General features: G+C 53.7%; 4 protein-coding genes across 4 annotated transcripts; 3 read left to right on the top strand and 1 right to left on the bottom strand.

Annotated features, from left to right (window-relative positions):
* The first annotated feature begins 19,224 nt into the window (after window positions 1–19,224).
* LZTS2 (leucine zipper tumor suppressor 2) lies at window positions 19,225–29,533 on the top strand. The gene is given in 6 exon segments (XM_038757741.1): window positions 19,225–19,416; window positions 26,114–26,653; window positions 27,324–27,986; window positions 28,137–28,409; window positions 28,731–29,207; window positions 29,209–29,533. Coding segments are annotated over 5 exon segments (2,133 nt in total). The 5' UTR covers window positions 19,225–19,416; window positions 26,114–26,155; the 3' UTR covers window positions 29,431–29,533.
* Window positions 29,534–29,672: 139 nt separating this feature from the next.
* Window positions 29,673–58,067, bottom strand: PDZD7 (PDZ domain containing 7). Its single transcript, XM_038757742.1, has 17 exons — window positions 57,949–58,067; window positions 57,596–57,858; window positions 55,270–55,410; window positions 54,719–54,893; window positions 53,323–53,499; window positions 51,723–51,870; window positions 51,026–51,086; window positions 50,003–50,476; window positions 48,788–48,997; window positions 47,877–47,918; window positions 46,909–47,084; window positions 38,600–38,691; window positions 38,251–38,342; window positions 37,924–37,995; window positions 34,712–35,296; window positions 33,503–33,603; window positions 29,673–30,931 (listed from the first exon to the last, which is right to left on the bottom strand). Exons 2-17 carry the CDS (start codon window positions 57,783–57,785, stop codon window positions 30,734–30,736), a joined length of 2,934 nt encoding a protein of 977 aa, XP_038613670.1. The 5' UTR covers window positions 57,786–57,858; window positions 57,949–58,067; the 3' UTR covers window positions 29,673–30,733.
* Window positions 58,068–62,446: 4,379 nt separating this feature from the next.
* On the top strand, window positions 62,447–71,141 carry SFXN3 (sideroflexin 3). The gene is made up of 11 exons (XM_038758508.1): window positions 62,447–62,503; window positions 66,192–66,358; window positions 66,931–67,101; window positions 67,761–67,859; window positions 67,951–68,026; window positions 68,114–68,199; window positions 68,465–68,592; window positions 68,796–68,845; window positions 69,059–69,108; window positions 69,254–69,301; window positions 69,658–71,141. Exons 2-11 carry the CDS (start codon window positions 66,195–66,197, stop codon window positions 69,752–69,754), a joined length of 969 nt encoding a protein of 322 aa, XP_038614436.1. The 5' UTR covers window positions 62,447–62,503; window positions 66,192–66,194; the 3' UTR covers window positions 69,755–71,141.
* Window positions 71,142–84,026: 12,885 nt separating this feature from the next.
* Window positions 84,027–88,051, top strand: KAZALD1 (Kazal type serine peptidase inhibitor domain 1). Its single transcript, XM_038758428.1, has 5 exons — window positions 84,027–84,086; window positions 85,000–85,548; window positions 86,133–86,293; window positions 86,628–86,775; window positions 87,766–88,051. The coding sequence occupies exons 2-5, from the start codon at window positions 85,077–85,079 to the stop codon at window positions 87,858–87,860; spliced, it is 876 nt and encodes a 291-aa protein (XP_038614356.1). The 5' UTR covers window positions 84,027–84,086; window positions 85,000–85,076; the 3' UTR covers window positions 87,861–88,051.
* Window positions 88,052–117,706: the final 29,655 nt, after the last annotated feature.

Here is a 117,706-nt window from a genome sequence, read left to right as displayed (position 1 = left end):
CTGTGGAGCAGAGACTGGGGTGAATATCAAATGCTTAAAGAGTACAGACCCAAGTACAAGAATGATGTAGAAGGGAGAGGGAGTAGGGGATGTGAGGGTGTAATCAGAGGAGGCCTCTTGGAGAAGATGTGATTTTAATAAGGCTTCGAAGGTGGGGAGACTGGCAGGTGGTCCGTCAGATATGAAGGGGGAGGAGGTTCCAGGCCAAAGGCCTGACATAGGCAAGCAGTTGGCAGTGAGATAGACAGGATTGAGGTATGTAGGGTGACATTAGAGGAGCAAATATGTGTGTGCTTGGTTGTAGGGGGACATCAGTGAGGTAAGATAGGAGGGGACAAGGTGACTGAGTGCTTCCAAACCAAGGGTAAGGAGTTTTGGTTTGATGTGGAGGTGTATGGGAAACCACTGAAGGTTTATGAGGAGTGGGAAAATATGGACCGATTTTTTTTATTTTATTTTATTTTATTTTTTTAGAAAAATGATCCGGGCCACAGAGTGAAGAGTGGTGAGAGACAGGAGGCAGGGAGGTCAATGAGGAGGCTGATGTAGTACTCAAGGCAAGATAGGAGAAGTGCTTGGATCCACATGATAGCAGTTCAGGTAGAGAGGAAAAGGCGGATTTTAGCCGTGTTGTGAAGTCTGAACCGATGGAATTTGGTGACGGATTTAATATGTGTGCTGAATGAGAGAGATGAGTCAAGGATAATGCCAAAGTTATGGACTTGTGAGACAGGAAGGACAGTGGTGCTGTCAGCAGTGATTGGAAAGTCACAGGGAGGACGGTTTGGGTGAGAACATAAGGTGTTTTGTTTTGGACATGTTAAGTTCGAGATGGTGGGACACCCAGGTAGCACTGTATTGAAGGCAGGAGGAAATAGGCTGCAGAAAAGGAGAGAGATCTGTGGACGTAGATGTGGGAGTCCTCCACATAGAAGTGGTAGGAAGCCATGGGAGCAAATGAGTTCTACAAGGTATAGATGGGAAGTAGAAGGGGACCCAGACTTAGTTTATAGGGATTCTCGCAGAGTGTGGGAAGCAGAGGAAAAGCCCACAGAGGAGACCGAGCAACCAGAGAGATAAGAGAACAAGGAGAGGAAAGTGTCAGTGAAGCCAAAGTTAGATAATGTTGCCAGGAGGAGAGAGTGGTCCATAGATTTGAAAGCAGCTGAGAGGTTGAAGAGGATTAGGATTTGACAGGGAGATCACTTAAGTAAAGTGCCTGGCACATAGTAAGTGCTTAACAAGTACCATCATCATATTATTATTTTTATTGATGACGTTTGAGAGATGTAGTTGGTTCGGGGTGACCAGCATCCCCATTGCTTGGTGTGTTTCTTCCTGCTTTTCCCCCACCCTCCTCCCCATCCCACAGTGGGGCAGGGATGTCTTCTAATGCCCTTGAGGACATGGTCCCTATAGTACATGCTGAAACTAATTTGCCTTTCACATGGTTAGGCCTGAAACCAAGCTCTTGCCATGCCCCTCCTGGCCTCTTTCTAGTCTGTCCCTATCCTCACCAGCCCCACCTCTCTTCTGTCACTGAATCTGCCTGGGGCCCTCCCTCCCCGCCCTTTCTTTCTCCTTCCATGCTGTATTTCAATCATGATTCAGTTCCTCCAACTCCCACCCCTTCCGTTTCAGAGCCTTCCCCCACAGGAACGGGGTGAAAGAAGGTGGTGAGCAGAGCTTCTCTTTTCCCCCATCTCCCCAACAGCTGCCCAGGAATGCCCACCACCACCGCCCCGGTAGGAGCCGTCTCTGAGGGCCTCTGGGAATGAAGATCTGAGGGAAAGGCACAATCCCCATGAAAGCCTGGCCTGGTCTGGCCAGCAGGCCAACTCCATTGCTCGCTCTCTAATCCGTCCCCGATTGTTTCAACGTGCCCCATATAGCACTGGATCTGACATCTCCCGTGGGCTGTGGCTCCTGTCAGATCGGAGATTTCTCTCTTCCCGTTGTCATTCTCAGGAGGGAGGCGCATGTATTTAGCAGATGCCTGCATCTGCCTTTATGGGGAGTTGGTCGAGGGAATGGAAGTCTGCTTTGCCCCTACAGGGACCCAGCGGTTTGGAGGAAGAGCAGGAAAAGGTCACTCCTGCCCCACTAGCCCTGGAAGAAGGATCACGGGGAAAGAGTCTGGAATTGGAAAGAGACCAAAGATGTCCCTTAGGATAAGAAGCTGATTGCAGAAGGGAAGTCTGTATCAGGCCCATGGCATCCACATGTGCTGCCATCTGCAGGGAAATGCCATGGGCCTAATACAGACTTCCTTTCTGCAATCAGAGTGAGTGAGTGAGTGTGTGCGTGCATGCGTGTGCACAGCTGTTGCCTCAGACCAGAGCTTCGTGGTTGGAGAGGTGTGGGGAGAGAGCATCCCAGGCATGGGAGTCTGGGACCAGACCCCCCCAAAGGAAGGAGGAGGCTCACGTCCCTCTTGATCTTCGGCCTCAGGCTGGTCCACACTGGGATGCAAAGCAGAGCCCCGCACGGACTGGAAACCTCAGGTCTGGCTTGGCCTCAGTTCAGCCCCAGAACTCTTGCTTGACACCTGACTGGACTTGACTTATGGGAGAGTGGGGCTAGGCAACCACTAGCCAGCAGCCCACGGGCCATGGCCGGGGGTGGTCAGTTGGTACAGCAGTGCCCCCAGCTTCTCTGGCTCAGCCTGGAGACGCTCGAAACTGAGGGGGGCATGGGGCTCACCCACCTGGCCTGTATTTTTTTGTCCCTCGAACCTGGGCTAGTCAATCAATCGATGGTATTTACTGAACACTTACTATGTGCAGATGACCGTACTAAGAATTGCCCAGTGTAGCCTAGTGGAAAGAGCACAGGCCTGGGAATCAGAGGACCTGGGTTCTAATCCTGACTCCACCGCTTAATGTGTGACCTTGGGTCAGTCATTTAACTTCTCTGTGCCTTAGTTCCCTCATCTGCAAAATGGGAATTCAAGACCTGTTCTCCCTCCTACTTAAACTGTAAGCCCCATACGGTACCTGATTACTTTTTATCTATCCTGGCATTTAGTACAGTGTTTGGCGCAGAGTAAGCACTTAACAAATATCTCAGTAATTATTATTAGTCAAACAGAGTTGGTAGACATAATTCCTGCCCACAAGGAATCTAGAGGGGGAGACAGACATTAAAATAAATTACAAATATGGATGCAAGTGCTGTGGGGTTGAGGGTGGGATGAATATCAAGTGCTTCTAGGGCACAGACCCAAGTGCTTAGGTAACACAGAAAGGAGAGAGAAAAGAGGGCTTAGCTGTGGGAGGCTTTTTGGAGGAGATGTGATTTTAGGAGGGTTTTAAGGTTAGGAGAGTGGTAATCTCTTGCGTATTCATTGTCATATTCATTGAGGGCTTACTGTGAGCAGAGCTCTGCTAAGCGCTTGGGAAAGTTCAGTACAACAATGAACAGACATATTCCCTGAAGGGGGAAAGAGTTCCAGATCAGAGGGAGGTTGTGGGCAAGGGGTTGATGGGGAGATAGACGAGACTGAGATTCAGTTGAGTAGGTTGCTGTTAGAGGATCTAGGTGTGAGGACTGGTTTGTAATAGGAAATCAGCGAGGTAAGGAAGGAGTGGGAGAACTGATTGAATGTTTTCAAACTGATGGGAAGGAGTTTCTGTCTGATGTGGAGTTGGATGGGCAACCACTGGAGGTTCTTGAGAAGTGGGGAGAACGCTTTTGAGAGAAATAACCTCTCAAGTCATCCATGGTGAGTTCCCCCCCACCAGTAATAGTGGTGTCTCACCAGTAGGTCCCACCTTGGCCGTGCGGGATGCACAGACTAACGGAAGGAGGGGCTGGGGCTAGAGGGAGATGAAATGTCATTGGGTCAGTCAGAACTCTGCAGAGCGGCTGTGGGGGAGAGAAAGCTGCCAGGGCCACACAGTCCCTGGGGCAAATTATCGGGGGGGTTGTGGGGAATGAAGAGACACTGCTGAGAACTCTGGGTAAAAATGCCTATTTTCAGTATATACACTATCCATCTGCCTGCTTCTGTACAAGGCTGTGCATGTATGTCTCCTCCTGTGTGGCTGGGTATTTGTGAACCCGAGTGATGTTTCGGTATACCTCAGTGTTTGTGTTACCGTGTGTGAGTGTTGGTTTCAACCCCCGCTGAAGGTGCCCCAACAAGTGATGATGCCAGCTCTTGGGGAGGGCGGTTGAGGGTGGCGGAGAGGAGGGCAGCACCACACCGAGCTAAGCTCCCTGCTGGGCTTTGGTCTCTCTGCCTGTCAGACAGGCTGGAGCCGGAGTCTCCCTAATCCAAATTTAATCATTTCCAGGCCAAGAGCCTGCCGTGCTTCTGTGGATGACCACCCCAGCCCCTGTGCCATCTGCAACCCAGCTGCAAGGGCAAAGCAGGCGGGCCCCAGGAGTGGGGCTGATGGAGTCATGCATCGTAGGGTGAGGGGGCTGAGGGAAAAGAGGAGTGCCCCTCTGCTCTGGAATTGCTCAGGCTTGGGCCTGCTTCTGGTGAGGGGAATGGAAGTGAACCAGATGCTCATCATTTTCCAGTCAGATGCAGCCCAGACCAGGACCGAGAGCCACCAGGCCAATTGGCCTCTGGGTCCAGGGCTGGCTTGCCTGCCTCTAGTCTCCCTGGATTATTTATGAGCTGTGGGGCAGTGTCACAGCTCCCAGCTGCGCTAACATACAACTACCCCTTTAGAAAGGGAGAGGGAATTCCCCCCCAACATAGTGGGAAAACAGGATGTTCCAAACCTCCCATCTCTTGAGGCCTCTATTCTGGCTCTCTCTTCACCATGCACACGAAGGGGACCTTTGGGCTCCTGGGGAAAGAGTCAGAGCTGAGGACAGAATCCATGATCCCTGGTTCCCAGTCCGATGAGGTGGAAAGTAATCGCTGAGAGACAAGGGGGAGGAGAGGATCCAAGAGAAGCCAGGGTCACTTGGTGTAGGGGTTGGACCCTGAAGGGTTAGGGAGTGATCACTACCCCCTGTACCTGTCCAGGATACCAAGAGAGGGGAGGCAGGGATGGGGTGGGGTGTGTGTGTGTGTGTGTGTGTGTGTGTGATTCATTCAACCATATTTATTGAGCGCTTACTGTGTGCAAAGCACACAGTGTCCTGCCCTCTGAACCACCTCCATTTCTAGCCTCCTGTCCTGGGGAAAGGTTAGTCCCATTACGCACCCCCATCCATCCTGCAGTTCCCCATCCCCTCTCCTCCACCCTTATCTCCCCTTCATTACCCCCACCATCCAGCAATTTCCTGGTTTGGCTTTTGGCCTGGGAGGAGACAGGAGACGGCAGGGAGGGGGTGGCTCCTCAAGGAGGGTGATTTCCGGGTTTGAGCCCAACAGGTGGCATGGGACCGTGGGGGAAGGGTGTTGGGTGCACACCACATAGGTCTGAGCAGCTGCCAGGAAGTTCACCCAGGGGGCCCATCCTGGCCTGGTGGCGGGTGGGTGAAGGCCTCCCCCAGAACCCCGACCTGTTGGAGTTGAAGCTGAGAAGGCAGGAACCAAAAGGACCCCCAAGCCAGGAGCCAGGAGGAGAGGAAGACAGAGCCAAGGCAGGTAACCACAAGGCGGGCTGGCTTGCTGCTCCTGGGCTGCGGTTGCCACATCTAGGCGTATGGCCAGGAAGCTGAGCCCACCTTGGGGGTTGGTTAGAGCTGGTAATCACTTGCTCTCTCCAAGCCTGTTTTGCAAACTAAGATATAGGATGGCGGGGTGGGGGATTGTGTTTGTGTGCATTGGGGGCTGTGGGTGGGGGGTATCCCATCCCGTAAGAGCTCCTGGAAAGTTAAAATGAAGGGTAGGGATGGGTGCAGACAGGAGGGCAGTGGGAAATGCCAGGACTCTGTGTTCTAACTCCAACTCTGACCTCACCACCTGAGTGACTCCTATCCCGCCCCCCAACCCCCCAGCCTCGGTCTCTCTCCTGGCCATCAAGCTCTGACCTCCCCAGACAAGGGCCTTTAGGGGCTGGCACCCCAGGCACTGGGGGTGGTGGTGAGGGATTGATAGGCAAAAGGGGCAGGAAACAGGGGGTGGGGGTCCTGAATGGGGTTGCCGTGGTTGCCTCAGTCTTTGATCAACCTGTAATATGGGTGGAGTTGTTTATTTCTTGTCTCCTTCCCTGACTCGCGAACAGTAATCTTTGTCTCCATATTCCTCACACACGTACCCATACACATGATGTGGTGTAGGATGGGGAGCAGTGGGAGGGAGGGTCTGGCCGAAGGGAAATTGACCCATTAGGGCCCTGGACAAATAGGAGGCAGCCATTGGCATGGGAGACTTGCACAAGCATCCAATGGGCACAGGGAGTGAACAATAATAATGATGGTATTTGTTATAATAATATATAATGATGGCATTTGTTAAGCGCTTACTATGTGCCAAGCACTGTTCTAAGCACTGGGGTAGATACAAAGTAATCAGATTGTCCCACGTGGGGCTCACAGACTTAATCCCCATTTTCCAGATGAGGGAACTGAGGCACAGAGAAGTTAAGTGACTTGCTCAAAGTCACACAGTGGACAAGTGGCGGAGTCGGGATTAGAACCCATGACCTCTAACTCCCAAGCCCCGGCTCTTTCCACTAAGCCACGCTGCTCCTCCATGAAAGAAACTTAAGGCTTCATTATGAAGTCCACGTGGGGCCGTTCTCACGGGACCCTCCACTCAAGGGGGAAAAGCAGCATGGCCTAGTGGATAGAGCATGGGCCTGGGAGTTGGAAGGTCCTGGGTTCTAATGCTGCCTCTACCACTTGGCTGCTGTGTGACTTTGGGCAAGTCACTTTTCTGCGCCTCAGTTCTTATCTCTAAAATCAGGGTGAAGAGGGAGAGACCCATGTGGGACATGGACTGTATCGGACTGTGCCCAACCTGATTAGCTTGTACCCACCCCAGTGCCTGGCATAGTAAGGACTTAACATCTCCAAGAGGCCTGCCCTCATTAAACTCTCACATTTCCTTTTCTCTCACTCCCTTCTGTGTCACCCTTGCCCTTGGATTTGCTCCCTTTACTCACCCCTCCATCAGCCTCACAGCGCTTATGTGCAGAAACAGCATGGCTCAGCAAATAATAATAACAATGATGATGGCATTTATTAAGCGCTTACTATGTGCAAAGCACTGTTCTAAGTGCAAGGGAGGTTACAAGGCAATCAGGTTGTCCCTTGGGGGACTCACAGTCTTAATCCTCATTTTACAGATGAGGTAACTGAGGCCCAGAGAAGTGAAGTGATTTGCCCAAAGTCACACAGCTGACAATTGGCAGAGCCAGGATTTGAACCCATGACCTCTGACTCCAAAGCCTGGGCTCTTTTCCACTGAGCCACACTGATAGAGCACGGGCCTTGGAGTCAGAAGGACCTGGGTTCTAATTCATTCCCACTGTGTGACCTTGGGCAAATCACTTAACTTCTCTGTGCCTCAGTTCCCTCATCTATAAAATGCAGATTAAGACTGTGGGCCCCATGTGGGACAGGGACTGTGTCCAACCTGATCACTTTGTATCTATCCCATGCTTAGCACAGTGCTTGGCCCATAGTAAGCGCTTAACAAGTGCCATTATTATTATCTGTAATTTATTTATACTTATGTCTGTCTCCCCATTTAGACCTTAAGCTCTCTGTGGGCACGGAACCTCTCTACCAACTCTGTTGTACTCTCCCAAACAGTTAGGACAGGGGTATGCACACAGTAAACGTTCTACCAACTCTGTTGTACTCTCCCAAACAGTTAGGACAGGGGTATGCACACAGTAAACGTTCTACCAACTCTGTTGTACTCTCCCAAACAGGACAGGGGTATGCACACAGTAAACGTTCTACCAACTCTGTTGTACTCTCCCAAACAGTTAGGACAGGGGTATGCACACAGTAAACGTTCTACCAACTCTGTTGTACTCTCCCAAACAGGACAGGGGTATGCACACAGAAAACGTTCTACCAACTCTGTTGTACTCTCCCAAACAGGACAGGGGTATGCACACAGTAAACGTTCAATAATTACCTCTGGGTGATGAGCAAATACCATTAAAAAAAACAGTCACAGTGGGGCCAGGGAACCCCAACTTAAGCAAATGGTCTGTCCGACTCCACCCAACCTCCCTTCCAACCTGGGCCTTGTCCTGGTCTGTCCCATTCCATCAGGGCCGAGGGCCCCGGGCTGGGAGGCGGTGGACGTGGGTGACCACCCGAACCCCTCAAGAGGAAGGAGGCCTAGGGTGGCTGTGGGTGGGCTTTGAATGGTGTGAGCCCCACCTGGAATTGAGACACAGTTTAATGCCCCTGATTTTGACATCTGTCTACGTTTTGTTTTGTTGTCTGTCTCCCCCTTATAGACTGTGAGCCCGTTGTTGGGTAAGGGCGGTCTCTATATGTTGCCGACTTGTACTTCCCAAGCGCTTAGTACAGAGTTCTGCACACAGTAAGCGCTCAATAAATACAATTGATTGATTGATCGATTGTACTTCCCAAGCGTTTAGTACAGTGCTCTGCACACAGTAAGCGCTCAATAAATACGATTGAATGAATGAATGAATGGAGCCGCGGTGACCCCGCCCAGCATCGTAGCTCAATGGAAAAAACCGGCCTTAGGAGTCAGAGGTCATGGGTTCTAATCCCAACTCCGCCACTTGTCCGCTGTGTGACTTTGGGCAAGTCACAACTTCTCTGTGCCTCAGTGACCTCATCTGGAAAACGGGGATGAAGACTGTGAGGCCCACGTGGGGCAACCTAATCACCTTGTATCCCCCCCAGCGTTTAGAAGGGTGTTTTGCACGTCGTAAGCGTTTAAGAAAAAAATACTAATTTAGGGGCGGGGGCTTCATCGGGGCGGCCACGCCCCCCACAGTCCCCGCCTCTCGGCCTGGCGCTCGTCCCCGTCCGGGCGGCCCCGCGGAGCCCCGCGTCGGTGATGGGCAGCGAGCGGAGGAGGAGGAGGAGGAGAAGAAGAAGGGGAGGCCCAGGACCGGACTGGGATCGTGGCGGTGCTGAGCCCGGTAAGTCGCGGGCCGGGCCTGGGACGAGCCGAAAGGAAAGAAGGAAGAATTAGAGTAGGAAGCGGGGCCTCCCCCAGTGCCCACCACTCTGCGCCCACCCGAAATCAATCAATCAATCAATCGTATTTATTGAGCGCTTACTGTGTGCAGAGCACTGGACTAAGCGCTTGGGAAGTACAAGTTGGCAACATATAGAGACAGTCCCTACCCAACAGTGGGCTCACAGTCTAAAAGAAACTTCTTCTCCTCCCGTCTGCGGCCCGCAGGGCCCGGGGAGCGGGCAGAGCCCCGGCCCCGGCCCCCGGCCTCGGTCGGAGGAATTAGGGGGCCGGTGTGGCTCATTTAAACCGGGCGAGCCCCCCCCCTCCCCCAATCCCCGGGAGCCCCCGAGGTGCCCTCACTGCCCGCCCCCGGTTGGTGTGCAGAGACGCGTTTGCACACAAGGCACTGCCCACACACGAAGCGGTTGGTGCACACCCACCGAGAAGTGCACACGCACACCCGGAGTGATCGCCTACTCACCGAGCTTCGCATGCACGTACATGCATACATGATCATGTGTGCGCACACGGGTGTTCTGTTGCAATAACTTGAAAAGTTGTCTACTCCCTTTTCCTGCCCCCGACTGGGGGTTGAAGAGTGGGGGGTTTAGTTGCCCCCTCGCCCTTCTCTCATGGTCCGTACCCATGACCCCCTTTTTCCTCCTCCTCCTTCCCATCGCCCCCTTCCTACCTCCTTCCCCTCCCCATAACACCTTTTACTTCCCAAGCGCTTAGTACAGTGCTCTGCACACAGTAAGCGCTCAGTAAATACGATTGAATAAATGAGTGAATAACACCTGTATATATATTTGTACAGATCACTCTATTTTGTACATATTTACTATTTATTTTGTTAATGATGTGCATATAGCTTTAATTCTGTTTGTTCTGACGATTTTGACACCTGTCTACATGTTTTGCTTTGTTGTCTGTCTCCCCCTTCTAGACGGTGAGCCCGTTGTTGGGTAGGGGCTGTCTCTATATGTTGCCGACTTGCACTTCCCAAGCGCTTAGTACAGTGCTCTGCACACAGTAAGCACTCAAGAAATATGATTGAATGAATGAATGACCGGGGGTCCAGGTCAAGGGTTGACGGGGGCAGTGACAGCTCCTCGAGGATAGAGGATAGTGGGGGTGAGGGGTCATCAAGTGAATTCATTTTGCATTTTCTGTTTCCCTGCTAGTGAAGAAATTAACTAGCCCGATGAAAACCTATTCTAAGGAAATTTTGCGGGGGGAGGGTCAGGGGGGTCAAATACTAGCCCAGCTGGTAGGAGACTTCTCTCTTGTCAGACCCATAAAGAGTTAACAAGTGTGGCCATTGGAGGTGTGGGGGCAGGGGAGAACTTGATCTCAAACCAGCATCTCTCCCAGTGAGGTTGCTGACCAGGACACCGAGGTGGGGAGGGAGAAGTTTCCACGGAAGCGGCCCACCTGTGAAACAAGTTCGGTAGGTCTCATCCCAGGCTGGGGGAGGCAGAGGGACTCCACCCCATCATCCCACCCCAGGCTGGGGGAAACCCCCAGGGAGACGGGGGCAGTGGATTTTCCCCGCCCCAAATCCGGTCCCAGGAGCCGGGGGTTGGCACTGTGAGGCCTGTGGTTATATCTAGGATTGCAGAAATCACAGAAGACAGCCCTAAACGTGGCCTCCAAGGGATGTCTACGTCTAGTCCAGGCCAGTTGGACCCTCAATCCAAGCAGATTTGTGCCTTCCTGGCTGGGCCTTACCTGTGTAGGGTCCTAGGACCAAAGGCCTTGATCTATAATAATAATAAAGATGGTATTTTTTAGGCACTTACTGTGTGTCAAGCACAGTTCTAAATATTGGGGTAGATACAACCTAATCAGGTTGGACACAGCTCCTGTCCCGCATGGGGCTCACAGTCTTAATCCCCATTTTACAGTTTAGATAACTAAGGCCCACTGCCCAAGGTCATACAGCAGACAAGTGGGAGATCAATCAATTGTATTTATAGAGCACTCACTGTGTACAGAGCACTGTGCTAAGCACTTGAGAGAATATGCTGTAACAGAATTGGTAGACACGTTCTCGGCCCCCGAGGAGCTTGATGACACTTAAAGGTCCCAGTCAGTCAATCAGTGCAATTTATTGAGCACTTACTGGATGCAGAGCACTGCGTTAAGAACTTGGGGAAGTACAGTTTGTTTCGTTTGTCTCTCCCTTCTAGACTGTGAGCCCATATCTGGGTAGGGACCATCTCTATATGTTGCCAACTTGTACTTCCCAAGTGCTTAGTACAGTGCTCTGCACACAGTAAGCACTCAATAAATGTGATTGAATGAATGAATGAATGTGATCCCTGCCCACAAGGAGTTTACAGTCTACAGGTGGGCAGAGAGGGGGAGTTCTAATCCTGAACGTGCCACCTGTCTGCTGTGTGACTTGGGGCTAATCTCTGAACTTCTCTGTTACCTCATCTGTAAAATGGGGATTAAATCCTACTACCTCCTACTTAAACTGTGAGTCCCATGTGGGAGTTCGACTGCGTCCAACCTGATTAATTTACATATACCGTGGTGCTTAGAACAGTGTTTGGCCCATAGTAAATGCTTAACAAGTACTATAATTATTCCTATCATAGCCCCTGTTCCCCAGTACTGCCTGCTAGGAAAATGGTTGCTACCCTCAGGATCCAGCTGCCTTCATTCCACTAAACTCTGGAATTTCCAGTCAGTAGTATGTGTTAGCTTGCCCCCCTTCCCAGCCCATTTCTCATCCTTAGTATATTTTAAAGTGTCCCATTTCTATATGAATGTGGCAGCTGAGGGGGAGGAGGATTCTAGAGAGCTGAGGGAGTTTCCTGTTTGGATCAAGAAGTCCTCAGGCAAGTCCCCATTCCGACTCCTTTCCCTTTTTTTATTTTAAATAGTATTTGTCAAGGGCTTCCCATGCACCCTGCATTGTATCGAGTGTTGGGGTAGATACAAGCTAATCAGGTTGGACACAGTCTCTGTGCCACAGAGGGCTCACAGTCTTTTGTGGATGAGGGAACTCAGGCACAAGAGAAGTTGAGTGATTTTCCCCAAGGTCATAAAGCAGACAAGTGGCAGAGCTGGGATTAGAACCCAGGTCCTTCTGACTCCCATTCCTGTGCTCTGTCCTCTAGGCCACACTGTCCCTCTTGCCCCTCTTCCTCTCCCCACCAACAACACTGTACCTGGAGTTCATGCCCCTGGGGGAAAGAGAGGAGGGGAGAAGGCACAGCTGGGTGCCAGGCAGCTGAGGGGGCAGAAACAAGTAGATGAGATCAGGCCTGTCCCACCCTGCCCTTCCCATCCTTTCCCTCCACTTTTCTTATTTATATTAATGTCTGTCTCTGCCTCTAGACTGTGAGCTCCTTGTGGGCAGGGAATGTGTCTGTTCCCTTGGACTCTCGCAACTGCCTAATACGGTGCTCCACACACAGTAAGCGCTCCATAAATACGATCGACTGCCTGACTGCTGGACCTTCCACGGCTCCCTCGTTAGCACGGTCTGAGGGCATCGGTGTATGGGCCCAGGGACCTGAGGGTCCCAGAGAGTGGCATGCTATGGGACAGTTGGCTGCCCTGGCATGTTCTCCACCCCATACGGAAGCAGTCATGGAGAGGTAACGTCGGCTGCCCTCCTTCTCCTCCAGCCTGATGCTGGACCCTCAGCCCCTCCTTCTTACTTGCCCTCCATCGCCTCCTTTCCAACCTCCCCATTAGCCCACTTCGTTTGGAGACATCTCAGTGCCGAGATGAAGGCTCTTCCAGCCACCGGGGCAAAAACTGCAAGGAAGGGAATGGAGGCCCGAGGCCTCCGGGCTTTAAGGGACTAACAGTGGAAGTGGAGCCGGGCCCGGGGTGGCCAGTTCTGGGTTTGGGTGCATTTGGGGAGGGTCTTTCCATGCCGCTGGGAAGGGGGTCTTGGTTCCTGGTGTCCCGAAGCTTGGGAAGGGGGAAGAAAAGAGAGAGAGTGTGTGTGCGTTATGTATGTATGTATACATATACATACATATGTATATATATATGTGTGTGTGTGTGTGTGTGTATATATATATAGGGTGTCAGGGCCTACTTCAGAATCGCTCTCCGGAGCAGGGGGCACGAGAAAGGGCCAGGCCCGGGAAGGAGGGGGCGGGAGGGAGAGGCGTGGCAACTACGTTTGCTGTTTTTCCCTTTCGAGGGAAAGAGAAAGAAAAACAAGGATCGTCCCGCGGCCACGAAGCTAAATATAGAGCAGCTGGGGGGGGGGGGGGGGGGGGGGCGGACTCTAATGCTTCTTCCTCTTGGGAGGGGTCGGGGGGCTCGTGGGGAGGGGGCGGTGTCAGCCTTACCCTCCCTCCTCGCCCCCGAGGCCCGGGATCCTGGAACCGAAGGGGGGGACAGCTGGGGGCAGGAACTCTTTCCCCCAACCCCGGCATGCATTTTGGGGAGGGGCTGCCGGAAGGCCGTTCGGCCAAGAACGGAGGCTGGACCCCCAGAAGCGGGTCCCAGGGGCTTTGTGGGCTCCTTTCTCGGTCTTGGCAGTTGTTGTTTTGTCCCGTTGCCGCTGCAGGAACGGGGGAGGCGTCCATCTGTCCGCCCACCCGACAAGCACTCTCCCCCCTTTCAAAGCCCTTCCGAAGGCGCCCCTCCTCCAAGAGGCCTTCCTGGACTAAGCCCCACTTTTCCCCTGCTCCCGCTCCCTTCCGCGTCCCCACCCTTTTCTCTCCTCCCCACCCCACGGCACTTCTGTAAATAGGAATAAATTCATTCATTCATTCAATCGTATTTACCGAGCGCTTACTGTGTGCAGAGCAGTGTACTGAGCGCTTTATATAATCTATATATTATATCTATAATCTATCTGTTTATTTAGATTGATGCCTGTTGACTTGTATTGATGTATTGAGAAGCAGTGTGGCTCAGTGGAAAGAGCCCGGGCTTTGGAGTCAGAGGTCAGGGGTTCAAATCCCGGCTCCGCCACTTGTCAGCTGTGTGACTTTGGGCAAGTCACTTCACTTCTCTGGGCCCCAGTGACCTCATCTGTAAAATGGGGATTAAGACTGTGAGCCCCCCGTGGGACAACCTGATCACCTTGTGAACTCCCCAGAGCTTAGAACAGTGCTTTGCACATAGTATGCGCTTAATAAATGCCATTATTATTATTATTGATGTCCCTCTCCCCCCCCCCCCCCCCCCCCCAGACTGTGTGCCCATTGTGGGCAGGGATCATCTCTCTTTATTGCTGTATTGTGCTCTCCAAGCGCTTAGTACAGTGCTCTGCACACAGTAAGCGCTCAATAAATACGATTGAATGAATGAATGACCTGTCTGACTGTCCGTGTGTTTGTGTGTTTGTGTGTGTGTGTGTGGGGGGTGTTTATGCAAGGCCCCTGGCTGCCGTTCTCCGGACGCCCCACCAGGGGGCGGTAGCGCCGACGGGAAAATCGCCCGGCGGGGGAGGGGGGAACTGCAAACACTGTGCTAAGCGCTGGGGCAGATGCGAGTGAATTAGGTTGGACACAATCCCTATCCGTCAAGGGTTCACAGCCCAAGTAGGAAGAACAGGAGAACTAAGGCACAGAAAAGTTATTTTACTTGTACATATTTGCTATTCTATGTATTTTATTTTGTTAATATGTTTTGTTTTGTTGTCTGTCTCCCCCTTCTAGACTGGGAGCCCGCCGTTGGGTCGGGACCGTCTCTATATGTTGCCAAGTTGGACTTCCCAAGCGCTTAGTACAGTGCTCTGCGCACAGTAAGCGCTCAGTAAATACGATTGAATGAATGAAAATGAAGCAATCGTATTTCAGTCAATCGTATTGATTGAGTGCTTAGTGTGCGCAGGGCACTGTGCTAAGTGCTTGGGAGAGTACAATAGACCAATATAATCATCATCATCAATCGTATTTATTGAGCGCTTACTGTGTGCAGAGCACTGTACTAAGCACTTGGGAAGTACAAGTTGGCAACATATAGAGACAGTCCCTACCCAACAGTGGGCTCACAGTCTAAAAGGGGGAGACAGAGAACAAAACCAAACATACTAACAAAATAAAATAAATAGAATAGATATGTACAAGTAAAATAAATAAATAGAGTAATAAATATGTACAAACATATATACATATATACAGGTGCTGTGGGGAAGGGAAGGATCCAATATAATGGATCCTGCCCTTAAGTGACTGTCCCAGAGTCACACAGCAAATATTTGGCAGGGCCTGGGGGAGAACCCAGGTTCTCTGACTCCCAAGTCTGTGCTTTAAATCTTGGGGCACTCTGTTTCTCTGTGGTTGTTGGAAGCTGGAGAAGAGGGAATGCTTCGCTGTGGAGAGGTGAGGCCGCCTGGGTTCTAATCCCGGCTCTGCCATTTGCCTGCTGAGAGACCTTGGGCAAATCACTTTGCTTTTCTGTGCTTCAGTCAGTCGTATTTTATTGATCATTTACTCTGTTTAGAGCACTGTACTAAGCACTTGGGAGAATACAACAATAGACAGATGCATTCCCTGCCCCACAATGAGCTTCAGTCTCCTCATCCTTAAAATGGGAATTCAATACCTGTTCTCTTTCTGCCTTAGAGAAGCAGCATGGCTTAGTGGCTAGAGTCCAAGCCAGGGTGTCAGAAAGGCCTGGGTTCTAATTCTGCTCTGCCTCCTGACTGTTTGGAGACCTTGGGCCAGTCACTTACTCTGTGCTCCAGTTACCTCATCTGTAAAATGGAAAACAGGGATTCTGTCCAAACTGACAACCGTGTATCTATCCTGGTGCTTAGTACAGTGCCTGGCACATAATAAACGCTTAACAAATACCAAAAACAAACTGTGAGCTTGCTGTGGGACAAGGACTGTGTCCTATTTTATCTACCCCAGGACTTGGCACAGAGTAAGTACTTAATGAACATGCAGTTATTATTAGACAGCCTCTGTTTCTGGGGGGGTCTTTTTGAGGGGGAGTCAATGTATTCTGGGTAATGGCTACCAGGTGACAACCACTTCACTTCTTGCCTGTTCAGCTCCCCTTCTTCCACCAGGTTCTGCTCTGCTCCATTAATTTAACTCCTTGGGGCCCTGTTAAGGGGCAAGGAGTAAAAGGGCATATGGGTCACAGATCCCAAAGAGTGAAAGGTCAGGCTGTGGGGGCCTCCAGAGGGGAAGCGCTAGAAGCCCGCTTGGTCTGTACCCTTTCACTTCCCCCTCCCCTCCCCCAAACTAGGCTGCCTGGGGCAGGAGGTCTGTAGCTACAATTCCCAGCAGCATCTGAGGACACTGTGTTTTGTACATGCCAAGGGCATTACATCTCCTCCCCATAGAAGTCAGGCTGGGCCTGACCCAAAGGAGCATTTGGCCAGGCTGGGTAACGTTGGACGGGGCCGAGCGGACCTCTAGGAATTGTGGTATTTTTTAAGAGCTTGCTTTATGCCAAGCACTGTGTTAAGCACTGGGGTAGATAAAAGGTAATCAGGTTGGGTGCAGTCTCTGTCCCACACAGGGCTCACCATCTAAGTATGAGGGAGAACTGATATTAAATCCTCATTTTGCAGATGAGGAAACTGAGGCACTGAGAATTGAAGTGACTTGCCCAAGGGCACACAGCAGGTAAAGTGCAAGAGTCGGGATCAGAACCCAGGTCCTCTGATTCCCAGGCCCATGCTCTTTCCCCTGGGCCATGCTGCTTTCCTAAAGTCAGGATTGTTAGAGGGGAAAAATTAGAAAACGTTCAAGAAGGGTTGAATAGATTCATGGATTATAAGAAGGATAGGGTAGGGATAATAATAATAATAATAATAATAATGGTATTTGTTAAGCGCTTACTATGTGCAAAGCACTGTTCTAAGCACTGGGGAGGTTACAAGGTAATCAGGTTGTCCCATGGGGGGCTCACAGTTTTAATCCCCATTTTACAGATGAGGTAACTGAGGCACAGAGAAGTTAAGTGACTTGCCCAGAGTCACACAGCTGACAGTTGGAGGAGCCGGGATTTGAACCCGTGACCTCTGACTCCAAAGCCCATGCTCCTTCCACTGAGCACCCTTAAACATGAGGGTAGATGTCATGAAGAGCAATCATTGAATTGTTCATGTGAACATGCTGAGAGGCAGCATGGCTTAGTGGATAGAGCACAGGCCTAAGAGTCAGAAGGACCTGGGTTCTAACCACTTGCTTGCTGTGGGGGCTTAGACAAGTCACTTCACTTCTCTGTCCCTCAGTTGCCTCATCTGTAAAATGGGGATTAAAGACTGAGACCCATGTGAGACAGGGACTGTGTCCAACCTGATTACTTTGTATTTACCCCAGTGCATTGGAAGCCCATTGGTTGATAGCATTGATTGATAAGTTTGACCCAATAATGGCCCTGCTTATGTTACCTTATGAGTGGAGGAGGTGGGATTTTAGAAGGGCTGTGAAGGAAGGGAGCGCTGTGATTTGGCCAGGCAGGGAAGGGAGGACATTCCAGGTGGGAAGAATAGCATGAAAGTTTCTGAGGGTTGAACCCCAGGAATCCGAGCCTGAGCCTGGCGTGACACCTTCCATCTCACTTTCCAGGAGCGGAGGCAGCGGGATGTGTGCCGGTTGGAGCCAGAGACTCTGCTTCTCATGCCTGAAAGCCGAAGGGGCACAGGCTAGCAGGGGCTCAGGTAGGGCCTGCCAGTCAGTCATATTTTTTGAGTGCTTACTGTTTGCAGAGCACTATACTAAGCACTCAGGAGAGTACAATAGAACAATGAAACAGACACATTCCCTGCCCACAATAAGTTTCCAGTCTATCCATTCTATAGGAAGAGCTTCCAGTCTAGAAGACACACTTACAGTCTAGAGGGCGAAATTAGAGTCTAGAGGACGAACTTACATTCTATGGGACTCTGTGGCTCCTGCGGGTAAGAGAACTGAGTGGAGAGAGGTAAGAATTTGAGGGCAGAGGTTAAGCCTGGATCTTCTGTGTCCCCATAAGGGACTGGACTGGGGTCAGGCTGGGGAGGGCTGGAAGGAACCGGGGTAGGGGAGGTGGGGCCACAAAGCACCTCCTCTCTCTCTGTCTGCCTGCTCTCTTTTCCGCCCAGATCTGGCTCTTCACACATGGCCATCATGAGGATGTGGGAGCCCTTTCATTTCCCCCACTTTACACCCTTCCCACCACCTCTCCCTGTCCTGCTCTCATTCACCTTAACTCCCTGGGTAGCAGAGAAACTTTGCAGGGAAGAGAGGGAAGAGTATGAGTGGAGCAGCTGCCCCTGGTGTAAAAGTGTTTCTGGGCACTGGAGGGCCTGGTCCAGGGGCAGCCTGAAAGGAGGCTTTACTGCCCCATCCGGGGTCTTTGTTCCAGGAATAGGCCAGCCCAGCTGGACAGCTGGAGCCATTGGACTTGGGAAGTGTCCCCTTGCTGGGCCGACCTGGGAGCCTGGGGAGGGAAGGGTGGGGACTGAGTGGGGCCCTTTTGTCCTGAGGAACAAAACTGTGGTTCTTCTGTTGTCCTCTGCAGCAGACCGGGGCCGGGGGCCCAGATGGAAGGGCTGGTGGGTCAGTGACCTCCCCAGCCTCGAGTCCAGCCCAGAGTGGATGTGGGCCCCCCCCATGCTCTGTTCGCGTGACCATGTGGGAACCGGGCTGAAAACATGGGTCTGTGCAGGGCAGCTTGGCAGGACGGGTTCTGGCCCCCTTCCCTCTCACGCCTTCCTCCCGACAAGGCGCTTTAAGCGATCACTAAAGCCACGGGGGAACCGTGGTCCAGTAATGCTGGTGAACCGGCCTGGGCCTCTCTGGGCTCTAATCCCAGCCCTGCCACTTGTCTGCCGTGTGACCTTGGGCAAGCCACTTAACTTCTCTGTGCCGCAGTGACCTCATCTGTAAAATGGGGATGAAGACTGTGAGCCCACAAGGGGCAGCCAAATTGCCCTGTATCTACCCCAGCGCCTAGAGCAGTGCTGGGCACATAGTAAGCGCTTAACAAATACCATAATAATAATCATTCTTAGTATTATAAAGGCCGGCCCTATGGATGGATGGTTGTGTGCAGGGTCATGTGTGTGAGGGGGAGGGCGGGGCTGGTCTGCTGCGCATGTAGTGAACTTGAAGGGCCGGGGACGGGGTTTTTGGGTGGGATGGTTGTTTGTGGCGGAGGCCGGTCCTCCGGCGGGGCCCCTCGCCCGGAAAGGGGCCGGGCCTGGGTGACGAGGGGGGCGGGGAGGAGGAGGAGGCCGGCCCCCCGCCCCGCTTCTCTGTCTCTGCCGCCGGGCCCTCCCCCGGTCCTGGGCCCGGTCCCTCCTTGGGTCTGGCGGTAGTCGGGGCCCTGGGGTCCCTCCCTCCTTCCCTCCCTCCCGTCCTCGGCCGCCGTCGGGGCGGGCTGTGCCGGGGCCCCCGGGGGGCAGCCGGAACCAGGCCCAGGCCGCAGCATGGAGCGGCGCGGCGGAGGTGAGAGGGGTCGTGCGGCCGGCCGATGGGATCCCCGAAACCTCTCCAACCGCCAGCCACTCGGACGCCGAGTGAGGGGCATCTTGCAAACTCTTGTTGACTTGGGGCAGGGGACAGGCCCGGACTGGACAGAGCCGGCCTCCCCCACCCCCACCCCCCACCAGCAGGAGCACCGCCGGGGCAGGGGGAGGCCCTCCAGTCCTTTCCCTTCTGCCCCCCTAGCCGGGAACCGGGCGGGAGGGGGCCCCGCAACCCCGGGCCAGGCCGGGGGCCGAGACGCGAGGAAGCTCCGGTTACGGGGAGGGGACCCTTGGGTCCATCTAACCCCTCCCCCTCAATTAGAAACAACCCCCCCCCCCACACACACACACACATACATTCCCCCTCCCCTGGGACGGGGCCTGAGTCTGCAGGGAGGGGAAGGCTGCAGGGGGGCGGGCTCAAAGACCCCCCCCCCCTTCTTGTGTGGGAGGAAGGAAGAAGTTGGGGGGCGCCCCTGGGGGGGGCGGTGAGCGAGTTTGTCCGACTTCCCAGGCCTCGGCCCATCGCGCCCCCCACTCTCCAGCAAGAGTGAAGCCCCGGCGGGCTGCAGGGCGGCGGTGTGTGTGTGGGGGAGTCCCGGCCGGTGGGGAGCTGCGGGTCCCCTTCCCCCCGCAGACCACGGCCTCGCTCTCAAAATGGAGACTCCCGCCGCCCCTCCCCACTCCCCATCTCCCTCCCTGTCTCTCCCCCTTCCTCCCTCCCTCTGCCACCGCCGCTGCCCGGGGCCTTTCAGGCTCCAAGCGGCCTGTCCGTCCCCCCAGCGGCCCCGCTCGCCCTCCCCGGGCGGGCCAGGGGCTTCCCCACCCGAAGATCTCCCAGGCCCAGACAGATCCCACCTCTGCCCCCGCCCATCCCATCGCAGAGAGTTTGTGTGGGAACCCCCCCTCCTTCAAACCCCCGCTACACCCCTCCCCCTTGAAGGGAAGGCTTGACCATCCAAGTCCAGAGTGGTTGTGTGGATGGGGGAGGGGCAGCAAGGTCACTGTTCCCTGCAGCCCCCCCCCCCCACGCCGGGAGACTGGCAGAATAGGGGGGTGGGTGGGTGTGTCCTGGCTGCCCTGAGCGCCCCAACTTTTTCTGGCTCCCCGGGGAACAGAGGCATAAAGGTTGACGAGGGGTGACGTCCTTTTGTGCTTCTCTGGGGTTGGGCACCGTATTCTGGCTCTGCCTAGAGGCATCCTCTCCCCCCCTGCCAGCCCCCACCCACTAAGCATCTGGCCCATCAACCCTCCCTCCTCTGGCAGCTCGGAGCCCCAAAGCTTCTTCTGGCTCCCTGGGGCCAGAAGCGAGGGGTGAAGAGGGGTTCCCTGGGGCCGGGCACCTTATTCTGGCTCTGCTCAGAGGAATTGGTTCCAATCCCGGCTCCGCCAGTTGTCAACTGTGTGACTTTGGGCAAGTCACTTAACTTCTGTGTGCCTGTTACCTCATCTGTAAAATGGGGATTAAGACTGTGAGCCCCCCCGTGGGACCTGATCACCTTGTAACCTCCCCAGCGCTTGGAACAGTGCTTTGCACATAGTAAGCACTTAATAAATGTATTATTATTATTATTATTGTTATTGTTCCCTCCTCTGGGGCTGGACTTGGTGTCCAGGGCACGAGGGTAAAGGGGAGCGGGATGAGAGAGGAGTTGCTTGGAGACGGATGGGAGCTGGAGTGAGGAAGGAGCAAAGACAGAGCTGCCAGCAAAGGCCGGGAGGGGGAATGGGAGGAACAACAGAGGGGAGGGAACTTTGGGGCAGCGGGGGAAGCAGAGCATGTGGGTGTTCTGGACTGGCTGACCGTCCTCCCTGCCATTAATCAATCAATCAGTCAATCAATCAAAAGTACTTAGTGTGTGCAGAGGGCTGAACTACTAAGGGCCTGGGGCCTAGTGCATAGATAAGAGTATGGGCCTGAAAGAAGGACCTGGGTTCTAATCCCAGCTCCACTAGTTGTCTGCTTTGAGACCCTGGGCAAGCCACTTAACTTCTCTTTGCCTCAGTTACCTCATCTGTAAAAAGGGGGTCAAGACCGAGCCCTATTGTGGGACAGGAACTCTTCAACGTGGTGATCTTGTGTTTTCCCCCAGCGCTTAGTTCATTGCCTGGCATATAGTAAGTGCTTAAGAAATACTATTATTATTACAATATAACAATATAAGAGAGTTGGTAGACATATTCCCTCCCCACAACAAGCTTACAGTCTAGAGGGGAGCTTACAGTCTAGAAGGAAAGTTGCTGGGTTGGACTAGCATGAGGTTTGGAGGAGAGGGGAGGAAGCAACACAGTTGTGTCGCAGTTATGGACTCTGCCGTGACCCTGATGGCTTCACCAGATGCCCACTCCCTTGAGGTTTGAAAGGGAGGGAAACTAGGTGGATGGAGATCTTTCCCCCAACTGCTGCTTCTGGGGACCAAAGTTGGGCTTGATGGTTCCGGCCTGTGAGCGGTCGGGGAGAGAGGCAGAGTCCCGGGGAGAGGGGTAGGGGCTGTGGCAGACAGAAAGTTGGGGTTCCAGAGCCCTAATGGGATTCCAGTGTTGGGACAACTGAACTGATAGGTAGGAGGAAAAGGGAAATGAGAAGCTGGTTCCTTGCTCTTCCCCATACCTCGAGGTTGTGGGGCCTGAGGTGTTGTGTGTGGGGTCTCTCAGGAGAGAGAAGTGCAGGAAGAGGGTGGGGTGGCTGAAGCAAAAGTCTTATTTGGTGGGAGCCTCTGTGAGTTGGGGGGAATGTCAAGGTTTGTGGGAGAAGTGGGTATGGACTTGCTATCTCCGGGAGGTCAGGGGTGGCACAAGGGAGAAGAGTATGTCCGGAGGTCCGGTTTCTGGAAAGCCGGAGGCAGTGACTCTCGGCTACCATCCAGACTGTCCCCATGTTGCCCCCACCCCCCGGGGTTCCCCTTGCTGAGGAGATTGCACCCCAATCTGCATCCTGCTGTGAAGATGGAAGGCAGAGGGATGGAGTTCTGTGGTACCAGTTCTTCCGGGAAATAGGCTTTCATTCAATCGATCAGTTGTATTTATTGAGCGCTTACTATATGCAGAGCATTGTACTAAGCGCTTGGGAGAGTACAGTACAACAGGGTGAGCGGGCACGTTCTCTGCCCATAATGAGCAGACAGTCTAGAGGGGGAGATAGACATTAAATTGGATAAGTAAGTCATTTATATTGCCTGATTTGGATAGAAGGTGATAGAAGAATCAGGGAACCGCTCTTCCCCCAACACTAGTCCATCCTGGGTATCACACGATCCGCAAGTTGAGACAAGTAGATTCGGCAGAGGAAGGAACGTTTGTGCTCCCACACATGGAGTCCGTGGCCTCCGCCAAGGCGAGATGTTGCTACACTTGCCAGCCTCTGTCTCAGCCTTAACTATACTGTGTCGGACAGGACTCGGTGATTTTGAACTCTCTAATATTTACTGTGGTAAAGTAGCAGTGAGCAACAAGGCCAAACAGCAGTGGAAGACAGAAAAGTAACTAAAGAATCTTTATCGAAAAATGTCAGCCACACTTGTATCTGTTGCCCCGACCCTTGTATTCCCATCAAATTTGTGGTTATCATGCAGTTTTCCCATAACACTAGATTCTTGAAGATTCTTCAATAGCACAATAGTAGTAATAATAGTGTTTGTTATTTGTTAAGCACTTACTGTGTGCCAAGCACTGTATTAAGCACTGGGGTAAGCAGGTTGGACACAGCCCCTGTCCCACTTGGGGTTCACTGTCCAAAAAGGAGAGAACAGGTATTGAATCTTCATTTTACAGATGAGAAAACTGAAGTACAGAGAAGTTAGGCAACTAGCCCAAAGTCCCACAGCAGGCAAGTGGAGAAACCAGGGTTGGAACCCAGGTCCCCTGCTTCCCTGGCCTGTGTTCTTTCCACTTGGTCACACCACCTGCTTTGGTGTTTCTGCAGAACCTGCAAACGAGAGAATATGAGAATGAGAATATCTGTATCTGTGTGTCTGTGACTGGACCTGCCTGTCCTCCTGCCCTCTGCCTGGAAATATTCCTTTCTCCTTTCTAACCGTCCATGCTGGTATGCACACATGTGCAGTATGCCTTCCGAGAGGCATGTATATACATGCCCACACAGGTCCGTGTAGGAGCCCACACAGGCACTGGGCAGTTGTCCACACCTCATCTGCCGACACACAGATGGAGAACTTGAGCCTCAATTTCTCCCTCCTTCCCACCCCCCAGTTAAGTGTATGTGTCCATTCACCAGCCCGAACCCTGCTGCGGGGACAAGAAGACAGTGGAGGGTTTCTCTAAGTCAGGGGAGGGAAATGGAGGGGCCCCTGGGCCAGAGTTCAACCCCTCCCCTCGTCCCCCAGTGCAGGGGGTGCAGTGGGGAGTTAGGAGTGGGGTGGAGGGGTCCTGCCAGGTGAGAGGAAACTCTGCCAGATGTGGGAAGGGTACCAGAAGGTATGTGAGATTGAAATCTGTGCCTGCAGTGGGCCCTGGACAACTGTCCTCTGGCCCAAGTGGCCCTGTGCAATCCTGTCCTTTGGGACCTGACCATTTACTAGCCCGACAGAGAGAAGATGGTGATGGGGAGAGTGGGAGGGAGCGACTGTGAGCATTTCCCAAGATGCTCCACTCTTCCAGCCCATCCCCTCCCACACTCTGCGTGTGAGCGTGAGTTCCAGGTGTGCTCTGGGCCTATGTGTGGGCGTACTGTGAATGGTGATCTTTTTTCGCTTCCATCTCAGGAGGGGAACCCGAGTGCCGTGGGTTGGGTAGGGTCTGGGGCCCTGCGGGGAGCTGGTGGCAGATTCCAAGACTGGGACTTGAATGTCCTTCTAAGCTCCCCATTCTTCTGGCTCCCAGTTGCTCCTGCTTCCTGCTGGCCCTGGGGGATTTGGAAGGGGCTTGAGGGTCCCGGGGGAGAGGCAGAATATGTGGGGCTGACCTCCCTGGACCCTTTTATTCGAGGGAGGAGCCGGGGAGTGTGGAGCTGGGCGGCCAGGCTGGTCTTGGAGTTTAGGGGCCAGGGAAGGGCTGGCCCTTTGTTCCCCTAATTACTACCGAGACTCAAGGCAGCCACTAGATAATGTCACGGGGAGGCCGGGCCCTTCCCAACCCTAATACCAAAGGTGGGCAGAGGGAAGCAGTCCCCCAAAGCTGGGTAGGGCGGAGACCTTCCTTTACAGGCCTGGGGTATGGCAGAGAAGGCTCTCATCTGAGCCAGGGAGGAGGTGGCTTTCTCTAGCCCACCCTCCCAACTACAGTTTGCCTGGAGCCCATCTCTGTTCCCTGGCCAAGAATCGCTGTGAGCGGTCACTCACTCCTGGCTGGAGCAGAGCCACTGCTATGGCAGCCAGGGTGGGCTCTGAGGCCAGGGCCCCCCAGGGCAGAGAGTTGGAGGGATTATCTGGCCAGGGCCACCCCAGCCTCGGGCCACTTGCACTGTTTGGGCCCAGGGCCAGCCCCTCACTCCCCCCGCCCCTCCGGTGATACCTGTGGGTAGCCACAGGGGTGGCTTCTGGCCCAGGGAGGGAGGCCTGCATTGACCTCTAGTCCGGGGCCCTAGTTTGGCTGCCATCCTTAGACCACCATGAGGCATCCAGGCCACCGAACTACCAATGCTTGGAGATCACCCCCCGCCCCTCAGGGGAGGCCATACTGAAGCAATGGGAGCTTTAATTCATTTCCAAGGGGCTCAGTTTAGCCCCACCTGACTCGAGCTCTGAGAAACCTGCTGCAGATAATCCACTTGAAGTTGTTTGAGAGGTGGCTGTGAATGTAGGCCCTTCCAGGCTGGGAGTCCTCCCCTGCGTCTGACCTCTCTCTCATCCACCCCACTGCTTTGGCTCCGTCAGGCCTCAAACGGGTCCCAGGGCTTTCTCCCCATTGCAGGGCTGGGCCCGAGCCGCCCCCACGTTTCCTAGTCTCTTTTGTTCTGTGTGATTTGCACTGCTGTTCCTCTCCTCTACCTAGAAAGGAAGATTGGAATTTGGCTGTACCCGTGTTAGCGGTTTGGCATCTATCTGCACAGATTTTTAGATGTGTTTATGCTTCGATCACCTGCGTCTTATGTTTGTCCATGGGTTCATGTGCCCTGCCTTTTCCCTTGATACTGCCCATACTCTGGACCCAGGGTACCCACTGCCCCACTGGCCACCAGACTCACGCAGCTGGTCCTAACGATGCTTGAGGGCCAGACCATCTGAGAGCAGCAAGGGGGCCAGGGGTCAGATGGCAGTGTCAGGCTGGCGGCCTCATGTGTGTGTCCTTCCCCTCCCAGTCCCCCCAGCCACTAATCTTGGTTCAGACCTGGGGCCTGGCCTTCCATTACCCTCCCCCATGGCCCTGGTCCTGCTGCTAGGGGAATTAACGGGTGTGGGGAGTGGGGGTTGTTGTTTTATTTTAATGATGTTTGCTAAGTGCTTCGTGTAGGTTAAGCACTGTTCTAAGCACTGGGGTAGGCACCGATCAATCAGGTCGGACATAGTCCCTGTCCTACATGGGGCTCACAGTCCAAGTAGAGTGGGTGTGCCCAAGCAGGAACCTGGGACTTTGTCTTGCAAAGTGAGGAATTGGGATGGGGCAGCTGCAAGCCAGGCCCTCCCCATCTCCTTCCCCCTGCACCGGGGAGTTGGGGAGGAGCGGCAGGGAAGACAGTATAGGGGCGGTGGGTCCAACCTTCTCCCGGGCTTGGTTGGCAGGTTCCCCACAAGGCCTCTCGGCAAGCCTGAGCCCATCCCGCCATGGCGATTGTCCAGACGTTGCCTGTGCCCCTGGAACCCACCGCTGAGGCCGCTGCTGTCCAGCTGCCGCACCCCGGCCCCACCCGCTCGCCCGCCATGGGCAGCGTCAGCAGCCTCATCTCTGGCCGGCCGTGCCACGAGCGGTCCAGCCGGCCCTCGGAGCTGGGGCCGGGTTGGTCAGGAGCCCTCGTGCCACCAACCCGCCACCGGGGCCCCCCTGGACCCGGCTTCTTCCGCCAGCAGGATGGGCTGCTGCGGGCGGGTCATGGGACACAGGAGCCCCTGGGCCCCGGGTTGCCCAGCAAGAAGCCCTGTGGGGCCGGAGCAGGGGTCGGAGGAGCCGGCTGCGGCTACGCCTATGTGAATGAGGACTTCCGAGGAGACTCGCCCCCAAGTCCCTGCAGCGATCCCGAGGACGTCCGTGAGCAGCGGGCCCGGAGCGCCCACCTCCGGGGACCACCCCCCAAACTCATCCCTGTGTCTGGGAGACTGGAGAAGGTAAGCAGGGATGGACTGGGCAGGGGAGAGCATGTGGAGAGAAGGGAGCAGGTAGTCTGGGTGCCAGTTTCTCTCCTTTTTTTGGGACTGTGGGCCACTTCATCAGCCTTTTCAGCCACACCAGCTCTCAAAGGCGATCGTCACCGTCAGTGGCGGCGTCTTTGAATATGGAGGACAGCACTGTGTAATGATTAATAACTGTGGTATCTTTTAAGTGCTTGCTATGGTCCAAGGAGTTTACAGAGCACATGACCAGATACAGGATAATCAGGTCAGACACCGTCCCTGGCCCCCACGGGACTCACGAAGTAGGAGGGAGAACAGGTATCACATCCCCATTTTACAGATGAGGAAGGTGAGGCCCAGAGAAGCTAAGTGACTTGCCCGAGGTCCCGCAGCAGACAAGTGACGGAGCCGGGATTAGAACCCAGGGCCTCTGACTCCCAAGACCGTGCTCTTTTCACTAGGCCGCACTGGTTCTCAAGGGCCTGGAAACGCTCTCCTTTGTGAGAAGTGCCAAGCCCAGGGAGGGCTGGGCCAATGGCAGCAACCTGACTTCCACTGAGGCCGGGTACTCGGGAAGCGCTGTGTCTGGAGGGAGCGGTTGCAGGGAGTTCCAGAAGGTGCGTTTTTCTCTCACCGCCCTTCTCCCCCATCTCCCCCAACCTAGAACGTGGAGAAGATGCTGATCCGGCCGACAGCCTTCAAGCCTGTGATGCCCAAGAGCCGGGGAGGCCTGTCTCTGTCAGGCTTCCTGGGCCCTCGGGTCAGGGGGCCAGGAGGGCCGGGACTGTCCGGGAGCCAGGGCAGCCTGACCCAGCTGTTTGGGGGGCCGGTTTCCTCGGTTTCATCGGCCTCGTCGTCCTCGGCCTCCGACAAGCCCCCGTCCTTGAGCGGCCGGGGCAGCAGAAGCCCCTCGGGGACGCTGTCCGACTCGGGCCGGAACTCCCTCTCCAGCCTGCCCACCTGCAGCACCGGGGCCGAGCCGGCCACCGGCTCCCCGGGGGGACCCTTCGTCCCAGATGCCCCGGTGGGCGGGGGGCTGCCGGGCCCAGTTGGGGCTGGCTACCGGGGGGTCCCCCATTCGGACAGCGGCCGCTCCTCGTCCAGTAAGAGCACCGGCTCTCTCGGGGGACGGGCAGGCGGGGGTGCCCGGGCGTCATCGGACAGCGGCTCCTGTGGGGAACTATCCCCACCCCCCGGCCCACCCCCTGTGCCCGCCCCAGAGGAGGTTCTGCTGCTGGGGACCCTAGAGGAGAAGCTGAGGGAGCGCGAGGCCGAGCTGAGACTGCTGCGGGACAGCTTGGATGAGAACGAGACTGCCGCCTGCCAGGTAGGGGTGCCGGGGGGGGGACCCCGCTCGCGTGCGGGGCAGGGGATCCAGAAGGGTTGGGGAAGCAGTACTTCCCAGGGCCAGGCTCCTTGGGCTGTCTTGGCGGGCAAGAGGACAGGCCCCGGGCCCTCACGCTCCTCGATTCCCCAGCAGCTGTATGAGGAGAAGCATCGCCGGTGGACGCGGGAGCAGGAGGAGCTGCGGGAGGGCTGCGCCCAGCACGTGCTCCAGGCGGCCCAGAAGACCCAGCACGCTCAGCAGGTCCTGCAGCTGCAGGTGTTCCAGCTGCAGCAGGAGAAGCGGCAGCTGCAGGATGACTTCGCCCAGCTACTGCAAGAGCGGGAACAGCTTGAGCGGCGCTGCGCCTCCTTTGAGCGGGAGCAGAGCGAGCTGGCGCCCCGGCTGGAAGAGACCAAGTGGGAGGTAGGCTGCCTCTGGGACTGGGGGTGGCCCCGTGCTGGGGGCTCCTGCCTCTTCCCTTCCCTTCCCACACCAGGGGGATGCTGGGGAGAGAAGGGCATTGGGCCGGCAGCAGACCCCTAGCTCTGTCCCAGGACCACCTTCTCCCTTCTCCCCTGTGAGTGCAGTTCTGTCCTGCTCTGTCCCAGAGTCCCTGAAGAGATGGTGTGCGGGGTGGGGAGGGGTCCAAGCGTCTCCGGGGAGGCCCGAGGAAACCCAGCCCGGGAACCTCCTTGGGCAGCTCGGGCCTACCCTCACGCTGACCGAGCACCTCTCCTCCCCAAGGTGTGCCAGAAGAGTGGGGAGATCTCCCTGCTGAAACAGCAGCTGAAGGAATCGCAGGCAGAGCTGGCCCAGCGGGGCGGGGAGCTGGTGGAGCTGCGGGCCCAGCTGCGGGCGGCACGGGCGGAGCTGCGGACCAGCGAGGGACGGGTGCGGGGGCTGCAGGAGGCCGCGCGCACCAAGGCGCAGGAGCTGGAGGTCTGCGCCAACGAGTTGCAGCGCAAGAAGAACGAGGCGGCTCTGCTGCGGGAGAAGGCCGGGCAGCTGGACCTGGAGGTGGCCGGCCTCAGGGGAGGGGGCCCGGCCGGGGCGCCGGACCCCGCCGACCCCTTCCTCCTAGCCGAAAGCGACGAGGCCAAGGCCCAGCGCGCGGCGGTGGCGGCCGGGAGCGTGGCAGAACTGCGGGCCCAAGTGGAGCGGCTGCGAGCGGAGCTGCGGCGGGAGCGGCGGCGGGGCGAGGAGCAGCGGGGCGGATTCGAGGGGGGAGCGGCTGGCCTGGCAGGGGGAGAAGGAGCAGGTGATCCGCTACCAGAAGCAGCTGCAGCACAATTACGTCCAGATGTTCCGGCGCAACCGGCAGCTGGAGCAGGAGTTGCAGCGTCTCAGTCTGGAGCTGGAGGCCCGAGAGCTGGCCGACTACGGGCTGGTCGACCCGCCCGCACCCTGCATCCAGCTGGAGGAGATCACTGCCACGGAGATCTGAGTACCCAGGCTGGGCGGGGGAGAGGAAGCGGGGTGCAGGGAGGGGGCAGTGGCCGTGGGGGGGAGCTGGCCCCGGGCTACTTTGGAGGAGGGGTCAGGGAATACTGGGCAGGGGGTGAACCTGCGAGGATGAGCTGGACCCTGGTCCTGGATCCATCCTGCACCCAAGGATGGGGCCCTGAAGAGCAGAAATTTTTCCAGAATCCTCCTGCTTTCCCTCAGCCTCCCACCCCACTTCCTCAACCCCGACACCTAGGAGCCCACATTACACCAAAGGAAAAGCTCAGAGAATCCTCATTTATTCTTGTTTGTTATTAACCTGTGTTGCTGCCTCCCTCTTTCTTCATTCCCCCACCCCCAAGTTTATGGCATCGTTTTTACATTTGTATATTTTTCACTCTGTGTAAATTTCTTGTACAAACCCAAAGAAAAATTAAAAAAAAAGAAAAAGCCAAACCATCCCATATGTGGTGGGTCTTTAAGAAAAGGAGGCTGGGTGGAGAGGGAGGGAGGAGGGCTGAAGAGCCAGGTCCTTTTGACAAACCTGACACTCCTCCTCCATCCCCCTCACCCCATGGACTCTTCCACCTTCCAAGTTTGCCCAGGGCTCTTGTGCTAGAATAGCTGCCTTAGGCAAGAGGAGAGGTGCTAAGAGAACAGGATTGGGCTTCAAAGGCAATTTGAAGCCACAGCTGAGGAAGAAACAGGTAGCTCAGCAGGGACAAGGTGAGGGTTATCACCTGGGGAGAAGGGTTGTGGGGCAATCATAATTAACACTTTCAATTTGTAGAGTGCTGCTTTCTTCCAAAGAGCTTTCACACTAATCTGATTTTATCCTCACATCTCTGTGAGGTAGAGGCAGGTAGTACCTAACCCATTTTGCAGATGAGGAAACTGAGGCAAGGAGGGGTCAGAGGTTGGACTAGAACCCAGGCCTCCTGACTGGAAATCAGTCCACTCTGCCTTTGAACAAGTTCAGGTGAAGGAAATTGGGATGCACACAAGAACACTTTCCTCTCTCTGTCCCTCAGCATCAGGCTGGACCCCTCTCAGAGTGCTAGCCTGGGGAGAGGCAACTCACCTTATGCCCAAGAATGGGTGGATGAAAGCTAGCGGGCCTTGGGCCCCTCTCCTCCTGTCTGGCCGGCCCCAGGCCGGTCCCGCACAAGGCCTGGAGAAGCACAGTACAGATGGACACTGCCCAAGGCCCAGCTTGGGAGTTTCAATGAGATACCTGCCTTAGGCCTGTGTCCAGGTCCTGGCTTCAGTCCTTCTCACTAGCTGGTCCCTGACCAGCTCCCATGCTATTTGGGGTGCTGACCAGAGCCCGGGGCTGTGTCAAGGGGGGCACGGGCCCTGTCCGGCTGCACGGGCACCTTGACCACTAACTCCATGGGCTCGCGGCTCTTGTTGCGATAGGCACGGCGGATGGTGTCCACGGCTCGCTGGTGGGTGACCCGCTGCAGGGTTTCGCCGTCCACTGCCACCAGCTCGAAGCCTGCCTGCAAGAAGAGAGGAGGGAGGGTAGACTGTGGACTCTAATAATAATGGTACTTCTTGAATACTTGCTATGTGACAAGCACTGTTCTAAGCACTGAAGTAGATATAAATCAGGTTGGACACAGTTCCTCTCCCACATGAGGCTCATGCTCTTGATCCCCATTTTACAGATGAGGTAACTGAGGCCCAGAGAAGTTAACTGACTTGCCCATGGTCCCACAGCAGATGTGGCATAGCCAGAATTAGAACCCAGGTCCTCTTTCTGACTTGCAGGCCTGTGCTCTGTCCACAAAGCCACACTGCCCTTCTAAGACTAAAAAACTTTTAAGTTGATGGGAGGAGAACATAGCTGCTAATTCTTCATAAACACAGTGCTCTCTGCACTTAGCGTTCACTAAATACCAGACAGTGATAGTTGAAGGAGATCTCTCCTAAGGCTGTGAGGACAACCGCTGCCCCCAAAATAATAATAATAATAATAATAATGGCATTTATTAAGCGCTTACTATGTGCAAAGCACTGTTCTAAGCAGTATTTGTTAAACTCTTACTACATGTCAAGCACTGTTATAAGCACTGGAATAGACACAAGGAAATCAGGTTGTCCCAAGTGGGGCTCACAGTCTTAATCCCCACTTTACAGATGAGGTAACTGAGGCACAGTTACTAAAGTTACACAGCTGACAAGTGTGTCCCATTGGGTTCCGAGCTCCACCCTTGCCCTCTGTAAAATGGGGATGAAGACTGCGAGCCCTTTGTGAGACAGGGACCTTGTCAAACCTGACTACCTTTGTATCCATCCCAGCGCTTAGAACAGTGGTGGGCACATAGTAAGCGCTAAACACGTATTATTATTATTGTTGTTATTAGCTCGGCCTTGGGAGGGCCTCGGTCTCCGACACGCCCCCGGCTCGGGCGGTCCATGTTGTGGAGCCGCGTCCGGGTGGACGCGTCAGAGCTGACGCGAGGAGGAGGAGGAGGAAGAGGAGGGGAAAAAGGAGGAGGAGGAGAAGGAGGTGGAAGGGGAGGAGAAAAAGGAGGAGGTGGTGGAAGAGGAGGAGAGAAAGGAGGGGGAGGTGGAAGAGGAGGAGAGAAAGGAGGAGGAGGAGGAGGAGAAAAAGGAAGAGGAGAAGAGAAAGAAGAGAAAAAGGAGAGGAGAAGGAGAAAAAGGGGATGAGCGGGAGGAGAAAAAGGAGGAGGGGAAAGGAGGACCGGGAGGAGAAAAGGGGGAGGAGGGGTAAAAGGAGGAGTAGGGGGAAAAGGAAGAGGAGGAGGAGAAAAAGAAGGAAGAGAAGAGAAAAAGAAAAGGAGGAGAAGAGAAAAGGGAGAAGAAAGGAGAGGAGAAGGAGAAAAGGGAGGAGCGGGAGGAGAAAAAGGGGAGGGGAAAAAGGAGGAGGAGGGGAATGAGTAGGAGGGGAAAAGAGGAGAAGAGAAAAAGGAGAAAAGAGAAAGGAGAAGGAAGGAGAGGAGGAGGGGGAAAAGGGGAGGAGCGGGAGAAAAAGGAGGAGGAGGATAAAAGGGGAGGAGCGGGAGGAGAAGAGGAGGAGGAGGGGGAAAAGGAAGAGGAGGAGGAGCAGGAGGAGAAAAAGGAGGAGGAGGAAGAGGGCGGGGCGGTGTTACTTCCTGAGCCGTCCCCCGCCGGCCGGCGGCTTGGGGATGGGGTCTGGAGGCGCGGGACAGGCGGGGCCGGGGTTGCAGCCGGAGCCCCGGGGTCTGTCTCCTTAGCCCAACCTGGGGCTGCACACCCGCCTGCACCCAGCCGCCGGCCCGGGCATCAGCCTAAAAGGGGCACCAGCCTGCGGGGCACCAGGCTGGACGGTTGGAGGGAGGCAGCACAATTCGACTTTTGTGCCGGGAAGCGGCGTTGGCGTTGGCTGAGCGGCCTTTGGCGGGGGCAGCTGCCGGGCCAGTTCAGGGCGGCGCCGCGGCCCAGCCCATCAAAGCGTCCGCCGGGGCAGGGGCAGGAGCCGGGGAGAAGGAGGAGGAGGAGGAGGAGCAGCTGGGGAGGAGGGGGAGGAGGACGACGGCTACAATGGATCTTTGTGAACGCAGCTCCTCGCCCCGCCGGCCCTCCCCTCCCCGTCTAACGGAGGCCGAGGGGGCTGAGGGTGGGTGGTCAGTCAAGGCCTGCCGCCCTCTTTCCCCTCCTCCTTAGCCAGCCGCTGGGAACCGAAAGGAAATCTCCGTCTGGCTGGTCCCGGCCCCTTTCCTCTCCCCTCGCCACTCTGTGACCCCAATCACCTCCCGCAGAGAAGGCCTACTGCAGGAGGGCACAGGCTGGAGCAGCCCCTGGCAGTCTGCCCAGCCCTGCCCTCGCCTTTCCCAAGGCAGGATGGGGCAAGGGGGAGTGCCGGCGGGGTTCCTGGGAGCTACAGCATCTGGGTTCAATTCTGGAAATACTCCCCCACCCTTCCGCCCCCATCGTGACTTTAGGCAAACATGTTGCTCTCTCTCTGCCTCCATAAAGAGGGGAGCTCAGCCTTGGGACTGACTTCCCCAGCCCCTCGGGGAGCTCAGGATCCTACACACATACACACCCCATTCCTTCATCCCCCACCAGTTTTGCCCCATTACCTGCAGAACCCCACTGAGGTAGGCAGCCCCTCCTGGGAAAATCTTCTCTATCTTCACCATAGGCTGCACTTTGGACTCTATTCCACCGGAGATGCTGATTCCTGGAGGACGGAATAATACAAAGCCAGGCCTGAAGTATCTGCCCTCCCCAGTCCCTTTCCCAGCTCCCATCCCTCCCACACACACATCACACACAGAGAAGCAGCCAGGCTTAGTGGAAAGAGCACTGGTTTGAGACTCAGAGTACATGAGTTCTAATCTGAGCTCCTCCACTAGTCTGGTATGTGACCTTGGGCAAGCCACTAAACTTCTCTGTACCTCAGTGACCTCATCCGTGAAATGGGGATTAAGACTGAGCCCCACATGGGACAACCTGATGACCTTGTATCTACCCCAGCACTTAGAACAGTGCTTGGCACATAGTAAATGCTTAAATACTATAATTAGTATTATTACTATCTCCCACATGTTGATCTCCTCCCCACAATGGGAACCTCCCACACCTCCATGCAAGCCCAGACCCCCAACTGGATCTCCCATCCATCGCGGTCCAGCTCCCTGGCCTCCAAAAGCCAGGTTGTGAGGCTGAAGTAGGCTGGGATTGGCCAAGTAGCCACTCAGGCACAGCCTGGTCCCTAAGCTCAGTGTGGGCAGGAAACGTGTCTACCTAAAACTGTTGTAATGAACTCTCCCAAGCACTTAGTACAGTGCCCTGCACACAGTAAGCAATCAATATATGCCATGGTTTAACTGATGGCCTAGACTGTTGGCTTCTGTGAGGATCAGTTCCTGCCTGCCCTGAAGTCTATCTGGACAGACAGAACTTCTGGGTCCCCTAACCCACCTCCCTGTGAGACTCCCACCTTGGCAGTAGACCCCCTCTCTTCAGGCTTCCCCCTTGCCTCAGCTTCCTTCTGCTTCTCCTCCTCTGGCTTCCTTCCACTCCCTGTCACCTGGCCCTCTTGCTGTGTCCTCTCGGTAGTTCTATGGTCCCTTCTTTGACCCTAAGATCCCTCTCAGAATCAGGACACGCTGCCCATGCTCTGATGCACCAGGTGCCCAGGGGCAAGATGCTAGTCTTGTAAAATGGGTAGGAACAGCGCCTGCCCCACCCTGCATGGTAGGGGTAGGAAGCCAGATTCCACCCACTGACCTCCTCTTTTGTCATCTCAGACCAACCTGGCCCTCTTCCCCTGCCCATTTACTCACCCAGGGACTGCCTCAGCTTGGAGAGGGTGACGGTCTTTAGCTCATACTTCTCCTCCTCTTCCTCTTGGGCCTTGCCGTCCCCATTCTGGGTCCCTCCAGCCCGTGGATTGACAAACGCTTGGGCCAGCTGGGGCCGGGCCTTCCTGGGTTTGCTCACAGCAGGGAGGCGGGGGTCCCTGCCCTTCTCGGGGGATGGGGACTGGCGCCGCCGGGCAGTTGGGGCCGCCTGGGCCTTTTCCCGGCTCCTTTTGGAATCAGCTCGGTCTCGGGAGTGGGAGCGGGGCGACGGGTCCCTGGAGCGGGCGAGGCGTTGGCTGTGATGGGCAGACTCCGAGGTGGGCCCCAGGGGCTCAGCCAGCAGCCGGTTCGGCCGGGTGGAGCGGGCAGTGCTGGGTGCTGGGGAGGCACTGTGCCCAGTCAAGGCATCCACTGGCACATCCTGGAGGGGAGGGCAGATCTTGGAGCTGGGCTTGGTGCGGCGGGGAGCAGGGGACACCCGGAGCCCCACTATCTGCTCTTGGAGCTCCTGTCCCCTTCCGTCCTCAAAGCCATTCACAGGCAGCAGGTAGAAGCCACCCCGGTAATCTGTAGAGTGAAGGAGAAAATTATATCGATACAAGAGTTGTCGTACTAGTTCCCTACCTCCATCAGTAGGACAATTCTTGTATCGATATAATTTGAGTTCCCTACCTCCATCCAGATGGCCCCTCACCAAAAAGATTGGGGGGGGGAGGTGTCTTTTCTTGAGAAGAGATCTCTAGGGGGTGAACACTGCAAGCTCCCTGTGGGCAGGGATCTTGTCTACCAACTCTCCCAAGGACACAGTACAGTGTTCTGCCCAAACTAAGCAATCGATCGATACCGTTGATGGGCTGATTGGAGACACCCTGGCCCTCCTACCTCCTCCCCATTTTTTTTTAATGTATTTGTTAAGCCCTTACTATGTGCCAGACACTGTTCTAAATACTGGGGTACATACAAGGGTAACCAGGTTGGACACAGTCCATGTCCCACATGAGGCTCACAATCTTAATCCCCATTTTTACAGGTGAAGTAACTAAGGCAGAGAGAAGTTAAATGACTTGCCCAAGGTCACACAGCAGACAAGTGGCAGAGCTGGGATTATAACTGAGGTCTTTCTGACTCCCAAACCCATAATCTATCTACTAGGCCATGCAAAGTCATCTAACTCTCATGATTGGGAAGTTCCTCTTTAGCTCTAATCTAAATCTCTCATTGCTAGAAGTAGCATGGTTTAGTGGAACGAGCCCAGGCTTGGGAGTCAGAGGTCATGGGTTCTAATCCTGCCTCCGCCACTTGTCAGCTGTGTGACTCTGGGCAAGTCACTTCACTTCTCTGTGTCTCAGTTCCCTCATCTGTAAAATGGTGATGAAGACTGTGAGCCCTACGTGGGACAACCTGGTTATCTTGTATCTACCCCAGTGCTTAGAACAGTGCTTGGCACATAGTAAATGCTTAATACCAACATTATTATTATTAATTCCAGAAAATTGACCCTGACCCCTGGTCATATGTACTAGAGCTGCATAAATACCTCACAGCAGGGCACAGTGGAGACAAATACAGAATATATGAAGGGACACAAAGCTCAGCACCATTTATGAGGCAAAATGAAAGCAAAAAGTGAGCATGAGGCAGCCCAACTGAGGAGCCTTAAAATGCAGGTACAGATGAGACACCAGGCAAATGGTAAAATGGTGTTAATTTCGGGGTCAGCAATCAAACCACTGAGAGGTAAAAGCCAACCCGTGACCACAGCGTAACCAACGTAAAATCTGATTTGCGCAAATGTCAAACCCGAAAGTCTGCAGAGACCAGAAAGCAGGAAGACAAAACAAATGAAAATCAGAGAGTCAAAGCCAGTGCTATGTGTGGGCAGAGGGCGAAAGCAGGAGGGCAGTGTTGTGTGACTGGCCGCCCTGGCCCCCACCTCAGCCCCCGGGGCAGGCAGACCCCCAGTGACCCTCGGGTAGCGAAAGAACAACAGAAACTTCTGAATGATCCCCCAAAGTCTGGAGAAGTGGAGTCCCCGGGGAGGGAATCGTCTGGCCTTAGCCGAGAGAGTCTGGCTCAGCCTAGAAGCAGCAGCGGGTGTCAGCCGCAGACCGGAGCCTGGCAGCAGGCAATTGTGGGGTAGAGGGGAGGGGACACCGTGGCTCCGAAGGGAGGGCAGCAGCACGTGAAACGCCAAGGCATGAATCAAGCCACAAAGAGCGAAATAATCCCAAAACACAGCCCCCAGGGCTCTGGGCAGGAAAACCAAGCAGCCCCAAAGCAGGGGGGTCGGGGGTTGGGGGGCAACAGGCTGGGGGAGCTAGAAGCCAGAAGGAAGTAAAATGGAACAAAAGCCAAACAGGAAAGGACTAAAGCAGAGCAGTTCAGCGTGGGGTGGCAGACAGTGACAAGGCAAACAATATGGGAAGTGCAAACCTAGCTAACCTAAACACACTCAAGGATGCCCGGGGCCAGACTGGGCAGCCAGCCCCCAGAGAGCACAGCCTGACTACCCTGAATTCACCATCAAACCCACAGAGTCCAGACCGAGGGAGGAGGCCCAGACCAGCTCCACTCCACCATTTAAACCAAGACCTAGCAGCCGGCCCTTGAAAGACAGGACAGACTTTGGCCAAGGTGACAAAGCAATAGAGGCAAGAACAACAAACTCAGAATCGGGAGTTTCTGGCAAAAACCAGAAAAAAAAATCAGTCAAGGGTATTTATTGAGCACTTAGGGTATGCAGAGCAATGTACTAAACTCTTGGGAGAGAACGGTATAACAGAGTTGGTTGACACATTCCCTGCCCAAAATGAGCTTAGAAGGGAAGTGTGTTTTCAGGGAGCCTGGTAGTGTCCAGCCCCTCCTCCCAGACTTCCAAGTGCCTGGCTACTCTGTTCCCCGTAGTCTCTCTATGGCAAGGGCATGTCTCCCCACTCCCAAACTATATTCTCCCCCGGGTCCTGTGTATTTCTGAAGGTCTTCCCTAGCCGTTCAATAAATGGGGTGACTCCTGGGAGGAGGCAGGACAGCCTCTTCAGACTGTAGCTGAAAAAATGAAAAAAAAATAGCCCACTGACCCCAGGGCTTGTTAGAGGGCAGAGAGAATGCCCCAGGGATTGTATCCACCAAGTCCTAAAGGCTCCACACCCACTTTCCACTCCCCCAACCCCCTCCCCATTCCCCAGATGACTGACCAGGCACAGGGGTGATGAGGTGTCTCTTGGGCGGCAGGTCCGGTTGGGCTGGCCTCAGGGCTGGAGACCTCACTGCCGGAGAATAGGGCAGAGGTCAGTCAATCGGATTTATTGAGCACTTACCGTGTGCCGAACACTGTACTGATAGCTTGGGAGAGTACCCGCAAAGAGCTTACAGTCTAGAGGGGTCTAGAGGTCCGCACAGTGATTGGCCAGAAAGCACTCCCCACAACCGAACATCCACAGTCTCACTTATCCCCACTCCAGCATCCAGATCCCCAATCCAAAATCCCAACTCACCCCAGGGTAAGGAGGGAAGCCGCCTACCTGCACGGCCCCTCAGGGCATCATAGGCCTCCAATTCCATGGGCATCACCATGCTGTCAAAGCGGCCCAGGTCTGTGGGGCTGATTATGCTCCTTCCGTGGGGTTAGGAGGGAGGGAGGGAGGGAGACAGAGGTCAAGGGTTGTAGCCCTGAGGTGGGAAGGTTTCAGTGCAACGGGTGGGGAGAGGTGAGGCAGAGGCACAAACCCCATAGGCTCCACGTGTCCTTCCCCGCACTGTCCCGTACTCTCACCCACCCAAGCAGAGATGGGAATCAGGGCGTTTCCCTCGAGCGCGGGATCTGCCCCAGCTCCATCACCCCACAGCCCCGCTCTGGGCCTCTCCACTTACCTGACGTCTCTCAGTAGCAGCAGTTTCTCGGGCCGGTCCAGGATGGCAAGGAGTGGCCGCACCAGATCCTCCACACTGCCCTCCCGGATGTACTGTGGGCAAAGCCACCCAGTCAGCCCCCAACCCTGGGGAACACCTCCCCATTTTGAGGGTACCCACTGGCTGAAACGTGACTCCCCATCACCACTGCACTGTGGAACAACCACGACCACAGTCTCTTCCACCAAGCCTCCTCTCCCTCACAGGGGGTGGTCCTGCAGCTGCACTTGCCCCACCCCAATTCCACCTTAATGATACAGCCACCTCTGGGGTGAAGCATGGCCAGTATTCTGTATCCATCTGAGATGTACAGTGACCGAGCATCCCCCCAACACACTTACTTGGGGGAGTGAAAGGCCAAAGGTCAAGTCGGTGGAATAAAGAAGTTTGGGAAAGAGAAGACTTGTGGGGGTGGTTGGGTTACGAGGAGGGTGAGGCTGGGGTCTATACCTCAGGTTCTGAGGATAAGATGGGAAGGCATTGACCTGCTGTTCTCCATCTCCACTGAGGTCAGAACAAGATAAAGTGTGCTGAAAATGGGGCAGGAAGATCATTGTGGGCAGGGAATGTAACTACCAACTCTGTTATAGTGTACTCTCCCAAGTGCTTAGTACAGTGTGCTGCACACAGTGAGCACTCAATAAATACCACTGATTGACTGATTTAAGACCTGAGGTTACACAAGAAGAACTTCCAGACTGTCAGGGGTGAGAGTCATTGAAATAAGAGAGTGAAGGAGGCCTAGACCCCTCTTTCCCAGATCATTTTGCTCCTATCTAGATATGGTGACTGCCCAGAGGCAGAGGGATGGATGGAATGACCTCTGGGTGGCCAGCTGTGGGGGTGGGGGAGGGATATATGAGATCTGCTTTAGGGTCTCTATTGGGGCCCAGCAAGGGGAGGGGCTGGGCTTGGGCACTTCCTGAGAGCTCCTTTAGCCAGGACACCAGTGCTTTGCACATAGTAAGTGCTTAATAAATGCCATCATTATTGTTATTATTATTATCAGTGCTGGTGCCCTTGAGTGCCTCATTTCTCAAGACCAAGGTCACCTTGCACTTTCGCTTCTAAAAAACACAAACAGGACTATGTGTGTTGCCCAGAATTGAGGACAGCACTCTTTTATCCTGAGAGTCTGGGCTGGATGGGGAGGGATGACTCTTGGGGACCCTGACAGCCGATATGGCTGGCACCTCAAGAGCTGGCACCGACCTGAGTTGTCTACCAGGCTCCCCACTCACCCATCTAGCTCCGGCACCTGGGGAGAGTGGGGGCAGGGGACCAGAGGCTCTTCCATTGGTCACGCATCAGGTGCTGAGCTGCACCAACTCCCCCGCCCACTCCCTCCAGGCCTGGTCTAGGCTGGATCAGATCCATCCAGCAGAAAGGGTGAAGAATAGGGCCAGAAACTCTCCCTGCCGGCTGCTCAGGCGACTCCCTCACTCCAGTCAGCCTCAAGTGTGATGCCCAGGAGGAAAGCAGACATGTGGGCAAGGAGAGCGGATGGGCAGAAGGGTCAGCACGTTAGGAAGGCAACTGGAAAAGGAAGCAAATGGGCAGGCAAGAGTGAAACCCCCTCGTCCCCCTCTCCATCCCCATCTTACCTCCTTCCCTTCCCCACAGCACCTGTATATATGTATATATGTCTGTACATATTTATTACTCTATTTATTTATTTATTTTACTTGTACATATCTATTCTATTTATTTTATTTTGTTGGTATGTTTGGTTTTGTTCTCTGTCTCCTCCTTTTATGTGAGCCCACTGTTGGGTAGGGACTGTCTCTATATGTTGCCAACTTGTACTTCCCAAGCTCTTAGTACAGTGCTCTGCACACAGTAAGTGCTCAATAAATTCGATTGATTGATTGATTGATCGAAACTTGGTTGTCTGATGATGATGATTTTGATGGTATCTGTTAAGCGCTTACTATATGTCAAGCTCTGTTCTAAGTGCTGGAGTAGATACAAGCTAATCAGTCCCTGTCCCACATGGGCTCACAGTCCATCTCCATTTTCCAGATGAGAGAACGGAGCCACAGAGAAGTGAAGTGACTTGCCCAAGGTCACACAGCAGACAAGTGGTGCACTATCAGAACCTTCTGGCTCCCGGGCCTGTGGTCCATCCACTAGGCCATGCTGCTTCCTACTTCCAAGTGCTTAGTACAGTGCTCTGTACAGAATAGGCACTCAAAAAATACTATTATTGAATGATTGGAGCTGCAAACAGGAGTGGGCAGAAGGGGCAAGGGATGTGCCAAATTCCAGTTCTCCTGCTGCTGGCCCCGGTGGGCACAGGGGTCACTTCCCCTTGGGCCATCGTCAGCGTCATCAACTTCAGCAATGTTTAGAGATCGCTGAGTAAAGAGACCAGAACAGTCTATAAGCAACGACAGATCAGATTCTAACAGGAAATTAGGTGGCCCAAAAAGGAATTTGAAGAGCACCTTGCACAGGGATGTCAGAGCTAATAATAAAAAAAGAGTCTTCAAACATCAAAACCAAGAAATCAGTAAGACAATCATTGGAGCTATTTAGTGATTACAGGGAGTGCTCCCAGGAAGGAGATAGCCATGAGGCTCATGCATCATTTAGTTCAATCTTTTCTGAGGAAGATGTTAGATCAGCGATTCCCACATTCTCATTGGTCTTTTGAGGAGGTAGGGTCAGAGAACTGGATCAAATTGTAGTGGCCCTGTTGATAACTAGACATTTATCCACCAAAGTATTCTGAAGGCAGCCATGAGAAGTTGTGCAACTCCTGGCAAGAGTATGCAACCTATCGTTTCAAACGGCCACTGGACGAAAGGACTGGTGGATTGCCAATGTAACTCCCATCCTTAAGAAGGGTTACAGAAGAGACAGTGGAAATTACAGGTTGCTGAGTTTTACTTTTCTACCTGGCAAATTAGTAGACTCCATAATTAAGCATAGGATCAGGGAGCATTTAGAAAAATACAATCTGTCCCACAGCATGGTTTCTGAAAGAGAAAAGCAGGCCTCATCAATTGGCTCGGTTTGTCAAAAGAGGTCAAGAAACATCTGGATGGAGGGGAACTAGTGGACAGGATATACTGAAGAGATTCAAAAGGTTCCATACTAAAGGCCTTGAAAAACACAGAGCAATCTGGGGGTTGGGGGGAATGTTCTGGGATTGGATAGAAAAGTGGTTCAAGATAGGAAACAAAGGGAATGGATAAATGGCCGCTTTTCAGAATGGAGGAGTTAAAATAGTGGTGCCCCCCCCACCCCCCCGCCCCAGGGAGCAGTGTTAGGTCTGGTTTGGTTTAATATCTTCATAAATAATCTGAAAGAGGGAGAGTGAAATCTCCCCAATTCAGAGTTCACACTAAGTTTTTCCAGCTGGTGAAATGCCATGCAGAAAAGTCTAACTATAGAAAGACCTCTAAATGCTGAAAGCTTGATCCAAAAAAATGGCACACTCTCAAGAGTGAGCAAGTTTAAAGTGATACATCTAAGGACAAACTAATCCAAGTTGCGGCTTCTTTGCCTACAGTAAATGCTCAATAATTACCATCGACTTATCGGTCAATCTGTTTGGAGAGATCAGTAAAAGCACGGGGAAAAAACTCAGACATTGTTGACTGTTTTGTTAAATGGTTACTCCATTGTTCAGTAGAAGACAAAAAAAAAAAAATCAGTGAGAAGCACTATGGCCTAGTGGAAAGGACGCAGGCCTGAGAGTCAGAAGGACCTGGTTCTAATTCCAGCTCTATCACTTTTCTGCTGTGTGACCTTAGGCAAGTTACAACTTCCCTGTGCCTCAGTTCCCTCATCTGTAAAATGGGGATTAAGACTGACTTCCATGAGAGACATGGACTGTGTCCAACCTGATAAGTTTTTATCTACCCCAGTGCCTGGCGCATAGTAAACACTTAAATAGCGTTAAAAAAAAAGAAAAAAGAAAAAATCTGCACCCCAAAGAACCCAGCTTCGATCCCCATGGTTCCTTCCAAGACCACTCTTTGCCACAGCAATCTACACTGGGGGTGGGGAGAGGAAAGCGGAGAAGTTGGGGCCTAGGGCCGATCTATGGAGGTTACAGGGAAATCAGGACGAACAAAGCGGCATGTGCTGGTTTGACTGATTTTCCTCTCAGAGCTAGGATGGGGCTGGTAGAGTTTTTCTGTGTTGATTTGCATGGCTATCAGTCAAGAAATTCAGCGTTCGCGTGCATGGCCGAGGGCGCAGAGGAGATGGAAAATGTGTTTGGGTCTGAGGATACGCAACTGTCTGAAGTGTCTCTCTGAGCTGTGGGTGTTTCTGAGATTGTGCATGCCGGTGTGTTTGTGTGTGTGTCTGTATGTGTGTGTTTAGGCCTCGAAGGGAAAGGACACGGACATGGAAGCCCTCTCTCCTTTAGGACTGAGAGCAAGGGATCAGCAAGGGTTCTGCATACAGGACAGTCAAGGAGGAGGGGGATGGGAAATTGTGGTTATAAAGAATCCAGAGGTCAACTAGGCCAGTCCCCTGCCCGCAGGACTGCCCTGACAGAATGGCATCTATCCTGTCTGCTCAGAAGACTAGGGATGAGGAAGATTCTACTAGCTTCTTGGTCATTTGTTCCCATCTCTCACACCTCTCCCTGCCAGAAAATCTTTTCTCCTGTCTGCCTGATATCCCATTTCCTCTAGTTTGGGAGGGGAGGAACAGCTGGTCCCTGTCTTCTGTTTAACAACAAAGCAGAACTTGGGGATGGAAACTTGGGGTGGGGCGATGAGAGAGAGGAGACAGACAGGGAGGGGGAGAGAGAGAGAGATGGGGAGACAGATTGGGAGAGAGAGAAGTAGCATGGCATAGTGCATAGAGCATGCGCTTGGGAGTCAGAAGGTCATGGGTTCTAATTTTGGCTCTGCCACTTGTCTGCTGTGCGACATTGGACAAATCACTTCACTTCTCTGTACCTCAGTTACTCATCTGTAAAATGGGGATTGAGACTTTGAGCCCCATGTGGGACAGGGGCTAACTCCTGTCACCTCAAACTTGACATGTCCAAAACAGAGCTCCTTATCTTCTTACCCAATTCCTGTCCCCCCTGTGACTTTCCCATCACTGTAGATGGCACCACCATCTTTCCTGTCTCACAAGCCCATAACCTTAGAGTTATCCTTGACTCCTCTCTGTCATTCAACCCGTCACCAAATCTTGTCAGTTGCTAAAATCTGCCCTTTCCTATCCATCCAAACTGCTACCACATTAATACAGTCACTTATTCTATCCTGCCTGGATTACTGCATCAGCCTCCTTGCTGACCTCCCCACCTCCTTTCTTTCTCCATTCCAGTCCATATTTCACTCTCTTGCCCAGATCATTTTTCTACAGAAATGTTCAGGACATGTCACTCCCCTCCATGTCACCTCCCTCCTCAAAACACTGCATTGGTTGCCTATCCACCTCTGTATCAAACAAAAACTCCTCACCATTGGCTTTAAAGCACTCCATCACCTTGCCCCCTCCTACTTCACGTCACTTCTCTCCTTCTACAACCTAGCCCACACACTTTGCTCCTCTAGTGCTAACCTTTTCACTGTGCCTCGCGGTCACCTGTGTCACCAACAACCCCTGGCCCACGTCCTGCCTCTGGCCTGAAATGCCCTCCCTCCTCAAATATGACAATCAGTCCCCCCTTCAAAGTCTTATTGAAGGCACATCCCCTCCAAGAGGCCTTCCCAGGCTAAGCCCCACTTTTCCTTATCTCCCACTCCCTTCTGTGTTAACCTGACTTGCTCCCTTTGCTCTTCCCCTCTCCCAGCCACATAGCACATGTATATATGTGTATATATATGCACATATATACATGTATATGTGTATATATATGTATGTGTATATATGCATATATATACACAAACATATCTCTAATTTTATTTATTTGTATTGATGTCTGTTTCCCATTCTCCCACCTCCAGACTGTAAACTCGCTGTGGGCAGTGACTGCCACTGTTTATTGCTGTTTTATCCTTTCCCAAGTGCTCAGAACAGTGCTCTGCACGCAGTATGAGCTCAATAAACACGACTGAATGAATGAATGAACCCGATTTGCTTGTATTCACCCCAGTGCTTAGTACACTACCCAGTGCTCAGAAAGCGCTTAAATACCACAATTATTTTATTATTATAGAGGGAAACGGATGGGGGGAGAGAGACGGAGAGGCAGAGAGAGGGAGACAGACAGGGAGAGAGAGGGAGTGGAACAGACAGGGTGGAAGGAGAGAGAGAGAGAGTGAGGAAGACAGAGAGGGAAAGGAGGAGGATCTGTGGAGAGCAGGGGGCACAGTTCTCAACTCCTCACAGGGAGAGAGGGAAGAGACCCTGGCCCTCTCCTCTGTGGTCTTTGTACATATTTATTACTCTATTTATTTATTTTACTTGTGCATATCTATTCTATTTATTTTATTTTGTTAGTATGTTTGGTTTTGTTCTCTGTCTCCCCCTTTTAGACTGTGAACCCACTGTTGGGTAGGGACTGTCTCTATATGTTGCCAACTTGTACTTCCCAAGCGCTTAGTACAGTGCTCTGCACACAGTAAGCGCTCAATAAATACGATTGATTGATTGATTGGTCTTGTCCGGATTTCGTAAGTGTGAGCTGCCCCAACTCGACGCTCACCCCCATTCCCTCTATCCGTGCGGTTAGGGGTTGCAATGGAAGGCTCGGGGGACCGGACAGTGGCCCCCATCATAATCCCTGGGGCGTCTCCCCCATCTCTCAAGTCTGCAGAATAATGGCTCCTCTCCGGTTGGTGGCAGAAAGCAGAGATCCAAACTCGGAGCTGCGGGAGCAGCCCACACACGGCAAGGAGAACAGCGCCATCTAGTGTACACACGCGCACACACCCGCACGGCAAGGAGAACAGCGCCATCTAGTGCGAGCACAGGCACCCCCGCACACAGGGAGAACAGCGCCATCTAGTGCACAAAGATACATAAAACATTCCCCCGCACGTAGAGAGAACAGCGCCACCTAGTGCACAAACATACATACAACATTCATCATCAATCGTATTTATTGAGCGCTTACTATGTGCAGAGCACTGTACTAAGCGCTTGGGAAGTACAAATTGGCAACATATAGAGACAGTCCCTACCCAACAGTGGGCTCTCAGTCTAAAAGGGGGAGACAGAGAACAAAACCAAACATACTAACAAAATAAAATAAATAGAATAGATATGTACAAATAAAATAAATAAATAAATAGAGTAATAAATATGTACAAACATATATACATATATACAACAGTCCCCCGCACGTATAGAGAACAACGCCACCTAGTGCACAAACATACATACAACAGTCCCCCGCACGTATAGAGAACAACGCCACCTAGCGCACAAACATACATACAACAGTCCCCCGCACACAGACAGAACAGCGCCATCTGGTGCACAATCATATACACAACACCTCCCTGCATGCAAGCAGAACAGTGCCATCTAGTGCGCACACATAATAATAATGGTCAATAATTATGGTACTTGTTAAGCGCTTATTTTCTTTCTTTTCTTTCAATCGTATTTATTGAGCGCTTACTGTGTGCAGAGCACTGTACAAAGCGCTTGGGAAGTACAAGTTGGCAACATATAGAGACGGTCCCTACCCTTATCATGTCCCAAGCACTGTTCTAAGCGCTAGGGTAGATACAAGTTAATCAGGTTGGACACAGTCCCTGTTCCACATGGGGCATCCCATTTTACAGATAAGGTAACTGAGGACCGGAGAAGTGAAGCGACTTGCTTAAGGTTACACAGCAGACGTGGCAGAGCTGAGATTAGAACCCTGGTCCTGTTATCTCCTTACCCCCTTCAGCATCACCAACAATGACACCAGGAAACTTTCCAGGTTCATTGCACCTGACTGCTCATCCCCAACGTGCCCCTTTCCTCTAAGCTCCCTCCAGTATTTCCTATAGCTCTAATTATGGGTCTGGGAGTTTGTTGTCTGGGCTCTTAGGTATCTGCTATGTTCTCTAAGTCACATGCCTTAGATCTAAATAAAACTTTGGACTGGCATTGTTAAGTGCAAGCTCATAGGGATTGCACAGGAAGTGAGAGGGATGGATGATGAAGGTGATGATTTGTGTCCAGCCTGTCTGACCCGCGAGGGTGTCAGCTCTTTGGGGATTGGGGCCACACTCTCTGTCCTCTGCCGTTCCCTTGGGTTTCCATCCTGGAGTTCATCACCTAGAGTGTGTTACGGTCCGAATTCCTAGAGCAGAGGGGCAGCCGGGGGCGCCGAGCAAGGGGAGACTCACCCGGGTGCAATGGCGAGTGACAGCCAGGACCTCATCTTCCGTGAGAAGGCGGCGGGCCAGGTCCTCGATGAGGGGCAGGCGGCTCTCCCAGGCTGGGCTGGGGCCGTCCCCATTGAACGGCTGCCCGGAAGCCCCCCAGAGCCTTGGCGAGAGCAAGGCCCGCCCCCGCTCGCGGTCTGGGGAAGCAGGAAAGGGTTAAGGGGAACGGACGGGTGGGGTGGGGAGAGGGAGAATGATCCCAGGGGGATGAGAGGGCACCTGACCTGGGGAGTGGCTGCAAACCAATGGCCCCAGTTTAGGCTCCCTGACCTCCCCAGTTCCCTTCCCTCTCAGAAGAAGCCTCAGACATCCCAGGAAGGTACTCAGCCCCACCCCCCAAGGGAGGGGACCCACTTAAGGGAGGCCGAGGCTTTTGATTTCCCCTTGTTTCTCCAGTTCTTGCAGATTACCAGTTTGGTTTCCTCTTGTATCCAGATTGTGGGAACCACCTACCCCCTCTGAGAACTCCCCTCCCCAACTTCAAGATCTTGGGACCCCCCCCATGCCCTCTATGAGATCGTTGTGCCCCCCACCCCTCCAGAAAGTCTCTATGCTTCCTGAGGAATCCCACCTATGTCCTAGAACCCTCCAAATATCCTCTCCACTGGACTCGTCATAGGGCAGAGGGCTCACCCAGCCAAGAGAATCAACAGCTGCTGGCTGCATGCAGAATAGGAGCAAGGTTGGGTGTGCTCAGCCTGGATGGGCAGATATTAATTATCATCAATTGCATTTATTGAGCGCTTACTATGTGCACCAAGCAGCTGGGAGGCCTGTAGCCGTGCCCCAAGTTGGGTTCCTTCAGGGCCTGGGGAGGGGGTCAATCATGAGGGGGGCAATTAGTGGCTGTGGCTATACCCAGAGGTGATGAGGAAAAAAAAATCAAGATGGGGGAGCCTGCTGAGGGTGCAGGGGAGGAGACACATTACCCCGCCTCCTCCTCCAGGTGACAAACTTGTGTATAGTTCCACCTGTGGAGAGAGAAGAGGGTGTGTTTGGGGGGTGGCAATGACAGGCTGTTCCTCAACTTTCGGTTTCAGCCCCCTCCAGCTGTCTCCGTCCCCAGAGCTGGTGGTTTGGGGTAGGCAGGGAGCCCTTGCAGGGCTAACAGTGATCCACCCCTTGGTCCCCGGGGTGAGGATGCTGCAGATGGACAAGGCTGCTAGAGCCCCTCAGACCACAACCATGGTTTTTCCCATGGTTGACCTTGGAGATGGGCACACAGGATAATCCACCTGGAAAACCAATCCACAAGGGAGCAGGGAGAGGTCTCAGGAGCTCTGGCTCCCAGATAAAGCTCCTCATTATCCACTCCTCCTGGTGGGGCAAACAGAATATGTGCCTTGCAACCTCAAGGCCCCATCCAGGGGCAAGTGGAAAGCTTAGTCAGAGGTCTCCGGGTAGAGCGGAGAGTGAGTAGACAGAGGCAGTAAAATAGGCTTTTGCGAGACAATGGGGGCAGAAAGGGTGGGAAGAGCAGATTCATAGTGGGTGCCACAGGAGAGAGTCCAGAGACTGCACAAGGTCCAACCTCTACAATTCATCCTATTAGAGAATATTTTAGAACAGGGGCCAATTTCTGGACACTTCCAGCTCTGACTGGGGCCACTTTGGGAGTCTGAATGACCTGGATTCTAACCCCGGCTCTGCCACTTGTCTGCTCTGTGACCTTGGGCAAATCACTAATTTCTCTGGGCCTCAGTTACCTCATCTGTAAAATGGGGATGAAGACTATGAGCCCCATGTGGGACAGGGACTGTGCCCAACTTGATTAGCTTGTATCTACCCCTATTGGGAAGAATCCCCTTCCGTCAACCCCTCCAACCCGCCCTGCCCCAACACTGGTTACCTTTGTCATTCTCAAGCCGTGTTGGGGATTGTCCGGGTTCCCTTCCTTCTGCTGCCCTGGCCTCTCTCTTCCCATCGCCATCTTGCCGTCCTCCCCATCCTCCCTTGAAGAACAGAGTCATCAGTGTCTTGGAACGCCGTAGGGGGGCCCCCTTCTCCCCCAAGGCCGCCCGCTTCTCCTGCTTCCGTTTCTTCTTCTCTTCTGTGGGACACGGTGCGGAGTGATCAAGGAGAGGGAGGGAAGGACAAAGGTGCTCCCTCCCACCCCATCTTTCCTCCTCCTCTCCATCCAAGGTGCCAACTCCCCCAGTCCTGGCCTCTGAGGGGTTGGGGACGAGGGGCAGGCAAGGAGCTCTGGAAAAACCCTACCACACTCAGAGCAGATCACCCTGGTCAAGCTTGGATCTTTCAGGGCCCTATTAGCCCCTGGCATGAAGAGAATTATGCCAGGGCTCACTCTGGCATGGGAAGAGACAGATGGAGGGATTGCCTGCAATCTGAGGATCCTATCTAAGGGGTCCCTGGCTCAATTCCTCCCAAGTGTTTGTCCTGGGGGGGTGGGGGAGGCCCCAGGATGGGAAGACAACTGAGTCAGGGTGGGAGCCGTGAGCGAGGTTAGATGCTGCGCCCAGTCCCTGGTGAAAACGCCGTTTCCCACCTGTGGGCCTCAAACACATGATCAAGTATCTGGATGTTCCCTCTGGCACACGAAGGATAATGACCTTTTGGGAGAGGACGGGGGAGTCTGTGGCACATCTCCTACAGGAGGCCTTCCTTGACTAATCCCTCCTTTCCTCTTCTCCTACTCCCTCCTGCGCAGCCCTGACTTGCTCCATTTATTCACCCCACCCCCCCACCGTCAGCCCCACAGCACTTATGTACATATCCATCATTTATTTATATTAAAGTCTGTCTCCCCATCTAGACTGTAAGCTTATTATGGATAGAGAATGTGTCTGTCTATTGTTATATTGTACTTTTCCAAGCGCTTCGTACAGTGCTCTGCAAACAGTAAGCGCTCAATAAATATGATTGATGGAATGAAAGGAGGGACAGAGAGCAGCTGGAGGGCAGAAGGGGAAAGGGCACAATTGAAGCCCCCTCCTCTCAGTCCCCCAGATAGAGGTGCAGAGATGGAGCAGAAGGGGAAAGCCCCAACAGAGAAGAGAGACCTGGGGGTTGGGGAGTTGGAGTGGAGTCCACCCACCATGCACAGTCAGGTAGCTTTGAGAGCGCACGATGGGCTGGCGAGGCTGACTGAGTGCCAGCAGCAATGCGGTCTTGGGGTTTTCTGAGCGCGCTGAGCTCAGGCGGGACCCTGATGCCCGGCCGGAGTCCCCCCGGATAGCGGTGTCTTTGAGGAGCACCGTGGGCCGGATGCTGCGCCAAGTCTCCGTCAGCTCCTCCACACGGGAGGCCCCATCGGGGTCCATGGGAAGGAGTGGAGGGTCAGTCTGCATGGAGGTCTCGGCCCATTCCCGGCCTCCAGCCCGGGACCTGAGCTCCTCGGTGGAGATGCTCACGTCTGCCGTGTTGGTGAAGGTGAGGTCCGAGCAGGAGCCCAGGGTGGGGAGGGGGTGGGAACCATTGATGGAGCCATAAGGGGTGCTGGAGGAGAAGGAGGAGATGGACGAGCTGGACTCTGAGGTCTGCGAGAGCTGCTGCAGTTGGCCGTTGGACACTGGGACAGGCGGGTGGCAGGAAGGAGAAGGAAGTGAAAATCCGAAGGGGTGGTCAGCCACCTCCCTGCCCCAGGCAGGCCCCGGGCAGTGTGCTGGATGGGCCTCCATCTGGCCAGTGGAGTGGGGGATTGGCCAACCAGTCTGGACCTCTGCCAGTCCAGGTAGAGGAGATAGAGCCTGCGGGGACTAGGTGGGGAGCTCCCCTATACCCACCCCCTCACTAGTGCCCTGTTTCCTCTCTGGACCTGTAGGCTCTGAGCCCAAGGTGACTGACTGTTTTTTCCCCTTCTTCAGAGCACAAGGAACCAAAAAGGTTAGCTCTCCCTCTAGACTGTAAGCTCACTGTGGCCAGGGAATGTGTCTGTTTTATTGTATCGTACTCTCCCAAGTGCTTAGTACAGTGCTCTGCACACAGTAAGCACTCAATAAATATGACTGACTGACTCTTCCCAGCCTTCCTTCCCCACCCTAGAGGAGACCCCTCCACTCCCACCCTTATCTGGCTTTTCTCTCTGCCCACTCACATCACCACCTGCCCCAGGTCTTACATCGATCAAGCCAGCAATACTCCGACACCATCTCTTTGTACGCTGGGTACCGACCCGTCTCCTGTGTGGAAGGTGAGGTGGGGTTGGGGGATAGGGGGAGAGAACAGGTGGTGGGTAGGGGGTCATGAGTCTCTCCTCTCTGGAAAAAGGCCAGCCGGGGCAGGGTGTGGTGGGGGGAATACGATCCCCCAGAGCCCAAGAGCAGCCATGAATAATGAATCCTCCTCATGCTGCTCTCGGCTGAAACCAAATCTGTGGAGCCGGGGACACCGGGACTCAGACCGCTCAGGAGACCCCAGGTTTCTCCCCCAGCCTCCTCCTCCTTCCACAGCCCTCCACCCCTCCCACCCTCCCATTCTTTCAACTGATAATGGCTTTGAAACTAAAACCCCAGGCCCACACGAGGTCATCCTGTCCATCCCCCTGCTCCCTTTCCCAGATCAGACTGGTGTGGGGGGTCTCTACTTTTAAAAAAAAGATTTCCAGGAAGAGTCACCCCAGCCCCCTTTTTCTACCATTCCAGGAAGTTCAGGAAGTTTTTCTTTCTTTGTCATGTCACACTTAGCTGTAGCTTGCTTATTTAAGATTTCTTGTGTGGCATCCTCTCCCAATCCCTGGGCCTGCCCCTTCCCCACTCCCCTGAGCATTGGGTAAAGTGGCCTCATATCTGTCCAGGCCTGGCTCCAGGTCATCGTACCTTGACGGTCATCATGATATGCGTCTGCCCCTTCAAGATCTCCACGGCCCGGCTGTGACTGATGCCATCAAACACGACCCCATTGGCCGCCAAGACCTGGTCTCCCACTTTGATGCCATTTTCTTCTGCTAATCCACCTCGGTCCACCCTGGCAGACATTGTGGATAATGAGTCAGTGCCCAGTGAGCAGGCCCAGATAGCTATATGGCTTCCCTGTGCCTCCACCGCAGATCTGAAAAGCCTTCATTCTGCCTCAAACCCATGTTCAAGTCTGGGCTCTCCAGGAGGGGAGCATACCCCTCAGGAGTGGGTCCTTGAGCATGATCAGTTAAGGGTTGGCTCTGGGCTCCCCAAAAGCGGTAAGATTTAGGTCTGTGCTCCTCAGGCCTGTGGGGTGGTTGGGGGAGTCCCAAATTCAGGTCAACTCTTGGACTCATGGAAAACCACCCGGAACACCAGCAAATCCCAGAATCAGCCCAGATTCCCCAGGCCCTTGGGACTGGGGTCTTCAGAAGTCAGCCTGGAGCCTGCAACGAGAGGTGCCCTCCCCCATAGGAAGCCCAGTTCTGGTCAAACTCAGGCCCCAAGGATCAGCCAGGAGGAGTCTCCGGGGATGAGGGAGGAGTTGCAGGCTATGAAGCCCCTGACACATCCTCAGCCTGCAACCACCGGCCCAAGTGAACCACTCCCAGAGCCGGAAAGGCCTGGTTCCAATGGGACATGTAGAAGCCAAAGCCTGGGGAGCCAGGCAGACCCTGGGCAAAACCTCCATCACATAGCTGGGGAACTGGGATGTGTAGAGACCTAGATGAAGCTGACAGAGTGGGTCCACAGGAGAGCTGCTCTCGCCCGGCCAGGGCAGACAGGATACTTTTCTTATCCTAAATTCAGAGCCTGGTATGCCCCCAAGCATGAGCAGTAACTTCTAAAACTTGCTTAGCCTCATGCTCATTCCATGTGCCCAATAGCATCAAGCCTGTCTCCCTCTTCATGGCCAACAGATTTAATTACTCTCCCCACCTTCAAAGCCTTATTGAAGGCGCATCTCCAAGAAGCCTTTCCTAAGCACTCATTTCCTTTTCTCCTACCCCGTCACCCTGACTTGCTCCCTTTATTCACCCCTACCCCTCAGCCCCATAGCACTTATGCACATATCCATAATTTATTTATTTATATTAATATCTGTCTCCCCCTCTAGACTGTAAGCTCACTGTGGGCAGGAAATACATCTGTTACATTGTTATGTTGTACTCTCCCAAGCACTTAGTACAGTTTTCTGCACACAGTAAGCACTCAATAAATACAATTAATAGATAGACTGATTGATCCATTACCATCCCATGCCATCCCTCTCCAGAGTCTAATTCTGCCTCCTTCCCACCCCACTTCCCACTTAAACCCTTGTCCTTGCCGGTGTCTCCTGATCCTTTCACTGCCTGTCCAGTCTCCCCCAGCCTTTGTCCAACTTCACACAAGAGCAGGGCCCAAGTCTTCTCCTCCCACAGTCCGTCCCCAGGATGGTTTGCCCCAGGCCCAGACCCAGGGGCTTGCTCAGCATGGTGAACCCCCAAATCCCACTCCTATGTGAGACCAAACTCACTTGGACACATAGATACCAAGGCCAAACTCCTTCCCACCGCGAATGTTGAAGCCTAGGCAGTAGTCATCCGATGTGGTGTAGAGGTGGACAATCCGCCGGACGCCCTCCTCTGACCCGCTGTCTGACGGGCTCGAGCTACATTTCTCCACCACCAGCCGCTGGTTCACCACATCCACCCTGTGGGAAGGGGTGGCACAGGGGAACTCAGGACTGCCCGGGGGAACTTTGGTTCCTGGGGGTAGCCGGGGACTCTTGCCTTCTCCCGGGCAGGGGGCCAGGGCCTCCCACCGACCCTAGTCGCTGCCCGACCGTTGCCAGCCGCTTGGCCGTGCCAGCTCTCCCGGAGGTGCCCGGCACTCAGCGCCCGGCTTGGATTACAAAGGACAAGCCGATGTTGTGAAATGTTCCTCCCCCACCACTCGCTGATGGTATCTCAGCCCTCACCCAGGCCCTTCCTGTCCTCGGACAGAGGTGGCACCCTGGGGACAGCTGAGCCAGTCCAGACACCTGGTTTCCATGTGTGGGTCACAGAACACACTCTGGGAAGCAGCCGGGCAGGTTTGCGGGACAGGAGGAGATCAATACTGTTAAGAAGATGAGGGCACTGGGGAGAGGAGAAAGTTGGAGAGCCAAGAGAGTGTCAAAGCCCGAGGAGCAGAGAGAATGGAGAGCTGAGGTGAGGGGGCAGAGGGTACAGGGAGGACAGGGTTTCGGCGGCTGTTGGTCACAACGGCCACAGACTTGACAGAGGTGCACAGAGGAGAGAGGGTGCTACAGAGCGGTGAGCAGCACTTATGCCCCAGAGAGGTGGAAGGACAGGATGCCCAGGCCTAGGAGACTTCAGACACAGTGTAAGAAGTTCGGGCCAGGAGAGCCTCATGCCAACACTACAAAAAAGTGTGCTTCCCTTCCTCCTTTCCAGTTGATCCTCTAGGGACCAAGTCCAGGCAAGTGGGGAGGAGGCATGGTCCCCCACAGTCTTCCGGGTTCTCCTCCACCCTGTTCCTCTGTAGCTCAAAGCTCTTTCCCCTCAGTTCATCCCCACTCCATTCCACCAGTTTGCAGGGGCTACGGAGGCTGCAACCCTACTGAGCTGGTTGACTGGTATCTGTCAAGTGCTCAGTAAGTACCAAGCACTAGGGTAGATACATGACCAGCAGTTCAAAGACAGTCCCTGGCCCGTAACCTGAGGCAGGGAGAGTGGATCTCTCTCTCCCATTTTACAGATGAGGAAATGAAGGCCTGGAGGGATTAAGTGACTTGCCCAATGTTACACAGTAGGCCAGGAGCAGAGCTGGGCCCAGAGACTATGTCTCCTGACTCCCAGTCCCACATTCTTTACATTAGGTGGGCACAGCCTTCCAGGGGGACCCAAAGAGGCATCCTCTCTACTCACCAGGTAGTCTTCTCCTTGGAAAATTTGATGCCTGGCACCCGCCCCATCCGCCGCACCACCATGCACAGGCGACTGTTACCGGTCAGCACTTTGACCGCGCTGCCCATGGTGATGCTCTCCAGGCTGATGCCATTCACCTCTGTGATCTTGTCCCCGACGCACAGGCCAGCCAGCTCTGATATGCCAAGCCCCAGGTTACAGATGTCCGGGCCGGGGAGGGAGAGGGGAAAGTCAAAAGTCACTCTAGGGAGATTCATCCCATCCCATACTCCCACCAGCCCAGGACCACAGCACCACCAGTTAAAGTCTAGCGTAGGCATTAGGATGGCAGATGAGACTGGGGCATCTGGGATCCGGTCCCAGGGTTAGGGAGCAGCTTCCCTCCTCAGAAGGGCAGGTAGGGGGGCCAAAGGTGTCCAGGGCTACCTCTCTGAAGATTCTTGGTTCTCCCCACCAAAGGAAATCTAGGCTCCTAGTGGACCTTCTCTTCCCGGGATGTGATTCTTCCAAGACCCTCCTGGAGTCCCCAATCCCAAGGATGCCCCTCTCACCAGCACTGCTCCCCTCCTCCACTTTGCTGACGAAGATGCCCAGGCCATGTTCTGAGCCCCCACGCACACTGAAACCCAGCTTCCCTGTGGGACTCTTGTCCACGGTGACGGCATTGATGATGTCGCTCTCATCGCTGTTGGCTGGAGATGGTACAGATCTCATAGAACCCTGATACCAACTCCCCCCTTGCAACCCAACCTCCCAAAGGACCACTCTCCCATGGGAATGAATCCAATTCCGCACCTCTGTGACTCTGTTCAGACTCAGCACTCTGGAATTTGACCAAAAAGTAACTAATCTGGGAGGTCATCTCAACTATCCCCCTGCCTCTAAGATGGTTGGCCCCTCCCTACAGACCAGGGAGACACGGTTCTCTCCTAGTCCGAAGAACCTCAGAGCAAGAAAATCCATAGCTTCACTTGTCTCCTTTTCTAGACACTCCACCCCATTCCCTGTTTCACCACCCAAAATTAAGAAGTTCTTCAGGAGGTTTCAAACTGAGCTCATCCTCTAGACTGTAAGCTCATTATGGGGCAGGGAACCTGTCTCCTCGTTCTGTTGTATTGTACTCTCCCAAGCGCTTAGTATGGTGCCCTGCACATAGTAAGCACTTAATAAATACCATTAAATGATTGATTGATGGTCTTCCCTCCCAGAACTCTGCTTCCTCCTGCTTTTCCTATCCCCATAAAGGCTCTGCTAATCTCCCATTTCCCCACTCTCATAACCAGGAGACATCTTGGACTCACCTCTCCTCATTCATCCTTCACATCAACTGCTGACTCTTCCTCAGATTCTCTCCACTCCTCTCTGGCCCAGACCCCAGACACCTCATTTCTGGATTATTTGCTGGTTTTCCAGCTGCCCGCTGTTTCTGGCTGCTTGTCATTCCTGCTCAGCCCAGAGGAGCTGAGGGCTTCACCCTCAGAGGATGGGATGGATTACATGCTCTCGCCTTAAGAGGATTTCTAATTTCCCCACCTTATATCCCCCGACCATCATTATCTACCCACAACCACCAAAAGCACTTATGTACATAGCTTTATAATCTATTACTTCCTCCTGCCTAGTCACCATTCTGGGGGCCTATTCACAAGGGTAGCTCTCTCTCTGCCCTCACCCAGCACTGTGGAGGAGTCTGTGCCGCTATCAACATTCTGTCCCTCCTGAGTCACACTGTGTCCCTCTAGACTGTAAATTCATTGTGGGCAAGGGATGTGCCTGTTAATTGTTATACTGTACTCCTCCAAGTGCTTAGTATAAGGCTCTGCATACAGTAAGCACCCTACGAATACAACTGACTGAAAACCTGTCTTCCCTCTCTTGCTGGGATCTAAAAGCTCTGCTTCCACTGATCAGTGGAACAAGTATTTAATCTCCAGGGACTCCCCACCAGCTAAAGAAACCTCCCAGAAGCTCCCAATTTCATGCTTGACTTGGTGGCACCAGCCCTTGACTCTCACCTCCTCAGGCTGGGCTGAGCACCTTAGTTCCTGGGCCAAGCTGCCCTGGCCACTGGAATTTATGTCAGGCATGGCTCAGAGCCTGGCTGGGCTGTTGCCAGTCCCCTCCAGGACCCCATCAGCAGCCTGCCAGGCCAAAGCCCCAAAAAGGGACCCCAAGGCTGGAGCAAGGAAGGGAGCTATCCAAGGTCACAGATTTCAATCTCTGGTCCTGAATTCTCAGCCTGAGGATGAACTGGGAGAGCAAGCGGGGACAAGGAGTGAAGAGTGGGGGACAAATCAGGAAGGAGAAAATAATAGTAGTATTTGTAAGCACTTACTATGTGTCAAGTACTGGGGTAGATTCAATATTAACAGGTCAGACACAGCCCCTGTCCCAGCCTGGGTTCAAAGTAGTGGAGAAAATAGATACTTAATCCCCATTTTAAGGAACTGAAGTGCAGATAAGTTAAGTGACTTTTCTTAGGTCACACAGCAGGCAAGTGGTGGAGTTAGGATTAGAACCCAGGTCCCCTAACTCCCAAGTCTATGCTCCTTCCACTAGACCACACTACATCCCTAAGGAAGGACTAGAAGGAGGTCATCAAGACCAAAGGATTCATGAATCCTGCTGAAACACTGCTCTACCCCTTCTTCACCTCCATCCTTCTATGACTGGTTCTGAGTCCCACATCCAAGACTAAGAATTCCTTCCCTAAGACCTAGCTCTCACTATGGGTTGAGGGAAATTGAGGGCTCAGCATAACCCCATAACATCCAATGCACTTGGACTGTTTGCAGCCCTACTATTCCCGCCACTGGCCATGACCTTCCCCCCATCTCCCCCTCCCTTTCTCTCCCTTCTCTTGACCTGCAAGCTTACCTTCAATAGGAGAATTGATGAGAATGACTCTACCCATGGGGGAGGCTGCCCGGAGTCCCCTGGAGGGGCCTTTGAGGAGTCGCTGCTGCTTCCTCAGCAGGTACCGTGCTACTGAGCTTGTGTCGCTGCTCAGGCTCTGGGAGAGGGAGCTCAGAGAGTCCAGGGCCAGGGGGTCAAAGTCGTATGCCATGGTGGACCCAGGCAGCTGCCACTGGACATCCAAGGCTGGTGTCTTTCTCCAGGCTGGCTCCTTGGTCTGAGGGCTTGGGGAGGAGAGGGAGAGGGAAGGACAGAGGCTCTTGGAGAAGTGTCCCACCTTTATCTTTCAGTGACTGGAACTGGATCACACTTACATTTTGGCCACTCAGGTTCTCTCCCACCAGGTGAAGGCAGCAGCTAGCATGGATTGAGGGGGCATGATCCTTCAGTCTGGGGTCAGGGGTCCCTGGCTGCGTATGGCCCCTCACTCAGGGGTCCCACCCAGGTGGTCAGCCAGAAAGAGCTTCTTTGGGCCTGGTTAGTGTAAGAAAAGAGGAAAGGGAGGGGTCAGAGGTCCTTCAAATTACAGTCTGGCATCGCCAAGGGTTGTGGGACTGGGTAGAAGGAAGGACACCCCATCCTTCTGGGATAACATCATTTCACCAAAGCCAGTACTTCGGGGAAAAGTGCAGCAGGGGGGAAGAGAGGAGAGAGTGGAGGGAGAGAAGGGGTTGCCCCAACCCAGCCCCCAATTTCAAGGTATATCCTAAAGCTCATGGATTTGCAGCTTTGTTCTCCCTGCTCCACTCCCTTCAGGCCAGGCCCCAGGCTGGGGGTGGGGCATCTTGCTGACAATCTCCTCCCCTAACCCTGCTGCTCTCAGTTCAGCCCAACATAGGCCTCTCCCTCTACCCCCACCCCACACTCACCCCCCAGAATCAAGTTCAGAAACAGAGATGACAGAGATGAAAGGACACCAGAGGTGACTAAAGGCCCATTTTGACTTAAAGGGAGCAGGAAGCAATGCCAGAGTGGATCCACCCTCTCCCGTATCCTGGATCCAGGCTGTGGGGACAGTGGCTCTGGCCTCGGGATCTTTCCTGGGGAGTCCAGAATTGGGGCAGGAGAGGGTGACTGTCTGGAGATGGTCCCTCCGGACCCTCCCTTCCCCCACCCACCACAGGTTTCTGACTAGGACCACTAGCTTGTGCAGAAGAAAAGGTAAGGAGGAAAGGCACAGGTGAGAGGGGAGCCAAGGTGGTGGTAGTTGTGGGGATGAGAACAGGGGGACTAAAAGGAGAAAAAAACAAGGACTTCAGAGATAGGGTTGAGGGAAAGAGGGGGGTTGGGGAAATAAGGGGGTTGGGGTGGACCTTTTAGCACCAGAGACAACTCCAACACACCAAACCTGGGTCACAAATACACCCAAATCAAGGCCTGGACCCCCTCAAGCTCCCTCTCCCCCCTTGCCACTTTCAAACCAGACAAGGTTCCCCAAATAGAATAGGGCTCCAACCGGGGCAGAAGAAAGGGTTTAGGAGAGGAACAGAAGCAGAAAGAGTCAAAGCAAAAAGCCCCTTCACCCGCTCACCTACATCCATGTTCCTCCACCGCCGGCAAACCCGCTTCACCTGGGTCTGAGAGCGTTACAGCCTGGCAGAGGATCAGATCCCCGCCCACCAGCGGGCCCTGGATGCACGGATAGGCCCAGCCTGGACAAGCCGAGCTCCACATTGGCCTTGGAGTCCGTCAGTCCCTTCCCTCCGGCACATTCTATCGGGGCCTTGGGGAAGCCGAGCAAGGCTAGGAAGAGGCGAAGGATTGTTTTCACATGTGTGGGGCGACCTGCTCCTCCTCTTCCCTCCCCATCCCCTTTCCCTCCCCCTTCCGTCCTCACGAGCCAGAGGGATGGATTCAGCCTTCGGTGGAGTAGCTCTTGGGAAAATTATCCCCCTGGCTCTCCCTTCTTTCTGTCCCTCCCCTGCCAATCAACTTTTGCAAATTAAGCCTGAGTTAGAAAGCCACGGGAAGAAAGTGAGCCCTGGGGGACAACGACTCTTCCTCTCCTGAGGATGGGAAGACAGGGGACAGAAATCCTGTTGTGGTGCCCCTCTTAGGTCCAAAGGGGGTCATCCTGGTTTATGGCGGTGGGTGGGGGAGATGGCAGACCCTGAGCAGGAGTTTCTCCAAGTCATCGGTAAACTGGTTGTAGGTAGGGAACATGTCTACTAACTCTGTTACATTGTACTCTTCCAAATGCTTAGTACAGTGCTCTGTACACTGTAAGTGGTCTTTCAGTGGTTAGGGTGAAGGGCAACCAGCTGGAAAAAAACAGATACATAACCCATCTCCTACACTGAGGGTGTGTCTTTTGCTATGGGCCTGTTCCCCCAATCAATCAATAGATCAATAATATTTATTGATTTCTCACAGTATGAAGAGCACTGAATGGAGCACTTGGGAAAATGCAATAGGGAACAGTTTGCAGTTCAACTCTATTTTGATGGTATTGACACCTGTCTACTTGTTTTGTTGTCTGTCTCCCCCTTCTAGACTATGAGCCCATTGTTGGGTAGGGTTCTCTATATGTTGCCGATTTGTACTTCCCAAGTGCTTAGTACAGTGCTCTGCACACAGTAAGCACTTAATAAATATGAATGAATGAATGAGAAAAACACAAAATAATTTGATAGAAGGAAAAAATGAATATGTAGATGGCTAAGTCCTCAAATAGGATATGTAAATCGATATATCCTCTAGACTGTATGCTTATTGTGGATGGGGAACTGTCTGCTAGCTCTGTAGTATTACACTTTCCCAACAGCTCCTCACATAGTAAGCACTCAATAAATACCACTGATTGATTTATATGTACAGAAGTGCTACATGTGAGAGTGAGTGCATAAGTATATAGTTGGTGCCCAAGTGCTGAGGTGGTGGTTTGGGGGGATATGGCCTAGAGAGGAAAAAAAAAATTAATGGGGGGAAGGTCTCCAGAGGGAGAATTGATTTCAGGAGGGCTTTGATGTAATAATAATAATGGCATTTGTTAAGCGCTTACTATGTGCAGAGCACTGTTCTAAGCGCTGGGGGGGGATACAAGGTGATCAAGTTGTCCCATGTGGGGCTCACAGTCTTAATCCCCATTTTACAGATGAGGTAACTGAGGGTCAGAGAAGTTAAGTGACTTGCCCAAGCTCACACAGCAGACGTGGTGGAGCTGGGATTCAAACCCATGACCTCTGACTCCAAAGCCCGTACTCTTTCCACTGAGCCATGCTGCTTCTCTATGTAGAGATGTAGAGAACTGTGCTCTGGCATATTGGAACAGGGAGGAGTTCCAGGCAGGGGAAAGGGGACTGAGCAAGGGATCAGAGGTGGGAGAGATGAGTGAGGCACAATGAGTATAATGGGAAAAGAGGGGAGTGGATAAGAGGGAAGAAACTGTTGCAGTGTCTTAAAATCACTGGTCAGAAGTTTCTTTTTGATGTGCAAAGGAATGAGAAGCCACTTGAAGTTTCTGAAAAATAGAAGGATGTGTGCACGTACACCTGCCCAGGAGGAAACCATGTCTGCCTCAGCCAAGACTTTAGGAGTGGAGCTGGCTGACTCTGGTGGTCCTGCCCCACGTAGCCCGGCTGGGGAGAAAGTGGGACTAGATGAAGGCTTGGGGAGTTCTAGCTGTGAGGAGGCTGGATTGTGGCAGGTTTTTTTTTTATGGTATTTAAGTGTTTAATATGTACCAGGCACTGTATTAAGCACTGGTGTAGACACAGGTTAATTAGGTTAGATATAGTCCATGTCCCACATGGGACTCACAGTTTTAATCCCCATTTTACAGATGCAGTAATTGAGGCACAGAGAAGTTAAATGTCTTGGCCAAAGTCACCCAGCAGAAAAGTGGCAGAGTGAGGATTAGAACTCAGGTCCTTCGAACTCCCAAGCCAGTGCTCTAACCACTATGCCATGCTACTTCTCACGCTGTTGGGGTGGAGGAGGAGAGGGCAGACCTCTAAACTGTAAACCTCAATGTCTACCAACTCTATTCTGTTGTACTATTCCAAGTGCTTATGGCAATGCTCTGCACCTAGTAAGTGCTCAATTAATACCCTTGATTGAGTGATGGAGGCGGCTCAGTTCCTCATTCCGCAGGTGCAGTGGCAGGGGGAGCGAGGAGTAAACAAGAACCAGAGCCAGCTGTAACTCGAGAACACGGGCACCGCTCCAGAGTCGCGGCTGCCCCTTGTCTTGATACCTGGATCATTGGTCTGGGGTTGCGGGGGGAGTTGCGGGGCCGCGGACTGTCGAGGATTAGCCTCCCACTTGTTTGGGATGCCCCTTCCCAAGCCCCAACCACCTCCCCTTCGAGGGATCGACCTGACCCCGCAGGGGAAGGGTCCTCCCAGCCCCTGTTCCTCCCCGGGCTGGGGTTAGGGTGAGGGTTTCGAAGCCCAGGTGTTGGTTGGCCCCGGAGGTCTGGTCCCCTCGAGGCTGGGGGGGGGGGGGGGGGGGGGGAGGGCACCGTTTTCCCGCGGCTCTGCCCACTCTGCCCCCAGTCCAGCGGGCACCTGCTTAGCGCAGGATCCAGGCCCACCTGGGACCGGCCAGGACAGCTGCAGACCGGTCCGGCCCGGGCTGGGGGCGTCTCCTCCTCCGGCTCCCGGCCAATCCCCGGCCCTCAGAGGGGCACAGCCCCCGGGCATCCTCCCTCCCTCCCTGCCCGTCCTTGCCCCCGGCCGGTCCCCCGCCCGCCGTGGCCTCGCGCGTCCATTGGCTAGGCCCTGGTGGCCCGCAGATGGTGACGCGTCGGGGGCCGACCGCGTCAGTGTGACATCAGGCTAGGGGGGCGGGACCGCCCCTGGATGCGGGGATCAGCTGGGCAGCAGAAGCAGCAGCAGCAGGGGAGACGCGAGGGGCACCGCTGGGAGCGTGAGTACCCGGGCACCCCTCATCCGTACTCGGGGGGCTCGGTCCTGGCTTGGGCTCTAGGCCGCGGGAGCCCCTGGTTCCCTGCCAGCCTTTAGGGCGTGGGCCCCGGGAGGATGTGGGCGCATATGCTGGGGATTAGTCATGCTGCAGGATTGTACCCAGCGCTGCCAGATGTCTCCCCTGGGCACCGCCCAACCAGGGCTGCAGATGTGGCACAAAGCGGATCTCTCCCCATCGTCCTCTTCCTCGCCCCCAATCCCCATCCTACTCCCTCCCCCCTTGGTCCAGAAGGCTTTGGAGAGTGTGCCAGCACCACGATGGGCCCTATCGTTCCCCAGCCGGGCCCTGAGTAGTACCGACCCCTGATACCTGGGAGGGGGGCTAGGGAGCGTTTCAGGGGACAGTGGCTAGAGGGGCAGAGGAGCTGATGCTGAGGGACTGATTGCTAAGCTTTCCCTCGCAGTAGGCCCAGGGTTAGGGCTGTGAAGAAATGCTGTCTGACTCCTTCCTCCCAGGACTCTTGGAGGATCCCTGGCTGGGGGTGAGGGAGAGAGTTGGGGTATGGGTACCAAGCAAGAGAGACAAGGGAGGAGGCAAGATGAGGGCAGGGGATGGGACCAAAGTTTGGGGAGGACAGACATGGGCCAGGCTAGATACAGAATTCGTGCCAGAGGACAAAGTGAACTTAGGTGGTGGAGTGGGGTCCCCTTCTTTGCCCTTCTGCTATCTGTCCAAATGCCCAGCAGCTCTTAAACCCCCTTCTCCTGCTGCAGAAACACTGCCATTGCACAGATTAGCTGGGCAGAGGGGTTACGATAATAATAATAATAGTATTAAGCGCTTACTGTGTGCAAGGCAATGTACTAAGTGCTGGGGTAGATACAAGCAAATCGGGTTGGACAAGGTCCCTTTCCCAAGTGGGGCTCACAGTCTCAACCCCCATTTTACAGATGAAGTAACTGAGATAAGAGAAGTGACTTGCCCAAGGTCACACAGCAGACAAGTGGCAGAGCCAGGATTAGAACCCATGACCTTCTGACTCCCAGGCCCATGCTTTATCCATTATGCCATGCTGGCCCCATTTGACCTTGGCAGCTCCAGCTACTGCTCCCTGCTACATCCCTGGAAGGGAACGGCAAAAGGGAAAGGGAACAAAAGCTCAGGCAAGGCTGAGCTCCGGAGAGAGGGTGGGGAAAGTGGAGCAGTCTGTATTGGGAAGTGTGTTTCCTTAGAAACCAGCCCAAACTCCCCCCTTCTTCCTTCTTCTCCCCTCCTCTTGCCTGCTTTTCCCATCCCCAAATCAGGTCTGTCACATGTGGCAGGAAATAGGTGAGCATCTAGGCCTCGGCTTTGAGGCCACAAAGGGTCTAATGGTGTAATATGGGGCAAAGTGGAATTTGGGGGGGGGGGGGTGTACATATTTGGGCTCTTGTACCCACCCAAGGCTGAATCTCCTCCTGCCTGACTGTCCACCCTCTGAGCTCTGGATCCACGTTAGTGTGAGCAGGTTTGATTCCATGGCACGTGGTCAGCCGTTGGGGACAAATGGGAAGAGTCCTAGCCCATGGACAACTTGAAATCCCCAGACTCAGCACAGAAACTGCTCTCATGTCTCCGGTCACCACTGGTTGCCCTTGGAGCTGTGCCAGCTTTTCTGAAGTTGCTATGGCAACAGTCCCTGATGGTGCCAGCAATTCCAGTGATCCCTCCTTGGGCTCAGCTGGGGGAGTGCAACCTTGTGGTTCCCTAGAAGTCACGCTTGCAGCCTTTGGGCCCCAAGAAGCAAGAGTCACTCAGGCTCAGATGTCAAAAGTTTAGCAGGTTTTGGGCTCATTCCAGTCTTCCACCATGATGGATGGTTCATTCATTCAGCTATATTTATTGAGCACTTACTGTGTGCAGAACACTTTACTAAGTGCTTTGGAAAGTATAATACAATAATAAATAGACACATGCCCAGCCCACAATGAGCTTACAGTCTAGAAGGGGGAGACAGATGATACAAATTAATAAGTTACAGATATGAACAATAAGTGATGTGGGGCTGGGAGGGAATAAGAACAAAGTGAACAAATCAGAAAGATGTAGAAAGGAGTGGGAAAAGAAGAAAGTGGGGCCTAGTCTGAGAAGGCCTCTTGGAGGAGATGTGCCTTCAACAAGGCTTTAAATGGGGGGAGGATAATTTGTGTGCTGGCTTAGGCTGGGTGTCTGCTCTGAACTCTAGACTGTAAGCCCATTATGGGCAGGGAACATATCTCCTAATTCTGTTGTATTGTTCTCTCTCAAGCTCTTAGTATAGTGCTCTGCACATAGTAAGTGCTCAGTAAATACCACTGATTGAACTCTTTTCCATCCCCAACTTCCTTAGGTTTTTGGCTTGAGGAAGGGTGGAGGGACGGAGAACAGAGTTGGGAATAAGGCAGTACATCAGGTTGAAGTGCAGTTGACCACCCAGGGCAGCTCCCAGGACTTGCCAACCCAGAAATAACCTCTCTGGTCTCTTTTTCATCTCTTCCCAATCTCCCCATGGTCTGGTGTAGGCACTTTCCCAGCTTGGACTTCTCTCCTATCCACTTCTAGATGATGGGGTCTTCCTGGAATACCTTAAATCCTGGGGTTTTAGGGTTGGGCTATGGGATTGAGGCCCTGACAGAAAGGACTTTGGCCCCCCTTTCCCTTTACTCGTTGGGCACAGATTCCTTACCCTCACCACCAACTCCTTTCCTGCCTCTATCAATCAATTGTATTTATTGAGCGCTTACTGTACTGTTAGTATAGAACTGTACTAAATGCTTGGGAGAGTACAATAAAACAATATGACACATTCCCTGCCCACAACAAGTTTACAGTCTAGATGGGGAGACAGAAATTAACGTAAATCAATTATGGATATGTACCTAAGTTTTGTGGGGCTGAGGCGGGTGGTGAATAAAGGGAGAAAATCAGGGTGATGCAGAAGGGAGTGGGAGAAAAGAAAATGAGAGCCTAGTTAGGGAAGGCCTCTTGGAGGAGATGTGGCTTTGAGGATGGAGAGAGTAATTGTCTGTGTGACATGAAGAGGAGGATGTTCCAGGCCAGAGGCAGGACGTGGGCGAGAGGTCAGTGGAGAGTCGCTCGGGGTGTCACGTGACTATTCCTCGCTGTCCCTGACCCTCAGGCCCCTGGGAACTGGGGGGTTTTGTGGGGTTGAATCTTCCCTTCCCAAGGCTCATGGATCCAGTGTGGCTTAGTGGAAAGAGCACGGGCTTGGGAGTCAGAGGATGTGGGTTCTAATCCTGGCTCTGCCACTTGTCTGCTGTGTGACCTCGTGCAAGTCACTTAACTTCTCTGTGCCTCAGTTACCTCATCTGTAAAATGGGGATTAAAAGTGTGAGCCCCACATGGGACAACCTGATTACCCTGTATTTACCCCAGTGCTTAGAAGAGTGCTTGGCACATAGTGAGCGCTTAGCAAGCACCATAATTATTATTATTATTATTACTTGCTTCCCCAGACCCTGTGGTATTGTGACAATCTGAGCTTCTAGTATATTCCCTCCCCAGAACTATTCTCCGATCCCAGTCCGATCCTCAGAGAATCATGGGGATGGGGTGGGGGCTTCTAGGACTGGAGTAAAGGGTGGTCTCCCTTTTCCTGATGTTTTATTCCTTCTTTCTGACACTCCCCTGCCCTGCTCCCCACCTCCAGGATATGGCAGGTGAGCTGCCCCTGGGCATCAACATCCGGGACCCCCGCTGGGACCAAGGCACCTTCCTGGGCAGAGCCCGGCATTTCTTCACTGTCACTGACCCTCGCAACCTCCTGCTCTCAGGAGCCAAGCTGGAGGAAGCCCGGAGAACTGTGGAGAATTATCGGTCTGCTGCCCTTTGAGTCACTGCCTCCTAGGGCACCCCAACATCTCTGCTGGCTCCCCTACTGGGTGGGGGCAGGGGGTGGGCAGAGCAGAGGGGAGCCAGTTGCTCTGGCTGAGGCAGAGAGTAGCTGGGAGGAAAAGTGGGCCCCAGACTCATTTTCCCTGGGGGACTTTTAAGGGAGAAGGGGAGGACAGTCTGGCTGGGTCCAGGATCTGGGTTCCAAGGAAACAGGCCAAGAGGCTCCTGGTGGTTGGGTGGAAAGGCTTAGGGGCAACAGCATGAGCTTGGGTGGCCTCTAGGACAGTCCAGGGAGGGGGCTGGGGAATCCCTGGTTGATCTGTGCCTCTAGGTCAGCGCAGGGAGCAAGGGCCTGACCTTGGGTACCTGGGGCAAGATTGGGGCATGGGTGGAGGGGGGGTGGTTGAGGTGGAGAGCCGCTACCCAACACTGTCAGTGCTTTTCTCAGAGGGATTGATAGATGGGGTGGGGGCAGGTGGCTGGGTGAGGGCCATTCTGCCTCCCCCACTACCCCACCAAACCCCAGGAAGGCCTCATCCCTGGGCTCTCCACAGGGCAGGGGTGGTGGCTCCTGGACTGACTGAGGACCAGCTGTGGCGGGCCAAGTACATCTATGACTCCGCCTTCCACCCTGACACCGGGGAGAAGATGGTGCTGATCGGACGCATGTCTGCCCAGGTGCCCATGAACATGATGATCACAGGCTGCATGCTCACCTTCTACAGGCAGGTGTCCCCCACCATGAGAATGGGGTGCCCACAGTTCCCTCTCATAGCCCCTTGCCCCATCTCTGCTGCACAGTCCCTCCTCCATCTCTTTGCCCCTCCCCCTCACCTGGCCTCAGGGGCCTTTTTGTTCCCTTTGCCTTCTGTGTGGAGGCAGAGAGAAGTAGGGGCTTGGTCATGTTCCATGCCCAAATAAGAGGCTCTCACTCCCCACTCAGGTCTCTGGGGGTCAACCTGGAGTGACCGAAGCCTCCTCACTCTCAGGGAGGTGGCAGATTTGGGTATCCCAGGGACCCCCAAACACCCAGGCCTCTACTGCTGTGGGAGTCTCCTCAAGGTCCCCAAGCCCTGCAGTGCTGATGCATAGGGCTGGTGTGACTGGCTCTATCCCTTCAGAGAAGCAGCATGGCTCAGTGGAAAGAGCACGGGCTTGGGAGTCAGAGGTCATGGGTTCAAATCCCAACTCCACCACTTGTCAGCTGTGTGATCTTGGGCAAGTCACTTAACTTATCTGTGCCTCAGTTACCTCATCTGGAAAATGGGGATTATGACTGTGAGCCCCACATGGTCAACTTGTATCCCCCCAGTGCTTAGAACATTGCTTGGCACATAGTAAGCGCTTAACAAATACCATTCTTCTTCTTCTTACTATTATTCAGGAGAACATCGACTGTGCTGTTCTGGCAGTGGGCCAACCAGTCCTTCAACGCTGTTGTCAACTACTCCAATAGGAGTGGAGATGCGCCCATCACAGTTGGGTAAGGGACCTGTGAGCCCCCAATCCCCACTCCCCTGCCCCTCCACCAGTGCCAGGGGGGTAGGTCCCTGACCCAGCTCCTCCGTTCACAGGCAGCTGGGAACAGCTTACGTCAGTGCCACCACCGGGGCCGTCGTCACGGCACTGGGACTCAAGTCTCTCACCCAGGTAGGATGCAGCCCTCCTCGATCTCCCCCTCTCTTTGAGGCCACCCCCTGCGGTGTCCCCTCTGAATGGGACTTCCTGTCTCCTCAGCACCTGCCCTCCCTGGTGGGGCGCTTTGTGCCCTTTGCTGCTGTGGCAGCTGCCAACTGCATCAACATCCCCCTGATGAGGCAGAGGTGAGTGAGGGCTGCCCCCTGAGTCTGTGCAGAGGTATGTACTTGCCTAGGCATCCTTCCCCTCTCTCTTTGGTCATATCACTGCCCCCACCTCCAGCTCCCTGGCTTTAGTATCTCTGGAACCAGGACTTCTGGGCAGGTGACCCAGAAGATGAACTGAGAGTAAGCGCTTAATAAATGCCCTCTTAATTCCTATTTTTCAGATTCTGGAGTCTAATGCTTCCTCTCTCCTCTTGCTCCTTTCCCTCCATGCCCTGCAACATAGGGAACTCCAGGTGGGAATCCCAGTGACTGACGAGAAGGGCCATCGGTTGGGGGAGTCGGTGACAGCAGCCCAACGTGGTATCATCCAGGTGGTGGTGTCTCGGATTGGCATGGCTGTGCCCGCTATGGGTGAGTTTGGGGTCCCAATTCAGAGGTCCCTGAGGCTGAGGGAGTCTGTGGCATATGGGCAGGTGGTGGAGAGGTTTGGTTTCTCAGCTCCCTGCCCCTCGGGCCTGGTGGGGAGCGGGGATTGGTTCTTCTCCAGGAGGGCAGGTGGGAAAGGTGAATGAGCCCCTATTCTCACACTGCTGACTTGTCCCCCTGCTCTCCAGCCATCCCACCTGTGATCATGAATGAGTTGGAGAAGAGAGACTTCCTCAAGGTAGGTTTGCCATCCCTTTGCCCTCCTCCTGGACTGAAGGAGTGGAAAGGGATGGCTTTGGAGCTGGGCTGACCTTCGGTAGGCAGAGAGTACTGTCAGAAAGTGGCAGGGAGAGGGAGGGCCTTCCTCCCTCCCTCCATACAAGGGAGGCAGGGCTCTCCTCTCTGATCTGGGAGTGGAGCCCCTCCATTATGTCCTTGTCTTTGCTGACAGCGCCGTCCCTGGCTCAGTGCACCTCTACAAGTGGGGCTGGTGGGGCTCTGGTGAGTATTTGTGGCTTGGCTCCTGTGCTGGGGTGGGGAGGCAGGAACCTCCAGGCTCAAACCCAAGCAGAGAGGGGGGGGAGTGGGGGCAGTGCCCCCAGGATCTAGTGCCAAGCTCCCCTCTCCATTTTCCTTCCTCTTTCAGCTTGGTGTTTGCCACCCCACTCTGCTGTGCGCTGTTCCCCCAGAGGAGGTAGGTGTATCACCCCACACCCTCACAGAAAGCCAACTCAAGACCCTCCCGTCCTCCCTCCAAACCTAGGCCAGAGGCTGGAGTGAGGGGCAGGAAGAGCAGGAGGGGGCTGTTGGCCCTCTGCTGGGGAGGGTCTGGCCAAGCCATGGTGTTGGCCCACCTTCCGCTGTTGGAAGCCTGGATTCTCCCCAGGGAAGCCCCTTCCCCAGCCCCTCCCTGCTGCTCACAGCTTCCCCCAGTTCCCTGAGGTTTCTCCCTGTGTCCATCCTCCAGCCCCTGCCACGTTGTCCCACCTAGGGCTGACCATCCCTGGAAGGTGTAGTCAAAAGAAACTGACTGCCTTTTCCCCTCTGCAGCTCCGTACGGGTGAGCCAGCTGGAGCCTGAGGTCCAAGCGGAGATCCGTGAGAAGAATCCTGACATCACAGTTGTGTATTATAACAAAGGCCTCTAAGGGAGTGGGCAGGGAGAGGAGTCTGGCTCAGAGCTCCTGCAGGAACAGGGTCCCCCACCGCTGTTCTCTTGTCGAGCTGGCCCCTCCCACGAGCTGCTGTTTAACCCTAGGATGGCCCCCACTCCTTCAGCCCGGTTGGTTCCTCCCCCTTGCCTCTGTTCCATTTTTCCCCAGGGCCACTCCTCGCAGCTCAGGGGACTGTGGCTGTTGGCAGAGGGAAGAGCTTGGTGCTAAGGTGCAGGGGGGCTCAATCCAGTCCAGCTGAGCTGCCCCATCCTCTATCCTCCTCCTGGATCCAGCCCCAGAGCCTTCCCCAACTGCTTTGTCATGAGGAGTCGGGTAGAGCTGTCTTGGTCATCACCGGATCCTTAGCTGGAGGGGGCAGGTACTCAGGGTTTGGCTCTGGGTTGGGAACGGGATGACCAATTTCCTATTCCCCAACCTTAACCCTGGTCCACATCCTGCTGCTTCCAACTCCAGACTGGTGAGGGAGGGCTCAGCTGCTACCCTTTCTGAGACAGCCTGGGACAGCTCCCTGAGGGTTGTTCAAGTTCAAGTTCCCTGCAACCATGTTCATTTTGCCATGCCTCTGCAGTCCCTGAACCCCAAGACTTCCAGGGCCCAATGAACTGGGGAGACACTCCATGGCTCTGGGCACAAGCCCTCCCCACCAGCTGTTCCTCTCGCCTCAACCCACCTCTCCAGGACTGTGCCTCTTTTTGCTTTTTCGTACTAGAACAAACCCCTGATGCTCTGTGTTTGTGCATTTGTTCTGGGGTCTCAGTCTCAGGGGACCTTTTGACTAGACCCTACCCCAGCACCCAAGTCCCATCTTACAGCTCAGCAGGAACAGAGAATGAAAGCAGAGGGTGTTTTTTTTTTTGTGTGTGTGTGTGTCTGTCTGTCTCCAACCCCAAAACTTGTAATTCTGGGGAGGAAAGTTTCCCTTCAAACTAGGGGTGGGTGGAAGGGAGCAGGCTTCTGAAAGACAGCACTGCCATGTTTTCTGAGCTCCTGAGCCTCACAGAAATAATTTGGAAAAACCTCACAGGACTTACCCTTACCCTTCTCCCCTCATACTCCCCCCTATCCCCCACACCAAACCCACTTGACTTGGCCTGGGCCCCAAAAGTGACCCTAAGATACACAGTTGAAGATGGTTTATTCCTTGGCCCCTGGGTTCAGGAAAGGGCTTCGTGAGGGGAGAAGGTGGGAGCCTGTGTATTCTCTCCCACTGCTTAGTACAGTGCTCTCAACACAGCAAGTACTTAGTAAATACTATTACTACTCCTCCGCTCTACCTCGCACCCCTTCACTCTACTGCCACTGCACCAGCAGGAATTCCAGAAATACAACTGTTTTCAAATAAACTTTTCTGTCTCTTGCACCTTGTGTGGCAATGCCTTTGTCCCCTGTTCCAGGGTGCTGGGGTCCCGGCCATATTAGGGAGGTCAGGGCTTTTGGAACCCCCTCCCCTAATACCTTCTTTTCAACTCACCCTAGAAAGGGACCCAGGCCATTCTGATGAATGATCTTTCCCACCTGGCCCCACCCCCTCCCCTTATCCTGCTCCCTGGAATTCTCCAGCATCCCCAGACAGAGTGATGAGGACCAGGACCTAGGAAAGCCAGAGAGGGAACACAGAGACTATTTAGCAGAGGTGGTAATAAAAATAGTAATAATTACTGATATTTGTAAGACTCTACTATGTGCCCCATGTGAGACCTGATTATCTAGTATGTCTAGGCTGTAGGCCCATTGTGGGCAGGGACTATGTCTATCAACTCTGTTGTACTCTCCCAAAGCTTAGTACAGTGCTTTGTACATAGTAAGTGATCCACAAATGCCACTAACTGAATGATGTGCCAAGCTTTCTGTTAAGCACTGGGGGTAGATTCAATACAATCAGATCCCTGTCCCACACAGGGCTTGCAGTCTAAGGGGAAAGTGGCATAGGAACTGAATCCCCATTCTGCAGATGAAACTGAAGCACGAGAAGTTAAATGACTTGCTCTAGGTCATACAACAGACAAGTGATTGAGCAGAGATTATAACCCAGGTCACCTCATTCCCATTTCTATGCTCTTTCTACTGGCCCACAGTTCCCGAATTCCTTCTCCTTTGTGTTCCTGCTGACTAACGTAACTAGACAAATGTTGTTTCTTCTGTATCGGCCCACCAGGATAAGGGCAAAGCTGCTGAGAGTGGGTGAGGAGGCCCAGTAAAGAGCAGCCCGAAAAGCAGGGAGGAACCGGGAAGAGTTCCGGCTGGAAGGAGGGGCCACCCTAAAGGGGATCACCCTGGAGGGGAAGGGGACTTCTGCCAAAGTTTAATGGAAACTAAACAAAAGCAAGGGAGGGCCGGCCCCTCCCTTGGAAGGGAGGGAGGGATCGGGGCGGGGGCTGCCTTTGGAACTGTTCCTGTCTCCCGAGGCTCCCCTGGGCAGGGGCACACCCTTGGGAGCTGGGCGTGTAGGAGCCTCCTGGGCTCCACTCCCAACACTCTTAGGATCTTTTCCGGGCCCCGGCCCCTTCTCCACGGGGCACAGAGTTCCCCCTTTCCATCCCTGGACTCTCTTTCTGCTTTCTCTTCTATGGGTAAATTCAGGGGCCTTTGTTTTGGAAAAGTCCCGCTGGGTTCACCCTCATCCTCAGACCCCCATCCAGGGAGAAATGGGCTTCCGCTACAAGGACCACACCCGCCTCATCCCAACACACACTCTCCCCTTCACCTCCCCGGAGACTTCCTCCTCTGAGTGATGTGAGAGAGAAAATAACTGCGTCGTTCTTCTGTCGGTGCAAAACTGAAACTGTTGACTTTCTAACAGTTGCAGACATCTCTAAATTCACGCCTTCTTTCTCCCCGCGAGCTCCTCCTCCTCCTGCAGAGAATCAGACGTGCCAGCAGAGGGCACTCTGAAATCAAATACTCTGCACTAACCACTCCGGCCTCCACGTCACCCTACCCAAGGAATCTCACAAATCCCTGGGGGAAGCTAGGCATTTCGGGCCGGGCCGGGGGAGAGTTTCCCCTAAACTTCCGCTTTGCTCTCCCCACTTACTTTCCCCTCAGGCTCACCTCTTGTGTCCTCCTTCTCCCCTTTCCCTACCTCTTGCTCACTGACGGCGAACAGAGGCGGGGGAGTAGGAGGAGAATAAGGTGCCATCATTCTTTCTGGCTTTCTGTCTGGTTTCTGTCCACTTCCTTCTTGTTGATGCTGCTACCTGGTTCCAGGCCGGTGGCCATCCGGATGGGTTGGGGGGGAGAAGAAAAGAAAGGGGAGTGGGCAAGGAGGTTACAGTCAGGCTAGGCTACTTGCTCTGAGGGAGGCTGGACTGTCACCCGTTAGAGATAAGCAGTGGTCATTTCCGCGAGTTGATCCTGAAGCGGGAGGCAGCCTTCGCTGGGAGTACAGTGACCCCTAATAGCGCTGCAGAGAGCTGGTCCCCTTTAACCACGCCCCCTCCTGCTGCTTGCTCCTCAACCTAACCCCCACCTGCTGCCCCCCCTAAAAGGGTCAATCATGTCCAAATTCAGACCCCATCCCATTTCTGACCCCAATCCCAACCCAAACTCCTGCTCCAATCTCAGCTCCTGACCCCAGCCTATCTCCATACTCACTCTTCTTTCTTGCCCCTGTCCTTTGCCCCACCTCCTATGGCCACATAGCCCTCTACCTCCCTTGCTAAGAACCCAGCTCCAGGCTGGGTCCAGAAACTAGGGCTTTGACTCCTCCAGGATCTGGGAGATCATAAGATCAGGCCAGTGTCCTTCCCTCAACAACTTGGAGAAAGTGGATGATGAAATAATAATACATGTGGAATTTAAGCCTCCCTTGGACTGGAGGACAGCCATTTCATGTGCCCACTGGGGCTGAAATTTAGGATCTCACACTGGCCTTTTCAGCCATATGCACTCATAGGTGAATTCCAACAGTAGAGCATTCAGTTCCATCAGTAGAGCATTCTTTGAGTAAGAAGGACCGCTATGTATACTAAACATTGGGATAGATACAAAATAATCAGGGGGGGTACAATCCCTGTCCCTCCTGGAACTCACAGCCTAAAGAAAAAGGAGAAAGGTATTGAATCCTCAATTTACAGATGAGAAAACAAATTCTAAAAAGTTAAATGACTTACCCAAGGTCATAAAGCTTCTCAAGGACAGGGATTTTGTTTCTTGTCTCATATGTGTTCCCAATCACCAGTGCTGGGAATTAAAATGATGATGGTGGTGGTCGTGGACCTCCATCTTGATCGTTGGATAAATCACCTAATACCCCTTAGTTTCCCAGTAACCCACTCAGGACCTCTATTCCATGAATGAATATTCTATGAGGACCTCTATTCTATTCCAAGCTCCTCTTTAAGCTACTTCCTTTCACCCTGCACTCTTCCCCAGGAACAGATTCTGTGTTCACTGACCCAAAAAGAACCTCCTTCTGCTGGTTCTTAACTCACTCCAATTTGGAGACCCCACCCCCTGCCACACAGCCCACACCCACCTGCTCATTAAGAAACATGACTAATCAGCACGGGGGTGACAGGACCTGGGGCTGAAGGGGCTGGCTCCCTAAATCTTTGCAACAAGGTTACCAGGGAGTGCTGGCCTTTTAGGGCCTCAGGCAAGGGGACATAAGGCAACCACAGTGTCCCCATTGGGCTGAGCCAACAGGCAGTGAGCAATTGGTCCAATAACTTGCTCTGGCCCCATACAGTGGGCGGCAGCTCCTTCAACTCCCTTTTAATGCAGAACCCCTGAAAGCCCAGCAGAGGATTAATCACTGTGCTCAAGTGAGATTAAGAGCAGGTGGAGGGAGTAGAAGTAGCCTTCCCTGAGTCAAGGCCATCCAGAGAGCCTTACCTAGGAACAAGGACAATGCAAGGGGGCCCATTCTATTCCCATCTCTCCCTGGCCTATCTCCCACTCCCTTCCCTACTCCTATCCATCCATGCTCCACTTATCACCTACCTTCCCTGTATCAATCACGCCCTGAACCATTTCCCCCTTCCTCAGGCTTTTCCTCTGTCCCCCATGCTTCCCCAATCCCTTTCAGATGAGGGATAAAAGTACCATTAACCCCCTAAACGATGATACACATGAGCTTCTAGCAATGACTATTAACGGTGCTCCCCACCCAACCACACCCATTGTTTTTAAATCGACGCCAACCCCCTGGAAATCCACGCAGAGATGCCTGTGATTTCTCCCTCCCCCTTCCAGTTTTTCCCCTCCATGTACTTGCTTCCCTACCTATCCAGAACTGCAGTGCCTCTGTGGGGCAGCAAAGTGGCAGGGCACCAGCATCCCACTCCCCCAAACCCCTTTCCTCCTCCATCCCTCCTGACCTGTTTCCCTAGAGCTGATCAGAGAGAATGGGACTGGGGGTGGGGGGAACCATGCTCTGCCCTGGTACCCACTGGGTGGTGTTTGTCATATTTTGGGGGGGAAAGTCCCTCACTCTCCTCTTTTCCTAATTTGCAGTGGTCACTCTGGGTTTTAGGGTGATGGGGGTTAGCCACTGCTCTGGGAAGGATCGAACATCTCCTCTCCCCTCTATTGCTGGCTAGGTAGATCCAGTTTGGGGGTCAGTAGGTGGCCAAAGTTGACTGCAGCGCCTGGTTTCCTGCAGTGACCTAACAAGGTGTTGGCCCCCTGGGTCCCTGGCAGCAGCTACCTGCTCCAGGAAACTTCCTGCTCCTGTGACTGCAGACAGCTACAGTGGCTCCAGGAAAAGAAGTAGCAACAACTAAGCCCTCCATCCTCCCCTCTCACTCTTTCTTTCCCCATCTTTCCCCTTACCCCCTTTCTCATCTTCCCTACCTCCCTCTTCCTAGGTTTGGCTTTCTTTAGCCCCTTCCCCCATGCCCTGGTCACCTGACCTGGGGTCAGAGCCACTGAGCAGGGCTCATTATGGTACTGTTGAAAATGCTTGTTGTAATGGGGTGTGTTCGTGAGCAAGGAGAGGATGTTAGTGTGTGACCCATCCTGGAGGAGTAGGGACAGACAGGCATTCCTGGGTTTTGAATTTTTATGTACTTAAGTGTTGACTGTGTGTCAGGCACTGTACTAAGCACTGGGGTAGATACAAACTTATCATGTTGGACACAGTCCATGTCCCACATGGGGCTCATAATCTTAATGAGGTGAGATGAGAGAATTGAAGTGCAAAGAAGTTAAATGACTTGCCCAAGATCACCCAGAAGACCCACTGTTGGGTAGGGACTGTCTCTATATGTTGCCAACTTGTACTTCCCAAGCGCTTAGTACAGTGCTCTGCACACAGTAAGCGCTCAATAAATACGATTGATTGAGTGGTATCCATTAGTCCATGCTATTTCTCTATTCACCCCAGGGTTTTGGTTCTACCCTCCCCAGGGAACTGCAGGCTGGCTGACTGACCAATGAGAAAAAGCAGAGCAGTTGCCTCCTGGAAGATCTCCTCCCGGCAAATCCCGGGAAGCCCGGATCAGCGTGGTCAATCTCCCTCGAGGCTCCGTTTGGTGTCCGGGTAGGGGTCCCTTCAGTAGGCTGCAGGAGTTGGGGTCTTGCGCCCCTCCTGCCCGTTTCAGGTTTCGGGGCTCCCATCTATCCCCCGCCCCCCAACCCTGGGCGTCGGATCCGTGCAGGGAGGAGCGACACAGGGCGAGCGAAGAGCCGTCAATCGGCGGCTGATAAATAATGCAGGCGGCCGTGGCGCAATAAGGCGCGTCAATTGCGATCCCTCCCGCGCTCATACATTAAAGATGAAATGGTACAAGGGCTCGTGCCAGAAAAATGAAGACAAATTTTTAATAGCGTGCCAAGATGCCGGGAGATGGGAGCGCTCGGGAAAAATGAATTAGGTTTTTATTATGTGTTTTATTATGCTGTAATTGAACAGGATTAGGTGAGAATACAATATATTTCTAACGCAGCTGGTGGCAGAGGGACAGAGACACGGAAGGGAGGGAGAGGGCCAGAGAGAGTTTGGGGCTCAGTAGAAAGAAAGATTGCAAGACAGCTGCCCTTCCAGATGCAGCATCAGCAGGGAGACAGGCAGGAAGGGTTGGACTCCCCAGCAGATATATGGGAGTTTTCCCAGAGGCCTGTACTGTAACCTGTCCATTTTCTTTTTTAATGGTATTTATTAAGCACTTACAATGTGCCAGGCAGTCTTCTATATGCTGGAGTAGAAACAAGATATTCAGGTTGGACACAGTCCATTCCCACGTGGAACTCAGTCTTAATCCCCATTTGACAGTTGAGGTAAGAGTCACAGAGAAGTTAAATTAAAAAATTATGGTATTTAATTTAATGAGGGAACTGAGACCCAAAGAAGTGAAGTGACTTCCCCAAGGTCACACAGCAGGGAAGTGGCAGAGCAGGGATTAGAACCTAGGTCCTCTGACTCCCATACTTTTTCCACTAGGCCATGCTGCTTCTCTAATATTTTTTATAATATTTACATGTACTAGTATTTAAGTACACACTATGTGTGAAGCTCTAGGATGGATAAAATACAATCAGATCAGACACAATCTTTCTCCCATACTGGGTTCATGGTCAAAGCGGGAGGGAGAACAAGTATTAAATGGCTATTTTACAAACGAGGAAACTAAGGCACAAAGAAATTGTTCATGACTACACCATAGACAAGTGGCAGAGGCAGATTTAGAACCCAGGTCCTCTGACCCCCAGCTTGTGCCTTCTCCACTAGGCCATGCTGCTTTCCCTGCGGGGTGAGCTAACTTCCACTGATCCTTTACCTCCCCCGATGAGCTTGGAGACCCCAGTGGTCCAGGGGCAGAGACCTGCATCATGACATTTTGGGCTCCCCCCTCTGACATTGACCATCTGCCCTAGGCAGCTCCAGGCATGGGTCAGAGGGAGGTTCTGAGTCGGGCAGTTTGGTTTTGGCATGACCAGCTAAGCCCCTAGTCTCCTCCTCTTCCTTCTCTTCTTCATCATCATCAGTGGTATTTATTGAGTGCTTACTGTGTGCAGAGCACTGGACTAAGCACTTGGGAGGGTATAATACAAGAGTTGGTAGACACATTCCTTTCCCACATGAGCTTACAGTCTCTTCCTCCTCTTCCTTCTGCTGCTTCCCCATGATACTGAGCCTCCTAACACCTAACTTGGGAAGAAACCACTAAACAGATATGGGTAGGGAGTGTTCATAGTCAAACAGCACTTCTGGAATGAGCCAGGCATTACAAGCTAAAGTCCTTCATTCTAAACACCTGGACAGGGGGCAGTAGCGGAAATGAAAGGCCAATGAACAGGAGTTGAGGCTTGGATTGTTCATCCCCCCCCCCCCCCGCCCATATATCTTTTCTCCTTGAAGAAGGTGCCACTGATGGCAAAGTATTGTACATCTCCTTATACTTGTTTGCATCCCTTACCTGTAATTTATTCTAATGTCTGTCTTCCCACTAGATTGTAAGCACTTAGCACAGTGCTCTGCATACAGTAATCAATACCATTGACTAATTGATTTGAAGGCAAAAGCTAGAGAATTGGGGCTGAATGGATTCAGAGATGACAAAGGGGTGGGGGTGCCCAGAGCTGGATGAGGACTTCATCCTGGCTACAGCTGGAGAAACACCAGGAGTAGTAGCATCAGCCTCATTCCTATTCCCCACTGTTCCTAAAGTCTAGAGCTCTGCCTGATTTTCCCCTTGGTCCCTCCTCTCCTTGCCCCTAGTCTCTCCTCTGACTCTGAATCCTCTCTGGTTGCTCTCTCACAGCTGTTCTTTTACACCAGACCACAGGAGTCTGAAGCTGAACAGCATTTCCTGCTTGGAACTGGTTGTTCTCTTTTGTGTGCATACGGTATGTTGTTGTAGAGTTGCTTAGGGACCCCGCAGACAGACCCTCCCCCCATAATAATGCATCACTGCAGAGTTGTTCAGGGCCTCCCGGCCAGGACACTGCTCTTGCTCAATTATATGGAGCCCCTGTCCTCCACCACGGCCCGGGGTGGCTGCTCTGTCTACTCCAGACCTGTGGGATGGAAGTAGATATGGGAACCTGGGGGTTTCCTGGAACTGCCTCCGTGGCTTTCAGGGGAGATGAGTTTTAAAGCTGAGATTGAAGTGAGGAAAGGAAACATGCATGACAGAATGACGCAGACCCTGAAAAGAGCCCAGGAACACAGCAAGGGGAAGCAGAGCCTCCTGATCCAGAAGGGACGCCCCCTTTCTCTTGGCACCCCTCTCCCCACAGACCAGTCTTAGCCCCCCACCAGGCCCTATATCTACATAGGTAGAGAGACTAATGCTGAAACAACACCACCAGCTTGGAGAGGGACCAACTGGGATCTCAGAGGGCAGGAGATAAACTCCGATGGTGGAGCCAAGGGGGAGTTTTCTTGGAAGGGGGAAGGTGTCAGCTGACAACTCCCACCCGCGCTGGCCCCCAACTCCCACCATTGGCCAGGAGAGTCAGCTCAGAGCTGCAGAGTTCCCAAACTCTGCTCTCCTGCTCTCCTTTGGTTGCCTAATTAGTGGCCTGGTCCTTCCCTCACCTGCTGCAATCTATTAAACCCTTTGCCTCCTTCTCTCTCCCTCTCTTTCTACCCTGCTCAGAGACCAGAGCTCTTGGTTATGATTAAGCGGGCCATTAAACGTACAGAGCTCGCTTGCTGGCTTTTACCTTTAGGGTTGGATCGGCTGGTATCTTACCTCTCAATTAGGACTTTGGAAAACGTCAACCAAGATTAATAGTTGCACGGCTCCGGGGCAGGGGAAACGAACAGAGCCGCGGCAAGGAGCCATCTCATTCCTCAACAGCTCCACTCCATCCAAGCCCAAGCCAGGCCTCCACTCTGCCCGTGCCCTGGCTCACAGCTGTGCCTGGTGGAGAGCCACGTGCTGCTGCTGCAGCCATCGCTGGCTGCTCCCACAGCTGCCCCCCTCTTCCCCCCAACCCCACATCTCCTCCCGCATGGCTCTGCTGGGGGAGGGAAGTTTGAGGAGAGCTGTGTGTGGCGGTGTGAAGGGGAGCTTTGGGAAGGGGTCTGCTGCAGCTGGGAGTGAGCAATAAAGAGGAAGGAGTCTTGCCTCAGGTCTCAGCCTCGGCTCCCAGGAGCTCTGCTCTTTTCTCTCACCTGCTTTACAGGTGGGGAAACTGAAGTTCAGAGATCAATCAATCGTATTTATTGAGTATTTACTGTGTGCAGAGCACTGTACTAAGCGCTTGGGAAGTACAAGTCGGCAACATATAGAGACAGTCCCTACCCAACAGTGGGCTCACAGTTTAAAAGGGGGAGAGATGGCAGGGGGCTTTCTTAAGGCCACTCAGCATACTGGGGACAAAGCTTGGAGTAGGACCAAGGTGATGGGGAGAGGAGGGGTTCCTTTAAGAGGCTTTTCTTCCTCCATCTTTCCCAGGCCCCTCCCTAGAGGACTTGGCCTATAAACTTTGTTACTGTTGAAAAGTGTCTCTGCTACTCATAGCCTCTCACTTGATGGGCTGAAAAGGCAGAACTGAATTTTTAAATTCACCCAGCTGGTGTTAGCTCCCCTAGGAGAAGACAAACCCCCCTGTCTCTGTCCACTGACACGTCTCTGGGGAGCAGTGGTCTCCTCTCGTCCTCAGGAAGAGGGTCACTTAGGCGTTGAGGTGCACGGGCTGCCCCAACACCCCTTCCCCATATATGCTTTGGGACCTGGGACAGGCCCCTTCCCCAGAGAAAGGGAAAGGCTGAGGGGTTGGGGGAGATGGGCTGGGGGAAGGACCCAGAAGTCTTGTCTTGTCCAGTGGGACCCAAGAGCCTCTGGTTCAGAGCTTACAGGTCAGGGGTCTTCTCAAACTCGCTCCTTTCTCCCCTCAAACTCCCTCCTGTCTCTCTTCAACCTCCCTCTGCCTCTCAACCTCCCATGATCTGCTGTTCCTCTAGCCCGTGGCCGTTACTGACCAGACGTGGCGAGGTAGACCGAAGGTGGGGTGGGGATGGAGATGAACCGACTCTAGTGCCGACCCCTTTCGGGATCCTTGCTGCTCCTGGTCTCCTGACTCCCGTCCGGGAGAGGGATTTAGTGTCTCCGCCGGCCCCTGCCCAGCCAGGCCGTCCGCAGCCAAAGGGGAAGGAGCGGGGATCGATACGTCAGCGGGGTTTTTAATGAGCGCTCCGACCGCAGGCTTTAACCTTGCAGATAATGGGGTTAGCGGCTGTAATTCCTATTGACAGAGCAGGCTCTCCCTTCCTTAATGAGCTAATCAATACTTGTTTTCAGCTTAATTTCCATCTAATTGCTCTTTAACGACGCCTGATAATGGGCAGCCTCCTGTGCTGTGGGGGCGGGGAGGAGGGGCGAGTTAGGGAGAGGGAAACTGGCTGAGAAGCCAACCTCATCGGGTCCCTTCTTCTCCTCCTCCTCTCCCGCAACCTCCTCCCTGCTTCTGGGTGTTCGAAGCAGGAAGGAAAGAAGGGGAGAGCGCCGGTTTCGGCCCTTTAGATCCCCAATCTCCCGCGCCGCGCCCCCGAACACCAGTGGCAAATCACCGGCTCCGAGAGCCGCGGGAACATCCATCCGTCCCAGGCTTCGGGCCTTGAAGGTGTTCTCCTGTGCAAGGACCATCCATATCGGCCCCACGCCCGGCCTGGCTCCGGAAGCAGATTCCTGCTTCTCCTCCTCCTCCCCGCACACCTAGGCTCACGGCCACCAGGCCCCAGGGCGCTGCTCGGGAACCGCTAGAAGATGCGGGAGGGCACCGTGCGGGGGGGCTCCGGAAGGAATTGCTCGCCGGCACTGGGCCCAGGGCGCCAGGAGTTCCACGGAGAGGCGTCCAGAGGCGGATGCAGAAGAGGAAGCCGCCCTCTTCGGCGTCCACTAGCTCAGCGCCCCAGGGGCCCAGGCTAGAGCCTCCGTCCCTCCTAGGGGACACCGAGATCCCGGGCCTCGACCCAGGGGCCTGCCCAGATCCCCCCTCCTCAGCCCCGGGCCCGACTCCAACAGATTTTCCGGGGTGCAGTAGGCCGCCCGCACTCATCACCCGGGGAAGTTGCGGGATCCTCGGATCTAGGGCTCGTCCTGACTGAATCCTGCTCAGTTCTAGACCCACCGAGCAGCTCCGGGTTTTGGCAGAATGTTCTGCCCGTGGAGGCCAAATACACTGTCGGTTTGAGTCACCGGTTCTGGCATTTTTCCTTTATACCCCAGTAATGGATCCGGACCCTCTGAGTCCAGAGTGGGTCGGTGGGAGAGGTGAAGGGGGTTCACAAGACGGGCCTGAAAGGGGAGGCCGAGGATCTGAAAAGGCCCTCCAGCCTATTTGAGACGCGCCTTTGTGTGTATGCGCATGGAGGGGGGACGGTTGTGGTAACACAAAGCCTTCTTCTAGGCAACACTGCGGGGATGAGCGGGATATGGGCTTGAGATATCGGTCCTGCAGCCCATCCCCTCTGTTCAGGGTTTTGTGGGGTCCTACTCGCTCGTCAGCCTCTCCTGTATCCCATTATGGAGGTGGGGCTAGGTCAGGCCAGACCGTGTCCAAATCGTTTATCTTAAATTTACCCTAGCACCTAGCAGAGTATCCTGCCCTTAATAAACACCATAACTAACTAATCCAGGTAGGTACCCAGCTCCCTTGACCATCCAGGGGCGGACCTGGCCTGGATGCTCCATTTTCAGCCCGGTCTGGACCTGGATCAAGAAAGGGAATAGGAATGGGAAGTAACATGACATAGTGGATAGAGCATGGGCCTGAGAGTCAAAAGCTCATAAATTATAATTCCGACTCCACCCCTTGTCTGCTCTGTGACTTTGGGCAAGCCACTTTACTTCTCTGGGCCTCAATTACCTCATCTGTAAAATGGGGATTGAGACCATGAGATCCATGTGGGACAGGGACTGTGTGAAACCCAATTTACTTGTATCCACCCCAGAGCTTAGTACAGTGCTTGGCACATAGTAAGCGCTTAGCAAATGCCATAATTATATTATTAATATTAAGGGGCCCAGTGCATGAGGTGGTTCCATCCGCGAGAGACTTTGAGGGATGGAATGGTGGGGTGGGGGGGGGGGGGAGGGGGAGCAACGTTCTCCACCGTCTGTCCCCCTCCCCCCGATCAGGAAAGCGAGCACCGTGCGAAACTGGGATGGAAACGAATATTCGGGTCCCTGAGGGCTAGGAACTGGCAGGCGGAGAGTGAGGGAAGTGAACACGGAGCGAGGCTGGAGGGATGCACAGCGGGGTTTTGCAGGCCTCGTTCCTAGTGGAGACAGACTAAAGTTTAAGGCAGCAGAGGCAGAAATCTAGGCGAGATTCCATTTCCCCGCCAAAGGGCCTCCACATCCTCCGTTGGCTCTCAGAATTGCCCAGGCCCGAAACCTGGGAATGGAGTCAAACTGGGGAGCCAGGAGACGTGGGATTGAGACGTCAGAGAAGAGAGACTCGGAGACGGGAGACAGTGGGAGATCTCTCCCTCTGGACTTCCTCGAGCTGACAGGGAAGAGTGAGGGTTTGGGTTTGGGTCTCTGGGATTCCCGGAGCCCCAGTGTCTCTGCCACCAGCACTGGTAAGGAGTCACGACCCATAATCGAGCCCGGAGATGAGGCCTGGGCAAAGGAGCCCCGGTCACCCAGGCCTTGCCCTACCTCCTCGCGGCCCTCACACTGGCCAATCCCGAGGGAGCTGGAACGAGGAGGCCTGTCGGGCCAAGGTCTCTGATCCCAGCGCTGTCCGCACTTGGAGGAGGGCGTGGCGGGGGACGATGGGACGCAGAGAGTCAGTCAGTCAATCGTACTTATTGAGCGCTTACTGTGATCAGAGCACTGCATTAAGCGCTTTGGAGAGTACAGTATAAAAATAAACATATTCCCTGCCCACAACAAGCTTACAGTCTAGAGGGGGGTATGTGGCAGGGAGCGGTGGGGGACAGTTATGCGGCCGGGGGTGGTGCGGGGCAGGTGAATGGGGGGGAGTTGATGTCCGTCCCAATCTCGGCCTCTTTCCCGGGGTGGGGAGGGGGAGACATAGGGGCCGCTACAATTCGTCGCCTGGTCCCCCCGGGAAGGGCGCTGGTCCCAGAGGTTGAGGGCGTCCCGCCCAATGCCAGTACAGCCGGACCTTCGGTAGAGAGCGGAGTGGCGCCGGGCGTGGGGAAAATGGGGGGCGGGGTCCCCGGGAGGGTGAGGCCCCATCGGGCTTGGAGCGCAGGGCGAGGGGTGGGGCTCGGGGGGCGGAGAGAGATTCAGCGAAGGGGCGGAGAGACGGGGAGGTGGGCGGGAGTAGCCGGGTCCCGTAATCATCGTCGCCGGCCGGCCGGCCGGCCCCCGTCAGAGCACAGCCCGGGCCAGGAGCCGTCAGCCGGAGAGCCCTGAGGCCGGGGCCGGATTGCTGGGTGAGAGCACAGGGAGGAAGAAGGCTGCACCGCTCGGAAGCCGAAATCTGGCTGGGAGCTGGGGGCTGGGGAGCTGGGATTTGGGGAGCTTTGGGTTGGGGCTCTGGGAATTGAGGGGCTGTGCCAGTACAGTACAGAGCCAGAGCCAGAGCCAGCACAGGAGGCTCTGGGGGCTGAGGCACGCAGGAGTGGGGGGCTATGGAGCTGGGGCGCTGCTTTGGATGAGGGAGGGATCGAATGGGGCAACGGGACTCGGGATGTCGGCGTCTGCTGGCCTAGGACGTGGGAGGGGCCGATTGTAGCTGCCCTTACGGATGCATGACCGCGGAGCCCCCTCCTCCACGACACTTCGATAGCTCTGCGAACTCCCCCACCCCCCGGCTCCCGACCAGTGAACGCTTTTCCTCCTTTCCCGGGGCCGGGAGAAGGGGGCAGCCAGGACCGAAGAAAGGTGACCTTGGGAATCTCTCCCGGGAGACCTAGGTGGGAAGTGATGATGATGGTATTTGTTAAGCGCTTACCATGTGCCAAGCACCGTTCTAAGCGCTGAGGTAGATACAAGATTATCAGGGTGTCCCACTTGGGGCTCACAGTCTTAATCCCTATTGTATAGATGAGGTAACTGAGGCACAGAGAAGTGACTTGCCCAAAGTCACACAGCTGACAAGTGGCGGAGGCGGGATTAGAACTCACGACCTCTGGCCCCCAGGCCCGGGTTCTTGCCACTAAACCAGGCTGCTTCACCGGTATGAAGGAGCAGGGAGGGGCAGAACCCTTTCCCCTCCACCTCCCGGTCCCTCGGAGGTGGAGGAGGGGCAGAGCCCGGGGAGAGAGGGATCCACGGAGGGACCGAGCTGAGATGTCCCGCTTCCCCCCGTCCCTCTACCCGCCCTCCTCTCCCTCCTCCGGACAGGACCGGATGGGTGCGGGCTGGGAGCCGAGGATGCGGTGACCCGTGGGCCTTGGCCCAGGGCCTGTCCGAGGCCGAAGATGTCGCCCCCCCTCCTGCTTCTGCTGCTGCTCCTGCCGGCCCGTGCCCGCCCGCGCCCCGCAGGGCCCGACTACCTGAGGCGGGGCTGGCAGCGCCTGCTGGAGGAGGGCGAGGGCTGCGGGCAGTGCCAGCCGGAGCGGTGCCCCGCGCCCCGGGGCTGCCTGGCGGGGCGGGTGCGGGACGGCTGCGGCTGCTGCTGGGAGTGCGCTAACCTGGAGGCGCAGCTCTGCGACCTGGAGCCCGCCAACAGCCACTTCTACGGGCGCTGCGGGGACGGGCTCGAGTGCCGCCTGGACGCCGGGGACCCGCGGCGCGGAGAGGCCCCCGAGCCCCGGTGCCAGTGCCGCCAGGCCAGCCCGCTCTGCGGCTCCGACGGCCGCACCTACCCGCACAGCTGTCGCCTCCAGGAGGCGGCGCGGGCCCGGCCCGGGGCCAACCTCAGCCTGGCACACACCGGGCCCTGCGAGGCAGGTAAGGCCGAAGCCCGCTTTCCCCTCCAGCCCCCTTCCCCTCACCCACGTAGAGGTGTCAGCTTTGCCTCCTAAGTGCGAAGGCCGGATGGGGGCGGCAGGGGCGTGGGGAGGGAAGCGATGGGAGGAGGAGGGGTTTTACCGAGGGAAAGCGGGGTGGGGTCTGGCGGTGACCGCTCAGAAGCTTTCAGGTCTTGCAGGAGACGTGGGATGGCCGAGGCCATGAGCCCACCCCCAATCAATCAATCAATCAATCAATCAAACAACTGTATTTATTGCCCACACTGCGCGCAGAACAGGGCACTGGGCGCTTGGCAGGGTACAGTAGAGGAGAGTTGGTGGACACACTCCCTGTCCACAACGAGCTTACACTCTAGAGGAGACCAGGGGTGGGTACCTCGATTTGCAAACTCCCCCTCCCTCCTTTCCCCTCCCAGGCCCCGCCCCCTTCAGCTCTCCCTCACGCTTACATTCACCAGAGCTGAGCCCCCACCCTGCTAAGAGGCAAAGACAGGAGGCTGTGATGTGTGGTGGCCAAAGTCTGCCTCAAGTAGCCTTCAAGTCCCCATCCCCCCGTGCCTCCAGCACCCCAGATCATGTCTCCCCCGTTCGACATCTGGAATGTGACTGGACAGGATGTCATCTTTGGCTGCGAGGTCTTTGCCTACCCCATGGCATCCATCGAATGGAGGAAGGATGGGTTGGAGATCCTGCTACCAGGGGACGACCCCCACATCTCTGTACAGGTGAGACCTGGGAGGGTCCCTCCCCCCGGGCCTTTCCCTTGGGCCTAGTCCCAAGCTCCTTCTTTTCACTGAGCCTGCGGTTCCTTCCATCTATTAATCATTCATTAATGCGATAGCGTTCATGGAATGCAGAGCATTGTTGGGAATGTGTCTTGTCTCCTAAGCGCTAGTGCAGTGCTTTGCACACAGTAGGCGTTCAATAAATACGATTGAATGAATGGAGAGTCTAGTATGAGTAGAAAACTCAGCCCTTGCCCTCGGGGAGTTTACAATCTAACGGGTTTCCCAGTCCCCCCTCTGCCCGCCTGGCTGACCTGAGGGGATGTTGCTTCAGTTTAGGGGTGGTCCTCAGCAGTTTGAGGTGACCGGCTGGCTGCAGATCCAGGCTCTGAGGGCCAGTGATGAGGGGACCTACCGCTGCTTGGCTCGCAATGCCCTCGGCCAGGTGGAGGCCCTGGCCAGCCTGACTGTGCTCTCCCCGGGTAAGTATGGGCTTCTGCCCTCCATTCAGTTCCTAGCCTCTCCTTCCTGCTGTTCCCTGCTCCTCTTTGCTTCCCAGCATGCCCTACTCCTTCCCACCACAGCCTGTCCCACCCCACCCTATCCCACCCTGAATTCTCCTGAACTGCTCCAGTCCTCCCCCACCCCCATGCGGCCCCACCCTACTCTCCCTGGCCCTGCTCTGAACTCTTCTGTCTTGCTACACCTTACATTCCGCTACACCCTACATTCCCCTGCTCTCTTCTCCCCTGTCCTGCCCTCCTCTGGTTTCTCACCTTACGCTTTCCTGTTGTATCTTGCCCTGTTTTGCTAAGGAAGGGAATGGAGAGGCCAACTGAGGTGGGGAGAGGGGAAAGAGGGTTGAAGTGCAGAGAGAGGAAACTTGAGGTAAGGGAACCCAATAGGGGATTGAAGTGGAAGAGAGGTAGAGGGGTTGAGGAATGGATTAAGATGAATTTGGTGACCTCAGAAGAACTGTCAAGTTATGTATATACATGCATCTTGTGTGGGAAGTTGCAAAGGACTTTGTGTATATGAAGGAGAGTAGAAGAAAAGCGTTTCTTCTGGTTAGAATGCACTGTTAATAAGTACTTGGGAAGAACAAAAGATGACACTTGTCTTTCCTGAAAAGAGTCTACACTCTAATGGGAAGCAGACATATGACCGCTTTTAGGGAGTGAAAAGGTGTGCATGTATCTAAATTCACTAGTGAATGAACAGGTGTCTGCCTATTGTATGGGTGTTTTTGTGCGGTTGCATTTGTGAGAGTATTTGGGTGCCTAGACATGTGGGTGTGAGTGGGTACCTGTGAGTGTATTTGTGTGTGTGTGTGTGCGTGTGTGTGTGTGCGCATTTTTGCAGGGGCCTCTTACTTCACCTGGGGAGGTAGGATGCAGTGGGATTGGGTCTGCAGCCCCCACCCACAAGGGGCCTTTGGTGAGCTGACGGGCCCCTCACTGCTGTGCTTGCAGACCAGCTGAACACCACGGAGCTCTCCCTGCTGCGCCCCCCTCACCTGCTGGCCGAGGACGACTACGAGAGCGAGGAGGGGGATGACTATTACTAGGCTTGGAGGCTTCATTCATCCAGATGGCTTGCAGAGGCAGGTCTTCCATGGGGAAGAGCAGCCAGGCACCTCGGGGTGGGCTTTGCCCCTAATCCCCCAGGCAGTCCATTCCCACTTGGGCCCTCTCAGGGAGTGGGGCTTGGGTCTGAGGGTCAGGGGCCAGGCTGCTGAGAGGAAGGAGCACAAATAAATGGCGATGACAGTCTGAGTGACCTGCCGACAACGACCTCCGACAATGGGACAGACTGGGCTTAACCCCGTTCCTGAGGACCTGGGTGGGAGGAGAGGGGGCTGCAGAAGACCCCTGGCTCTTTTGCTACAGCTGTAGCATGACTGGCACACACACCGACAAACATGCACACAAACACCCTCACACACGCAGGCAAAGCATTGACACATCTCCACAGCACGCACATTCACACGTCCTGGCACCCCAGCCTGCACATCAGATGCAGCTGGACCTGCTTTAGATGGTGGACACATGAAGCCCAGATGGATGAGACTGACCGAGGAGGATCCGTGCCCCTCCCCTCTCCCTGCCCTGCCTGGGGCTGAGCCACATCACTCTAACATACTACATCTTTTCTGGGAACCATCTCTGTGGCAAGGAAGACTTGGCAACTCTGGGAGAGGAGGCCCCACTAAGGAGTCGGGATGGGGCTAGGAGAGGAAGGTCTACTGTTCCCTCTGTTTTGGGGATTGATCTGCTCAGCCCAGGAATCAGGGTCTAGGCTTCTCAATGTGGTTTAAGTAAATATCCCTCACACACCCGCTCCCCCACCCCACCTCAACTCCCAGCCCTGGACAGAAAATAGAGTTTGTGAGGATGCTGATGAGAGAGCAGGGGAAGTTTCAGGCCCTCAGCTCTGGTCTCAGCCCCCAATTACAGTCTCAGCTCCCCATTCCAGGCTCAGTTTCTCAATCCTAGCTTCAGACCCTACCCTGTCCCAGTTTCAGTCCACTTGCCCCAGTCACAACACCCATCCCCATCTCAGCCCCCAGCCAGCCTCAGCCCTCTGTCACCTTCCCCACCACCAGCCCCGGCTCAACCCTCCCCTCCACCCATAGCTGAAGGTGGGGAGGGGCTTGCCCCCTCCCGGCCCTTAGGAAGGCTGCCGAGGCCATGGCAGACTGCTTTCTGGTAGGGTTGAGAAAAGTGAGGGTGGGGCACAGTCTAATCCCACTTGGATCAAAGCAAGCAGACTTACTGGCCCTTCCTGGGGTCCTGGGTTTGGGGGTGACCAACCTGAGGCTCAGGAGCAGGAGACCCTCTATGCAGGGGACAGGAGCCAATTTAGGGGGAGACTGGGGAAGCTGCAGAGCAGTACTTGCTCAGCAAGGCCCACCCTTTGAGGAGGACTAGAAGGCTGAGACCCCAGGGGGTGCAGGCTGCCTGGCCCCTCAACCTTCAGGAACACCTCTGGGGTGGGCAGGACACGGCAGGGCAGGGCAGGGCGGGAGATTGCCTGGGCTCCCCTGGGGCAGAGACACGGATAATTCCTAACCTGGCCAGTCCCTTGGATTGTCCCGCTTCCCATCTCTACCTCTCCCCCGCACCAGACTGGCTTTCATTAGGTGGATCCCAGCAGATTGCACTTCCTCACCAAGAATTCAGCTCCTGAAGGGGGGAAGACCTTGCCCTCCCCCACGCCTCAACCAGACGGAGAGCAGGGTCAGGGCTCTGACACCACCAGGAAAGGTGTTTGCTCCCCACAACGCCCCTGGGTGGGTGGATGGGACGGACGCTCCTTCCCACAGCTGGAGTAAGGAGACAGAAGGTGGGCATCTGCAGCAGTCTGGGGCCAGATTTAAAACGGACTCTCCCCCTCCCCCTTCCCACAGCTGCTGCAGTGGAGTCTGTTTCCAATCCCCTCCCCGTTTCCGTTTCCTGACCCCCTCCTTCCCCTATAGCCCCCCTCTCCGCCCCTGCCTCATCTTGGTCTGGCGGAGTCTCCACTCCCAGAGCAGCAGCGAGATCCAGGGAGGTGGAGGCAGCCCTTCCCCCCCGCCCCGGGCTCCATTCGCGAACCTCCTCCCCCTCTTCCTTCCCCCTCCCCTTCTCCATCCCAGTCTCCCTCCCCTCCCTCACCCGCTGGGTTGTCTGCAGCTTCCCTGCCAGCCCAGCTCCTGTTTTCTTTAGCTCGCGTCTCCTCTCATTACTGACTAAACTCAGAAAGTCAAATAAGAGGGTTTTGTCTGCAGGCCGCCCGCGGCTCCGGCTCGGGGCCAGTGGTAACAGGGATGGGAGCTCCTCGGCTCCGGCTGGGAAGGGAATGGGGGATGGAGAGAAAGAGAGGGAGTGGTTGACGAGATCCAGATCCTCTTTACCTTTGGGCCTCTCTGCTCCCTGTGACCCCACCCCCAATTACTTTTATGGATTTCCTGAGGTTTAGGGTTTACGGAACGCTACAGGGGCCGGGTGGGAGGGTGGAGGGAATCTACCTCCTCTTCCCCAGAGCTCCATCTCCACCCCAGGAACCCCGTTCAGCCCCGCCTGCCATGGCCAGGGGCTCCCGGACTCTTGGAGCGGGTCCGTACCCTTCCCCTCGTTCATTCATTCGTATTTATTGAACGCTTACTGTGTGTAAAGCACTGTACTAAGCGCTTGGAAAGTCCAATAATAATAATAATGATGATGGTATTTATTAAGCGCTTACTATGTGCCATGCACTACTCTAAGCACTGAGGTAGGTACAAGGTAATCAGGTTGTCCCACGTAGGGCTCACGGTCTTAATCCCCATTTTACAGATGAGGTAACTGAGGTCCAGAGATGTTAAGTGACTTGCCCAAAGTCACACAGCTGACAAGTGGCGGAGGCGAGATTAGAACTCACGACCTCTGACTCCCAAACCCGTGCTCTTTTCCACTAAGCCACGGTGCTTTTCCAATACGGCAAATACAATGCAATACAATAGAGCATACCCCTCCCCACCAGCTTTTCTCCCTGTGCCTGCGCCTAGGCCGGAGGCGGGAGAGGTTGTTGGGTGGCTGGATTTGGGGGGAGCTGCTTGGTGGCTGCTCGAAAACTGAAATGAAACTTCAGCTGGAGAAGGGGGAGCCAGCCACCCACCACTCCGCTGCAAATGACGGGGGGGTGGGTGGGGGTGGGAGGAACACCGATGAAAAGAAGCGATTGAAGGGGCTCATAAAATCGGGGCTCCCCTCCCACCTTCCCTTCATGTTCTCTACTCAGCAGGGAGTCTTTCCCAGCCCACAACCCTTATTCTTCATCTAAGGGCAACGTCTGGGGCGTTAAAGAGGCTAGTAGAGAATTCTATTCTATTCTATTATTTTATTTATTTTAACTATTCTATTTATTTTATTTTGTTAATATGTTTTGTTTTGTTGTCTGTCTCCCTCTTCTAGACTGTGAGCCCGTTGTTAGTCTCTATATGTTACCAACTTGTACTTCCCAAGCGCTTAGTATAGTGCTCTGCACACAGTAAGTGTTCAATAAATATGATTGAATGAATGAATGAATGAGAAGCAGCGTGGCTCAGTGAAAAGAGCACGGGCTTTGGAGTCAGAGGTCATGGGTTCAAATCCCGGCTCCGCCAACTGTCAGCTGAGTGACTTTGGGCAAGTCACTTAATTTCTCTGTGCCTGGTACCTCATCTGTAAAATGGGGATTAAGACTGTGAGCGCCCCGTGGGACAACCTTATCACCTTGTAACCTCCCCAGCGCTTAGAACAGTGCTTTGCACGTAGTAAGCGCTTAACAGATACTATCATTATTATTAAAGAGGGACTCCCGGAGAGTCATGGGGGTGCAGCGTGTTTGTGTGTGTGCGTGTTTGCACGATGCCTTCCACAGTGTCTAGCACCTTCTCCTGCAGGACAAGTGGGTTGTAGGGGAGAAAGGTAGGAAGAGCCCAGAAGCCGTTCTTCCCCCAGGGAGAATTGGCAGAGGGAAAACCCAGGGCCGGAGAAAGGACCCCCTCCTCCCCCACTCCATCCCCCCCCGCCTTACCTCCTTCCCTTCCCCACAGCACCTGTATATATGTATATATCTTTATACGTATTTATTACTCTATTTATTTATTTATTTTACTTGTACATATCTATTCTATTTATTTTATTTTGTTAATATGTTTTGTTTTGTTCTCTGTCTCCCCCTTCTAGACTGTGAGCCTACTGTTGGGTAGGGACCGTCTCTATATGTTGCCAACCTGTACTTCCCAAGCGCTTAGTACAGTGCTCTGCACACAGTAAGCGCTCAATAAATACGATTGATTGATTGATTGACGAAGCCCACGCCTGCTCCTGGGTGACTCTGCCCAGGCCTCAGGCCTCCCTCTAGCGGCCAGTCTGGGGAACACAGCACGTCTCCCCTGTGGGGTGGACAGCCCGTCCCCCCTCTCTTCTCCGCTCTCCTCTGCCCTCTAGTGACATAATAATAATAATAATTACAGTGTTTGTTAAGCGCTTACTATGTTCAAGGCACTGTATTAGCCGCCGAGGTAGATAATCAGGTTGGACACAGTCTCTGTCCCATGTCCCATGTCCCGACAGTCTCACGGTCTCAAATCCCAGCAGCATTAGAAGCTTGTGAAACGCGGGGCGGGGGGATGGCGAGGGTCGAGTATGGATGAGGCAGGATGGGGAGGTTTGGCGTTTTAGTGGGGAGAGAGGTTGAGGTTATTTTTTAAAAATTCACTTTCTTGCTTGCCCTCAGCCTGCCTTCCTTATTATTATTAAGTGCCGTCGAGTCGTATGACTCCATGGACATACTTTCTCCAGAACATCCTGTCCTCTGCCATAATCCACAACGTTTCTAATGGTTCTACAACTATCGTTGTTATAGTCTCTATCCAACTACCTGCTGGTCTGCCTCCTCCACGTTTTTCCTGGACTTTTCCTAGTATTAGTGTCTTCTTCAGAGAATTAGTCCTCCCGAACATGTGTCCAAAATGTGCTAATCTAAGTCGAGTCATTTGGCCTTCCAAAGACCACTTTGGCTTAATTTGCTCCAAAATCCATTTGTTTGTTTTTGGGCAGTCCAAGGTATTCACTAAACCAGTCTAATATATTTCAAATCTAGGGCCTGGAGTGATTTCCCGTAGAACTGGGATGAGTTTGTTCTTTTAATGGTGTTTGTTAACTGCTTTTTATGTGCGAGGCACTGTACTAAGCCCTGGGGTAGATACAAGCTAATTAGGTTGGATACAGTCCATGTCCCTCATGAGGCTCACACTCTCAATCTTCATTTTACAGAGCAGCCTGTTGTGGGTGGGGAATGTGTCTACCAATTCTGTTATATTGTACTCTCCCAAATGCTTAGTATAGGGGTCTGCACAGTGAGCCCTCAATAAATACGATTGATTGATGAGGTAATTGAGGTACAAAGAAGTTAAGTGACTTGCCCAAGGTAACACAGCAAAGTGGCTGAGCCAGGATTAGAATCCAGATCATTCTGACTCCCAGGACCGTGCTCTATCCATTAGGCCACACTGCTCCACAGCGAGTTATCTCTGTTGTTCATTTATTTCATCTCCCTCTAAATTCCCCAAAGGGCAGGGACCAGGTCTCTGCCAAATTTGGTAGATCAATCAATCAATCAATGGTATTTCTTGAGCACTTACTGTGTGCAGGGCACTGTACTAAGTGCTTGGGAGAGTACCACATAACAATATAACAGACACATTCTCTGGCCACAGTGAGCTTACAGACTAGAGGGGAAGTCTCCTGAGGCAATAAATGGGCACTTTGGAGCCTGCTTCCTGCTAGGTTGGGGGTGGGGGGTGGATAAAGAGGGGATGGTGGGGACCACAAGGAAATCAGAAGGGGAGCAGAAATTACAAGTTATGAAAGGGATGAACAGGGTCGACCTCGTGCATGGGGGCGGGGGGGGTCGCTTCGGGTCACAAGCTAGAGCTAGCTGAGTTTAGTGGGGGTCCAGGAGCCCCACTCCTCAGAGGCTGGGGCCTGAAGCAGGCCTAGTGAGAGACTCCCTGCTTCCAGTCATGGGAGGGAAACAGCCTCAGCAGAGACCCTATAACTCCTGGATCTGAAGAGCGCCCATCACTGAAGGCGGGTAGTGACTGAAACTGGAGCAATCTCGCAGAGCAGAACTTCCAGATTGGAGAAAAAGCGGGGTAGAGGTTGGAGGTACAGAGAGGAGAGAGTGGGGCTAGGGGAGAGATGGGCAGGCTCAATTTAGGCTGTCCCATGGAGTGGGGAGGCTTTGAATGGACGCCCCTTAGAAACAGTGACTTTTTCAGTTGTGTATGTATGTGTGTGTGTATGAATACTATACATTTATAGTATACATATATACTTCTCTGCTGGGTGACCTTGAGTAAGCTGCTTCACTTCAAGTGCTTAATACAGTGCTCTGCACACAGTAGGAGCTCAATAAATATGATTGAATGAACTTCTCTGTGCCTCAGTGACCTCATCCGTAAAAGGGGGATGAAGCCTGTGAGCCCCACGTAGGACAACCCAATTACCTTGCATCTACCCCAGAGCTTGGCGCATAGTAAGCGTTTAAAAACCATCATCATTATTATTATTATCATTATTATTAATATACACTCCATCCATGTGAGAGATATGAGCCTGCTGCTGGGTAGGGACCATCTCTATATGTTGCCAACTTGTACTTCCCAAGCGCTTAGTACAGTGCTCTGCACACAGTAAGCGCTCAATAAATACGATTGAATGAATGAATGAATGTGTGTATCCAGCACTGACTCCTCCCCACCCTCCTCCTCCTCTTTCCCCCCACCCCCATCATTACAGCTGTCCCTGGAAAGGGGTCTTGCCCCTTCAGCCTTGAGAAGGGAAACTAATCCCGGGGCACCTCAAATTTCCGCTCGGGACATCGATTTCCATAATGGACCCAACCATCCTCTTCCCCCCATCCCCCGGCCTCTCTCTGGCCCGAGACCCCGATTCCAGCCCTGTCGAGCGGCCAGCGGGAAGCGGTGGCGCCACCTGCTGGCCGCGAAGCGGGGCCGCTTCAACCCCTGCGGGCCCTGGTCAAAGGGAGTTGAGATGTGGTATAACCGCGAAGAGTGGCCTAATTATTCGGATAATTGCCTCGGAGCCTCGCTGATGAAACCTGGACTGGCAGAGATCAGTAACCCCGATGCACCTCCTAGTTTCTCCCTGGCAGCTCTGGGCAGACCCTCGGGGAAGAAGGGAGGGGAACTGTGGGGAAGGGTCCGTCCTGGCCCTCAGCTGTGTCCTGGGACAGGCTGCAGGGGAAGGGAGGAGGGTGGTCAGGCCTGGGGAGAGGCCCATCCCGGGCTCAACTCTGGAGCAGGTGAGGGAAGGACCCTCGGCCTACCAAAGGGCGGGCAGAGGGATTCCGACCCAGGCCTGGCAAACGGGACAGGAAACTTATCTCCTGCTCCTCTCCTCGTCATACCTCTGCCCCCCCCCCCCAAAAAAAAACCGCCACTGGCCTCGAACCCCTCCCCTCACTCCCCTCCCAGAACCGGTCTCCCATCCCCCCCGTTCCAGAACCGCTCCCCCCTTCGTCCTTCCTCTCCCTCCCCGGGCTCAGCTCGGCTCGACTTCGGCAGGCGGACGGGTTTTAATAACGTAGCTAGAATGTGACACGCGATTTATTATTAAAGTAAAGCGGGACGCGGCGAGAGAGAGAGGGGGGAAGAGAGAGAGGGGAAGGGAAGAGTTTAATAAACGCGCTGTGATGCCGAGGATTATTCACGGCAAATAAATGAGAGTGCGGGCGGCGTTTTAATAAATAAACCTCCCGCCGCTCCCGGGGGAGGAGACAGTGTGAGTGTGTGAGAGTGTGTGTGTGTGTGTGGTGGGGGGACGGACAGGCGAAGAGACGGGAGGGGAGGAGAGAAAGGTGTCGGGGCGGTCGCGTGAGACGCCCCCCATCCGACCCCCCCGCAACCCCCTTCGTATCCCCCTCCCACTGCAAGAGCCTCTAGTCTTTCTCACCCAGGGCGACGGATCAATAAATCAATCGTATTTGAGTGCTTACTGTGTGCAGAGCACTGCACCAACCACTTGGGAGAGTACAATATAGCAGAGTTGGTAGACACGTTCCCCGCTCACAACGAGTTTACAAGTATAGAGGGTGAGACAGACATTAATATAAATAAATAAGTTATTAATATTGATAATAACAACACTAATGATATTTATTAAGCGCATACTATGTGCCAGGCACTACAGTAAGCACTGGGGTGGATACAAGCAAATCGGGTTGGAAACGGTCCCTGTCCCACATGGGGCTTACAGTCTCAATCCCCATTTTATAGATGAGGGAACTGAGGCACAGACAAGTGAAGTGACTTGCCCAAGGCCACACAGCAGACAAGTGGCGGGGACAGGATTAGAACCCATGACCTTCTGAGTCCAGGCCTGTGCTCTACCCACTAAGCTGTGCTGCTTATGTACATAAATGCGATGGGGCTGAGGGAAGGGTAAATAAAGGGAACAAATTTAAGTTCAAGGGCGACCCAGAAGGGGATGGGAGAAGAGGAAATGAGGGCATAGTCAGGGAAGGCCTCTTGGAGGAGATATACCTTCAATAAGGCTTTAAAGCCGGAGCTTCCTCCTTCTCCTCCTCATTCCTCAGGCTAGGACCAGAGGGTCCCAAGGCGTCTCGGGGGTGTGAGCAGGGTCGTCTCAGGCCTCGGCATCGAAGGGGGATCTTGGGCTGCCGATCCCGCGTCCTTCCCCTCTTTCCCTGCGGCGCGGGCGGGACCCGTCGCAGCTGCTGTTTGCTTAAGACACGGTTAATGCGCTTCCTTCCTGCGCGCCCCGGAGATCCGGAGTCAGGGCCGCTCCGGGGCTGAGGGGGTTAACCAGGGGCTTAACCCCTTCTTCGCCAGGACCGACCGGCGTCTCCGGGGTCTAGGCCCCCTCCCTCCGGAACAGGCTGGGGGCTCCAGGGGGAGGGAGACAGGTGGCCTTTCCTCTCCAGGCACCTGGTTACCAGCAGGTCCTACTCCACTGTGCTGAAAAGATTCTTGGAGCTCTTCCCCTCCCTTCCCTTCTCTCCTCTCATCCCCTCATTCCTTCACTTTCTTCTCCCTCCTCCTCTTTCTCCCTTAATACTCTTCTCTGCGTCTCTTGGAGATAATAATAATAATAATAATAATAATGGCATTTATTAAGCGTTTACTATGTGCAAAGCACTGTTCCAGGCGCTGGGGAGGTTACAAGGTTATCAGGATGTCCCACGGGCGGCTCACAGTCTTAATTCTCATTTTACAGATGAGGTAACTGAGGCACAGAGAAGTTAAGTGACTTGCTCAAAGTCAACAGCTGACAATTGGCAGAGCCGGGGTTTGAACCCATGACCTCTGACTCCAAAGCCCACACTCTTTCCACTGAGCCACGCTGCTTCTCTGGAGATCCCACCCCAAACTCTCCCCTACCCCCATACACGGGGTGAGGTCATTGATTCCCGACAAACTTGGGGAACCCCAGCCCACTTCCCCTGATATCTCTAGCTGGCAGCTGGGGCAAGTTATTTCTGGAGCTTTTGAACATGGAGGACACTGAGGTGGAAGAGGGGGTTCAGTGGGCCCGTGGGGAGAGAGGGGGAAAGCAGGGATCTGAGTATGTTCATGTTGTGATTTCTCCATTGAAGGGAGGAAGGGTTAGGGCCCCTTGATCTTTGCATAGAACCGGGACTACGTCCAACTTCATTAACTTATATCTATTCCAGGGGTTAGTACAGTGCTTGGCATATAGTAAGAGCTTAACAAATAACCATTAAAAAAAAGTACCTGGGGTCTTCTTCAGCAGAGCAGCCAGAAAGATCCACCTCACTGTCCTCTCTCCCATCCCCACAGCCGGGCCACAGTCACAGTGCCCGGAGGCCACACGGCCATGCCCCGTATGCCTGTGTGGGATGGGTGAGTGCCAAGGGTTCAGGGGCTTAACCAGGGCTTAGGTGAGTCACCCATTCTGGCAAGGGCTGGGCCCAGCCGTCTCTCACAGCAGCACTTTCCCATGAAGCCACTGGGCCCTCCTCCTCCTGGCTGAGTTGGAAATGTCACTGGCCTCATCTTCTAGGCTACTGGTAGTGTTGATCCCAGCCTGGGGGAAGAGGAATGTGGTGGGGAAACTGGAAGCCAACTGGGTGTGTGCGTTGGGGATGGGAGAGGGTCGTGGGAGGGGAGGAAGTTTGGGCAGTGGGGAGGAAACAGCAGAAAACTGCTGAACGAAGTCATTGACCTTTCCTAGAAAATGGGAGCTGGAGTGGCAGGTTCCAACTCTGCCCCTGTGTCTTGCTGATCTCCCCCACTTCTCCCCCATCTCCCGGTACCCTTCCCGACCCTGGAAAAGGCCACTTCCGGGTTTATCGGCTTTCAGCCTTTCATCTGAGGCTTCAGAAGAATTAAGGGGGTCGGGGGTGGTGGCTGCAGGCAGGAACCAGCCAGCTTCCAGGCCCTGCAGGTCAGCAGCTGGGGGTCGAGTCCATCCATCGTCCAGCCAAATTGGGCCCGTGTTCCCAGGGGACAGTGGCTTCCCCCTCTCATCTGGGAACAGCCGCCGGAACTGTAGCCTAAACTGACGTGTGAAGGGAGGCACCCGCTAAGGCTGCTGGGCCATAGGGTGAGGCCTCCAGTTGACGAGGTGAAAAGAAGAGCAGCCCCTTCTCAGGTCCCCCTACTCTCCCCACCACCCCAGGATGCTACAGTTTGGTTCCCAGAGTGGCTGGGGTTCCTCATGGTTGAAATTCAAACATCAGCCATGACTGAGGGCAGGGGTTGGGGGAAGGCTGAGATTCTGGATACCATTTTAGGACTAGGTCCTTGAGGCTCAGCCCTAGGCCTTCAGGCTCCAGGACTCTGGGATCTGCAGCAGGGCAAGGATAGTGTTGGGGAGGGGAATCTCTCCTCAGGTCACACAAAACCCCTTCCCCATAAAGCTGGCTCTGTGGGATCTGGAACCCCTGTAAAACTCAACAGCCTCAGGAAGAGAATGAGACTCATGATCTCAGGGCCCTGGCTTGGCCAGAGACTCCTGGAGTTGCCTGGACAGAGCAGTTGACCTCTAGCACGTGCTGTTTACTGGCTCTGAACAGATGGAAACTCATCTTCGGGGACCTTGTGTAGCTAATTAATTAGTGTTCGTTAAGTGCAGTCAGGTCCCTGAATGGAGGGTTTAGAGGTTTGTGTGAGCTCTTGATATTCACCCCACCCTCAGTCACACAGCACTCAGAACACTCCGATTAACATTCTTACCTCTGCTGCTTCCCCTTTCTGTAATTTATTTTAATGTCTGTCTCCCGCTCTAGACTCTAAGCTCTTTGTGGACAGGGATCATGTCTACCAACTCTATCGTATTTCCACAAGCGCTCAATAAATACCATTGATTTTAGACTGTGATCCCACTGTTGGGTAGGGACTGTCTCTATATGTTGCCAATTTGTACTTCCCAAGCGCTTAGTACAGTGCTCTGCACACAGCACTCAATAAATGCGATTGATGATGATGATGATGATGATAAGGGTGGGCATCGTGACCTCGGGCTCCTCATTCCCACCAGCCCCTCCCCTTCCCCCTGACTTTTTGGCCATAGTCATATGGGAAGGGGAGCACAGTGCTGAAACTCTGAGGGCAGTGACACCTCGTCTCCACACAACCTTTGAGATCTCAGCCTCTTTCAGAACCCAAACCCTGTCAACGCCCATTTCTGTATTACTTGTCCATTCCGTGGAGATGGAGACACCTCAACCGAAGAGAGCTGGGGATGGAGGCCAAACTGCAGGCCCCACTCCGAGATCGGAGAAGCAGGGTGTCGGGCTGGCACTGGCTCTGTGTTCTACACTGCAGTCTGGATGGCAAAGGGGTTGACTGTCTTCAGATGTTTTGGTTTAGAGAAGCAGATGGCCTAGTGGAAAAAATATGGGCCTGGGAATCAGAGGACCTGGATTCTAACTCCACTAAGCCTCTAGATTGTACGCTTATTATGGGCAGGGAATGTGTCCATTGACTGTTGTCTCGTATTCTCTTAAGCACTTAGTACAGTGCTCTGCACAGAGTAAGTGTTCAATAAATACGATTGACTGACCCTAAGCTATGCTGCTTCCTTAGTCATGTGGTTCCTCCCTAAGCACTGTGGGCCCTGTCAGCCAGGGCCAGGCTGTAGAGAGAGGGCTGCAAGGGGGTTGCAAATCACGAGAAGCAGCATGATACAGTGGATAGTGCATAGGTCTGGGAGTAAGAAGGTTGTGGGTTCTAATTCTGACTCCCCCACTTGCCTGCTATGCGACCTTGGGCCAGTCACTTCACTTCTCTGTTTCTCAGTAACCTCTTCTGTAAAATTGGGATTGAGACAGTGAGCCCCATGTGAAACTGGGACTGTGTCCAACCTGATTTGCTTGTATTCACCCCAGTACACCCTTAGAACAGAGTCTGGCACATAGTAAACATTTAATGAACGCCATAATTATTACTATTATTGTTATTGCCTCTTGCTCCAGGAAGACCTCTGACTGGCCTTGAAAGGAGCCTCAAGCCCAGCTCTACCAGACAGAGCAGCAGAAGTCTGTGCCCCAAGCAGGCCTTCCTGGCCTTATCCTGCTATCCATTTAGCTCCCAGTCCTCCCCAGCCTCTCCAGTGGATCATGGGGCCTGGAGCGCCTTGTGGTGGGGGAGGGAGAGGGAGGAGCCGGATAAAGACCCTCTCCCATTGCCAGGCCTTACACAAACCAAACCTCTCGAATCCATCTCCTTTATCTACGGCGCTGAAGGGCGGGCCGGGCTTTGCATTCCCCCTGTTTCCCGCTGATGGGGAACAGAGCCAGGAGCAGGCGGAAATTGGTCATGACCATGTACAGAAACCGGGAGTGGGGGGTCAGTGAAGACAGATAAGGCTCAGAGTAATGAGTGCTGGGAGGAGAGAGGCCTCCTTCTCAGGGAGGCCAGTGAGTGCTGCAGGTTCAGTTAATGCTCAGGAGGATGGAGGCTTTTTACCCTTCCGACAGGAAAGCGCATTGATCAAGCTCTTCAAAGGGACCTGGAAGCCCTGGCGGTGGCCATTAAGAGGATTTTGAGTGGGGGGAAGGGAGGAAAAAGAGGAGAGGTCTCCCTCTTCTCTCCTTCCCCTCAGCCCCCCTCCTAGAGAGAGAATCTATGCTTCCTGCCAGAGGCTGAGCTAAGGTGGGGAAGGAACTGGGGTCAGAGCAGGTCTGTGACCCCCAGGGACTGGCGAACCCTGGACCCATTTTACAGAGGAGGAAATTGAGGCCCAGATAGGGGAAACCACTGGGGCAGGGCTAGGAATAGAATGCCTGGGGTTCTGAGACTGGGGCTGAGTAGCCCCTCAATTCCTGCTCCTCTAAGAGGGGTCAATTCAGCAAAAGGGCAGAGAATGAAGAGCAGGAATGGGAGGTGGGCTAGCTCCTCCAGGGAGCAGGAGAGAAGAGAGTTCACCCTCCTCTGACCTAGACAAACACTCATTGTACCCGCATGTATATGTACCGGTATACACACTCTGCACACACATATTTACAAACTCACTGTGCATGCACACACACATGCACCCATATATACACTTAGTTGCTCACACCCATTGGCACACATTCATACTCTCTTAGACACATTGTCTCATTCATTTATAGATACGCACACCCACAGTCTCTCTCTCTCATACACACACACACATTTTTTTCCCAGACACACACACACTCTCTTATATCCCCAGATTTACACACTCATACACTTCCCCCTCCCCACAGTCATACGCTCACAGCCACACACGTTCATACATTCAGACACACACTCATGCACTCACAGACAGACTCGTAAACATGCACTCTCCCACACAATCACTCACAGACATGTACTCCAATGCCCTTACAGGCATACATACTCATTCACTCACAGATCCACACAGTCAGACACACATCCATACACTTGCAGTTATGCACATTCATGTACTCATAGGCACACACATTCATACACTCACAAGCACATATACACTCATACATACATTTATAGTTATGCACACTCATGCACTCAGAGGCACACAAATTTATACCCTCACAGGCACATATACACTCATGCACACATACATACACTTGCAGTTATACACACTCATGCACTCAGAGACACATACACTTATAGGTACACACGCACACACACACACATACACATTACACACTCTATCTTCTCTTAGTGGAAGCTCTGAGCCAAGGACCAAATTGAGCCCTGATCTAGGCAGGGTCTCACCAGGGGCTCTTGAGGTAAGTCAGGCAGGGGCAACTCTGGGGCATAGCGGGTATCCCGGGACCAAGGACTGGGTGGGAGGCTCAGTGGAGAGCACAACATTAGGAGAAGTCTGAGCGTCTTGTGGTTCGCCCACTTGTCCCAAGGCGACAGGGTTGACTCCCTTTCAGGAGGAGAAATGAAAACGGATTGGTAAGCAATTCTGTGATTTTAGTTCCTAGTTTAATTAACTTTGAAGGGCTCAGGGCCTCCCTGGAGCTCTGCGGAGGGCAGCAATGTGAGCGTTTATTTTCCTCTTTTCCCTTCTAAAGACAATTTTATTAAATCACTTTGTTTTCATTCCGGCTCAAATGTGGGGCGTTTAAAAAAGAAAAGTAATTATTTCACCTCGTTTACCAGAGTGGGGTGTGGGGGGAAACGAATGAAAGGGAGAAAGCTAGATGAAGAAGTCATGGACACAGACACACACTTACCAATTCACAAACAGAGCCAGTCACAATCTGCAAACAGACACACTCATGGACTCACATACTCAAGACTCTCATAGATATGCACACTTACATAGTGGTCCAGCTTAAGGCTCTGGGGGCAATGGAAGCCAGGAAAGCCACCAAAGTCAAAGTTTATCCTCTGCCCATCCTCTCATTCGTTCATTCTTACTCTGTGCAAAGCACTATACTAGGTGCTTGGGAGAGTACAAAACAGCAATAGACACATTCCCTGTTCACAACGAATTCACAGTCCAGAGAGAATGTAATTCTCTGCTTCTCCTCACCCCCTTCCTTCCCTGATACTGGGTTGAGATTGGTGGCACAGGTGAGGAGGGCAACTTGGTGGAACTTGATCTCCGGTCAGACATAGTGCCCTGTCAGGACCTAGGAGTTGAGAAAGGACAGGGAATGCAGAATGGGAGTTAGGCCATGACTCTTTTTTATGGGGTATTTGTTAAGCCCTTACTATGTGCCAGGCACTGTTCTAAGTGCTGAAGTAGATAAGAAGGAATCAGGTTGGACACAATCCATGTCCCACATGGAGCTTGCAGTCTTAATCTCCATTTTACAGATGAGGTAACTTGGCCAGAGAAGTTAAGTGAATTGCCCAAGGTCAATCAGCAGATAAGTGGCAGGGCTGGGATTAGGACCTGAGTCCTTCAGACTTCCAGGCCCGTGGTCTATCCACTAGGCCACACTGTGACTGTTTTTCAAATCATGCACCACCCTGACACCGTGAGTAACCCCAAGAGGTAAGGGTAACTGTAAGCTTTATTCCACATCCTTGCCACTGTAGATGTTTATTTGGAGGGAATCCCAGTTCATCAGCAGTTAGTATCCCTTCCCAGAAGGAGACTGGGATCTGTTTAAGATGGGATAATGTTGATGTTAGGGGGAAGCTTGGGGGTCAGAGGGGACATCTGGCCTTTCTCTGACCACTCAGGCTTGGATATCTGACCAGGTGTCAAGGGAGAAAGTGTGATCCACTGGACATGCCAGGCCTGAGTGACTGTTGGTGTGCCAGTCTTGGGGTGAGTGAGTGAGTGTCTGAGTACGGATAGTTGCGTTCAGCTTGGACTAGACACCCCACTGATTTGGACAGCCCCTTGGGCTCCCAGCAGATTCACCCACATAGAAACATGTCCACAATTTGAGAGAAGGGACTGGGTTGGGGACAGAGTCATCCAGGAGACTTGTCCCAAGTGCCCTTCCCTGGACTATAATAATAATAATAATTTTGGTATTTGTTAAGTGCTTACTATGTGCCAAGCCACCACTTCTAAGTGCTGGGAGAGATACAAGGTAATCAGGTTGTCCCACATGGGGCTCACAGTCTTAATCGCCATTTTCCAGATGAGGTAACTGAGGCCCAGAGAAGTTGTGACTTTCCCAAAGTCACACAGCTGATAAGTGGAAGAGCCGGGATTAGAACCCATGACCTCTGACTCCCAATCCCGTGCTCTTTCCACTGAGCCATGCACTATCTGGGCAGGCCCAGGCCACTGAACACTACCAGCCTCTGGGCACAGGGATCCTGATTCGAGCCAACTGGATGGCGATTCCTGGGGAGGGAGTGGACATCTCCTCTCATGGTCACGTGCTCCTCATACAGAATCCCACTCATCCCCAGCTTGAAGCTCCCAGTGGTCATAGGGCTCCTCTTGGGAAACATCCTACCATCCTAGGACATCGAAATTGTGGAAGAGGCTTCCTGGAACTGAGGGCACTGTTGACTCTTCTATCATAAGCAGCATGGATGAAGCAGTATGGTATAATGGATACAGCACGGGCTTGGGAGTCATAAGGTCATGGGTTCTAATCCCGGCTCCACCACTTGTCTGCTGTGTGACCTTGAGCAAGTCATTTCACTTTTTTTGTGCCTCAGTTATCTCTTCTGTAACATGGGGATTGAGACTGTGAACCCCACATGGGACAGGGACTGTGTCCAACTTGATTTGCTCATATCCTCCCTAGTGCTTAGTACAGAGTAAGCGCTTAACAAATACCATCATTGTTATTATCAAGTAGCCAGATAGTGACAGGAGTGAGAATCAGAGGAGGAAGAGCCACTCCCCTTCCCCCAACCCCATAGACTGCCCTAGTCTTCCCCAATAGTCAGGCTTCTCATCCCCCGTTCCCAAAGCCATGAGTGCCGCTGCCTCCCTAAAACAACAGATTGGAAAAAAGAGAGGTCCAGGGCAGGGGGGATCTGGAGTGGAAACGTCATTTTCTTCTCTCCCGTTCCCCCCCACCCCCACCCCCTCCAGGGCCGCTGCAGGCTCCAGACGGTGAGTAGTTAAAGCTGCAACAGTTCAGCCCTCCTCTTTTTCCTGCCCCCTTTGCTCTTCCCGCGCCGCTGACACCCCCTCCCCACCGCCCCCTTAGCCGCTCTCCGCTGATACAGTCAGGCCCGGGGTACATGGGAGCTGTACCTGTACTTTGTCTTCATCTGTCACCCCTCCTGACAGTCAGATCCATCTTACACTGGGCGGGAGGGGAGCGGAGACAATAATTAACCTCTCTGCAGCCTGCTCCCCAAATACCTCCGCAGCCGTGGATGCAGGAGGAGACATCCCTGACACTTTTATTGCTGCCGGTGCCCCTCCCCTGACCCCCCTCCCTGCTCCGTTCCTTCCCCACCCCCCTCCCCAGAGTGGGAGGAGTGGGGGGCGGGAGAGGGTTCTGGAGAGCTATGGTGGCCGGTGTGGAGGGGGATGATGAGGGGAGAAAAAGGGGGCAGAGGGCTCTGGTTTGAGATTTTTAAGTCATCACCTCGTCTCACAGCTGGAGCTAATTAGTGAGACGTCTCCCCTGGGTCCCTGGGAGGGCGTTGTTAGAACGCTGCGTGGAAGCTTATAGGAGGGAGAAACCTGTGGGAGGGCTCTATGGGATGCAGAAAAAGGGCCATCCGGACATCTTTTTATGGCATTTGTTAAGCACTTACTATGTCTCAGGCACTGTACTAAGAGCTGGGGTAGATACAAGCTATTCAGGTTGGACACAGTCCATGTCCCTCATGAGGCTCATAGTATTAATCCCCATTTTCTAAGTGAGGTAACTGAAGCACAAAGAAGTTGAGTGACTTGCCCAAGGTCACACAGCCGGCAAGGAGCTGTGTCAGAATTAGTATGCAGGTCCACCTGACTCCCAGGCTTGTACTCTCTCCACTATGGTCTTCCCTCTCCCCACCCCAACCTCCATAGACCCTGCCTCGTTTGGGAGGTGGGAATAATAATAATATTTGTGGCATTTGTTAAACACTTACTATGTGCCAGGCACTGTACTAAGTGCTGGGATGGATACAAGCAAATCAGCATTGGACACAGTCCCTGTCCCGCATGAGGCTCAAAGTCTTAATCCCCATTTTACAGATAAGGTAACTGAGGCACAGAGATGTGAAGTGACTTTCCCAAGGCCACACAGCAGACAAGTGGCAGAGCTAGGATTAGAACTCATGACCTTCTGATTCCCAGGCCCGACCTCTACCCACCATGTCTCAGTTCTGTAACTTTCTCCACTCTAACCAGCCTGATCCCTGCCCCCAAGAGAGAAAAGGCCCTCTCCTCGGAGGTCTGAGGCTGTAGATCAAAGTCCCAGAGTTCCCCTCCTCCCACCCACCCACTCAGCCACCGCCTCAGACCTCTGAAGACTCAGGAGAGGGTTCTGGCTGGACTTGAGTTAGAATGGTTCCAGTCGCCAAGAGGAAAAGCTTGTTCCATTCTTGGGGCCCCCAGTGCCTCGCTGATCCCACAGCTCATTCCCCACATTTCCAAATTTTTCTACATATTCTGCTGACACAGAATTCTCAGAGCCACCCACACCTCACTCCCCATCCCCCGGCCTCTCTGCTCACCTGCCCACCCCCATGTTCCCTTTCTAGAGTCCTCCTACCCCTCGAGAGGAGTCAGTGGGCTATATTGTATTTCCTTGACACTTTTCTTGCCAGCACCCCAGCATTGCCACTGAGCCACAACTGTTGGGCCCAGCCACCAAAGTCACCAGAGCAATAGCCATGTCCAAAAATCGCCCTCGTGGCCGTGCCATTCCCGGGTGATATCAATACAAGAGACCCTGGTGCTGTTGGTGATGACTTTGTCCTCCAAATGGGCGACCCACTCAGGACTCACGTTGATCCCGCACAGAGTCCCCACTCAGGACAGCTCTACAGGTGCTTGCAGAGGTATGGATACTTGTGCAGCTACATGCTTTCCAGGCCCGCCCTTGTTCCCTGAGATGCTCGACAGCCCAACAGGTGTTTGCACAGGTATGGATACATGTGCAGCCACATGCTTTCCAGGCCACTCCTTGTTCCCTGAGATGCTCGAATGGACGATAGAGCCACCGTAAAATCTGAACCAAACTGACCAGCGGGAGTTGAGGGAGCAAGAGAGTACAAAGTCAGTAGTAGGAGAGCAACGGACTGCAATCGGCCGAGGCAGCGTGGGGGTGGGGGCAGGGCCCGGGGAGGGAGGAACTCAAGACAGCATTTCGGGGTGGGAGAGGGTAGGCAGGGGATTTTGAATCAAGAACGAGGCTTTCCGGAAACTGCCCTGGGTGAGGGTCCAGGGATGGCATAGCAAGGGGAGGAGAGACTGTTAGAAATGCTTTGGCATGACAGGGAGAGAGGAGAATGGGAGGGGGGGGGGGGGAGACACAGACACAGACACAGACACAGGAAAAGGCAGAGAGAGTTAGAGTCAAAGAGACGGAGAGACGGAGACAGAGACAGAGCGGGCAAACTCCAGCCCGCGGGACCGGAATGGTAAAGAAGCTGGAGGTGAAGAGTGAAGTGCGTTGACAGCTTTGTCACATCTCCCGCTCCTCCCCTCCTCCCCCACCCCTCACCCCCAGGTAGCGTCTCCCCGTGTGGGGATGTAGGGAACACCCGTGACTCACAGGCTGGGCTGCCACTCGGATTCCCATTCAAGAGGAACCGGGAATTTCTGGGTGTGTCTTCCGTACCTCCGGCACGACTGGGAGGCTGGAGGCGTGATGGGATCAGAGTAGAGAGGACGGATAGCTCGGGGCGAAGCAACAGGCAACCAGCACAAGCCCAGGCCCCCCTGGAGGGCTTAGCAAAGAGGTTCAGGAAGAGTTTATAGGTTCAAGAAGAGTTTAGGTAAATTCATGGATAATAGATCCATAGAAGATTGTTAGAGCAAAAAGGACTAATAACAGGAAGCACATCCTCAGCCGTGAAGTTTGATGTCAAGGAGGGTGATCATTACATTGCTCCTCCCAGCATCCTTTGGTGCCTCTGAGGGAAGTACAGAGCTTCCCAATATTCCTTCTAGATCAAACTGAATTGGAAACCAAGACTGCAACTTCCAGTCCAGCTTTCTTTTCCACTTTTGCATCCTTTCTAAGCTTCAGGCTCCTCATCTATGCGATCGCACAGGATCATTCCCTCCCATTCTCAGTCTCCAGGGGGTTTCAGAAGGAAACTAGAAAGTGCCAACGGGGATCAGAGGCAGCCCCACAAGGACAGAGGACTCCTCATTTCTGTGGGTCATACAGGGGGAGAGGATTAGAAGAAGGGTGTCGTAATTGGGGTCCAGTACACCCATACGCCTCTCTCATAAGCCGCATCTAACCTAGTCCTCACTCCCTGCCCCCGTGAAGAACTGGAGCCCTTCCTGAGAGACCAGAGGCTGAGTTGGGGGGGGGGGGGGAGCATGCCCTGTTCTGCCCTAACAATGCCCCCTAGCCACTCTGAGTCTCCACCCAGGGCCCCATCTGGCTTGTTCAGTTACCCCCCGCCCCAAGGAGACCAGTAAGTGTCGGAAAGACATGTGTATCCTTTTCTCTTCCTTTTTAGGCTTCTTCTGGTGTGCACGCCCCCTTCCCTCCTCCTCCTCCTTCTCTCCGGCCCCTCTGGGGCTGCTTCTTTGCCAAACGGATGGTGAGGTTGGACTGGAACCAGTGGCCAAAATCCAAACCGAGTTGGAGGCGGCCCTGGACCCCTGCCAGCACTCTGTCCATAGAAATTTGGCCAGGAGACACCAGCTGCATACAGCTGCACATCTGTTTACGCCTCTGGCTTTTTATTTATTCTTCTTTTTTCGCCAGGCGGCAAGCCGGCGCCCGGGTCTCAATTCGCCCTGAGTTAGATTAAACGGGAAGGCTGGGACAGTCAGTCACCCCAACCACTGATGTGCATTGAAGGTTATTTCTCCGTTGGCAGCTGCTACCGTTTCGTGGAGAGATAGAGGCGCGGGAGAGGAGGCGAGGGGAGTATCAGGACCCTCACAGGGATCCGCGGGTCGCTGACCTTTGTGAGCCGGAGAATCAAACGGGGATTTGAGCGGATCTTTCAGGGCAGAATACCCACCGCCTCTCCCTGCATCTGTGTCTTCAGTCTCAGAGGTCCTAGGCAGTGGAGGAGCCGGAAACCTCGGCCGACAGTAATAGGGAGCTATCCGCGGTGCTGTTTCGAGAAGGATCCCGGGGCTGCTGAGCTGGAGTTAGCCTAGCCCTACTCCTCCCGTCCAAAGCTTCCCAACTCTCCATTTCCTGGGAAGGACCTGGAAGGGCTGGAACGGTCCCAGGAAGGACCCAAAGCCCAGAGGGGTAGCCGGTAGAATTCAGAACGCCTGACCTGGTCCTTGTCCTTGTCACAGAGAAGTGAAGTGACTTGCCCAAGGTCTCACAGCAGAGAAGTGGCCGAATCGGAATTAGAAACCTGGTCGTTATGATTCCCAGTTCCGTGTTCTATCCTCTAGGCCACGCCGCTTCTCAATTGCCACCCTCTGCCAACTCAATGTCATATTAATCCTCTGGACCTCCTATCTGGGCTTTCTCTAAACTTTCTCTTAGGCCATCTGGGGAGAAGGTGTCATAAGAGGACAAAGCCAGCCACGATGCCTTCCTGAATCAAACCAATGGTTCATCCAGAACAGGATTCTGTCTCCAACAGTGGCGATGAATGAATGCCTGGAGAACCCGTGAGGTCGTTGTCCTCCTGGAAAACCTGAATTTGAAAATGTTCCGAAGCTGGAGGGCTGACTCCCTCGTGGTCTCCTCTTCTCACTCTCTCCCCATCCGTCTGCTCTGTTATTAAACATAAACGGTCCGCTCTCAGCGACAGCTCAAGATGGACAGCTTGAAGGCTTGGGACCGGAGAAGGGGGTGGTAGAGATCTCCTGCAGGAGGATGGGGATAACTAGGAAGGTTCATGACCTAGTGGAAAGAGCACGGGTCTGGGAGTCAGAGGACCTGGGTTCTAATCCTGACACTGCCAAATACTTGCTGTGTAACCTTAGGCAAGTCACTTAACTTCTCTGTGCCTCAGTTCTCCTCTTTTCCCTCCTCCTTAGACTCTGAGCCCCACGGGGAAACAGGGATTGTAACCAACTTAATTCACTTGTAGCTCCCCCAGCACTTAGAACAGTGTTTGATGCGTAGTAAATGCTTAGCAAATACCATAAAATGGTTCATGTAACCAGCAAGGAGAAAGCGGACTGTGCTGAATAGAAGGGACCAGACTCCCTAGAGTGGAGTCAGAGCCACCTGAGAGCTCCATTAAGGGTTGTAATTTTAGGAATCCCCGTTGGTCTGAAGAGAGAGACAGAGCTAATCCATCGCTAGGAAATTCTGTCTCCTTCTTTCAACAGCAAACCTCCAAAGGGCAGGAACGGGCTTGCACAGAGCCTAACGCAGAACAGGATCACACAGTTACCCCTGCTGCTTCTTCTGCAGTAAGTGTCAATCAGTGGTGTCAATTTATAAACGTTCCCCAAACCGGTTGATATGTCAGTCAATCATATTTCTTGTCAGTCAGTCGTATTTCTTGATCGCTTACTGTGTGCAGAGCACTGTACTAAGCGCTTGGGAAAGTACAATATAATAGTAAACACATACATTCCCTGTCCATAACGAGTTTACAGTCTAGAGGGTCTACAGTCGTTACCTACAGTCCAGCTGTGTCGCGTCCTTCTCTTCCCCAGCATTCTCCTCTGGCCGACTCCGACAGCGCATGCCATTTTTTTAAACCCTCTTTTAAAAAATGATTTGTAACATGCCGTTGGTGGGCAGAGTCCGTGCAGATGGGGGTTTAATCAGCGGCAGTTTAAACACATGGGCTTTCAGGCCTAATCCAATTTTCGTCAGTTCATTAAGGCGAGAATTCATCACAGGGAGTGTACAGGCAGGCTGCGACTCAGAGTAGGTTCTAAAGAGCTGTCACTTCGGCAGGGCTCCACCCAACCCCCCACCATATAATATCCCAGAGAGCGTTTGGGGCTTTCCACCCTCCCTCTCCCACCGCCCCATTATATACCCAATTCAGTCTGGACGATCCCCAAGAGCAGGATAACCCCAAGTCCATTTGCACGGACAGTCCCACAGGGACCATCCTCCAGCTCTCTGACCTTGTGTCATAGAGAAACAGCATGGCATAGTGGATAGAGCACGGGTCTTAGCGTCAGAAGGTCATGGATTCTAATCTCAGCTCCACAACTTGCCTGTTGTATGACCTTGAGCAAGTCACTTCACTTCTCTTTGCCTCAGTTCCCTAATCTTTAAAATGGGGATTGAGACTGTGAGACCCACGTGGGACAGGGACTGTTTCCAACCCGATTTGCTTGCATCCACCCCAGTTCTTAGTACAGTGCCTGGCGCATAGAAAGCGCTTAACAAATAGCACAATTACTATCATTTTGTGGTAACTGGTAACCTGGTAAGGGTGAAATTGCGTCTTCTCTTTAGATGATTCAAGAATCTTCCCCGTGTTGGTCGTTAAATAATCCCACTGCCAGGATCTCCATCAGCAGCATGGTCTGGAAGCAGGCGCGACCCCTACTGGGTAGGCACGGGGAAAAAAAAGCTAGCTTGCTCCAGCAGTGAATCAGTGGCAAAGATGGAAGTGAACCCAGGTTTTCGGGCTCCTATCACTTCTCTGACTCCCATCCAGAGACCTCTCACTGTTCGCAGGTAGGACAGCTTGCCGCACGATGGGTTGGGGTGGGGGGTGGAATACGGAGAGATTTGGAAAGGGAAAAGTGATTGACCTAATGAGAATAACCCCCTTCTAAAATATGGGTGCTAATCCAGCCCCCGCCCCATTTTTTTCCCCAAATGACCTGTGTCCCAAGGATGATGCCATGGTAATACAGGACCTTAAAGAAGGCCGACCCAAGGCTGGGAGATGTGTTTTTCCATGGATAATCCGATTCTGATTCACGCTCTTCCTGTGTGTTTTTAGGTCTGCCTGCTGGATCTTTGTTTATTAGTATGTTGGGCTTACCTGGACTGCCTGCGAGTAGCAAGAGCCAGTCTGGAGAGTCCTGCCAAATCTGGGGTCTGGTTATGTCCGAAATGTCTCAGGTCTTCGCACGCAGGAATGTCTCATGTTTTCCCTCTTTCTCTTCTTTTCTCTCTTCCCTTTCATAGGGGATGATGCTTCAGGAAGCAACCTTTGGCAGTTGGCAGAGGAAAGGGGAGGGTAAGGAGGCTCTTCCAATCAATCGATGGTATTTATTGAGTGCTTACTTTGCAAAACACTGTACTAAGTGCTTGCACGAGTACAATACAACACAATTGGTGGACTCATTCGCTACTCATAACGAGCTAAGAGTCTAGAGGAACAGTAGAATCTACAGTCTAGTCTCCCATATTTACTTCTTCTAAAGGATTTTATCCCAAGATGGCTGGTCTTGGGATTCCATTATGCTCTGAAGAGCATATTTGAGGTCTTGGTTGGGATCCTTCCAGCGGGTTCAATCAAGCAATCAGTCAATCATCCATTAGAAGTCCAGTAGATTTCCATGAGCCATTGATTCCCAAGGCTTTCAAGGTGCTAAAGAGGTCACTCCATCCTTGCCTCCAGCTAGGATAGCGCCCAGCCTAGATGGACAGGGTTTTTCCCTTTTTTGAGAGCCTTTCAGGACAAGAATTTCTCTCTGAGACTTGTGTCAATGTCATAGTCTTCAGGGTCTGTAAGCTCTTAGTTCAAGTCTAACTTCCATCCCTCCTGCTGCAACATCAGCTCATTTCTCTTGCTCATCCTTCTCTGGAGAGGCAGGACAGCCCATCGGCAGCCTCCTTAGCATCAAAGGGTCCTCGGTCAATGCCATCAGACAAAAGACCTCATTAGGCTCAACGCAGGCCCTTCTGCATGATCCGGGAGCCACCCGGGACCCAGTAGAGGGCTCTAGACCAGCCCCAGTTTGGGGAGGGAGCGGCAGGTGGTAGATGTCCTCGAGGCCAAAGGACTGTGGAAAAGGAGACCGCTGAAGGCGGGGCCCCAGCGGGCCCACTGGAACCAGTGATCCTCCTGGAGAAGTCACCAGTCCCTAAAGCAGTGCTAAAGCTACTGCTGTTGCTACCTGCGGAGCAGAGACCGATGGGAGCACCTGCAGTGAGAAGTACTGTGAAAGCAGTGTTTCTGGAAGCTCCAACTACAAGACTCATTCACCCTTGAATGGCACGGTAATTACCTTGCCTGGCCAGGCCTTTCGTTCGAGGTCATTCTCTCTCTCTTTCCCCATCCCCCTCTCTCCCTCCTTCCTCCCAGCTATCCAGGCAGGAGAGGCCACAAGCTTTCCATAGCAGCCAGGAGCTAATTGTAATTGCCCCACAGTGACCGGGGATTTTCCAGGGAAATTACCCCACGGTGACCGGGGGATTTACAAGGTAATTACCCTGCAGAGGCTGGGAATTGACAGGGTAATTATTACCCTCTAATTGCAGGGTAAATACAGGACCATTCTCTTCTCTAAAGCAGAGTGCAGGTTACCATTTGCATAGCAATTAATTACTTTGGGATCTACTAAATTTAATTACCCACTAATCCGCAGGAGCCAATAATTAAATTACTCTCTAAAACAGGGTATTTATTTCCCAGTTAAACCGATCAGGTCCTTCCCCTACTCCAGGAGCATGTACAGGCAGTGACCCCAGCCTGCAGGCTCGTCTGCTGAGGCTCTGAGTTGGGTCCGGGGCTTACATCTACTTATTTAGCCCAGTGCTGGTAATGGGACTTTGGAAAGAGACTGGAAACTCACCTGACATGGGACTGGGAAGGATTGGGGCTTTCCGGACAGAAACCCTCATAGATAAGTGACACTATCAATCAAGCCCAGAGCCTAAAGAAACTAGGCAATGGGGCTAAAGGAAAATTAATGTGCCACCCCTCCTCCTTCCTTGGTGCTGGGCTTTCAGGAGGTCTGGGCTTGAAGCACCTGAGTTCTAATCTCGGCTCTGCCTTTGGTCTGCTGTATAACCTGGGATAAATCACTTAACTTCTCCATGCCTCAGTTACCTCTTCAGTAAAATGGGGATTAAGATTGTGAGCCCTATGTGGGACAGGGACTGGGTCCAACCTGATAAACTTGTATCAACTCCAGTGCTTAGTACAGTGCCTGGCACATAGTAAGTGCTTAACAAATACCGTACAAAAGCAAACAAAAAAGGATAAAACAAACACCAGAGAGTAGGGGGGGTGAAGAGAGGCTTCGAGGTGCTTAGATGGACTCTGTGCTCTCTGAACTCAGGGACCATTAGAACAGGAGGAAGGGGAGGGCAGGAGGGAGGAAATGTGGACTGGGATAATTCAGAATAACCAGGGAGTAAAAACCACAGTGGTCTTGGTGAACTGAAGATGAAAGTCATCTTCAGTTTGCCTCTGGACTGTAAACTCCTTGTAGACAGGAAACGTGTCTAACAACTCGGTTATATTGTACTTTTGGATCATAGTAAATAAAGATAATTGATTGGTTTTGTCTCTCACCAACTCTCTCTCCATCTCCTTTCCCCACCTCCCGGTCCCTTCCCTCTTTCCTTCCATATTTCCCAGTTGAATTGTCTTCCTAGTTTCCTCTCCTCCTCCCTCCTCCTCCTGTTTGGACAGCTTCAACACCATTGTGGACCCAGAGCTGGGAGGCTGGGGATGGGAGGGGGATTGTATAGTTCTATTTCCTAGAGATGACTCACCACTGTCCGGCCCAAGGCAGACACCAATTGTCTTCAGAGATCAAGTGTGGTGTGACATGAACAGAGCAAATGAGCCTGAGAGACAAGCCACAGATATCAACCAATCAATCAATTGATTGTAATTTCTGAGGGCTTACTGTATGCAGAACACATATTTGATTCAAAGTCTTTCCGTGGCTCACTTGGAAAACCTTCTCATCTCCTGTTCTCCTTTCCCTCACCCCACTTCCACAGGTGTGGAATGAAGATGAAAAATGTTTCTCCAGACTTATTTCAGGCCTTTACTATCTTACCAGAAAGAATATAAACCCTTAGAAGATGGTCTAACCTAATCCTAGCCCCAATCCAAGCCTGACCCATCCCTAATCCTAACATTAACACTAACCTGGACCCAGGTGAGCAGACTGGGAAGCAAGGTTATGTGCTGATGGACAGAATGGGAGTGAGGAAGAGAGGAGAAGAGAAAGGAGAAGAGGAGGAAGAGGAAAAGGAGGAGGAAGATAAAAAAGATGAAGAGGAAATGTAAAATGAGGAACAGAAAGATGAAGGGAAGGAGTAGAAGGAAAAGAAGGAGGAGGAAGAGAGAGGGAAGAAAAAAGGGAATTCTTGGCTCTCTTGGACTCTCCCAGTGGCAGATTTAGGGGCAGGGGCCAGCTGGGGTCAACCCTGTGTCCTCCAGAGGCTTGCAAAACCCTTTCTCCGAGTTGATCCAAACTCCTCGTCGTTGCTCCCTTCTTCATTTCAAAGGCTCCCTGTTTCCTCACTCACTTCACGCAATTTCTCAATCCCCTCTCAGTTACCCAGTCCACCCACGCGGTTTCCGAGACCTTCCCCCTCCCTCTTCAACCCCATTCTCCATGCCCTACCCACCCTACATTAACCTAGGGTCCTGTCCTTTCCCACTCAGTTCCCACAGGCTTCTCCAAGCTCTCAGCCTCACGTCTTCCCTCCAGGTAACCTCACTGCCAAGGGGGGAGTAGAAACCTTTTTCCCCTTTCTTCCTTCCAGGCCCCTGGCCCTTCCCCACGCCCCCCCCTCCACCCCCGACCAACCCCTCCCAAGGTGGGCCGTGCAAAGGCCTCTAATGAAGCACTCGCACACTTAACACCGGGGCACCCACCGCGTTAAGGAAGGAGCGGCAGTGGCAACTTGACAGCAGCAATCCATCTCCATCACTGTAATGACCCTCCCCATTAATCGGCCATAAACTAATAAAGTAAGCACTTTCCCCTCTACACCCCCCATCCCTGGCTTCTTCCCCCTCCCCCCGAACATCATTAAGTCTTTAGTACATTAATATGTCTTACTTAGTGTCTCAATATCTCTGTCTCTGTCTCTCTGCCTCCCTCTGTCCCTCTCTGTCTCTCTCTTCCTCCCTTTCTCTCTCCCTCTCCGTCTCTGTCTCTCTGTCCCGTTCTGTCTCACCCTCTCCCTCCCCTTCTCTCCATTATCTCTTATCTGCTTCATCTCTCATTTTCTCTGTCTCTCTCTCCCTTTCCGTTTCTGTCTCTCTGTCTCTCCCTGCCACCCCCCCTCATTGCCGCTGCCTATCTCTCTTTTTCTCTGTCTCTCCCTCTCTCCCTCTCTGTCTTTGCTGTCTGCCTCTGTCTGGAAGTGTGTCTCTGTGTCTCTCCGGCTCCCTCTGTCTCTTTCCTTCTCTCCCTCCGCCCTCCTCTTCCTTCTGCATTACAAAATGAGGTTTCCAGCAGGCAGTTGCAGGCAAAAGTGCTTACGAAACTCCTTTCTCCCTGCTGTCCTGCTCCTGGGGCCTCCACTGCACCCATCCACACAGAAGAGGGAGACAGAGACAGAGATGGAGAGATTGAGAGGTGTGAAAAAGGAGGGAGAGAGGAAGGGGCTGGAGTGTGGGCTTTGGTGGGGGTGGGGGAAATTTGCATAGGGAGGAGGGAAGGGAAGAAGGGGATGGGGAGAAGAGGAGCTTATACCCCTCCAAATTAAATTTGTGATGCCAGGCATCAGATGGGCCTACAGCCAGAGATTAATTCGACTGATCAAGTTATAAAGAGCGTGAGGCCCTGGTAATCAATCTTGCAGCTGTCAGCCAGATAGGCAGAAGTATTAACCTGGCAAGACTGCACGCACCGAAGCCTTTTTCATTTCTTTCACATTTACTACTTCCCCAGTCCGCTCCCCCAGCCGCCCCCCCAGTCCCCGTCTCTCCAAATAATAATAATTGTTGTTGTTAACAATGACGGGGAGAGGACGACGAGGGACAGTTGGGATTTCCATGATCGAGTCTCTTCTCTTGCAGAAGGCCTGGCTCTCCACGGTCTGCCACATGCTAATCTTCTCCTGGGCCAGGGTCCCAGGCAGGGAAAAATGGTCGACAGCCTCAGATTCACTTTAGAGATGGGGAAACTGAGGCAGGGGGCCACTACAGCTTACTCAGCTGGCCAGGGCAGTGTTCAAGAGTAGCACCTAAATGTGATGCCTCACTTGTCAACTCTGGACCTGGAGTTGGGCTGTGAGAGAACCACCTGAGTGCCTTAGGGCCGGGGGTCTTTGGAAGGCCCAGCTGGGCTCCATCATTTCCCATCAGGACCAGCCTGACCAGCTTCGTTTGTCCCCCAGGACGCTGAGTAGCACTGATGGATTATCCGTATCTGCAATTTATTTATTTATATTAATGTTTGTCTTCCCCTCTAGTCTGTATGCTCTTTGTGGGCAGGGAATGGGTTTGCTGTATTGTTATAGTGTACTCTCCGGAGTACTTAGTATAGTGCTCTGCACACAGTAAGCACTCAATAAATACAGTTGATTGACTGATTGCCACCAGCTCCTTGGAATGGGGTGCCTGGAATAGGGGATCCTGAGCTCAGCCTACTTGGGAGCTACTTGCCTGGAGCCTGGCCTTCTCCCTGTCTGCCCTGGTAAGTCCCAGTGACCCTGTGCACAACAGGAGTGCCGGTTTTCTGCCCAGGCCCAGGGACCATGCCCCAAGATGAACTGCAGAGCCTGCCTGCTATAGCTCTTCCTACTGGGCTGGGCTGGGGGCACCACCCACAGATTGTGATTATTCTGAATGGCCATCCCTGGGTAAATGTCCAGGCCGGCAGCCCTGGTCATGGTCCCTGTTAGGCACTGCCCCCCCGGGCACTCTGGGGAGCTGCTTTCCAGGACCGGCCATCTCCTCCACGCCCTTCCAGCCTGACAGTCATCACTCTGCACCTGGCAGGAGGCGGGAGGCTGGGGAGGCGCCAGTTTCCCTGCAGAGACATGTGGAGATTCGGG

Source organism: Tachyglossus aculeatus, chromosome 16, assembly GCF_015852505.1.
Source record: "Tachyglossus aculeatus isolate mTacAcu1 chromosome 16, mTacAcu1.pri, whole genome shotgun sequence".
Lineage (NCBI taxonomy): Eukaryota > Metazoa > Chordata > Mammalia > Monotremata > Tachyglossidae > Tachyglossus > Tachyglossus aculeatus.
This window is presented reverse-complemented; position numbering and strand designations above follow the sequence as displayed.

Bases quoted from the DNA above. Each gene is read 5' to 3' on its own strand.
- SFXN3 (XM_038758508.1), top strand. From the start codon at position 66,195: ATGGCAGGTGAGCTGCCCCTGGGCATCAACATCCGGGACCCCCGCTGG. The intron at 67,102-67,760 runs GCAGGTGTCCCC...ACTATTATTCAG, and splicing joins TGCATGCTCACCTTCTACAG to GAGAACATCGACTGTGCTGT. The intron at 68,593-68,795 runs GTGAGTTTGGGG...CCTGCTCTCCAG, and splicing joins CATGGCTGTGCCCGCTATGG to CCATCCCACCTGTGATCATG.
- PDZD7 (XM_038757742.1), bottom strand. From the start codon at position 57,785: ATGGCATACGACTTTGACCCCCTGGCCCTGGACTCTCTGAGCTCCCTC. The intron at 47,919-48,787 runs GTTGGGGCAGGG...CTCTCTCCACAG, and splicing joins GAATGACAAAGGTAACCAGT to GTGGAACTATACACAAGTTT. The intron at 37,996-38,250 runs GTAGGCGGCTTC...ATTCTCCGGCAG, and splicing joins TGCCCTGAGGGGCCGTGCAG to TGAGGTCTCCAGCCCTGAGG.
- KAZALD1 (XM_038758428.1), top strand. From the start codon at position 85,077: ATGTCGCCCCCCCTCCTGCTTCTGCTGCTGCTCCTGCCGGCCCGTGCC. The intron at 85,549-86,132 runs GTAAGGCCGAAG...CCGTGCCTCCAG, and splicing joins CACCGGGCCCTGCGAGGCAG to CACCCCAGATCATGTCTCCC. The intron at 86,294-86,627 runs GTGAGACCTGGG...ATGTTGCTTCAG, and splicing joins ACCCCCACATCTCTGTACAG to TTTAGGGGTGGTCCTCAGCA.